Source organism: Cupressus sempervirens, chromosome 6, assembly GCF_028749045.1.
Source record: "Cupressus sempervirens isolate cs-2001-9-10 chromosome 6, ASM2874904v1, whole genome shotgun sequence".
NCBI lineage: Eukaryota > Viridiplantae > Streptophyta > Pinopsida > Cupressales > Cupressaceae > Cupressus > Cupressus sempervirens.
Window position 1 is genome coordinate 317,892,409 of NC_143123.1, and position 144,179 is coordinate 318,036,587.

A 144,179-nucleotide genomic window follows, 5' to 3' on the forward strand; every position below is an offset into this window, starting at 1 on the left:
ATGCCCTCATCCTAATTGGAGATAAAAAGGTTAAACTCAATCCCGAGCCTAAAGCTAAATACATAGTCTTGAAATGTGATGACCCGAGGGCCAAAATATTATATGTTGATACCAGACATGGAACAGATATGATGAAATCTACTGAAAAGGATGTAACCGAGCCTCTTATGCTTGACATAACTAATGAATTATGGTCAATGTAGTTTGATGGAAGCTCTTCTTCTTTTGGTTTGTGTGTTAGGATGGTTTTGATGCCACCTAAAGGATAAAATTTCCCAAAGGCTTATAAGTTGGCTTTTGAAACCACCAATAATACCATGGAATATGAAGCTCTTCTACTCGGCCTCGAATATGCTAGAGAAAAAGGGATGAAACAACTCAAGGTATCGAGAGATGCAGAACTATTCGTTAATCAAGTCTGAAGGCAGTATCAAACAAAAAATACAAGATCGAAGGCCTATAGAAATAGGGTGTGGGATGAGATTGAGCATTTTGATGCTTTTTCTTTATCAGCTATTCCTCGTGACTAAAATTCCAAAGCAAATAAAATGCTAATGCTATATTCAATGAAGTTGATAAACTACTTAAAGCAAGGATTATCTACCCTATTCACCATTCAATGTAGGTAGCCAATATTGTCCCAGTCAGGAAGAAGAATGGTGAGATAAGGATATATGTTGACTTCCAAAATCTAAATCAGGCATCACTTAAGGATAATTACGGGCTCCCTCTCATGGATCATATTTTGTAGTTGGTATTTGGTTTTGAACTCATGTCAATGTTAGATTGTTTCTCTGGTTAGAATCAGATCACTGTTGTGCCATAAGATCAACATAAAATAGTCTTTACCACTCCATTGGGTATGTTTGCCTACAATCATATGCCTTTTGGTTTGATAAATTTTGGAGCCACCTTTCAACGAGCAATGGATCATTCATTTGTAGATCTCAAGAATAAGATCATCGTCATGTACCTTGATGACCTTGCAGTGTTTTCTAAACAAAGAAGAGATCATGTGCATCATCTGGAGTTTGTCTTGCATTGATGTCGAACCCAAGGCATCTCATTGAATCCTAAGAAGTCTATTTTTGGAGTGATAGAAGGAAAACTACTTGGACACATTGTCTCTAAAGAGGGTATCTGAATAGACCCTGAGAGGGTGAAAGCTATCCAATAGTTATCACTTCCAATGAGTAAATCAAGGGTCAGGTCTTTCTTTGGGCATATAAATTTCATAAGGAGATTTGTGCCAAACTTCTCCAGAATTACACAGTCGATTGTGGATATGATGAAAGGGAACATAAGTTTTAAATGGACAAAAGAAGGTAAGGTTTCTTTTAAACAAATTAAATTTGTGATTGCTAACGCCCCTACCACTTCTTATCCAGATTTTTCTAAAAAAACATTTGTATTTTATGCATCTGAAAACACTTTATCTACTATACTCACTCAACCTGACAAAGATAATGTTGAGGCCCTAATAGCATTCATGAGTATCCCTCTTAAGAAACATGAATTGAAATATTCTTTGATTGAAAAGAATGCATATGCTCTAGTCAAAGTAGTGAAACAATTTAGGTTTTACATCCTAAACTCTCACTACAAGGTATTTGTTCCTAATTCGACAGTAAAGACTATTCTAACATAGCAGGAGATCGGTGTAAACAAAAGAGCTTCTTGGATAGCTAAAGTACAAGAATATGATCTCGATATCAAACCTACAAAGCTTGTCAAAGGAAAGGGTTTTTGTAAAGCTATCATGGAAGGATCTTCCTAGAATGAAGAAGAAACATAGAAAGAAATACCATTAATTCTATTCATCAGTAATGTCGATAATTAATTTTCCAATATGACTTGTTTTCTAACATATGGATAAAGTCCAACTCATCTATCAACCAAAGAAAAGAGGACCCTAAAATTGAAATTTATGAAGCACATTATTTGGGGTGATATGTTGTACAAAAAGGGAATAGATGGTACCTTCTTGAGATGTGTGGATTCTGATCAAAGAAAGGAGTTGCTTCAAATCTTTCATAATGAAGCATGTGGAGACCATTTCTCTACATGGGTAATGGCCTATAAAATTTTGAGAGACTAATTTTACTGGCCTAGAATGTTCAAAGATGCAGAATGGGAGAAGAAATGTGAATCTTGTCAATATTTTTAAGGAAGAGTTCAATTGGCAGCACTCTCATTGAAACTAGTGGTGATTGAAGAACCCTTTCAACAATGGGGTCTGGACTTTATTGGTCCTATCCATCCTTCATCCACTGCTAGGCATACTCACATTCTAATGGCAACTGATTATTTCACCAAGTGGGTGGAAGCCATTCCAGTAAAGAAAACAACTTCAGATGTGGTGTGCAGTTTTATCAAGCAGAATATTTTGGGGTGAGGTTCAGGGTTCCTAACAAGATTGTTGTTGACAATGCTACAAACTTCTCATCCCAAGAAATGTCTATCATATTCTATCAATATGGAATCATACTCTCTCATTCCTTCGATTATTTCACACAAGGAAATGGTCAAGCAAAATCAAGCAATAAAAATAGTATATCCATTGTGTGGAAATTGATAGATGTCAATCAAAGATCTTGGCACAAACACTTGTATGATGCACCATGGGAAAATCGTACAACTAAGAAGAGGGTGACAAGGTTGTCCCCCTTAGAGATTCTATATGGAACCGAAGCAGTTTTCCATCTCCCTCTGGAGTCATCTACTTTGAAGTACAAAATGTTATTGAGAATCATGAATTCAGAAATGCTCTTGAAAAGAGAATATTATATTTGACTAAACTAGAAGAGGAAAAAGATGTGGTTGTAGACAGGATATGGGAAAATCAATCTCAAGTAAAGAATTTATTTGATAAGAAAGCTAAACAGAGGGTGTTCCACGAAGGTGATCTTGTCCTACTTTGGGACAAGTGTAGAGAGCCAAAGGGTTTACATGGAAAGTTTGACTCCTTATGGAGAGGCCCATTTCAGATTAAAGAGGTATGTGGACAAAATTGCTTCATCTTGTCATACCTAAGTGGTACTCAGTTGCCCTTGCCTTACAACGGGCAACATTTGAAGCATTATCATCAATAAGGTGTGCGGCTTTCCGCCTTGTACATATCTTACTTAGAAGTTTTTGTTGTGCTTTTCTTTCCCTTCTGTTTAGTTGTGTTACCAATTTTGGTGTGCTTAGTTCCATTTCATGTATTTATCTCCTTTTTTGGGTGACTCTATGGCCCTTGTGATAAAGCACTTCTCTTGCCTATTTTTGAGTTTGTTCAGCATCCTGTACAGTCCTTGTCCCTAGATAGATCCAGTTGTTACCTTGATATTTTTACCTTAGAAGTTAAGAGAAGGTTAATCCGAAAATGAGAGTAGAGTTTAAATGCTTAATTTTTCTCTCTTTGTACTAAAACCTTCTATCTCCACAAACTTTTCTCTCTCCCCGTACCAAAACCAACCCTCTCAACGTACTATTCTCTCTCCACATACTAAGTGTCTCTCTCTTTCCATACTCAAAGTGTCTCTCTATGTACTTGACGTTTTCTCTTTCCCCGAACCTTAACTATTTGCCCTAATCCAAACTTTTGGACTCCAACTCCAACTTTCAAATAACCACCAACTAGAAATAAAGTAAAAAGATGTAATCTAAAAACTAGTTCTTGACAGAAGTTTTGGAAATTATGTATAGAGAGACCAAGGATAGATTATGGACAGTTATCAAATGAAGACATCTTTCCATGTCGGGCATGAATCGTGAAGGCGGTATGTGAATGTATAAAGAGAATGAGAGAAACATCAGAAGAGAGTGTTGGTCATTTGGTAACATTGATGAAGAAAAAGCTCCGCATTTGGAATGTGTAGAGAAATAAGATTATAAATTTGGTCTGCTTGAGTTTGTCTTGCTGTCCCATAGGCTATTTTTGGCCTCGTGGACGTTAAAATTTTATCTATCTATCTATCTATCTAAAGATATCAAACAAACATTTGACAGAATGCTAGTGGACCAACCCGATCATAGGCAAGGCACATGAACGGTTTGACATCAATCGCAGGTAAGGCAAATGAACTGCTTGGAATTATATCTTCAAGCAAATGCAGCGGCAAATGCATCTGGCAGGTGTAAAATGTTGACGTCCTGACGATTAAATCAAAGCATAAACAAGGTGAGCGACCTGTTTGACACTTTGTCCTCAACCTAATGCAGTCGTCTGTGTGAGGCCAGGCCCTTGAACAGTTTTCCTCCAACTTAAGCCAAGCAAAATGTGTGAATTTTTTGAAGGAATGTGCTCTAGCCATATAGGCGGCAAGTGTAAAAGTTGAATCTAACAACGGTCTCACAAATAGACAAGGCACACAAACTGGTTGCCAAAAGAAAAAAAGTCCATACTCAAGTCAAGAGGAAGAATGCATGATCAGTGTGTCAAGAAAGAGTCTTTCTCGCTAGAATTCCTATGCAACCTTCAAGAGGAACAATGATATCCATTACATGCAAAATACCTCTCTACAGTGGCGATAATATTAGTGCCTGGATTGGAAGTTGACTGTGAAATGTTTGACAAAAAGCCAACTTATTTGAGGAATGCTTTCGATGGATGTTTGGTCTCATCAAGTTAACGTGGGCAGTGAACATACCATTATGTTGGTTTATCCCAATGCAGTCCATTCACAAGTGAGATTCTCTTGATAATAACAAATCAAAGCACATCCGAGTGAGAGCATGGGTATTCATTAAAGTAGTAACAAAAGGAAGGAGTTTAGTAGATGTTGTAGTTGCAACACTCTAGTGGGCATGTGAGCGGGTCTAACAAAGGTCTGGCCCGAGTTGTAACACTAGTAGCTATCTTGTTAGGAAAGACATACAAAATTATCTTTATCGTCATCTCATCTATGAAATGGTGTCTTGGTCCAATTAAGTATGCAAATTGTTTGAAAAAAAAACTTCGAGTAAATGTTGGAACCAACAAATAAAGTTGAGGTTTTGATTGTGCTTTATGATTACCTAAGGGAGATGAAATCAAGAGTTTGAAAATATGAAGTCAAAAGAGCATTGAATAAAGAATTGTGTAATCAAGACAATAAGGTACAAGTTTCAAGGCAAAGAATCTCCTACACATTAACAAGCACACTTCTTGAGGTGTCAGATACAAAACTGAGACACATCAACATTGCATATTTTTGGCAGGCAATGAGCAGAGAAGATAGACCACCTTTAGCACAACGAACATTGGACAATGATCTGGCTCATGCAGGAGGACATCCACTTGCAGTTTAGTTTGTAGAATTAGTTTTGGAATGTATCAAGGTGTATAACCAGAATTCTAGAGACATTAAGACCTCAGGGGGTAACATTGTGGCAAGGCAAGATCCGGTATCTATCTCGATCGCATTCAGATTGCCAGTAAGGGAAGAATTCACAAAAATCTCTAAAGAAGGCGCTCAAGGTACTTCCATCAAAATAAGAAAATGTGTTTGAATGTTATTGCAAAGAGTTGGTTGGATCAACCTACAAGAGGGCAGTCGCAGTTACCAAGAGCGCTTCATAGAAATATTTTTAATGAACACATTTCTAATATGATAGTTCTCCTTAGTACGATAGTGGAAAATCAGGCTGCTGAAGACTTTCAGGATTGGATATTTTTATACATCAATAGCATCACCACTGGAAAACAATTTATAGAGTGGGGAAAAATTATTAGTGATTCTCTTCATCATTAGTTAACTGAATTCAATGTGAATCTGGGGTTTTAAATGTCCTCGTGCCTAGTGTATACAATTGATAGTATGAAGTCATGGCCTGGTCTTAATCCTTATGGGGAGTATAACTTAACCACACAAATCTATAATTATTATCCCTTGTTGCAATCAAGACAAAGCAACGCATACTTTCACAAGGTGAAGGATTTTTTTTCTATGCTTACAGCCAAAGAGTTACAGGGAGGTATAGGGCTCTGAATTTCTCCTAATGCATCCAGTCTCATCAGTACTTATGGTAGCTTTTTCATAGAGTACCCCCGATTCACCTACATCTGCATTGAAGGTTTTCAAGATTGTCCTCTTATGTTGCTTCGCTTCGTAGATGACAGGTTGTTGCTTTCAAAAGTTTGGAGCAAGATTGGTCAGGTAAACAAGAAGTGCAGGAACAAAAGATCAATTCATTTCCCAATTGGTATTGGGCACTACGGTTGTCTTTCTTTTTCAGATGCTCAAAATATTGAAAGATCCATGGTGGGATGACTTTATACTCTTTTCAGAGTCGTTTCCGATTTGATGGCAGTGGGTATGTTAAAAATAACTTGACACTGGGACTTGGCTATCTCCATTTTCCTACAATGGAAGGTTATTGGGCGAACTGTGAAAATGACTTCAAAGTGAGAAGAAGGGACTGGATGAGATTCATGGTGCAGCAAATCATTAATTACAAGATGGGATGGGATGTGACAAGCATAAAAGAAGATGGATCGAACCTAATTGATCCTTTCTTCTTTGAACAAAAATAGTTGTTAGAATTGTCATATATTAATTGATCTCTGCTAGAATTGAAAAACCTCAAGGAAAGAACCTTCTTTGTAATCTAGCGAACTAAGAATTGGTTGAAGAGTATAGTCAGAGAGGCTATGGCTACTAGATCAACAGGAAGAGGCAATGCAAAGAAAAGTAATAATCCATAGGAAGGTACATCTATTTCAGCCATTCCATCTTCTATACCTACTTCTAGTTCTTACATAGCACACAATATGGAGATGATGGTAAAGATCTGGATAAAGGAATTGATTTAGTTTCAGCATGTGAGCTCAACGCAGTCACCAAGAAGAGAGGATCAAAGCTCAAAGAGAAGACTTCAAACCCAATCCAAAAAATGATAGATGAAGATCCTAAGACTAACACTTTACCATCATCATTCGTAGATGAGATGATTCAATCCATAGCATCCCCTCCGCGCTCATTATCTCTTGAAAGTGTGGAAGCAACTCAAGAGGTGCCAGTTGTAGAGAATGCAAATAACTTGGATTTATCATCTACAATAATGCAAGTTTCCTCAGTAGTCAACTCATCTACCAATATCTCAACATCTTGCTTACAACAAAGTTTGGAAAGAAAGAAGAAAAGGGTGATTGAATTGGAAGCACCAAATCTGAGTGTCATAGTTGATCTAGTGCATAAAGGTACGAAGGTAAAGAAAACTAGAATAGATTCTAGACCGGCAGTGAATCCTACCTTGGGAAACCTATTTGTTGAAATTGCACAACCAGTCACAGAGAAGAACATAATTGAGGCAGACAAAGATGATTTTAGTATAACTAAAGTGGATCTAGGTCGGACCACTTGTGAAGGTAGAGAACATAATTTCAAAGTGTCAGTTGATGTCCTGAGGCAATAGTCAAGGAGATATAAGCAAGCTAAGAATCAACTCAAGTATCATGTTCGAGCCATTTCTTCATGCATTTGATCGATGGTTGGTGATTCATTTTTTATTCCTAGTTCGTCTACAGAGATAATAGGAGATCCCAAGAATATGTTTGATGAAGAAACCATTCAAAATATAGGAGAATGCCAAGCTTATGGTAAGATGGTCAAAGCATGGATAAAATGCATGAAAGAGCGAGCATCAAGCCTATTTAAGGAGGTGAAGGTTACATATGTTAAGGCAGATCACATACAACAAAACATTCAAAAAGAGTAAACAACTCTCAAAGAACAACAAACATTCTAGACATAAATTGACTCTAATTTAGTAGAGATTAAAGGAATGGATGGCAATATAGTCAAATCATTTAAGTTAGTCACCAGCGGAGAAGAAAAGCAACTTGACATATGGCTAGAAAGCATCAAATGGAAGAATGATAGCATGAATCAGCAATTGGATGAAGGAGAACAGTTCCTAATCTCTTGTAAACTACTAAAAAGGAAGGCCTTGTGGAATATACCAATGATTGCGAAAGGTATTTCTATTAGCAAACACATTCAAGATTCAAACATATCTTCCATTTTGGAATGCATAGAGTTAAAGGTCAGCACCAAACTTGGTGGTAAACAAAGTTCAGATACCAACATTATAATGAGATTGAGCACCCTCTTGGTGGCATTAGACTCTTGTATTCAAAATTTACCAAGTTACATCCTAGAGTTGGATGAAGTTAGAAAGAGTCATGAGTTGTGCAAGTTGAAAATGCAGAGCTTGATCATCATCAAAAACAAAGCTTTGGCACAGGTCATAAAATCGTTCAAATCATACAAGGCAAACCTAACTCAATGACTCACAACACCTACATATCAAAGAGCAAGCATAGGAGATTTCAATGATCCAATTGAAAGTTAGAAGTAAAAGTGTGTAAAGTTATCTTGGATTTTTTTTGCTTGTATATTTCGTGAAGAGGTCAACTTTAGAATCAATTTTGGTTTTGGTCAATGCCTTAAATTTTTCTAGTTGTAGTTAAGCCTTGAAAGTTAGAGTTGGTTACAAACTATCTTTGGAGTAGTCCAAACTCTCACTTTTTGACTAGTTATGAACCCGAAAAATTGGTTATGCTAGAATAGATTATAAATTCCCGAAACTCATTGTAAAAGGGAATTTTTTGGATTTAGAGGGACACTTATGTTTTGATCGCAAGGCAATTTTTGGAAAGTGCATAGAAATTTTGTTCTTGTAATCAGCATTTTTTTTATGCTATTGGTGCTAAGAAATAAAAGAAAGTACATTTTGCATTCTCTTTTCTACAAAATCTAAATTCTTGAAGTGTTGATTCTTCATAATGAGTATTTTCATGGTATAGTGTAAATATTCATGAATGATTGAATTAGCATTATGTTAATGATAGCTCTCAAGCATAGTTCTTGTTTGTTTTCATTAACAAGTTACATCAATTTTATAGAAGCATTGAAGTCATGTGGTGCACTCATCATCAATAAATAAATAAATTCTCTTCTAAAGTGGAATGTCTTTATTTGAAAATCAAAGTTATATCTTACAAGGGAATTGCCCCTCTAAACGCAGAGGAAGATTGGATATCAAGGGCCTATCCAACTGTTAGAGAAATTGATTTGCCACAATTCATTGGTCTAAATCACATGTTTTCTAAGTGACAAATATGTTTACCAACAAAGGTTAATTTGTAAAATGTTTAGTTATTCTAAAAGTATCATTCTTTATTAGTATAAATGGCATTGTTGCAGTTTCCTTAAAATCTACTATTAACATTTTACCAGAATTACAAAAATCATATAAGAAAGATGATTGAGTTTCTTTGAATAATCTATATAGTTCAAACGAAAAAAGGTATTAAGATAAAATCATTGATAGGATAAGCAAAATCTAACAAAAATATGTTAATATAGGATTACAATATAGACTATTTTTTTATCACATTTATTTTTATTGTTCAATAATAAATATCTTAACCATTATTTAATTAATGTCCATTACATTAATTAAAGATTAAATTAATTTCAAATTTTTATCTTAATTTACAGCTATGTTTAAACATGATGTACAAATTAGACTTCTACATTAAAATGTAAAAATGTTTAAAATTAAATTTGATGTTAATTCGGAAAAAAAAAAAAAATTTAATTACTGATATTAATAATGAATTGTATGATTATAATTATTTTATATTATACTTTAAACTTACTTCAAATTTTAAAAATAATTCTATTTTAAAATTTTAATTTTAAATGTTTGAAATTATTTAAATTGAAGTGTTGTAAACGAAAAGAAAGTATTAAATATTTAAAACAACTTCTTTAAACAAAAATCATATTTTTCTTTCTTTTTAAGATTTATTCTTTAAAAAAATTGTTTTCATATAATAGCTGTTGCGAATTATCAGCTTATCAATCCCATATAGCTATCATTAATTAAATAAACTAGACTTATTATGCTTTAATTGGAAACTTCGTTAATGAGCCCAGGCTAGTTCTAAGAAAAATATTATTTTCCTTGTATAATATTTATCTTTAAACAGCTCAATTTTTTATAGTAATCGATGTTAAAAAATATATAAATAAAGACAATCAATTATGCAGTAACCCTCCTAAAATTTCAAGCGTTTTAATAGGGAACTATCAAGGAGTTCTATATAATCTACTATTCTACTCCTGTGAAAGGAAAGCCAAAAGTTGAACCTACAAAAATTTGAAACATCTATAAGTGAATGGGCCACAAGAAGACTAGTTTCAAGTTCTGTTATGCTATCCAAGGGCAACTAAAGAGTAGAAAACATTTCATTTATGTTATGCCTTTTCCCAGAGGATCTATGAATTCCATCATGTAAATAAAGAGCAGAAAACATTTCATTTATTTTGTGCTTACACGAATTAAAAGACCTGTCCTAAAGTAAATCAAACATGAAAAATCAAGATATATAGAAGGCATTACTATAAGACTACATTTAGAGAAGCATTCCATTACATCCTCCGGTAAATAAAAGCATCTTAATCAAGCAGAACAAAAAAAATGTAGTCAGAAAATACCAAAATTTACTACTAGAGGCATACATGCTGTGTAAAGATTCCTGTTGTCAGAACAGGACCAGAAACTCAATGTTAAAAGATACAACAATCCTCCAGCATTGAATGGAGTCTGTCACCGCCAAACAGATAAACGTGATGTGAGAGATTCAGAGATTCAAGTCATTTGCTGAGCAATCTTCCAGAGTTTGGTTGAATGGGTCTAAACTTCAATGGCATTCCTCCTTTGATTATGATTTACCAGTAACGAATTGAAAAATATATTAACCTATCATTTGAGAGGGGGTTAATCCAGATATAGGATATGTACAGTTTGGACCAAAATAGATGTCATGTACAATCAGGGTGTCCACGATTCATGTGGTCTGCAGGACTACTAATCACAGCACTGAAAGCTACAGAAACCTTCCAGTGAATGGATTTACTAAATTTAAAACTTCATTCTATAGATTAAAATGGCATTCCTCAATCAAAAAATTTCTGCTATATATGACTAAAAAAAATTATATGGACACCGAAAAGAAAGGAATAAAGTTCATAAAAATTATGGAGGGTGCATTAAAATACATGCAATTTATCTCCACATAAGAGCCAAACCCTGTTCTTGATGAATTCCATCCTCTAGGAAAGATGGTCTAAAATCGCCTCTTAATATTACAAAAACACCATTCTTGCCAGAAAACAATACCGATGAATTCAACTATTTTAACCATTATACATCCATGAGCAATATCTTGAGATTAAATCAAAGGTCCATCTCATTTGTATCATTCACACCCAATTGCAAATGCAGAACCTTTTCCGTACAAAATTCCCATTTGAACTCCATTCCCACTGGAGATGGAATAAGAATAATTTTCATGTGTAGATGAAGAGTCTTTCTCATTCCGAGACATACAATATGATCTTCGGATGATATATTAACACAAAACTAATAAACAAAATCCTGATTTATAGTGCCATGGAACTGCTAGGAATCAGGATAATGCACAGGTCTTACAAACAGGACATATATTTTTCTGGAGAAGCCATTTTTTTATGCAGCCTACATGATATGCATGACCACAATGAAGCTTTCCAATCTCATCAGCTATTTCATACTCTTCCTGCAAAATGCCAGATCATCATATCATTAATCCTTCTCATATATGTTCAAGTCTCAAATTTGCAAAATTCTTCATAAACTACCTGACAAATGCTACATCTCCGATCAGTTTCTGTTAGACAACACGACTGGGATTCCAAGATAAAGTGCTGCTTCTTTATGCACTTAATAATTCTCTCTTCACTCAACCCTGTATTGACATAACCAATCTTCTCTCCAAGTTCAAGCAAGTCCTGAAGCAGAATCAAATCAATCTTGAAAATGTAAATGAAGAAAAAGACTATAATGATCCTAGCAAGATAGAATTTAATCTCAACATTTAAAAAATGACTGGATTTTCCATTTTCAAGTACTTTGGCTTTGCCAGACATGACTGCATGTGAAATGAACAGAGACAAACCATCACCCTTCATGTTGAATAGTAGACAGTAGATCTAAATGTAGGCTACAAGTAAGAGGGTAAACAAAGAAAAGGAAATTCCAGCCATGTCACTATTAATTGGCCAAAAATACTTGATAGATAAATAGTCCACACCTCGTAGGACATGTTGTCTACATCAAGACGTAAGTCCCTGTGCCGGTCATACATGTCCAGTCCACCCAAAAGAAGAGTTGTTTCAAGCATCAAAAGTTGCTGAATATTTCACAAGTACCAAATTTTGGCATACCCCTTGTTAGAAAATGCAGATAATTGTACATGTTAATATGCAGAAAACAAGATACTACATTAAATTTTAGTGTTTCACTATTAAACACAATTTTGTTAATCTATAATTAAAGCCATCATAGCATGTATAACAGTTAACAAACAAAGCTTTAAGTCTGCAACCAAGAATAACTGGTGCTGAAGGTCAGGAAATATAGCAACAGTCAGAATCATGCACACTATCTTCACAATTACAGTTTTTAATTAAAGCTGTCAAACAGACATTTAAAGGGTGAAAGGCACACAGATCTCCTTGAATGTGATAAAGAAATAAATAAAGACATGCCGCTCAGTAGTTTAACAAAACAGGTAAAATAAATATTTGCAGTAATTTAAATAAATTTGCAAATTAGAATCTAATTTATTTGGATATAGTACTTATACCAGATATGGTAGCACTGGTTATCATTGACAAAATAAGATGGCAAACTCACAGATAAGACATTCATCCTGAAATTTAATTCATTGCTACTCTTCAACCACTATAATGCAGCAAAATCTGGTAACAATAACACCCACCAGAGCTAGTTACATTCAAGGATTAATTATTTTGATCTTTTCTCTCACAGTGAATAATATTGTTTGTGGCCTGCACAAAAACTCTACTGAAATTATATGCATCTTACTGGAATACATTCCCATTAATCTGATAAGTTTTCACCTCAATATCACAATGTAATATCCCACCAGGTATATTGGTTACCTAACTTCTAACAAATAATTTTCCAGAATATAAACAGCTAATGCATGCATAAATTCAGATTTAGAACTAGTAACTGAACCAGAAATGCTCATGAAAGAACCTCAGAATTGTTATTGCATTATAAAACAGCAACGCAATGACCAGATATTCAAAATCCAATCTTTAAAAAGAGTTACACTGTCAGATTGGAAAACTCAGAAAGAACTTATAACCACAATGGTTAATTCCGTGTAGAATCCACTCAAAGCCGAACGGGTTGACACCCGATCAACTGAGAAGAGCCTGAGGATTCTGTCCTCAATATCCTGAGGAAGAACTGTAATTACTCCAAGAGAAATCAGAAAATCAGATCCAAAATCAAAATATAACCAGCATCCCCAAAATGAGTCTCCTTCCTTCCTTTAAAGCATCAAACTGTGACTTCCGTTTCCACTCCCTGTCCTTTGTCTTCTTGCCAAATCATCTTTATGTAATCCCTCTTATAATATTAAACTGACTTAAATAATATTATAATTCTGCATTCGGTCCTCCATAAGTCAATTTTAAGACAATTTTGGGTTGGCCTAATAATTCCCTAATGTCCCAGAAAGGGAACATTACAGTCCTCCCTCCTTGAGATTGCTTGCCCTCAAGCAATCATGAGCCTGCAACCAATACCAAGATCCCATAACCATCTGCAATCCTCCCATTGCCTCATACAGTAAACTCTGAAGTCACAACATGCCATACTGTGGAACCCAAAAACAGAATGTAACCCATCTATCCCTGGATCCCATGTCAATCTGAGAGTTACTCCTACCCCTGTATGCTGCGTTACTTCAATTACCACTGCTCCAAGCCCAAAAATGTGTAGCAACTCGTCATGAACCCCAAAAGGTAAAGCACTAATTTTGTCAACTCTTGGGTCCCAAACTAGTCCATCCATCTGATACTGGGAATAGATGTGCATCCTCCCACAATCTTATATGGAAATCACCCCATCACTATAGTCCTGTGACCAAGTCCCAATGCCAGTGCATGCACCTGGGTCCCAAATCTTGCGATCATTCCCACCCTCGTCATGTGAATCAGTAGGATCTTCCTCATTCAATTCAAAAACTAGATTATCAAAAGTCAAATCAGCATCCATCTCAAATAAACAATTGTCAACCAACTGAATTTTTTCCATCTCATCTTGACATTTCACTGGTTACAAAGGTATGCAGACATTATAACCCAACCTAAACAACCCTGGACATAATAATCTTGCCTTAATAACCCAAGGACAAAATAACCCAGGGTCATAACAACCCATGGACAAAATAACCTATGGTCAAAATAACACATGGAAAGAATAACCCCTAGTTATTTTAGATCAAGATAGTAAACTAGAAATGACATAAAATGAATTAGATCATTATAATTTAGATCATGTAAAAGGAATTAAGATAGAAGACGAGATTTTGAGGCACCATAAAGACTATTTAGGTCACTTGTACACCATATATCCATTATATACCCCATAAAATAGCCTTAAAACACCTTTGATATGATTAATAACCTAAAATATGCTTATATCCATTATATTAGAGGAATGATACAAAGGATTTAGTAATTGTTTCAAGCATTGCACAACTCAGTCTAGAAATTCATCAAAGAATTAAAAAGAGAATAGGGTTTCCAGGAGAATAAAATAGAGAAATATATGGTTGGATACACTAGGAAACCAAGCAGGAAAAAAATATCGTGAGTTCAAAGAGAGACTAAAAAGATTGATTGATGGTTATGAAAACCATAACATTTTAGATTGTATAAAGGAGAATTGCTCATAATTTGACACTTCAATTAAAAATTTGAATAATAAATTATTTTAGTAACATATATGTAATTTATAAATCTTGTTTTTCTTTCTCTATATTTTTACGGGGATATTATGTCCATGGGCTATTCTACCATGGTTTAGTTTGGCTTGGGTTATTTTGTCCTTCGGTTATTGTGGCTAGGTTATTTTGTCTAGGATTATTTTGGTCATGTTATTATGTCCTACAACTGGTTCCAACTAGAAATGTGCAACCAAATGAAGGAAATGTATATTCTCACAATGAGTTCTTGGTGAACCAAACGGTCCCAAACCAAATTGTGAAAACTGTAATCTGGATTTTAAGTTCCAAAATTTCATATCCATATTTCTAAATTACAATTCCCAAATCATATTCCAGCAACCAAACGAGCCCTAATAATGTTACTTTGTAAGGTGAAATTCTTATCATCTCCATTGCTAGTCTGAATTTCTTTGTAGAGGAAGGGATGGTTCAATAAGTTCATCTGTTTATGGTTCTATTTGTTATGATTTCGTTTTAACTAAAGAAAAAAAAATAGGAGGAACCAAAGTAATTACTTGCTAGAAGGTTGCCTAGAGGAAATGGCCAATACAAAGGTGTACTACTTTTGAACCACTTTACAAGCAAAAAAAGTAGACATCTTGCTTTCAGATGCCCTGACAAAGCAAAGAAGGAAAAGAAAAAAGAAAGGAAACCTAAGGAGAACAAGAAGGCCTGCTACATTGCAAAGGAAGGTGTTACTAATGAAGAATCTGATGGAAAAGAAGAAGAATAAATTGTGTTCATTGCTGTCAAAGAAGAACCTACTAAAGGTGATGAGAAAGCTTTGTTCTCCAGCATGAGTCATAATGAAGACTGGATAATTGATAGTGGTTGCTCACATCACGTGACCGGTGATAAAAACAAATTCATCAGAATGGAAGAATGTGATGGAGGATCGGTGACGTTTGGAAACAACAGCCCTTGTCTCGTTAAAGGTAAAGGTACCTTTGTCTTGAATAATAAAACAAACTGTGAAGATGTCTATTGGGTGGAAGGATTAAAATACAACCCGTTAAATATTGCCCAATTAATAACAAAGGATACAAATTGGAGTTCAACAAAGGAATGTGCAGGCTCATTGGTAAGTCATGAGATGTGATTGATATTGGTGAACAAACAATAGGTAACTTGTTCCAACTGAATTCTACTGTTAAAAGTTGTCAGATTGCTAAAAGGTTGGGGATAGTTAGTTGTGGCATAAAAGTATCTATCATGTTAACTTTGATAATCCAGTCAAAGTAAGTAAGATGATATTAGTAAGAGTGCCTTACCTACAAAAACCAAACAATGTAATATGCAAAGAATGTCAGCATGGGAAGTTGACCAGTTCTAGCTTTATCAGTCAAAATCCTAGACGTAGTTCACACCGATCTGTGTGATCCAATAGGAACTCAAAATTATTATGGAGACAAGTATTTCATGTTGTTTCTCAATGATTACTTTAAAATGATGTGGGTTGCAATTATGAAGTGCAAATTTGAAACTTTCCATATGTTCAAGACCTTCGAAGCCAGAGTGGAAAAGGAAATCGGTGAGAAGCTGAAATGTCTTAGATCAAATAAAGGAAGCGAGTCCAATTCACATGAATTCATTGCATACAAAGAGGAACAAGGAATCATAAGGCAAATATCAGCACCTAGGACACCTCAGCAGAATGGAATTGTTGAAAGAGAATAACATGTCAATCATTCACTATGCAAGAACACTGTTGTTGGGGCAAGGCGTTGCTCAAACCTTTTGGAGAGAAGCGGTGAGTACAACAGTCTACATATTGAAACCGGTACAGCTAAAGAGAGGCACAAATAAGACACCCTATGAATTATGGTACGGCAGAACACTCTATGTGAGTTACTTCAAAGTGTTTGGAAGTAGATGTTATATAAAGAGAGATGATTAGTCTAGGAAATTTGATTCAAGGGGTGACGAAGGAATATTCCTAGGCTATTCCACTAAGAGCAAAGCTTACAAGTGTTTCAACAAGAGAATAAACAAGATAATAGAAAGCACAAATGTTAGAATTGATGAATACTCAGAACAAAATGATGAATCAAGTAAGAAAGAACCAGAAGAAACCTGAGGTTTTGTCTACATACAACCTGTTGATCGGAATGCTACAACAAAACAAATGGAAGAACAGGAAAATGAATAAGAACTGGTCCAAGTGATTCAAAAAGCTCCCTGAGTAGAACCAATGGTACCAAGGTATGTCAAGTTAAATCACTCCCAAGATCAAATAATTGGTTATAAGAATGCTAGTGTACTGACAAGAATTCAGGCAAGAGAAAGTACTAGTTTGCTATCTCAATTTGAACCAAAGACGGTAAAAGATGCATTGAAGGAAGAATATTGGGTGAAGGCCACGAAAGAGGAATTGGTACAAACTGAAAAGAATCATTTGGTGAATGTCTTGTTACCTTAATTTCAAATATTGAAATGACTCTACAAACTCAAAAATAATGTAACAGAATGCTCACAAAAGACAAATGGGAGGCCCAATTACACCAAACCCATCTCTGAATTTTAAAGGTATAGCTCCCTCGCGTAACATATGCAATGAATGGATAATTAGTGTGCTTTTAACCAGAAAACGAAGGAACAAAATGAGTGCACATGTAAAACAAATAACTACGTTGTCACTGAAGCAAATAATGAATATAAATGAAACAAAGTTCATTTACTTAAAGCATCCCAGAGTATGAACAGGGGAAATAAACCACAAAGTGCTCATAGACGTTATTCAAAGATAACACATAACCTTAATAATTATATGAAAGTGATTCACAAGAAGCATAGAAACAAAGACCCAAAGAATGGCGGCATAAAATTTTGATATGCATTCATATAAAAACTGAAAAGAAGTCTTTTACATAGCAGATAAAACCCAAAAATATGCATATATTTCTATGTCTTTCCCCCTTTCTATTTACAAAATATAACATTGGCTACTCATTTCCACGATGACAGTTACAAGAAGAAACTGGAAATGGTTCAGTTTTTGTTATCAAGAAAAGTAATGGCCTAGATTCCTTTTTGGTTCCATATCCTACTCTGTAAGGCCAGGCCTAAGCATAGGTTTTTGCTCTTCATTATTATATCCTTCTGGAACTGGGATTCCCATCTTGGAAGGGGAGAGTTTGCAGCAAGCGTAACTTGCAAGATAGTGGTCAAAGAATAAGGTGGCAAAGAAATGAATATGTACTTTATTTATAACAACTTCAATTAGCATAGTAGTGAGGGTGGTACATGAGAAATTTAAACTTTGTACTTCGCCACCTCATGACAAGACTTATTTTTCCCAAGTTCGAAAAACATGTCCCATTTGAGAGATTATGCCAGGATCACCTTATTTAATGCAAAGTAACATCATGATCACTGCATCTTGAAAAACTCATTGAGCAAGCACTTACTTCCCGAAGCTTCAAAGCTTTAGTCAAAAGTTATCAATCTATGAAGGCAGGTGACTGGGTGACAATGTTGTTGGGTTGCAAGAACACGAAAGCGTTGAAAGCATGGTTGTGGGTTGCGGGTTGCGGACTTTATGGAACTTGCAACGAAGTGACAACTTTGTGGAAGATAGCAACCGAGCAACATCAGACTTTTAAAATGAGAAATTTCGAAAGAGGGGTGTATAAAGCACGGCTAACAGAATCAGACCTAGACGTTAGTGCACAAACCAGTGGATAAGAATGTAATTGGAACCAAATGGGTTTTCAAAAACAAGATGGATGAAACAAGTGAAGTAGTCAAGAACAAGGCAAGACTAGTTTGCAAAGGTAATGCACAAAAGAAGGCCTAGACTATGAAGAGACTTTTGCGCATATGGCTAGACTTGAAAAGGTAAGGATACTTCTTGTAATTGTCACTTACAAAGGTTTTAAAGTCTATCAAGTAGATGTCAAGTCAGCATTGTAGAAGAAGAGGTTTACATAGAGCAACTTGAAGGGTTTGCCTATTCAGAAGGCAAGAACATGTTGTGCAGATTACAGAAGGCTTTCTATGGATTGAAACAGGCAACTAGAGCATGGTATGAAAAGTTACATTCACACTTAATCAAGATTGGGTTCACAAGAACAACTGACAACAGCAATATGAAGGTAGAAAATGATGAAAAATTGCTGATTGCAATGATAGTTGTTCATGACATTATTTTTGGAGGTAATGATGTGATGAGTATTGCATTCTCAAAAGAAATGAAAGAATTTGAAATGTCCATGATCTGTGAGATCAAATTCTTCATAAGCTTGCAGATATATCAACTCAAGGATGGCATTTACATAAGTCACACCAAATATGTTAAGGAGATATTGAAGACATTTAGATTGGAGGACTCAAGAACCAATTGGTACTCCAATGGTAATAGGTTGCAAGATATCCAAAGACAATAATTCTTAGGTAGTGGATAAGGCATTGTACAGATCTATGATTGGTAAGCTACAATATGTGGTGCATAGCAAATTGGGTATAGCACAGGCAATTGGATTAGTAGCAAAATTTTCCTCTAATCCAAAAGAATCTCACTTGATTGCAATTAAGAGAATCTTTAGATGTCTGAAGAGAGTTGAAGCATATGGATTGTGGTATGGACACAAAGGAGATTTCACATTAAATGCATACATTGATGTTGTTTGGGCAAGTAATGTGGATCACACGAATAGCACAAGTGGTCGTGCATTCTTTCTAGGTTAAAGACTTGTTTCATGGGCAAGTAAAAAGCAGAATTGTATATCTTAGTCAACAGTTGAAGCTAAGTACGTAGTGTTGAGATAATGGGTGTTGCACACATTGCATAATATTGTTATATTTTATTATTTTATTTTATCATGTAATGTTGTGCCTAGATGGACGTGCAACATGTAAAGATTCTCATAGAATATTATTGATGAGTTGTATTGTAACATTGTGATAATATTTGATGTAATTATTTAATATTGGGGAAAAGAATTAAATGTCCAATATTAAATGTGGGGTCAGTGGGTTAGGTAGCACATGGTTTATGTAATACCACTTAGTGGTTTTGTGGGACTTGCTACTATATAAGCAGCCACAAGGGTAGTTGTTGTAGAGAGTAAGAGTTAGAAAAGCAAGAGTCGAGCAGGACAAGGCTTAACAGGTTAGCCAAGGGAGCATTTGTGAAGGTTGGAAGCATGGGCATAGGATGTGTGGATTCATGCTTGTTTACATAGTTTGCTCGGTTGTGGCTATGGCCATGAAGGCTTCCATGGTTGTATTGCAATGGTATTTTTGCTGAATAATACATGGTGATGGATGCTTTTGGAGGCTGAGTTTTTCCCTCAATGAGGGTTTCCCAGGGTATATCTTGTGTCACAATTTTGTGGGTATGTTGTCTATTCTCTTGCATGTGGATTTTAATTCTGTATTTATTTCAGATCTATTATGGGTTATGTGGAAACGGTTATATTCTTTGTTGCCAAGTTTCCTTACATGTAGCTGCTACAATTAATTGCATACAAATAATATGAATTGAGCGAATTTTGGAAGGAATACAGGAGAAGAGAGTTGAACTGGTGGTTATCTACTGTAATAACACAAGTGCCATAAATATCTCAAAGAATCCAATAACGCACTCTAAGACTAAGCACATAGCCATTAAGTATCATTATCTTAGAGAACGGGTTCAGGCAAAGGAAGTAAGGTTGGAGTATGTGGCAGCTAAGGAACATGTAGCAGATATATTCAAAAGACCACTACCTAAGGATATGTTTGAATACCTAGGGGGGCAGGTTAGGGGTGATCCCCTCACCTGAGATGAATTAGAAGAAGCTGCAATTGCATCAATTCAAGCGCACTCATTGAATATCTTTATGTTTTGAATTGATGTTTGGAGGCTACTCCTTAGTGGGAGCAGGGGCAGATTGAGGAGATATGTATTTAAGAGACAAAGGTTATAGAACATACAATAGGCGTGTATTGGGGTAAAAGTATGACCCTGTGACACCCTTTTATAAAGGGAAAAGGCTAACAAAAGTATAATTGTTCAACTTCATGTGACATAAAATTGGTATTATTATTTAGAATTTGAAAATGAAGCAAACTAATGAAATGTGTAGAAATGGATGAAGTTAAGGATTATTATTTTTAATGATTATTTGGAACAAGAATTGATATATTTTCCTAGTTTGTAATGATGATTTTTTAGTTCCTAAAAAATGCTAAAAATTGGGGGTCTAGTTCCCACCACAAAACTATATGGAAATAAACCCTTTTCCCATTGATCTTAGATTATGTTATAGATGTAATATATAGCTAGATCAATTAAAAATAAAAATTGGTTTTTGATCTATATTTTCTCCTTTATAACAATTCAAATTTCAGCTCTCCTGAAATCGATAGTTTCATCTCCCACCACATTTTTCAAAACAAATCTATTCTAACTAAAAGAAAAATTATATGTTATATGGAAGAGGACTCTCTCCACTAGAACACCCTATGATTTTTAAATTTTTTTGATGTGATTTACTATTTTTTTTCTTTTTCAAAATAAACATTTTGTCATGTGTTAAAATACGTACTTGTATTTTTTAATCACAATATACTATATCTTGCTTTGCTTGAGAAACAATGTTTCAGACATCACTTCTAGGATACCTCGTCCAAGTTATCTCTCTTGGACTCTCTAGTATGGCCGACTGTTCTTTATGGGTCTATGGTTTGGGGTCCATCTCTTCTTGGTTTTGATTGGGCCTTGATCGAGCGAGTTCAGACTTTTTTTTTGAGGCGCATCATTAGATGTCATAGGTTCACTCCTCATAGTGTCATTCTTGCTGAGTTCGGTGCTCATCTTTTCAATCTCGCAATCATTTTTTATTTGATTTGGTTCCTCCATCGCCTACGTGGTTTTGCAGATCGTGCTGGTGATTGTGATCGGTACTCTTATTTGGCTTATTGTTTGTCTGTTTTTACTACGAGTGCAGACTCTAGTTCTCGCGCATGTTGTTGGTATGCATAGGCCTCTTCTTTGCTAGGTTTGAGTGGGATTGATATTGACCGCCTCCCCCCTTTTAGTTCTCACTAGATGCCTCGGCTCATCTTCTCCCCTCTCGACAAGAGTTGAATGAGCATGTCAGACTTGACATTTATAGACAGTACATTGCCACTACCTAGGTTAACCTTTTTGGTGGGTTACGCCCGCGGATGTCCTTTTACGTGGAGCACTTTTTGGAGATTTCTAATGGGATTATTGTTCATCCTAACTACCTTTCCCAACGGTGGTCTCATGCCCTACGTATCTCTTTGGGATCTTTCAAAGTTGGTTCTCACCATCTTCGTGTTTAGACTAACCATCATATTGACAATGGAGAGTGGATCTGTAAGCTTTGTACTTTAGGTGAGGTGGAGACTGAGGCTCACTTCATTTTCCGTTGCCCTATAAATTATGAGATCAGAGGGAGTTTTCCTATCTGTTATGGGAGTGCTTCTCTCTCTATGATTTTTTCAACTACTATGATCAGCGATGTCTTGCACTTTATCTTCGAGAGGCCACTATGCTCCGTGATAGCACAATCTAGTCACTACTTCCACACCGGCACTCATCTACTCAGCTCATTACTACCTTCTTCATACCATTATCTCCTTTGTGTGGTGTGAAAAGGCCTTCTAGCTCCACAAGATCTACCAGACATTCCAGATGTGTCAAATCCCATACCGGCCATTTGCACCAGCGACACTCCTCTGCGAGTGGCTAGAGACAGAGCAGGGCCTCTACACATTGGCAAGCATATCATTCAATGACTAATTTTTTTCGCCTAGAAAGGACTCCTAGTCTCTCTCTTGGCCTTCTCTTTGTCTATTTGTTTGATTTTTCTAGTTGTATGTATTTATTTTCGGACACCTTTGTGTGCTCCTGCTGCTATCAACCTCATTGTTGTAATCTTCCAGTCCCATAGAATTTTTGTTGGTCTTTTGTTGGACATTAATATCATTATCTTATCTTATCTTATATCTAATTAAAATACTTTAAATTCTATATGAGAATATTCTTGACTTTGAGCTATAAAAAATTGGTGTTTATATATTATTGAAAAAATATATCAGAAAGAGTAAGAGTTATTGAAACATCAATTTTCTGAAATACTTTTATTTCTTTAGTAATTGGACACAAACTAGTATAAAACATGCATTAATAGACATTTCCAATTGGAAAAGTGTGAGAACATATATAACTTAGCTAGAATGAATTTATCTAGATCATATGTTTGAACAAAAATTATTTTTAAATAGAAATACTATAATTTAGTCATTTTGATAAGTCAGCTTGAAAGGTGACACAATTTTGTACTTTTACCCATTGACACCTTTGGCATTGTTGTCAAAGGGGGAGAAAGACGAGAAAGTGAATTCATTGTTTCATCAAAGGTCAAGGAGGAAGAGATGAGGGGAGAGAAAAGTGATGATTTCATTAGGTGAAGACAGATATAGCTTGAAGATGTAAGGAATGATTTGTGCAGACAAAGGATAACCTGTATGAAAGGAAATTGTACACGGAAGTTCAATATTAGGGGGAGAGTCTAGAGAAAGTTAAGGTAAAAACAGAAGTCGAAACATTTTGTTTCCGGGTGATTATTATTGAACGAGTTTGTCCATGAAGTCAAGTGAAGCATAGCATGTGTTGTCATCAATGCCAAAGGGGGAGATTGTTGGATAACTGGTGAGGTGATGATGGTGTCACGAGTGATGATTTGATTAAATGATGAACAGTTATTGTGTTGTCATTGATGTCAACCATGGACCTAGTGTTCCTATTATGTTGCTACGCATAATTACAATGAATTGAGTGTTGCAGTAAAAATCAGTAAGTGTGATCGTCAAGAGAGCATTTTTTTTGTCTCTTTAAGAGTATATGTTGACCATTGCAACCGAAGAAATGAGTAAGTTGATCAATGAAGTCACAGTGGAACTACTAGAACAATTAGTAACAAACAATAGGTGATTTGATTGGTTTATCAAATCTGTGATGAAAGTGAAGCAATCGTATGATGATGTTCACAAGACATTGAAGTCGATATAGTTATGATAGCAACTCAGTAGAGCATTATAGGTAAAGCATTTCCAAGATGAAAAGGTGTTGGGTAAAATAGTTTCATGAAGGATATGCAATGTCCCTTCTCCCATCTTGAGTATTTGATGCTTAAAACCTGTAACAAATGTTAGTAGATGGAAAAAACAACATAAACATGAGTATAAAACAATTATTAGAAATTAACAAGATGAATATTATTAAATCCTCTAAATACTAATTCCCATACTAAAACCACCTAATCCTTTGAAGGAGGCTCTACTCAAATTTACCTAACTCTCTAATGAGAATAACTCTTAGTTAAGAAACCATCATGTTAAGAGCACCTTCTAAGGCCCTCTAGAATCTCTATTAATGAGTAAACTCCTTAACAATACATACTTGGTAGAGATCCCACCTCTTACCAAGCCTCTTGTCTCTAACATATGCATATGACTAGCCACTACATTCTCTACAAATCTCTCTCTAGGTTCCATTTCAGAATCCCGACATTCAATCAAGAATGCCCTCTAATCTTTGAGTTTTCTTAAAAGAAACTCGACATTCTAATGAATGCCCTCTACCAAGTTCTTACTTGATCTCTATAAGAACCATAAAGTTCTCATCTCAATCCTTGATCTTGATAATTTTATCTACCAAATGATTCATATTTATTTATGAAATAAACATTTCAAATGAACACACCTCTGGTTCCCTTTAGTTTTTCATTTTATAATCCTTCATAGATTTTATATATATATATATTACTTCAAATTCCCAACATTCAATGTATATTAGTTTAGTCTCTTTACTTTCTCTACTCTGATGGTTTTGTAGTTCAACTCTCTTAGGTATAATTTTTTCTTAATCCTCCCATATTTTATTTATCATCCTTGTCCTTTTCAAAGAGTTGCAAACCTTCATAATCACAATCATTTTGAAAAGTCACAACCCTTCATAATCACAATCCTTTGGACTTTGGAAAAAGTCATAACACTTCACAATCAAAATCTTTTGAAAAGTCACAACACTTCATAATCACAATACTACCAAAAACTCACAACTCTTCATAGTTAAAATATTTTTGAAGAGTCACAACCATTCATAACCACAACCCTTTCAAATAGTCACATTGTTTCATCATTGAAAATATCTGAAAAAGTCATTTGTTTTCTTCTCATTCCTCTTCTAATGATCCTTCTTTAACTCTTCTCTTCTTCCTTACTCTTTAAACTGAACTCTCCTCCCTTTTATACCTTAGATTTAAAGAGTCAAATCTTTTTATTTCACCTCTTGACTTTTTCTTAGATTTAGTTAATTTATATTATATTATTTCTTACTTATCTAGTTTGAATATATTATCATTTATTATTAAATCTTATTTAGAAAGATAACATACTTTCTACAATATTCTTTTCTATTTAATTTTATTTATTTATTCATTCATATTAAATTTATTATTATTTAATTGTTTTAAATATTATACTAAATATTATTTTATTCATAATATATTATATATGTAATTTTTATTTCTTATTCTATACTTGAATATGATTTTCTTATCATTATTTATTTAATTATTATTAAAATTATATTTTAAAATGGGGACATGACAGCATAGGTGACCAGTGAAGCCGTGATAGACAGGTTAAATGGAGTTCTTGAATAATGATCAATTAACTAGTCATCAATGACAAATGTTAAGGTTGCGATGAATCTAGATGAGTCGGTCATAATCCAATGACATGGATGTACATGTCGAGATGATGATCCAACATTACAATGATCAAGAACATGTAAAGAAGATTCTCAAGGAAGCATATGACATGTAAAAACATGTTTGACAACTGGCGTAGAATTCCATGAATCAGTTGGTGCAATCGTGTGAAGTGGTTTGTGACATGAGATATTGTTCTATGGTGGTTGGATCTAAGCAAGGTATTTGAATTTCACAACAGTAGTACGTTTAGGGTTAGATTACGCCAGTGGAAGACACTGTTAGCATGAATGCTGATGATATTTCTATAAGGGAATATCATAGCAGTGTTGGAGACATAATTCAGAGCTTATGTGTTGCATTCATGACAGCGTTTGTCATTGATGTCAACATATACCTTATTCTGTGAAGATAACCACAGTTACAGACGAAGAATTGTTTAGCGCGGGCAACGGTCAACGAGTTGGGATGTGTGCTCCTAGACATATGCTTAGAGATGCTTATAGATGCTACAATTAAGTGCGCAGACAGAAATATGGAGATATGACAGAGTTGTGTTGTTTTCTGAAGGTAGCTTTCAGAGAGAGTTTTTGGAAAGCAATTACTGGTAATTTGAGTATATCTTTTAACAGAGATGTAATATGGTTAAGAAAGCTTAGAGGAAGGTTAGAGACATGTTGAAGATGCTATGATTTAGATGGTGAAAACAGATGTTAATTTTGTGAGGTTTGGCGATGATTGTTCGGAAGTTGTCTCCTATGAGCTAACTATTGCAAATATCTTTGAAAAAGAGTATAATTGTAATGTAACGTGTCATGTAATATCTTAAGGATGTCCTATATTATTATTGTAAATTGAGAAAGCCTTAAGGCCAACTCAATATTTGTTTTAGGACTTGGTATAAATGAAAGATTGTTTCCTTTATTATAATCATTATATGCGGTCATATGCATTGTGATGTTTGGCTGTGCGAACTTGGATGCAAATGTAATAAACTTTGCTAGTTTAGATCAACCAGTTCAAATCTAGACTCAGGGTATTTTGTCAAACAGTTGGCATGAACTCAGAACTTAAGCCTCGTTACTGTTGTAAGAAGTCCAACAATAGAAAATGCAGATATAAGCCAAAAGAACTTGCAAACAAGGAGAAAACTTGAAAATAACAATACTTAATTAATGCTAAACTTCAGACCACATAGACTATGTTATCTATCATGAACCTGAAACAAGTGAATTCTGAAAGTATTTCAATGTATGACTTTATGGTTTAGATTACCAAGTAAATTTACAACACAAACAAATGATAAGAGGAACCTGGCAATGATTCACAGATAGCTGGTGGTCTAAGTCCACTCTCAATGACATTCAGTTCTAACGGTCAACACCCAATCCCGTCTATGTATTCATTATCTGCAAGTAAATTGTCTTGACGTGATATCATGGCTCGTGATTGCTCTGAACTGCATACACCACCAGCTCTTTAACTAATAATGGTCTTCCCTCCTACATTGATCTATTAATCCCATACGGATTCTCTGGTAACCCGTGAATGCAAGGATTGGATTACAGAAGTCCGTGTGAGGAGATTTTGATTTTCTTATCTGTCTACTGGACAGACTCGTACCTCACTACAACCCGTGCTTTCTAGTGAAGCTATCATAGATAACTAAATAACTACCTCTCTTAATCGGACCTTCACCTATGGCTATGTTACACTCCGCAAGTGTAAATGAGGCTTGGATAGTTATGCTACATACCTTATAACCTCTTCTTCCTTTCACGTGACTTTGGCGCTGACTTTACTTAGATGTCGAAATAACCTTTCACCCTAGGAACTGCTCAGCTAATGTGCAGGATGTTGTATAGCAATGAATGTATCTTACTATCAGTAATTTGTAAGACTTACAAAGAAGATTGGGGTTACGTCCAGCTTCTGACTTCCCAAGTGGTTTCGTCCTTAAGAAGAACACAATCACATTAAAGCAACCATTCAGGTTTTGAGTAATAACATATATTCTCTTGGTGACAATCCCAATGTAAAAGCTTTCTTTTATAACCTCGAAGTGTGAGGAGAAACAAACATCTTAGCAATGTGGGATAAAAGACTATTTCGTCTTTTAGTCACTTAAGTCATTTTGTCTTGAAGTGACTTCAAACAATAAAGTACTTTATACTTCAATTCAATAAAATACAATGACTTTAACCTTACAATTTCTCATTTAAACATCTCCTTAAAACTGAAATCAAAACTCATGTTACTGGTTGGAATCCTAAATCACATATCGTTAGCCTATCTGAATGGAAAGATAGATCGACTAGGCGCTATTAATGCTAGAGTGGAGAAGGGGACATTACAGTTCTCCCTTCCCAGGATTGCTTGCCCTCAAGTAGGATTGACTCGCTCTCCCAAGTGGCATCCTCATAAGGTAAATCCTTCCAACAAATCAGATATTCCTTGATGGACCTATTCCGCAGTTTTCGCTCTCTGACCTCTATCACCTTTGCTGGAACTAATACAAGCTTCCCTTCCTCATCCAGTGGGGGTAGCACTATGGAAGGTACTGTATGATGGCCAATGACTTTCTTGAAGCATGAAACGTGGAACACGTTATGAATTCTGTTGTTATCAAGTAAATCCATCTCATAGGTGACCTCACCAACCCTCCTAGTAATGCGATATGGACCAAAAAAATATGGGCTGAAGTTTTTGAGACCCACTCTTCTTCAAAGAACTCTGTCTGTATGGCTGGAGACGGAGATAAACCATGTCGCCCAACTCAAAACTTCACTCAATCTGTCGGCAATCAGTGTACATCTTCTGCTGATTCTGGGCTCATAGAATGTTCTCTAGAAGAGATCTAAAGATATCTTCCTGGATCCAATACCCTACTAGTGGTGCCCTGTTGTCCTGCAAAGCCAGGTCTGCGAATGACAAGGGCTCGCTGCCATAGAGAGCACGAAATGGAGACATTTGGACGAACATGTAGTAGGAGTTGTAACAATACTCTCCTAGATACAACCACTTAATCCAGGCTCTCTGTTGTCTTGCTACATAGCTTTAGAGATAACCTTCCACCCATTTGTTAACTATCTCAGTCTGTCCATTCATCTAGGAGTGATAACTCGTGTTGGGTGCCAACTCCGTGCCAGTCAATCTAAACAGTTCCTGCCAGAAGGTGCTAAGGAACTTGCTATCCCTGTCGCTCACAATGGTGTGAGGAAGACCATGTAAATGAAAAACCTCCTGAAAGAATAACTCAGCTACCTGAGAGGCTGACCAATCTACTCCTATGGCGAAGAAGTTAGTGAACTTCGTTAACCTATCCACCACCACAAAAATAGAATCCCTGACCTGCACCCTACGCAACCCTGTGATAAAATCCATGGAAATACTCGCCCATTTCTGCGTCAGAATGGAGAGAGGTTGTAATAACCTGACTGGAAACTCATGCTCTAACTTGTTCTATTGACAAGTCTAACACTCCCTAATGTGCTGGAGGACATCGTCCATGAGGCCTTTCTATGAAAATCTTTCCCTAAACTGTCTATAGGTTTTGAAGAATCCTAGGTGTCCAGTTGATGGTGCATCATGTAGAGTTTCCATAATCTTACTTTTGAGTTTAGATCCTGGAACGAGGTAAACACGATCCTCATAGAAAATCACATCATCTATTACCTTGTACCTATTGTCCTGAAGTTGTCCATCCATAATCTGACATGGTTGAATACTCAACCAGCAACTCAGACTTCCAATTTGCTAAAATTTCAGAAATAGCACAACATTCCGCTACTGAGGGTCTCCTGGAAAGTGTATCAGCAACTACATTGTTCTTACCTTTGACGTACTCAATGTCAAAATCATAGGCCTGAATCTTGCTGACCCACTTTTGTTGTCTATCATTAAGATCCTTTTGTTCTAGAAAATAGTGCAAACTATTGTGATCCGTCCTAATTGTGAATTTGCCCCCCACTAGATACTGTCTGAACTTGTCTAAGGCATGCATAATAGCCAACATCTCCTTATCATAAATGGAGTACAATCTCTCGCCATCCTTGAGCTTCCTGCTTTCATAAGCAATCGGATGCCTATCCTACATGAGAATCGCGCCAATACCACTCCCTGAAGCATCACACTCAAGAACAAACGGTCGAGAGAAATCGAGCAGTGCCAAGCCTGGGCATATGCTCATCACCTGTTTGAGCCTATCAAAGGTCTCCTCTACCTCAACTGTCCATCTGAAAGCCCCTTTCCGTGTGAGGTCGGTAAGGGGAGCCACTATCTGAGAGAAACCTCTAGCGAACCTCCTGTAGTAAAAGCAGAGACCCATGAATCCTCTCAAATCTGATACATTCCTCGGTGGTGGCCAATCTAGAATTGCCTAAATCTTTTCTTGATGTACCTTTACCCCATCTGCTCCAATCATGTGACCAAGGTAAAGAATCTCAGTCAACCCAAACTCACACTTGGACTCCTTAGCAAACAACGAGTGCTCCTCCATGATACTGAGTACCTCATCTAGATGCTACAAGTATTCCTCCCAAGTCCTGTTGAAAATCAATGTCATCAAAAAATACTAACATGCTCTTCCACAACTCCTTTTGAAAAATGTAGTTCATACATGACTGAAATGTAGTTAGCGCATTAGTGAGTACAAATGGCATAACCAAGAACTCGTAGTGACCATAGTGACAACAGAAAGCTATTTTACGCACATCCTCCTCGCGAACCCATATATGATGGTACCCCAATCTGAGATCTATCTTTGAGAAATAAACCGCCTCATGTAACTCATCCAGTAGCTCATCAATGCGAGGGATTGGGTACCTGTTCTGGATGATCCTCTTGTTGAGAGAACGGTAATCAATACACATACGTAGAGTGCCATTCTTCTTCACCAATACAACTGAAGAAGCAAAGAGACTGGAGCTAGGTCTGATGTGTCCCACATCTAGAAGTTTCTTTGTCTTTTCTATCTCCTCCTTATAATGCGTGGGATGATGATAAGGTGTCGTGATGACGAGTTTGGCTCTCTCCTCCAACTTGATGATATGCTCAAATCCTCTATCTAGGGGAATACCTGGAGGTATGTCCTCAAAAACTCTCTTGTGCTTATCAAGCATTGGCTATATGTCAATATGTAACTACTGTCCTGAGTGTAAGGTAGCCTTATAGGAAATGAATCAGTGTGCTACCCACTCCATGTCATCATGCCTCATAATAGCCTCCATCCTATGGGCTGAAATCAACCTAGGTTCACCCTCTAGCATAGCCTTAAGGATCACCTATCGGCCATCCTGTAAGAACTCCAATTGCATCTTCTCGTGATCAACCGTGCATCTACCTATAGTCTGTAACCACTGTCTCCCCAACATGGCATCTAGTCCATCTAAATCCACCACATAAAAATCTGCCTCAAGAAGGAAATCATCAAAATGAATCGGAAGTCCTGACACCTTCCTTGTGCATCTCAATCTCTCACCTCCTACCACTCTACCCTCAAACTCGGGCATATCGTCAATCTGTAACTTCCTCTTAGTAACCCATCGTGAGCTTATGATGTTATGCAAGGCACTTGTATCCAAGAGACATATAATACGATGTCCTCTAACAATTCCTTTCAAACAAAAGGGGTGTCCCCTGGGCGCTGGAAAGTGATGCTATGATAGGAGGTTGTCCTTGGGTACCTCCCTTCTTCCTCTCTCTAGGTGGTCGATCCTCATTCTCATCCTCATCATTGCCATCAACACGCTGCCCTCTTGCTGCTCATCCTCCTCCTTTGAAAGTACCTCTACATAATGTATCTTGTCTTTGCCAAGGCATCTATGGTCCGATGTCCATGGCTCTCTGCAAGTGAAGCATAGCTTTTTCCTCCTGAGTTCATTCTGTGTCTCAAAGTCCATCCTAGGAGGTGTAGCCTTATGCTGATTTTTCTTCTTTTAGAATGAAGTGGTCCCCTTATACTTTTTCTTAGGAGGCTGTAATATTGAAGAGGGTGACTCTAGATCGTGTGCGATCTTAATAGCATCATCTAGAGTGTTTGGTTTAAGTACTTTAACCAAACCTCTATATCTATTTTGTAAACCTTCGGTGAATAGCATTACCTTACGTTGTTCTGACATGTCTGGAACCATCACTGAGATCCACTGAAACTCGTCAATGAAATCATCTAGAGATCCACCTTGTCGTCACTGAGCCAAATCTCTATAATAGACCTCAATATCTTTCCTATCAAACCGAGTAATCAGCTTAGAGCTGAAAGTCTCATAGGACGTAATGAGACCATGATCCTAAGTAACCAACCTATGATGCCACTAATCATATGGCGCTCCCTCTAAGTGCATCGTAGCAAATCTGATGGCTTCTATCTCTGACATAGGTTTAAGTGTTAGGTAACATAGGTTTAAGTGTTAGGTAAGTATCTAGCTTGTGAATCCAAGCTCTCGCAGATGTCTTACTACTGCCATCAAAAGTAGTGATAGAGGGCCACTCTGCAACCACTAATGAAGTACTGCTCTGATACCACTGACAAAGGGCCAACACCACCCTTACAAAACTCACAACCAAGATCACACAAATATGGAGACCAAGAGAAAATAAAATGCTTCCCAAAGAACACTTTTATTATACTTGAAACTCCAATACCAATTACATTAACATTTCTGCAAGATCTCTTAAGATCTAATCCAAACCCAAGCTAGTCCAGATCCACACTCTGGTAGAAACCTCCAAGATCTCAACTTGTGCTCGCAAGCCACCAAGCAACCTCCTTGTTTCTAAACCACAGTCACTAGCTCTTCTCCAACCTTATCCAAGATCCAAGTGTAAACTGCCTCACATTCGGCGCTCTGTCTACACTCACAAGTCCATCACAATCCTACTGTAAACTGCCTCACATTCGGCGCTCTGTTCACAGACTCAGGAAAACTCACTCTTCACTTTCTCTTTCTCTTTCATACCTTGAAGCCTTCCAACTTTCACACATTCAAGCTTTTCCTTCCAAAGCTTCTCCTTCTCAAGCTTCTCCTTGAGCTTTCACCTTCTTCTCGAGCTTCTACTCCTCAAGCTTCCCCTTGAGCTTGATTTAGAAATGCTCATATGCCTTGCTTAAGTAGGCACTTACCACCCCATGCATGACTTATCCACAACCTTCTAGAATTCCTCCACAACCTTCTACAACTTCCACAACCTTCTACAACTTCCAAAACTTTCTACAATATTCATAACTTTCTAGAATTCTACCCACACACCTTGATAAATGAAATGACAACCATTTATTTTTTTATTTTTTCTATTATGCCACCTATGCACCTCGAAAATAGAAATCCTCTTTTCCTTTCTTTTCTCCTTTTTCCTTTTTTTTATTTTTTTATTATTTCTCCTTTAATTTTCGTCACTTTCTCTCTCCTCCAGATTTTCTTTTTTTTTTTTCAAAATTTTTTCCAAATTTTTTTTTCCATGCAAGATGCTCCTGCATCAAGAAGAGAGAGATAGTTTGTTCATATCATGCTTCAAGTCTCTGTTTGGTGCTCTAGGTCTCCTATCCTGCTGATGTTTATCCAACTCCCGTTTCTGATTTAGGTATTGGACAAAGAACATTTTGTTTAATGGGATCAGGGAAGAAATCTCATTCATCATACATTGTCATAACATTGTCTGGTAGTAAGTTTGGTGCCACTGGTGGTGCTACCTCTTCCTCAGCATTAAAAACTGACATTAAAGGCATGTCAATGTTTCGTGTGGAAGCCCCAACAGCTCGGGGTGATACTGCTGCACTACTACCGCCACCATGATGGCTCAAGGCCCCCCTGTTAACAGGGGCTAATTGTTGTATATTAGCTGCAAGTTACTGAAATGCACCAGCTATGTTATTTTGCCCATCTCTAATAGCCTGCAATGTTTCCCTTACTTCTCGATCCGGTTCAACTTCATTTCGTGTCATTTGAATGTTGTTTGCCTGTTCAATCTGATCAACCTGTTTATTTTGTTCAGCTTGTTCACCTGTTCTAAAATCAACTCCTCATCCACTGAATAACTATCCTCAACGTCAATCTGCTCGGAAGACCGTGCTTGTTCCGGTTGGAGGTAACTAAATTTACAAGGTTTCTTCCTCATTCCCCGCTGTCATTTTATTTCCTGTTTATTTCAACATGTTATGCAGTAAATTTTCCCACAAGATGGCAGGACCTATAGCTCTGATACCACTATAATAAACTTTGCTAGTTCAAATCAACCAGTTTAAATCTGGATTCAAGGTATTTTGTTAAACAGTTGGCATGGACCCGGAACTTAAGCCTTGTTACTGTTGTAAGAAGTCCAACAATAGAAAATGTAGAGACACGGCCAAAAGAACTTGCAAACAAGGAGAAAACTCGAAAATAACAATATTGAATTAGTGCTAAACTTCAGACCACATACACTATGTTATCTATCATGAATTTGGAACAAGTGAATTTTGAAAGTATTTCAACTTATGACTTTATGGTTTACATTACCAAGTAAATTTACAACACAACAAATAATAAGAGTAACCTAGCAATGATTCGTAGACAGTTGGTGGTCTAAGTCCGCTCTCAATGACATTTAGTTCTAACCGTTAGCACCCAATCCCTTCTACATATTCATTATCTGCAGGTAAACTGTCTTGACGTGATATCTTGACCCGTGATTGCTCTGAACTCCATATACCACTAGCTCTTTAACTAATAACAGCTTCCCCCCTACGGTAATCTATTAATCCTATACTGATTCTCTAGTAACCCGTGAATGCAAGGATTGGATTTATCAGCTTGCGGTTACAGAAGTTTGCATGAGGTGATTCTGATTTTCTTATCTGTCTACTGGATAGACTCGTGCCTCACTACAACAAATGACTTCGAGTGAAGTTGTCGTAGATAACTGAAGAACTAACTCTCTTAACCGGACCTTCATCTATGGCTATGTCACAGTCTGCAAGTGTAAATAAGGCTTGGATAGTTACGCTACATACATTATATCCTCTTCTTCCCTTCACGTGGCTTTGGCTCTAACTTTACTTAGCTACCGGAATGACCTTTCACCTTAGGAACTGCTCAACTAATGTGCAGGATGTTGTATAGCAATGAATGTATCTTATTGTCAGTAATCTGTAAGTCTCACAAAGAAGATTGGGGCTACGTCCAGCTTCTGACTTCCCAAGGGGTTTCGTCCTTAAGAAGGACACAATACATTAAAGCAACCATTCAAAGTTTGAGTAATAACATATATTCTCTTGGTGACAATCCCAATGTAAAAGCTTTCTTTTATAACCTCAAAGTGTGGGGTGAAACAAACATCTTAGCAATGTGGGATAAAAGACTATTCCATCTTTTAGTCACTTAAGTCTTTTGTCATGAAGTGACTTTAAACAATAAAGTACTTTATACTTCACTTCAATAAAATAAAGTGACTTTAACCTTAGGATTTCCCATTTAAACATCTCCTCAACTTAAACCAAAACTCCTGTGATTGGTTGACATCCTAAATCACATGTTGTTAGCCTATGCGGATGGAAAGAGAGACCAACTAAGCACAAATAATGCTAGCGTGGAGAAGGGGACATTACAACGAAGTTGTATTTGATCAAAGCAGAGATTGATGTTGAGGATGTACTATGAGCTCCAAAGGAACTGTATTGAGCTTCAAAGGAATTGTATTGGCAAAGGAGTTGTTTAGTTAGTTCAAAGATCTTGGATCTGCTTATCCGAAAGATTGTCTACTGAAGATTGTTTTGGAGGCTATTTGGACACTAGGTTCAGTTGTCTTCCTTTCAACTCCTAATAGGGTTGGCACAGCTCCTAAGGATTCAAAGTCTCCTAACAAGGACTCATATGTACTAATTGTATTTCATTGGCTCCTAACAAAGTCCATCCTTTCAAAAGGAACTTTTATATTCGTACATCATCTTGTGAGCATCATTCCCACCAGGGTTTTCCTAGTTAACATATCTAGTGTTATTGTGCATGGTTATCTTTCTATGGTTGTTGCATCTATTGTTTACGTGTTTCAGAATTAATAAAATTGCTGAGAATTACATAACTGATTCAACCCCCACCTCCCTCTCCCCCCAGCCCAATTATCTTGGTGGACTTTACTTTCTAACAACTGGTATCAGAGCCTTAGGTTCTTGAAGAAGAAGTTTAACAGCTTGAGGAGATCTGTGGCTTTTTATTTCAAATAAGAAAGTTTGAAGTTTGATGGAATCATTTATGGCAGCTGGAAGGAAAAGATGAAGACTCACTTGTTATGCACGGGTCCGATAAAATGGCTAGTTAAATCGAATGCGAAGGAGGTGATAAAAGAAGATAAGCATAACTCTTTTGAAGAAAGTAAAAAATATCTATTCGTGCAGAATATGCTTGCTAGAGAAGCCTTATTATCAACTCTTCTTGACACAAAATATGGAGAGGTAAAATCTTTAAGACTTGCACATGAAATTTGGAATGTTTTACAAAAATTATTTGAAGGAGATGATCATGCTAAGAAGGCTAGATTACAAAGTTGCATATGTATGTTTCAAGATGCCAAGATGCATGAAGATGAAACTATAAGAGGCTATTTTGCTAGTATATCAGGGATCGTTGTTGGAAACAGAAATTGTGGTGTTCCTAAGACAGAAGATGAGATTGTGTGGAAGATTTTGAAGACTTTGACACCTAGTTTCCGTCAAAGAGCACAAATGATTGAACAAGCTATTCCTTGTACACCTAACTTTACATAGGAAAATCTTCTTGCAAAATTGCAATCATCTGAACTATGGATGACACAGAATGAAGAATTGCCTATAGTGGAAACAATTTTTAGCATACAGAAGGACATACCTATATACGCAAGGAGTGTGAGTACAAGTGGAGATTATGCCAGTAGCAGCGAAGCAAAAGAGGTAGAAGACAAGAAGATTGAAGGACTAACCCTGCTTATGAAGAGAGAACTTGAAGGTAACAAAATTCTTGTTTGTTGCACATGTAAAGAACTTGGTCATTATTGTTCTAAATGTCCTAAAAGAGAAAAGAAGTTTAAAACTAGAAAGCCTTCCAAGTCAAGAGTACTTAAGGATTGTTTCTATCTTGATGAAGATGGTGAAGTTGATCTTAAGATGGTAAATTTCCTAGATGATAGTGATAATGAAGATGATGAAATTGAATTTGTTGCTATTACGGAAGAAAGCCCGGAGAAAGAAGAGATAAAAGAAGAAAAGCATTAGTATCACAAATTGAGAAGAAAAACTCTGAATCGATTATAGATAGTGGTCGCTCCCATCATATGACTAGAGATATGAATAAATTTGTTGAATTCAATAGTTATGCTGAGCTGAAATGTTTAGTTGCTAAAGTGGGACGACAGTTGGTTATGGCATAAGAGATTTTGTCATATCAACTTTGATAACATTGTGAAGGTCGGTACTACATTTGCAGTTACAGATTTACCTAAGATTGTGAAACCTACTAAAATAGTTTGCAAAGAATGTATTTGGCAAAACAAAAGAAAAATTCATTTCCAAGCAAGACATTTACTACTTCAGCGAAGTTGGAAATTGTGCATACAGATCTAAGTGATCATACAAGAACAACAGTTTTTTATGGTGAAAGGGATTGCATGCTTCTTAATAATGATTTCACTAGAATGATGTGGGTATAGAGTTAAGAATGAATCTAATTTGAAGATTAAATGCTTGAGATCTGATAGAGGAGGAGAAGTTATTTCAAATGAGTTTAAAAAAATTTATGAGGATAATGGTATAAAGAGACAGCTTTCAGCCCCTAAAGCTCCGTAGCAGAAAGGGATAGCAGGAAAAAACCAGTGACAGAAGTAGCTAGAGCAATCGTGTTTGAGAACAATGTATCACATAGAGAAGCACTGAACACAGCAGTATACACTATGAACAGAGTGCACATTAGAGAAGGCACTAGTAAAACACCTTATGAACTTCGGTTGGACATGCGCACCTACTATGAAATACTTTAAAATCTTTGGAAAAAAAATGCTACATTAAGAGAGATGATGATATTGGAAAGTTTGAATCTAGAAGTCATGAAGGAATGTTTCTTGGATATTTATTGAAAAGCAAAGCATACAGATGTTTTAATCAGAGATTAAAGACTATTGTTGAAAGTGCTAATGTGAAAGTTGATGAAAAGTTCAGAATACAAGGAAGAATACTTGACTATGATTCTGACGGAGAGACTAATCAAAGGACTAACAATAAAAATGTTGAGTAGGAATTGTTTTATGAAACTGACACTAATTTGCAGACTGAACTACAAAGAGACGAACAAGAATCAAGATCTGAATGTAGAGCAGAAATCAAGATTGAACAAGAGACCCTAACAGAAATGTGGCAAAGGATCACCATGTCAAACAAATCATTGGAAGTGTGAACAAAAGAGTTATGACAAGGAGCAAGGTTAGTAAAGAATTGTGCTTAATTTATCAAGTAGAGTCGAAGAATGTTGATGAAGCTTGTAAAGATGTCTATTGGATTAAAGCTATGAAAGAGGAATCAGAACAGATTGAAAAGAATAAAACATGGGAAGAAATTCCTAGACCTAAAGAACGACAAGAATGTTATTAAAACTAAATGGATATTTAGAAACAAGATGAATGAACAAAGTGAAGTTGTGAGAAACAAAGCAAATTGGTTTGTAAAGGATATTCAAAGCAAAAACGAATTGATTTTGAAGAAATTTTTGCACATGTTGCTAGATTAGAAGCAATGAGAATGTTTTTGTCATATCCAGCTAACAAGAACTTTAAAGTTTATCAAATGGATGTCAAATCAGCTTTTTTGAATGGAGAACTCAAAGAAGAGTTATACATTGAACATCTTGATAGTTTCTCTTTGACAGGTGAAAAAGATGTTGTTTACAGATTAAAGAAGACATTATATGCACTGAAACAAGCACCTAGAGCCTGGTATGCAAGAGTGGATAAACACTTGACAAACTTGGGATTTATGAAAGTTAATGCTGACAATAATCTGTATTTGAGAAAGAATGAAGATGGCTTACTAATTGTTGTAGTATTTGTGAATGACATTATTTTTAAAGTAATGATGAAGCAAAACATTTTCAGAGGAAATGAAGAAAGAATTTGAAATGAGTGTGATTGGAGAAATGAAATACTTCTTAGGATTGCAGATTGTGTAGAACAAAGATTGCATACTTACATCACAAGCTAAGTATCTTAAAGATTTGTTCAAGAAATTTGGTCTGAGAAATTGTAAACTTGTTGGGACACTTACAGTAACTAGTCGTAAGTTATTTAGCAAAGATGAATCCCCTAGTACAAAACAAACAAAGTACAGATCTATGATTGGTGGATTGCAATACTTGACACATACTAGACCTAATATAGCTAATGTTGTTGGAATTGTGGCACGATTTCAGGGAGATCCTAAAGAGACACACCTTGCAATAGTAAAAAGAATTTTCAAATACTTAAAAGGAACACCTAATTATGGTTTATGGTATGACAGTCACAAGAACTCGACTACCAGCGGTGGAGCATTCATCTTAGGAGGAAGATTTGTTTCTTGTCTGAGCAAGAAATAGGATTGTATTTCACAAAGTACAATAGAAACAGAGTATGTAGTAGCAGCAAACAATTGTAATCAAATTATTTGGATGAAGCGGATGCTGAAAGATATTGGAATATAGTTTACAAGTCTGTTATTATACATTGTGATAACACAAGTACAGAAAGCATGGCAAAGAATCCAGATTTACATTAAAAAACAAAGCATATATCTATTAAGTATCACTTTTTGATGGAAAAGGCAGCAGTAAAAGAAATCAAATTGGAATATGTTAGCACAAAGGAGCAGATAGCAGATGTATTTACAAAACCTTTGGCCAAGGACACATTTGAGTGCTTGAGAGGTATGCTTGGGGTTATACCCCAACCTACTTTACATTAGTTGATGCAGAGATTACATCAGTCCAATTGGTGGTAGAGCATTATTTCTTTTACCTAGACTAGATGCTTAATGCTTCTCCTATGGGTAAGTATATGTGTTTGAGTTGTCATTGAGGACTCTTGGCATTGGTATTTAACAGTGTCTTTGGACACTTGAGCTTGAACATATTGTCTTGGAAATGATTGAACTTAGAGAACTGACATAATGATATTTTAGTCCTTGAAATCAATGGGGGCGAAGTGTACATGAAAAACCTCCTTTGGGGGAGAGAATATATTCTTGATGAAAGATTACAGATGTTTATGTACGGGGGAGAGAAAGAGTATATTCCTAATGAAAGAGTACAAATGCTTATGTATGGGGGAGATTAACACCTTGTGCATGATGGTTACTGTATGGTTGTGATTTGAACATGAAAAAACTCTTTATAACCTATCTAAGACTAAGATGAAATTGTAAAGGAAGACTGTGTTGTCTGAGACTGAGATATATGTTTACATTCATGGGCAGCATGAATGGGGGAGCAAAGGTAGATGAGGAAGAAATATGTTCGATATTCATCGTACTTAGATGTTTCTCATCTATGTTGCCATCAATGCCAAAGGGGGAGATTGTTAGCATGAATGTTGATGATATTTCTGTGGGGGAGTATCATAGAAGTGTTGGAGACATAATTCAAAACTTATGTGTTGCATTCATGACAATGTTTGTCATTGATGTCAACAAATACCTTATTCTGTGAAGATTATCAAAGTTACAGAAGAAGAATTGTTTGGCATGGTCAACTGTCAATGAGTTGGGATGTGCGCTCTTAGACATATGCTCAAAGGTGCTTATGGAATCTAAAGTTAAGTGCACAAACATAAATATAGAGATATGACAAAGTTATGCGATGTTTTCTAAAGGTGGCCTTCATAGAGAGTTTCTGGAAAGCGGTTATTGGTAAATTGATTATATCTTTTAACGAAGATGTAATCTAGTTAAGCAAGCTTAGAGGAAGGTCAGAGACATGTAGAAGATGCTATGATCCAAATGGCGAGAAACAAATGTTCATTCTATGAGGTTTGGCAAAGACTATTCGGAAGTTGTTTCTTGTGAGCCGACTATTCCAAATATCTTTGAAAAAGAGTATAATTGTAATGTAATGCATAATGTAGTATCTTAATGATGTCCTATATTATTATTGTAAATTGGGAAAGCCTCAAGGCCGACTCAATATTTTTTTTAGGAATTGGTATAAAGGAAAGATTGTTTCCTTAATTACAATCATCACATGCGGTTGTATGCATTGTGATGTTTGGTTTTGCGAACTTGGATGCGAAATTGAATTTGATCAGAGCAGATATTGATGTTGAGGATGTACAGTGAGCTTCAAAGGAACTTGTACTGGCAAAGGAGGAGTTGTTTAGTCAATTCCAAGATTTTGGATATGCTTATCCAGCAAATTGTCTAGTGAAGTCTACTTTTTAGGCTATTTGGACACTTGGTTCAGTTGTCCTCCATTCAACTCCTAACAGGGTTGGCACGACTCCTAATAGGGTTGGAATATCCTAATAGGGATTCAAAGTCTCCTAACATGGACTCATATGTACTTATTGTATACATTGGCTCCTAACAAATTCTATCCTTTCACAAGGAACTTTTATATTAATACATCATTTTGTGGGCACCTTTCTCACCGAGATTTTCCCTATGTTCACATATATGGTGTTGTTGTGCATGGCTATCTTTCTATGGCTGTTGCATCTATTGTTTACATGTTTCAAAATTAATAAAGTTGTCGAGAGTTACATAACTGACTCACCCCCCCCCCCCCCCCCAAATTATTTTGGTGGATTTTATTTTCTAACTGAGACAAACCAGTATAAATGAGTGGAAGAAGAATAAATTTGATGTTGTTAATCATGGTCCAATGTGAGTGGTAAAGAAGTGATCCAGCCAAGAAGAAGAGAAGTGTCTTGAGAAGTGAGTTTGAGCTTAAGTGGATCCGATTATGCAGAGGTAGTGTTGTTATATAGATCAATCCTTTTGTTGTTACCTAACAATTGCAATAGGTGAGATCCGATCCTAACAGGTCCCTATTGTAAATCCTTTACCAATGTTGTTATATAGATCAATCCTTTTGTTGTTACCTAACAATTGCAATAGATGAGATCCGATCCTAACAGGTCCCTATTGTACTCCTTTACCAAACAAACAGTTTAGGTAGTGCTCAAAGTCCTTCGACAAGGCTTCTCCCAACATAAAGCTTTTAACAAGTCTATAGAGGTAAATCCCCTAACAGGGTAGCACCTAACAGTGTCAGTAACTTCTAGCAAGGTTAAGCTCCTAACAAGGCATACTTCAAAAGAGTACAGTTATATGTGGGTAATCTAATCACTTAGAACCAACACATCGTAGTCAGGACCCACCTTGCATTAAGTTAATATCACAAAACAATTCTACTCCTTAAGTAGTGCACAAGGAGGTTGTTGGAGTAGATTACCTTTACTCACATAGCTTAAGTCCAACCTTACGTTAGTTGTCATTCATCATTTTCCTATGTTATATAATTACTTGTGCCATATAGTTGCCAGGTAGTTAAGTTTATCTACTCCTACCTAGCCTTGCATTTCATTTGATCACTTGGCACTTGTTTTGCCTTTCATTCTTTCTATATAAGTAGACTTATGTACATTTGTAAAACATGTCAATTTCACCATTTGGATAATGTAATATCGTTCTCTATTTGTGTTGGAGGTGTATTTTTTGTTTGCAAATCCTGGCAATGGAGCAGCTCTCCAACAAAGCATAGTTCATCAACTTGATCCTAATTCTTAAGGGACCATTTGAGAATCCTTCAAGGAATCCATAGCAACCTTATGCTCATAAGTAAGCTACTCAACTTCATCTTCTCTTCTCCTTAATGCCCCGAAATATATCTCATTTTGTTGAAGGAAATGAACTCTATCAACAAGTAGGTGTAGGAAATCTGATTTCGTCACCACCATAGCTTCTCTAAGAACCTACGTATCTATGAGAGATAGCTCTCCTTGTGCTTTCCACAAATATTTTGACATTATTCGATAAATGTGAATGAGAGGTGCAACAATCATGTCTTTATTTAGCCACAGCTGTCCTTCTAAGAAATGTGACTTTTGAAGCAAAAGTTATGATTTGTGTACATCTCCATCGACAAAATTTCTTCCAACGTATTCGTGATTAAACAACTAATTATTGACATGATAATGAATAGGGTTTTTCTCATGCTCCTCTTTATCTACTATTGTAAAAAAAGACCGTGGTCAATCAGCATTTCCAACTTTCACCAGGTGTTTACCAACCTGCTCATGGCTGTCCTCAACGCATTGCCCGTGATACCACAAGATTGCTGATAAAAATTCAAAGAATCAAAATATGTCCCCTTAATGTATCTTTGTCCTCCCTTATTGCATCTTCAATAAGTGTTGGTCGAGATTCTGAAAGTCATGTGTTAGAATCAAACCACAGACAAAAATAACAATTACATGCAAATATAACCAATATCAAAAAATAATAGATCACACAAAAAAGAACACAAGACACCAAGATTTAACATGATTCACCCAATCCCTGGGCTACGTCCACCAAACAACAAGTCCAATATTATTATGATCCAGTAATTACAACCTGATTACAATCTGCAATCCCTTACAGCTCAATATCGCCACAAGAACCAATTTTCACATCACAACTATGAAACAATCCCTAACCCTAAGCCCTTTTATACAAGTATTTTTACCGCTTTAGGGTTACAATTAATAATTACATGTCGACCCAAAATCCAAAATTACTTCCTCTCTCAGTGGTTTTGCCCCTACTTTGTGCATTCAAAGCACTTCCTAATGTAGATCCACCTGAGGTTTTCCTACGAGTTTCCTCACTCAAAATAACACCAATCACATCATCATATTTTAAGGTACTAGATTCAGGAACAAAATTACTCACAGCCATTACCAAGCCATTCCAACTTTCAAGGAAAGAACACAAAATCAAGAGAGCCCTAATTTCTTCATCAAAATTGATACCCACACAAGATAACTGACTAGTAATAGTATTAAATTCATTTAAATGATCTACAATAGATCCACCTTCTGCCATTTTCATATTAAATACACTTCATGAGAAATACCTTGTTTGAAGCGAAGGGCTTTTCATACAATTTCACTAAGGTTTGCATCAATTCTTCTGTCGTCTTCGCTTTTGTAATATTAAATGCCATTGATGGTGCCAGGCATAATCGAATGCTCCCAAGTGCCTTTCTGTCTAAAAGATCCCACTCATCATTTGACATAGATCCCTAATTCTTGGCTTTGTCTTCCAACGGCTTCCATAAATCCTTCTGATAAAGATAGTCTTCCATTTGCATCTTCCATAACTGGAAGTTCTGCCCATTAAACCTGTCAACCCTCAGCTTACCCTCGTTTGCCATCGCTCCTACTCAACCGTGAGACCCACTCAACTGTGAGACTTTCCTACAGAGGATAACTGAAAAACAACCTAGCTCTGATACCACTTGTTAGAATTAAACCACGGATAGAAATAGCAATTACATGCAAATATAACCAATATCTAATAATAATAGATCACACAAAAAAGAACACAAGACATCAAAATTTAATGTGGTTCGCCCAATCCCTGAGCTACGTCCACCAAATAGCAAGTCCGATATTATTACAATCCAATAATTACAACCTAATTACAATCCGTAATCCCTTACAACTCAATATCGCCGCAAGAACCAATTTTCGCATCACAACTATGAAAAAATTCCTAACCCTAAGCCCTTTTATACAAGTATTTTTACCGCTTTAGGGTTACAATTAATAATTATATGTCGGCCCAAAACTCCGAACCCTGGCGAGGAATTACGAAGCATGTACAGTACTTCCCTGATCAGTCACCACAATCTAATGATCTCCCACTTGGGGACTAATCAGGCTCCACACTAAACAATAATCTCCCACTTGGAGACTGATCCTGTAGCTATGCCGCTACTCCATGAGACTCCCACCGGATCAAACCACCCTAAGCTATTCTTTTATTCATTTTCAGTCTAGAAGACCAATCGAAACTGAAGAGAAGTTCAACTTCTCCCTTGTTACTACTTTTGTCAACATATCTGCTGGATTGTCATGTGTATGTATCTTATCCAGCTTTAACTGTCCATCCTTCAAAACGGACCGAATGAAATGGTACCGCAACTGTATGTGTTTGGTCTTTGAATGCAGAGCTGAATTCTTAGCAAGATGAATGGCACTCTAACTATCTGTAAATAAGTAATTATCCTTCTGAGGGTGTCCCAATTCTTCTAAGAAGAACTGAAGCCATATCATCTCCTTAGTTGCCTCTGTAGCAGCGACATACTCTGCCTCTGTAGTGGATAGAGCATTAATCTTTTGTAACCTAGAAACCCAGCTCACAGCTGCCCCACCAACAATAAAGACATAACCTGTAGTACTCTACCTGGTATCAACATCCCCTGCCAAATCTGAGTCAACATAGCCCTATAAATCAGTAGTAGAGCCCCCAAAATGTAAACACTTATTGGATGTTCCTCTCAAATATCTAGGAATCCATTTGATTGCATTCCAATGCTCAATTCCTAGATGACTCATATACCTGCTAACAACTCCCACTGCATGTGCAATATCTGGCTTGGTACATACCATAGCATACATCAAGCTTCCTACAGCTGAAGCATAGGGTACCTTGGACATCTTATCCTCCTCTTCGTGTCTTGGGATACATCTCCTTAGTCAACTTCAAATGACCAGGTAAAGGTGTGCTGACAACTTTAGCATTCTCCATAGAGAAACGTTACAACACCTTCTCCACATAATCAACTTGAGATAGCGTCAATTTTATGTTCTTCCTATCTTTGGAAATCTTCATACCAAAGATTTGTTTTGCTGCCCCCAAATCCTTCATAGCAAATGCATGTGCTAACTGGCGTTTTAGCCCCTTAATATGATCCATGTTAGACCTAGCTACAAGCATATCATCAACATATAAACATAAAATAATGTAACTGTCATCATTCAACCTCTAAAAATAAACACAATAATTTGAATGACACCTGCAATATCCATGTTCATGCATAAAACTGTCAAATTTCAGATACCATTGTCAAGGTGCTTGTTTCAAGCCATATAAACTTTTCTTCAATTTGCACACTAAGTTCTCCTTACCTTTAACCTCAAATCCCCATGGTTGAGCCATATATATCTCTTCATCCAAATCACCATGAAGAAAGGTAGTTTTAACATCGAGCTGCTCTTAATGCAAATCTTCAATAGCCACAATACTTAAAACAGTACGGATAGAAGTCCTCTTAACAACAATAGAAAATATCTCATCAAAATCAATGCCCTTTTTCTGTGCAAATTCTTTTACAACTAACCTGGCTTTAAATCTTTTCTTACCTCCATCCTCTTCTTTTAACCTGTAAACCCACTTATTCTATAAAGCCCTTTTACCTGCAAGCAACTTGCATAAATCCCATATCTTATTCTTTAGCAAAGAGTCTATTTCGTCTTTCATTGCAAACTCTCACTGAATCTTAGTATCCACCTGCACAACTTCATCATAACATCCAGGTTCACCAGCATCGGTAAGTAAAATTGAATACAAAGAGGGAGAGAATCTTTCTGAAGGTCTAATTTGCCTTGTTGACCGTCTAACATTCACCGGTGTGTGTGGTATTTGTTGTTGCGGTTGTTGCACATCATAAGGAATGGCTGGAACATCAGCTTTTGGAGTATCATCCAGCACTACATAATCATCTTCTTTCTTCTCATGTTGCTGCAACAGATCTTTGTACAACACTTTCTCATTAAATATAACATCCCTGCTTCTTACAATTTTATGATTTTCAAAATCTAAAAGCCTATAACCAAATTCATTAATGTCATATCCAACAAATACACATTTCTTTGACTTAGCTTCCAGCTTGGTTCTATTTTTAGAATCTATGTCAGCAAAAGCTTCACAACCAAAGGTTTTTAAAAAAAGAATAACTCACCTTCTTACCAGTCCATGCTTCCTCTAGAATACCACATCCCAAAGGAGTAGAGGGACCTCTATTAATCAAATATACAGTAGTATTGACAGCCTCTGCTCACATGTGTAAGGGCAACCCAGCATGTAACCTCATGCTACTTGCGCACTCCATTATAGTCCTATCCATGCGTTCAGCCACTCCATTTTCCTGTGGAGTCCTTGGAACAGTTTTCTGTCTACAGATACCATTAGTGGAGCAATAATCTTCAAATTCATGATAACAATACTCACCACCATTATCAAATTTGAGACATTTTAATTTCTTACCAGTCTCATTTTCAACCAAGCATTTCCATTTCTTAAAAATTTGAAATACATCAAATTTATGTCTAAGAAAATAAACCCAAGGGAAGATACCTGAGCCGGTCCCTATACATCGATAGCACAAGCTCTAATTTCTCCTTTTTGTTTTCCTTCCCAGTCTTCACAAAACTCACTCTCTTTTGTTTTCCATACACACAACTTTCACAAAAATCCATATTAACACATTTCAGACCTGGTAAAACTTTCTTTGAATTAAGTACTTTCATACCTTTCTCACTCGTGTGCCCAAGTCTTTTGTGCCACAGCACTGTATCAAAATTTACAACTATTTGTTCTCCCTGCTCAACTGCAACAACTATTCCTGAACATTCATTTTTCTCTGAAACAATTAAAGTAGACGGAACAATATGAACTGTACAAAGATATAAGGTGCCTACTTTCACACCTTTTGCTACTATAAGAGAACTTTTTGAAACCTTCCAATTTTTATCATTAAAAGTAACCACACAACCCTCATCACTGAGTTGCCCTGTGGAAATTAAATTCCTACTCAGCCTTTGAACATATCTTACCTCATGTAGTAGCCAATGATTCCCATTCTGCAACTTAATCTTAACTTTTCTCTTTCCAACAATCTGACAGGATTCATTATCCCTCAAATAAACAAGTCCAAAATCCCCTTGGACATAACCAATGACATAACCAATGAAATAACCTCTATGAGGTGTAGCATGAAATGAAGCACCAGAATCTAAAACCCATGAATCATCAACACTTTCTAAAGACAGAAGCAAAGCATCCTCTTTGGATTTGTTACTTACCACATTTGCCTCTTGTCTCCATCTGGTTTATCTCCTTCATTTTTCTTTTGATTCCAACAATCTTTTTTTTGTGCCCTAGTTTCCCACAGTACCAGCAATTGTTTGGTCCTCTCAATTGAGACCTCCTCCCTTTGACTTTTCTCTTAATTTCCCACAATTTTCAGAATTACTTCCTCTCTCAGTCGTTATGCCCTTGCTTTGTGCATTCAAAGCACTTCCTGATGTAGATCCACCTAAGGTTTTCCTACGAGTTTCCTCACTCAAAATAACACCAATCACATCATCATATTTTAGGGTACCAGATCCAAGAACAAAATTACTCACAGCCATTACTAAGCCATTCTATCTTTCAAGCAAAGAACACAAAATCAAGAGAGCCCTAATTTCTTCATCAAAATTGATACCCACAAAAGATGACTGACTAGTAATGGTATTAAACTCATTTAAATAATCTGCAACAAATCCACCTTCTGTCATTTTCATATTAAACAAATGCTTCATGAGACATACCTTGTTTGAAGCGGAGGGCTTTTCATACAATTTCGCTAGGGTTTGCATCAATTCTTCTGTCGTCTTCGCTTTTGTAATATTAAATGCCACTGATAGTGCCAAGCATAATCAAATGCTTCCAAGTGTCTTTCTGTCTAAAAGATCCTATTCATCATTTGACATAGATCCCTGATTCTTGGCTTTGCCTTCCAATGGCTTCCATAAATCCTTCTAATAAAGATAGTCTTCCATTTGCATCTTCCATAACTAGAAGTTCTGCACATTAAACCTATCAACCCTCAGTTTACCCTCGTCTACCATCGCTCCCACTCAACCGTGAGACTTTCCTGCAGAGGATAACTGAAAAACAACCTCGCTCTGATACCACTTGTTAGGATTAAACTACGGACAAAAATAACAATTACATGCAAATATAACCAATATTAGAAAATAATAGATCACATAGAAAAGAACACAAAACACCAAGATTTAACGTGGTTCACCCAATCCCTGGGCTACGTCCACCAAACAGCAAGTTCGATATTATTACGATCCAATAATTACAACTTGATTACAATCTGTAATCCCTTACAGCTCAATACCGCCGCAAGAACCAATTTTTGCATCACAACTATGAAACAATCCCTAACCCTAAGCCCCTTTATACAAGTATTTTTACCGTTTTAGGGTTACAATTAATAATTACATGTCGGCCCAAAGCCCCGAACCCCAGCGAGGAATTATGAAGTATGTACAATACTTCTCTAATTAGTCACCACAATCTAACATCACGTGTTGCCTTAGTTGTCTTTGGATTGATGCAAATCTGCATGGATGTTAATGTTAGACAATCTCTTAGTCTCGCAATCAACTCTCCAAGACAAAATGCCTCATATGATCTCAAAAAAGTTCTCCAATGTAGTCATGTGTATGAAACAAGGGAAATCAATCTTACTACATGACCAAAAAACATCTATATCCACATCACAAATTGAGTTCTTACCAATCAATTGTAGGGCTGGTTCATGCAAGGGAATATAGGTAAAATCCATATCACCGTGTAGCTAATAAATCAATGTTGCCTTGGCAGACTCCATAAAATAGTTTCTTCAAACTTGTGGCTTCCATGAACACTCGTGTTCTACACTTGAAGGTGCTCTATTGATAGTTGCTTACTCATATCCTCTTGTGACTAAAGTGGATTTGTGAAAAATTTCATCCTCCTTAAGGCTCATTGTGCCATGTAGCCTATCATCCTCATTGCTATCACGAACTTCCTTATCCTCGTGCAAGTGAGACATTAACTTTCCCCTGCATTGTTTGAATACATTGTTGACCAATCCCTATGTAGCACTAGAACAGACCCATTCTTGCTTGTAAACAGTCTATAGCATGGATGAGATAGCTTGAGATATAACATCCATCTTAATACAAAAAATCATAATATTCTTCATGGCCGCAATACTATCTCTATCATGATATCCATGATCAGGACCAAGAAACAATGAAATATGTCATAGATCTGGTCATGGAATTCCAAGTGCAATAGAAGGTTGCTCACCTTGATTTTTGCAAAGACCTTTAGCATTGCAAGCCTCCTTGGACAATGAATGTTATTGATGTCATCAAGGCCTTGAAAGTCATTTATTATCAAGTACAATATCTCCCTCGTGGTGCCATCATCACATGGAACTCAGGGAGTCTAGATTCTCAAATCTAACTTAGGCATACCAGAACTATTAGCTTGATCCCCTTATTAGGATGTCTCAACAATCATTGTTGTCCTAAAGCGGCTACAATGCAAACAAGAGCTAGTTGCAATGAAAGTGAAAGTGACTACTCCACCAAACTCAAATATTCTTCCAATTCATTCATCCTGATGACATCATCATCCCCTAGAAGATGGCAAAAATAGAGCTTGTCACGAACTTCATGTACTATCTTCACCAACCATAGTTCATCACTAGGTGACATGCTTTTGATCCAACTTTGAATCTTCTCGACAAGCCAGCAAGATCACCAGCTCTACTAAAACTAAAGTATGCACCCTCATATCCACTTGAAATTTTTTTGTTTTGCTTTTGAGTTTGAGCATTTGATAAAGAGAATAGAAAGAGCTAATTTATATTTTATTATCAATAAATTCTATACTATAGCCGATGGGTAGAATAGTATCCGAAAGGGCGCATGACAATTGAGTCACCCCTTTGGAAAAGTATATGTACACCATTCGGAAGGGACTTTAGATCATTATTGTAATCATCATAATCATATTGTAAGCATTGGAGTGTATATTACGTATATGAATAAAGTGTCTGTTATGTGTTATATGAATATCTTACTGTACTACATGTGATAAGTATCCTTTTACCCTGTACGGTAAACATTTAGCGTCGTTGCCAGTCGAACCTGGAACGAAGGAAGTGTTATGAAGATTAATGCCTAATTTGCTTAATAAGGATAGGAATAAGATAAAAGATAAGGATGAAATATGCACAGCACAAGAAGTTTTAATTTTAGCACAATAGGCGAAACACAAACAGAAGCTTCAGCAGATTACCGATGGACACCAAGGAGGTGAAGGAGCACAGACGGAGAGAGTGCATTGACCTAGTAGACCAAGGAGTGCCGAGGAATCGCTAAAAGAGACTCGACAACGATTGAATTTGGTGGAAGAGACAAGAGAGGAGTTCTTTAACTTGTATACGTCGAGGGTAGAGAATCTGAACATAAAGGAAGTAACTTGCATTTCTCGAAGTGTCGAAGGAGCACGAGCATGGAGTGAACTCTTCGTTCCTGATACGCACGACGAACGGATACAGGCAGAGAACCGAACAACTTCGCTTTAGGAAGATCTTTTCTCACCAAGTAACGCGGTTGTACAAAACAGCATAGGTGCTTAGAACAACACGGGTACTCAGAACAACGCAGGTACTCAGAACAAGGCGGGTGCACAGCAAACACCACCACTTTAGAAAAAAGTAGTAATGGCAAGACCAAAGGAAAAATTGTCGAAGTTCAATGGTGACAAGATAGCAGATCCGATCAAACACTGCAAGAGATGTGAAACAATATGGAAGGAAAATGGTGTAACGGACGAGGATGATTGGGTCTGATAGTTTCCAGTGACCCTGCAAGGTGTAGCAATTGATTGGTTTGCAGATGCCAATCCTCAGAAATTAACTACATGGGCAAACGTCAGGAAGGAGTTCATAGCAGAGTTCCGACTGCTAAGGGACGATAACGAAATTGTTGCAGAAACATACAACACAAAGCAAAGAAAGAACGAAATGGTCTATGTCTATGCAAGAAGGTTGAAACAGTTGGTAGGGAAGATGGAGAGCCCACCGGCTGATGGATTAAAGAAACGATGGTTTGTTGAGGGGCTACGACCGACTCTAAAGAAGAAAATGAAGATTGTACCTCCAACATCGTACACAAATGCATATAATCGGGTGATGGATCTGGAGAGCGAACAAAAAACAAGCAAGAAGAAGAAGCACAAATTGTCAAACTCGGACGATTCATCGCCCGAAAGTAGCAACAACGACAAAGAATCAAGCAAGAAAGTTCGAGCGTTGCAGATTGTACCTCCAGCATCGTACGCAGATGCATATAATCAGGCGATGGATCTGGAGAGCAAACAAAAAAAAGCAAGAAGAAGCACAAATTGTCGAACTCGGACGATTCATCATCCGAAGGTAGCAGCAGCGACGAAGAATCAAGCAAGAAAGTTCAAGCGTTGCAGAAGGATATGCTATGGATGATGAAGGAATTTAAAATTTTGAAAAAGAATCCTAACTAGGTGAAAGGGGAATTGTGGTTTACGGACTGTAAGAAAGAAGGCCACACAAAGGGCTCCTCCCCGAACAAACAATTTTGTGAAGTCTGCCAGATTACAAGACATTCCATAAAAGAATGCCCATTCAATATGAAGTCAAAGGGACACCAGCAAGTGTTACTGATGTAGGAAGTGTCCACCAAAACAAACACAAACGACGATGCAACCTCAAGAGGATATCGCAACAATAACCGACGCGGAATGGGTGGTAATAATAATAAGAATAATTAAAATGGAGGTTGGAGTCGGATACAGTACGACTTGAGTGGACAGTCGATGATACAATGTCGTGCGTGCAACCTCTGGGGGCACTTCGCCAAAGATTGTACCACGAAGGAGACGTCGCAGCTGTTATGCAGATGGTGTGCTCTGGGAGACCACGAAGGTTCGAAATGCCCAAAGCAGGGGGTGAATTTGGTGAGCATCGAAACATGTGATGAGGAAACACTAGCCATTACACGTGAGCAAGCTAAGAAGGCAAAGTACCCTAATGCAGAGGAAGAAAAGAAGAGGTTGTAGCAAGCACGAACGGAGTTGGAAAAACAGATGAAAAATGCGAAAGTTGCAAGTAAAAGACATTGTCAATACTTTGAAGAGGAACCTAGTTGAACAAAACATGATAAGGCAAGTAATGCAAATAAAAGTTCTTAAAAAATTAAATGACCTTACAATGCCTTAGTTACGGATGGCAATTTTGAATATGACACCACTCTCGAAAGCAACAGAGGAAACAGGAAAGGATGATAGTAGAACGACTACAGCAGACCCAATGCTACTGGCACTCGCGACAGGAAGACATCCGACAATGGTAGAGATGGGTATCTTGGGGACTATACTTACGGACACAATCGCGGACAAAGGATCAAGCGTAAATGTGTTACAGGAGGATATATGGAAAAAGTTAGGACAACCTACGTTGTGGCCACCTACATTCTAGTTACTCACAGTGGATCAGCACGAAATCAAGCCATTGGGAACCTTGATGGCACAACCGGTGACTATTGGAACGTAACCATTTCTGTTAGATTTTGTAGTGATTCTGCTAAAAAGAAAAGGGTATGATGCTATCGTTGGACGAGGTTGGTTGGTGCAAGCAAAAGTGAAACATGACTAAAAACGAAATACCCTATCCATGGAACGTGAAGGTCGAAGATTTATAATTGACCTGCACACACAGATGGTAGGTGAGGAGGCAACATCGTCAGATTTCGAAGGTGAAGGTGACGATGAAGGAAAGAAGAGAATGGAACCAAATGAAAGAGTATTGAGATTAGGAGGGTCAAATGATGACGACCTAGACTCGGTAAACGGCCTACTCCACTGGCAGATGGAGGATTGCGAGCTCTTCCCAAGCTATCACATGTTGGGTGTCGAGGAGGGAAAAGAAGGGAACAAGTTTCTTGAAGGAGTATAGCGAAGTAAAGGAGGGAGAAGCACATGTAGATGAAACACCGGCGCAAACGTTTAGTGATGACAAATCTATAGAGTATGAAGAGCCTACTGTCAAAACAATGAACTTAGGAGATGAAGCCAATCCGAAAAATATTCTTGTAGATGATTGGAATCCAATTCTAAAGGCAGCAACGTTCAAAATATTTATGAAGCACAAGGACGTCTTCGCCTGGACGTATAAAGATTTAAAAGGAGTACCACCAGAATTATGTGTCCACCGAATACCGTTGATAGAAGGTGCAGTACCCGTACGGAAGCGGCCATACTAGATGAACAAAAATTATGCCACAGGATTGATCGGATGCTGGAAGCAGGAATTATTTTTAGAGTGCAGACGAGTGAGTAGGTATCACCGATTGTGATATCTCTGAAAAAGGACACCACGCAAATAAGAATATGCGTAGACTTTCAATGCCTAAATGTCGTGACAATCAAAGATCCGTTTCCAATACCATTCACTGATAGCATTTTGGAAGTTGCGAGGCATGAAATTTATTCATTCGTGGATGGGTTCTCAAGATACAACCAGATATCCATTACCGAAGAAGACAAATTGAAAACAACATTCATCATGGAAGATAGAGTATACGCCTACAACTGGATGTCGTTCGGACTGTGTAATGCTCCAACAACGTTCCAGAGAATTATCTTTCACATATTTGATAAAATGTTTGTCGAAAACTTTAAAGCATTTCTAGATGATTGGTCAATTTTTAGCACAGAAGATAAACATATAACAGCACTTGGAGAATGCATGGAGAGATGCAGATGGGTGAGACTGGCACTGAATCCGAAGAAGTGCAGATTCATTGTACCACGGGGAAAGTTATTAGGACATATCGTCTGCAAAGCAGAGCTGAAGACGGATCCTAACAAAGTTCGTGTAATCTTGAATATGCCACCATCGATGGATGTATCAGAAGTAAAATCATTTCACCGACACAATTGATACAGCTTGTATGCGGGGATCTAACGCAGGCGGAGCAAGAAGCTCTCACGAACACATCGAGGGGTAGAGGATTGAAGAAATCCAATGTACAGGAAGGACGTTGGTGTTGTCTGATGGACATTGTGAAGAGTCGCCTCACAGGCTCTAGCCGCGCCTCAAGACATTTCATTTCCACAGGTGGCAATGTTGAACGGGATTTTGCATGGTAGAGTATACGATTGGGCTGCATTGTTGGCAGAGCGGATGTATGAATTTATGACATTACAGCACAAGACATTCTACATATCGCATTATGCCATTGTCCTATTCTTGGAGGCAACCATGCGGATGATTCCCAACGATGCACTGGAGGCCAAACCAAGACCACTCGCACTAGGCAAACCCCTGATCATGCAATGGAGACATCTTGATACGCTTGGCACCAAGACCACGGTCAGACAGAAACAACCGAGACCAGAGGGTGGAAATACTGACAATGGTCAAGAGGAGACTTCTTCGAAGGAAAGTGGGACCGACGAGGAGGAAGAGGACGAGGAAGTAGAAGTAATTACAACCACACCGTTGCGATTCCCACGGCCTACACTTTCAGCGACGACACACTTGGCTCTTGTTGGTACACATGGCATTCCGAGGTTTGGTCAATTCAAGCAACCAGTAGTGATGGCGGCTCCAATGGCGATTCAACCCACTACGAAGACACAAGCTATTCTTGAGGCATTAGCAAAGGCACCTCTGCCACCAACGGAGACAGTGGTTATTAAGGTAACGATGGAGCCGGCTTGCGAGGTTTTACCAGAGGCTGGGGTTGAGGTACTTGAACCTGATACAGAGATGGATACGGAAGGAGTAATGAAAATACCGACAAGCGAAGGGTTGAGGGCGTCAGGTGTTCATTTGGACATAGTGGGTTCAAATGCAGTGGTTTCGGTGGATACAACATTGTTAGCTTTGCCTAAGCAAGGCAGAGAACAAAACCCAGAAGTTGAGCACGTACCTAAGTATGTAGTTCCACCGTATCCTAGCGCCTCAAGTGACACACCTGCATACACCTACACGCAAAGTAGTTCCAAGGGAAGACCCTCTGCAGGCACAGGTGGAGGAGCTGACACAGAATGAGGGACTACCGCATAGCGTTGTTGAGCGAATGGCAGAAGCAGTAGAGAAGGCTATGAGTGTGCAGTAGTAGCATCCAATAGTACCAAAAACAATGATGAGAGAGGCATTCTTCGCTGATATAGCAGCTCTAGCGACTCAGGCTCGCTAGGTAGTGGCCTCTACAGAGATACAGGCTTTGGACTCAGTAGTAAAAGAGCTGGAGAGAGTAGTATCCTTCATGAAATTAGGATGCATAGCTGCCTTTACAGTTTGTTTTGAGGAACGAGCGTGGCCGAGTGTGGAGACTGTAGAAATGCGACAGGATTGAACCATTACGAGAGATCCTGGTATGGAGAACCAAGTAGAGGCTTTGACTCAGGAGATAGTGGAGATACACAAGGATGCATATTACACCCTTCGAAAGAGCCAGGCAGACAGGTAGCAACAGAGAGGGCTACGGAGGAATCAGCTACCAGGCTAGCGGCGGAGAGGGCGACCTAGGAATCCGAGAGGGCAATCTTGTTGGCCAGACAGAGTCAGTTACAGAAGGTGGCAGCGGAGAAGGAACAATTAGCAACAGAGAAGGAGCAAGTAGTAGCTGAGAAGGAGAGAGAGCTGGGAGAAATTGTTGGGATGATGCAGTTAGCTTTGGAGCTTCAGATGGAGGCGGAAGCGGAACTGAAAGTTCGAAAGGAGCAGGTGTACAAGCTACGAGCAGAGTTGAACGAACTGAGGGCACGCACAGCTATTACTCCAAGGATGCATTCCTCTTCATAGTAAATGTAATTAGTTGTTTATTTGGAGTTTTGTTGTTTTGTCGTCCAAAGACGACTTTACTTTTTGGTGGGGATGATGTTGTCGGTAAATTCTATATTGTAGCCGACGGTAGAATAGTATCCGAAAGGGCGCGTAACAGTTGAGTCACCCCTTCAGGAAAGTATAGGTACACCGTCCAGAAGGGACTTTGAATCATCATTGTAAACATCATAATCATATTGTAAGCATTGTAATGCATATTGTGTATATGAATAAAGTGTTTGTTCTGTGTTATATCTTACTATACTACATGCAATAAGTATACTTTAACCCTATACAGTAAACATATTGTAACAAATAAAATACTAGGCCAGCACATTTAAAGGAAATGCTTGCAATATTTGCTTCTAAAATTAGTCCAAAACTGAAAGTACAATACAAATTCATAACTGAAGAAAACCCGGATAGATAAATCAAATTATGTACACAACACAACCATCCATTTCCTAGTAATGAAAATAATTGACTGCAGCAATAGTAACCAGTGAGTCCAAGTTCCACAAACCATAAGCTCTTCACCAAATTGCTCCAAGGGGTACATATGGGTCTAGAAGTATCAAACACCTACTAAGATCTTTAGAGAATGCAGATATCGGCTCCTTAAACCCGAATGGTTGCCCTGGAATCCTCATGTTGACACTCAAGAAGTGATATGGCTGGCTGGAAATGATATGCACAGCAAGGAAGAAGATACAACCACTAAAAGAGAAGCTTAAATTTCCTCAATATTCTCCAAGATTGTCTTCTGCAAATCTGGCATCCAATAAAACTCTGCAAATCTGAAATAGTAAACTCCAATATGGCCATATGTGACCTCTTAATAAAGTCACCAAATTATTCTCCAGATTGTATCTCTCAACAACATGGAGAATGTTGCCTGCAAGGATTTTCGTCCTCACAATCCAAATATGAATAATTAATCTTCTCCAAACCAGAAGTAATATCAAAAATCAAACTCAATAGGCCAAAATGAAAGCCCAAATCCTCCTTTTACAGCTTTTTAGCTGTTTTTTCCCCCTATTTTTTCAAGAATGCTTTTTTTGTTGTTTTTTAGGGAATGTTTTTTTGCTCTTTTTGGAGGAATGCTTTTTGGCTATTATTCCAAGAATGTTTTTCCATTATTTTTCAGGGATTTCTTATCACTATTTTAACAATTGCTTATTTGTTACCTCTTCAAAATTCAATTTACGTGCTGCTTGGTAGCCACTGTCCAACAATATTCAGTAACTAATCTCAGTTGGCCCCCTTTTAAAAAAATCGCTGCCATTTTTATTGCTTTAATCTTGGACAGCCCATCACCTTTATTTCATCGCACCTTAATTTCATGTATTAAAGCAACAACCTGTTTTCATAAGGCTGTGATGTCAGCCGAGTGCATGACAAGTTTGCTGATATGAATGACAGGATTTTCAGTTAAAAGAACTTGTCCTTGATGAGTGTGAAGATGGTGATCATGTGGAAACAAATAAGAGTTAATTTCTTTGGTGCAAGACATGCAATCACTCTCATGCTGATTGGAAGACAATATAGAGATTGTTCAAGTGAACTGGGAAGAAAATAGAGGTAAAGAGTTACCAGTTTAATTTTAGCAGTGAATAAAGGGAAACAAATTGCCAAAATAAGCTTGAAATAGAGGGACTTGCAGTGTTGACTTTTGTGTTGATGGGCTGACTTGTGGCATAAATCATGCATATGATTCAGGTGATGAAAAATATATACACACATGTAACAATATCGTATGCTGGCTGCCTGTTGTTCAAGATCTTGACTTGAGCACTTGTGATTATGAAGGTAAAGATACTAATGCTATGGAAAGGTGGTGATGCCCCTGAACAACTATCCTTTATATGGGTTTAGCATAAACGTGAAAATAATGTTGAGCTACAATATCCATTAGAACCAACACATTGCAGCTATCAGTGATGAAGGTTTGCAGTAACCCATGTATTCTAATTTTGATATCGATCAAAGTTTTAAGGATTCACCCTGCACTACTGTGAACATGCCTGAAGTGTTATATGGCATGTTGTGGTTAGAGGTAAGCAACTACTACTTGTGATTGACAAGCAATGGTAACATTGATGGAGGGTTTGGTTTTGATTTAAATCTGCCGAAGTATCTGATGTAATCAGTGTTTAAAGAATGGATGAAATATGTCATCAATTCCATTATAGACATGTGTCCTTTGGTTCCACTTTAAACCCTGTTTAGATAAGTGGTTGATGGGTGTTCTACCATACCATTGATTTGCACAACACTTGGACAGGCTCAATGTCTCTTCCTTTTGCAGACCTTCAAATCTCTATGGTTAGTATGCATCAATCATTTTATCTTTACCCTGCAGGCTGGCTGGATCAATGCTCCAATACAATTGTGATGTTCCTGATTGGGATACTCCTGAATTTTCCCTTCAAACAATAATATATTCTTAAAATAATAATAGCTTTATTAAAGATTAAAATGTTATGATAATATTCAGAAAAATAAATCATAGCACACCACAATACTCAAAATTAATCAAATTGTGAATTATCTCAAAATACTTGAGAATTTGCTGAATTAGAGGTATTCATCCCTAACTCAACCATGACAATATCAAGGTTTTGTTGTTAGGCTGCCAAAGAACATGATAATGAATTCGTTCTTCCAACTATTACCCCATGTTCGACAATTTTTGTCCTTCTCAAACAACACTTGGGTTTTTTGTCCAGATTTGGTAGGACATGAAAGGGTTTTCATCGATGACAATATCAAGGGCTTGTTGTTAGGTTGCCAAAGACGATGAAAGGGAATTTTTGTTCTTCCAACTCTTACCCCATGTTGCAGGATTTTTGTCCTCCTCAAACAACACATGGGTTTTTTGTCCAAATTGGGTAAGAGCATTAAAGGGTTTTCATCCTTCCAATTCTCCTAGAGTTGGAAGGGAATTTGTCCTTCCCATTCGCAAGACACCTTGAATTCAATACTGATAACTTGATAGATTCACTAGATTATTGCTGATTTGATGCTATAAATGATTTTAGGCTTCAGTAAATGTCTGATTTCTATCTATTACTGAAAGAATTGCTACTTGAAATATGAATTTCTAAGTTGATTCTGAATGAATTTCATTGATGTTTGAAAGAATTAATGCCTGAATTTATTTTCTGAATTGATTGTGTAATGTCCCTTTTTATAAAGTTTAGACATTATTTGTAATTTCATAATTCCAGGAATAAATATCAAATAACAAGTTTCTTGCTGATAAACAAAATTCTATTATATAGTGTTTAATTCCAAATGCATATGCTATTCAAAATCGATAATGAGTGATAATGGTATGAAGCTTAATTCCAAATGCATACACTGCTCTATAATGATGATAATTGCATAACAATATGTAACAATATATAATGGTTGTGTCTGATACGAAAATAAATATATGCTCAATAACCTGGTAAAACTGTATCTGATATAGAATAGATCACACACAAATATTCAGGCTGTCTTGGTAGAATAACAATGTTGTTTATTGCACAAGTTGTATCTGGTATATCGATATCAATATGCTCTGAACAATGTAAGCCATCTCCGATTTACCTTTATATAAATATGCTTTAGATATGATGTCGCCTCTCATATGGCAGATAGACACTTGCACGGATGATCGCCAAGGGCAATACACTGCTCTAAACAGGGTGATTCATGAAGGGATATAATCTATATTATATTCTGAATTCAATAATGATGTCTTGTGCAAATGATACTATCTCCAAATATATGCACGATGCATGCAAGAGACGTGATGGAATAGTCAACTCTTATCACCATAACATTAATAATGAAGAGTCGCCTCTTGTCACTGTGATAATCATCATGACTATTCCGGCAATCACATATCATATATTACCTTATTCATCATGCTTTAGTTATGCAATGTAAGCATAGTGTGATCTTTATGAATAATATGATTAAGTGTGGATGCAAGGTGATTATACTAATACAATGCTCAATAATTCTAGCATGATGTGGCTGAAGGTTCAATAGTTTTCATCTTACCATATGACGTGGACCATTAACGTGCCTGTCTTGTTAACAACTCATGTCTTGTTTGTCGACAAATATACATATAGCTCCACTGTGGCCACTGTCTGATATCTTATTCAATATTTCTACTACTCACGATTATTGCATCGCATGTGCCATTTACTGATATCAATGTCATTGTTTATGTCATAGTTTAAAAATTCGGTGATATATCACCAGAATTGCAATATTTTGTGATAGGAGGTAGCCAGCGATTATATCGCTGCAGATATCGGTAACGATATTCCAAGAAAATCGCTGTGGTTTTTTCCTCAAATATCACCGGTAAATGCCGAATAAACGGTCAAACATTCGTTGACAAAGTCGTCCAATGCTGTTAGGTTTTTTTATATGGTATATTCGTTTTTTCATTTTGTTTAGGTTTTTCTTCCAGCCACAGAGATCGACAAACACATCTTCCATGCGATCTTCCAGCAGGCAACGACACATTTGGAATCTGGAGAAAGACAACGATCACAAGATCACGATGGTAGACAGGGCCGACATTTCATAGTCGACAGCAAAGATCAGCAGCCACATACATTTGAAGTCGACAGTAGAGAGTGTTTTTGAAGTTTTAATATTATCAAATAATAATAAATTGATATTAATCTATAATATCTCTCATAACTATATTGATATTATATTAAATTTTGAAATATTTATTAATGAATATTGGTATTTAAATTTTACTATTTATTGTTGTTTTACAGTTTTTTACTATTTACTATTTAGTAAATTAGTGCTTATTAATATAAAATTATAAATATATACCAGTATTAATGTTTAGTATATACAATTTTATAGTTTACCATATTTTAATTTTTAACTGATTTATAAATATGTATTTATAAAAAAATTTAATAGAATCAAATTTAATAATACATATCGTTAAATAGATTTATAATTGATTTGAAAAGATTTATAACAATTGAAATAATAGATTTCATTATTTTATACATTTCAAGTATTTACTATTTAATAGTTACTAATTAAGTATTTTAAATTTTAATAGGTTCGTAATTTAGTTTTTAAAATTCTAATAGATTATATATTTTTTAAGCAATTGTATATTTTTTAATGTTCAATAAAAGTGTCGATTTCTCGATGATTTTTTCGTTGAGTTTTTGCGGATTCCAAGATTTACAAAAATTTTGGGCCAGCCGAGAAATTGCCGAAACCAAATTTTTCAACTATGATTTATGTGATATCGATAACTTCTCTCATGCTAAGTTCCCATTGCATCATGTTGTTGACTATTTTCCTATATAAAACACCACTCATAACATCTTGCCCATATTATCGGATTAGGAATTGCACTACATGTTGACGATTCATAGATGAATTCATTACCATATGTCCTCTTAGTTGCTTTATCTTTAATAGGATTCCATCGTGCCATCTTTATATGTCAGTATGTCTTGGTATTCACTTAGTCATTATATATCATGGTATCCTTAATTTTCCACTTTTGCCTTCTTTAGAATTGAGATCATTACATCCCACGATTTGTGATTCAACAATCATTTGCTCATCCTCACCGATAGATGAATTACTTCTACTCAATTGACTCTCAGATGATTACAATCATTATATAGGATCAAAGCATGGCAATTTGATAACTTAATCCATGCCTTCAAAATTCTTTGTAGTCATATCAATTTTGACAAATTAATTGCAATGTAATGTTCAAATTGGGAATATTACAAATTGAGTTTCTTGGATGAAATGAGTGACGATGTATTGATGTTTGCTTGGAGTGGTCTTCATATATATCTACTTCATGGAAGAGTCACACCCTTTCTACACCATCACTACTCTTGAAGACATAATTTAACCACTTGCGAAGTCACATAATGTTCTATTCTCAATTGATTAATTCCTTATTTTGATTATGGATTGATTATTTATTGAATGATTCTCTCAATGAAATCATTTACCTTTCATATCCATTTCTTGAAGGATTCATCACCCTTCACAAGTAATGAATTGCACCCTACTTTGCTGCCTTCTGAAAATAATCATTTATTTCCGAATTGATAGATTGCTTCCTTCATTCCCAATTTACGATTGATTCAACGATAATGATCCAGGGATATTCTTATAAATGAAATGACATTCCTTTTATATTTTGTATTTGAGGGAGTCAAAACTCTTCATTTCATGCCTTCTAACTATTTATTAGACTAAATTAAATTTTCTTTAAATAATATCTTATTTTTATTATTTTTATTTTACTTTATTTTTTATTATCCAATCTCATTTTGCAAAGTTGGAATTTCTTGTAGAGCCTAAAAAGCCAAGATAGGTTAACCTACATCTTGATGCAAGATAGAACAATAGAAATGTGAATTGCTCAATGCAAATAAGCTTTTCCATTTAGCATTTTGATTTCCGATGTTCAAATTTGTAATTTAAATTTTTGGCTTCTTCTAGCTTATCTAAAACATACATTGTTTTCTTAGAGATGGTTTAGTTTTTTTTAATTATTTTCACATCCCCACATTTTGGAAACAAAATTCACCATCCACAAATATGTATAAATGTCTCTTATTAACTCAAACTAACACTACTAAAATTTGATCTAGGCCATCTTCTATAGTATGTCACTTACTTTAAGAAGCCTACCTTGTTTGTCGTGCTTCTCACAAGGACATTTTTGTATGCATGCATGTTTTCAACGCCATAAAGCTATTCTCATTTGAAGTCTCTTTCAAACAGCAAGTTCTGTCAAAAACATTCACTAATCATTCATGATGCTTATGATTGGTTGTCCTCCATGCCAGGCTACACTACTTTTCTCTCCATTTAGAGCATATCTTACATCTTGACACAGCTTCCAAATATCATATGTATTCCACTAATCAAGATGCAAGACTTTCTTTATGGACAAGATTAAAAACACAAGTCCATATTCAAAACACAAGGTAGGAAGTAAGGACAAAAGATTTCAGAGGATTAAAATGACCGAAATTATAGTTGTCCTGAATTATTGATCTGTGAAACCATGTATTTTACTTTTAGACTCTAACCAAAGATAAATAAAGAATTTATTTGTTCAGTAATCCAAGAATATTTTGTTACTTGTGGGTCAAATATAACTAACCCTTTGAAAGAGGTCCAACTATAATTTCCATATATTATTTTGTTAATGTTTGCTATTCAGCTTAGCGGTCCTTTAAAAAATGTGGCCATGTAACTATGTTATGGAGGCCTGAATTCTTACAATCAACAAATTAAGCTCTCCAACTACTTTGCCATCTCTAAAAAACCTACACAAGACAAAATGTTTCAACTTTGTCGTTAATTTCAAACCAATATAAGCTTTTGCTTTGAATTCTCAATGGCCAAGTTTCTTACTTCTCCAAGTGACCATGTATTAACTTTCTTTGGGGAATGCTGCTTGCCCTTAGGAACTTGGTCCTATAATTTAAGATGACCTTAGAAGTCCATTTTCCCAAAATTGTAAATTGATCAGTGTCCAATAAAATGAACAGTACAACCTAAATAGATATTATTATTTTAAAAAACATAAAGTTCTACCTGAGCAAGGCCTCCAGAAAAATGCCTTGATCCCTGTAGCTTAAGGCCAGTAGTGTGACCATCAGAGTCCAATACTACTTTGGAATTATCCCCATTCGTTGTGGGTGAATAATGCTGTTAACCACACATAAACAACAGCATTTTCAGGAAGTAGATATTACTCCAAAATGAAAATATATTGCAGTTTACAGCATGCATGCACCCACCTCTCTGGAAATCATGGCCAACTGAGGTCCTGGTGTTATTTTGTTTGAATTTGAATTTGTTCCTCTATTTTGACGTGCACAAACATGAACATTTCCAGTTGGAACAATGCAATCTAATGACGTTGGATCAGTAGTGAAGGCCAGGCCTCTGGAACACCAGATATCAGGATCCACAATAGTTGTCTGCCTTCTTGAAACTTGCTGCCACATTGGATTTGGCTGCGGTGCTACTTGAGTCCTTCTCTGAGAGCTTTTCCAACCACCTCTGCTAACCTTAGAGTTACATTGTCTTACTCTCTTAGCATCCCAATCAGCAGATGCACGAACAACTTTACTTGCAGATGCAGGTAAGTACACCTCTGGAGCAGATGTGCAACCCCAACTCCCAAAGCCATATCTCTTTTGCCCAGTATTGCTGCATTTGGCTGGTGAAAAAAATAAAAGGCCAGAAATACCTGCCTTACAACCAACTAAATTGATTCCCTTATTAGGCTGTCTGCAAGTAGCAAAACTAGGCACCTCCTTGGCCCTAGGCTGGCCTCCATAAGTCTTCCTTGATCGAAATGTACCTTCACTGCTTGAAAATTTCCTATCTCCCTGCATTTCCTCAGCCCTGTTTCTGTCTCTTACTCTAAAAGTTGGCCATACATCTTCAGATTTCTTCTTTACAGAACAGCATCCAGTGATGCGGGATGTTTCTAAATTTGTAGGAATGCCACCATCCACCTCTTCAAAGAATGATTCTCTAATTTCTGCTTCTTCCCAATATTTGCCAGGAATATCATATTGGCTTAGGTCTGGACTAGTGCAAGAAGATGAATCTTTCCATGCCATGTTCTCTTGGTTGGCTTTGAATGAAATACCTATTGATCAGCCACCATTCCAATGGTACAATTACGCTTCCAACATCAGACCCTCATACCTGCATCATTTCGGACATATCAAGCTTCTAATTAGTTGACTTGTTGTAAACATAAAGTAACAGCCACTTGAATTTTGAAACTCATAAACGAACATTTATCTTGTTATTTTCTAACATTGAAATTGCTTTAGGATCACATACCTTGTAAATTAAAGGAAATAAGTTAAATGAAATGTTACATTTTTCAAATGTAGCATTAAACTGTGGCATTATAGTAGGATTTCAAATGCAAAAAGTGAATAATTTCAGAATGCAGAATTTAAAGCATATAAAATATAGAAATGACTAAATGATGAAAATAGTAAATTCTGAAAGCATCTACTATACACACCTACTACGTGTATAAGCATGAAAATACAGAGAGCTTATTTATACCTTGTCAAATGAATTATACAACAAATACTAGATGTGTGACTTTAAAGCACCTGTATTCTAGACTAGATTTCTCGGAGGGTACGGTAGCTTGAACCACCAGAAATAATGTGTCTCAGATCATTCATAATTTTGACATCAAATGAAGCTTGTAATAAAAGGAAAACTCTTGTAATTGTTCATGAATCAAAAAGTACTATGCAAAACCAAAATGGATCAGTCTTTTTCGGTAATTCAAAGTTTGATATAAAAAAAATCTGTGGAATTAATAGACAATTAAAAAATTTAAAGTTTTCCAAAGGCCAAACCAAGCATCCAACAAAATACATTTGCAAGTAACAGTCTCAATTTGAAAACAGATAGCTGCATCCATATAAAACCTAGAAAGGAAAAAATTGCTTGGAGAAAATCTTAACACAAATAAAGAAAAAAGTTGTAACAGTTGGCACTTTCCTACACTTATTATTGATGCATGAAAGTAAAGGCATTTATCATTTTATTATGATGACCTTATCACCATCTAACATGTTCCTTTTTTATTTAACATAAGAGAGGATTTCAAAGGTGATCCAGTCTAGATCAGCTGAGACACCACTTGTAGTATCTCTTTGACGTGTTTAAGTTCAAGTGCAACAAATCTAAGTTACCGGCTCAGGTTTGGGGACGGATTTGGATACAAGAACCCAGTTCGTGGATTCATGAAAAAAAATCCATTATGGTTTGTACGGATTTGTGTGTGTGTGTGTGTGTGTGCATTATATGTACAAAAAACTAAAAGAAATGTACATAATTGTAAAACTAAATCATTTCATAATGTGAATCTATGATGCTTGATCATTGATCAAAACCAAACATCAAGACTCAAAGATAAAGATCAACAATTTAAATACTTGATCATTGAGCTATGTTCACAATGAATCATGAAAGTGTTAATAATTGATCAATCATCAAATGGATATCATAAAAACTATTTTTTAGTGAGTTTGGGCCCACTTTATTTCACTTTATGTCATGTGTCCCTCGGGGACTGCATGGATCTGCTCGGGATCCCCCCAGGTCTGTACGAGACTCCCCGGTCCATGTTGAATTTGCTCAGGGTCCATCTGGATCTGCAGTGATGCGGATCCAGATGGACCCCCAGGTCCAAACAGAGACTTTGGATGAATCTAGCACGGACTCATTTGTGAATCCAAACCCAATTCGCAACCGGACCCAGTTTGAGGGTCTAAGCTACAAATTTGGTAACATAGCAACAAATGCTACGATGGCTAAAAATGGAATAACAATTAGTTGGGAATGTCAAAAGGGTTACACAACAGCTTTAGAATGGGCAATTTAACAATGGCTTTTGTTGCAATTAATGGTTTTTCTCAAATTCAGCTTATATATATATATATATATCTCTGAAATTTTATATATGACACAAATTAAGTGTGACCTTGCATGTAACCTTCTCTAGCTTGCCAAAGGGATTCTACAATGGTCAGAAATTCCATAACCAACCAAACCACTTAAAGGATGGTGGATGAAAAGACAAGCACCACCCTTTTCCATGGGAATTATGATCAATACGTCAATTTTGCTGATCAGGCATTGGAAATTCAAGGGAGACAAAGCAGTTGGATTTTTCAAATCTACAAGAGGATACTAGAGGCAGTTTGTAAATGAACTAAATGTCCAAATTCAACTTTCATTGACAAACAAAGTGTAATATCCCAACAAGATATCCCTTTCTAATTTTTCCTCCAATAAATTTCAGAATCATAAACAAGGATTTATGCAATAATAACCAGCAACATTAACCAGTAAATAACCTAGTAACTACTCATTAAAATATTACAGAGTTCATTATTGCTCTATAAACCTGCAATACAATAACTTGAATAACATCCAATCCAATCTTAAGCATAGTGCCAACAGTCGGACTGGAAAGTAACTATTAAATGAACCTATAATCCCAAATGTTAATTTTGATGTGAATCCACTGCAAATGATGAATCGGGGCTACATCCAATCCACCCAAGAAGAACAAGAGGGTTTGCGTCCAGGGATTCCTAAATAGAAGCTGAAGCTTCCTTATGTTCTCCAAAGAGAAACCAGAAAATCAATCTCAAAAGTCCCAGCTTTTTCAAAATGCACTCTTCATCCTACTTTTATGCTCAAAATGGTGACCCCTCAGTTTTATTCTCTTGTCCTTTTGTCTTTTTCCTTCTTGTCACCTTTAACCCGCTTTATAATATTAATTTGACCCATTTTATAAATTTGCATTAAGCTCCTTTAAACCAAAATTATTATTTTATGAATTTGTCTTCAGAATTCCTAATGTCCCAAAAAGGGGACATTCCAAAAAGGTCCTATATTTGTGATTTCAATTAAGCACATTCCAAAAGCTAATAGTTAAAATTGTGTGAAATTAGGTTTTTCATGTTCCTTTTTACTTTTGCCCTTGCTCTAGTCATGTGTTTTTTGTCCAATGGATTTGAGAGTTCTAATGTAGAACGCTTGCTAAAATAAAGTGTTATTCCCTCTTAAAAAATCAATGAAACCCATTGACATGTCCCCAAGCCTAAAAACCTCATCCCCATACAAAGGACATCCTAGGGAATAGAGGATGGCTAGGGGACATCCCCACCACATCCCCAATAGTACAAAGATTTTCGGAGGCATCCAAGAAACCTAGGGGATGACTCACCTTGATGCAAGGGATGCCAAGCCATCCCAAGGATACCAAGGGACATCCCTTGATCATGCCATGAGCACTTGGACATCCCCAACCTCAAGGAGTTTTTTTTTTAATTAGAACATTTTTTTTATTCCTAAAGGTGAATTGCCAAAAAAATTTGACTCATTTCATCGTTTGTGTGATAGGAAAAAGGTGGATCAGCAAGAGGTTTTGAAGCAAGCCACTCAAAGAAGGGAAAAAGGTTTGATCTAGGGAAAATACCTTGCTTAAATTTTGAAGAGGTAAATTTCATCCTTTCATTTCGTTTCAACTTTTTTCAAAGCTCAACGAATGAAAGTCTGATTTTTATTTTTCGACTTTTTGCATTTTTTCATCCTAAGGTTGCATTCAACCTGAAAAAATGAGTAGCAATGAGAATGAAGTGGTAGAGGGTGGTGGAAATAGAAGGATAAATGTTGAGGGTAGTAGTGAACAAAATCCAGACTTATTTAAGTGCCCTTCAACACTAATGGTAAAATTTGAAGATGATCCTTTCAACAAGAGATAGCCTCTTCATCAAAATGTTACACCTAAGGATCTAATGAAAAAAATTCAAATGGAGTAGGGTGTGGAAATGTGTACTGTACCCTTACACTTTTTCCCTAGAATCACAATCGCAACAAAATAAGCTTCGGTTTCCATCTTTACCAAGCAGAATATCTCCTTAAAACAATACAATCTCGGATTTAGATCTTGCAACCACACCCAAGGGAACAAATACATATGTAAATGCTTCCAACTATCAGGATTAAATAATAACACGATATATTCATACACTATTATATTTATATTAAAACACATTAGGGTTTGGAGGAAGAAGGATGATAGGTTAATTTGAAGCCATTCCACACCAAGCCAAAGAGCTTCTCACCCTTTTAGCACTAGCAACAATCAACATGGACATCCACTTAGGGTAGCCTAATTATTGAGGTTCTTCTATCTATTCACCCTGTCTATCCTTCCCATAAGGTTAATAGCCATCATTGTAGAGTTGAGGAGGAGATTGTAATGGGGGATCTTAAATTTTGTAATTATCTTCTTGATTATCCTAAGACCAAGTGAAGACATTAGTCCTCTTGGCCCCAATGGCAGGCAACATGGACGTTCATTCAAGGTGAGCTACTTAGATGGCAACCTCATCATTATTCCCTTCTTCCTTACACCTCCTTCCTAACATGCATAATGGGGATTATAACCAAATGTATTATAGGCATATGCATACTATATCTAATTATATATGTTTATATATATATATATATAAAAGATAATTGCCAACAAATTATGTACTAGCAATATTTATACCACAATTTTGAAATGATCAAAAGTTTGTTGTTGCCTAATCAGAATGTTCTCTCTTCGTGAGTGATGGTTGTCACTAGGTTATTATATGATTTGTTATATATAATTTCTTCCTTAAGAAAGGAGGTTATCTCTTGAAAGTGGTTGCTTATTCCTCAATGTGTCTTGAAAATGATTGCTTCTATATTCAATGCTTCCTATACTTGATCCTTTGTTCTCTTTTGATGATTCGATGATGCCTTTGAATAATGTCTTTTCTTCGTCTTAAATACCCTTCCATCTTGCAGGAGGGTTGTGTATCTCATAAGCAATTACTCTTCCTTTTTTTAATAATTGATCTTCGTTCCACATGTCTCTTAACTTATAGTAATTGTCGTTTTAAGTCTCGTCTCCTTAAGATTGCTGCCTTAATTCAATTTTAATCATTACTAATCCTTTATGATTGTTACCTTATGTTTGTTGTTTATCTCAATTGCATAATTGCTAAGGCTGTTTTTCTTAAGGATGCTGATCGCTATCCTAAATCCATCATAAAATTGTGGGGTCTTATGAATAAAGCATTTTTTTAGTTTATTGGTGAGTTATTAATATTGCTTAGGTGGGGGAATTACAAACTATCAAGTTTACTTGACAGATTTTGAAGCTAGCTACAAAAGGGTATGGTCTAATCTTTTGGGTGTTTGCAATGTAGTTAAAGCTTGTCCAAAACTAACATAACAAGATAAGAATTAGTGTCATGGATTGCACACAAGAGCAAAAGTGGGAAAACAAGATCTTAGCAATGTCAACACCCTCTTTTGCAAGTGCACAATTTTCTATCCCTATGACATCCACTAATAATAGTAGTCAAGTTGTCACAAAAGGAAAGAGGAAGGTGAGTGGTGGTGACAAACATTAGTCAATTGAAGTTTTCTTTAATGTGCAAACACAAGAAGCTATAGAGTCTTGCATGGCCAAATCCTCTTTTGGTCATGCCACCCCATTTCATGCAACTCATTCCTCTTACTTCAAACAAATGGTTAAGACATAGCCACTATTGGTCTGTCATTCGTAACCACTAGGAATCATAAGCTACATACTACCCTCCTAGACAAGAGTATTCCAAGGTTAATGTCTTAATGGAAGCTATAAGGCAAACTTGGATGAGGACAAGTTGCTCTTTTGTTATGGATAGGTGGACTCATGTTAGACATCAATCACTCATCAATATCATTGTTGCATCCCTTGTTGGTTCATATTTTCTCAAAGTCATGAATTGTTCAAGAAAGTGTAATGATGCAAACTTCTAGTTAACCATTTTGAGATTTTTCATAAACAAGTTTGGGCCTACTAATGTATAAGTGATCACTGATTTAGAACATGTGCACAAATTAAATAGTTTCATAGTAGACAGTGCTTACAAGCACATCTTTTCAAGCCCATGTTGTGTTCATGCATTAAAGACAAGGGAAGATAGGATAGGTGAAGCAAGTGGTGGCAAAAGATAGAGAAATACAAATGTCCATTTGGAACCATCAAACCTCACTTGCTCTTTGGGTCATTTTCAATTCCCAAACCTGTTGAGACAAGGTATGCCACAGCATTTTGTTTCAATATATAATAACATTAGAAAATTAAAATTTTGAAACTTTAAATAGTTATATTCCAATTACATCTAGCCTTACATAGGCTTTCAATAAATACAGGTATGTCACTTCATCTTGATGGCGAGGATGCTTGTGGTGCATGGGCCTCTATACTTGATGATGATGAATTCAAATTAAATGAGCTAATTCAAGCTCGACTCAAGGAAAAATCGTCAAACAAAAGATCATTGATAACAATTGATGGTCCACTATAAGGTAAGACAACGTCGATTTTATTAAAAAAATGATTGCTGATTTTCATACTAAATTTCAAATTTTAATATTTTTATTTTGTTGCCCAATCTCCCAACTTTCAAAGTTTCTAACTAGTCAAATAATTTCATTAAACTTTCCATTTTGAAAATATGGTTGCTCTTTCATCTCACCTATTATAGATGTCATGAGATATGTTGATACGGACTCTCCTAATCTTGAAGAGAGACATGAGACATTTGCCAATATGCTTGGGAAGACAATCGCAAACATGTTTGGCTAAGGATCCTACTTTGGTGTTATATGGGCAACATATCAGAGCCATTGTGACAAAGAGCTAGAACACAACGAACATTGTGCACCATATATCAGCCTATGCTCTGAATCCCAAATGGCACACACCAATGGATGAAAGAGGGCCTCCACGTGATGGCATAGAGGTTTTAGATGGGTTCACACAAGTCATTTATAAGATGTAGCCAAAGGAGAAAACTTTGTACAAAACATTCCTTGACTTCACAACTCTCCAACATTGAGTAAACCAAAGGCGAAGATGGACAAAGCTGTATCAAATCAAAGAGACCCTATAGGATGGTGGGCATGGCATGAGATGGATACACCACAATAGAAGTTGATTACATCTCACCTACTTGCACAAATTTCTAATTCCTCTGTTGAAAAGAGAAATTGGTTCGCGGATGACTTTCTCCACTCCTCAAGAGGAATAGACTTACCTCTAAACAAGAGAAGAAACTAGTGGTTGTGCATAGTGCTCTTTGACTTCAAGATCATCAAAATCTGGAGTCTTGGCAAACTCCATTTTTACATTGGAATGTTGATTTTAAAGACATGGCCCAAGTTGACAAGGAGGAAACACTAGGGGGATTGTTTGGGACCTTGTTGGATGATGTAGCCCATAACAATGGTAGTGGCTCAAAGGGCTTTGATTTTGATGTAGCATTGGGAGATGCAGATTAAGGGTCATAGTGTACCTTGTTTTTCTATATTCATATCGTAATTAAAAATGAAACTATATGGCAGCAATTTAGCCTTTGGGCATCTTGTATGTATTTTTTTAATATCACATGCATAGTGTCAATGAAATTTGAATTATGAGTGCATAATGAGTTTTGAGAATTTAACAGTGATTTCTAAACACAAATTGAAGCATTGTATGTTAAAAATCTATAATGTATATGAATCCATGATTTCATATGAAAATAATGTGTACCTGCATGCTTTATCCATGTCTTCATATGAATATAATGTGTATCTGCATGCTTTATCCATGTTTTCACATGAATTTAAAATTTTATTATATACTTTACATTTTCCATACATATTATATTGTTGTCCCCTTTGCTGTCCTCTAGCCATCCCTAAAATTGGCCAAAAATAAAATCACCATCTTAGAAATGAGTTCCCTCATCTCTCGTCATCCCTGTCCCAAGAACTTGGGGTAACCTTAAAAAACCTTTATACAGGACCATTATTTTGGTTTACTGTGATTCCCCTTTTTTTCATCGTGTTCTTGCAAAAGACTATGAAGAGTTTTAATTTGGAACCATGATAAACTACCAATCTGACTTAACTAAATTAAAAGTCATCTCATTTCATCCACACTGTAATGTCCCCTATCTGGTCTTATGCAACTTTGGGACTGAACTCAGTTGCAAGAGACTTCTTGTCTAATCAAGACTTACTGTACATCACAATATCCTTGTAAACTTATTTTGGTGATAGCTGATGTCACTTTTTATTAGAATGGTAATTATCCTTAGAATATATAATTGGCACAAATTGTATTATAATAATCTTAATCAGTATATAACTGTCAAGTATTATGGGATGCAATCAGAATACCTGTGATCAATCATCACAGGACATATCTCCAAGCAGAATAACTTGTTGAACCGAAGATGAACCCAACAATCCAAATAGTGATGTCTCTTCATATATAACAAAATAATGTCCTAACTCTCCTAAAATTTTCAAGGCAAAATGTTACATGTATTATCGTCCTGCAGATATAATCTATCTTAGCAGTAAACAATTTAAATTCTATAACATATCCTTGTGGCTGCATGTACAGTTAACAGCAAACTCTTTGGGAAGTCTATATTTAGGGGTTCACATGTTGATATAAACCATTCTCAGTTTAACTGAATCCACCCTTACAAGTCATTGGTCATATTGGATGTTGCCCGATGGATTAATAGCTGTGACTGTACATGAAAATGTTGAAAGATCTTGTTATTTACTTCCCGTTTATTACTAGGTTTTTCTGTACCTTTCCTTGCGATGTTATTTGGGTTGATGGCTTAAGATATTCAATGCACTTTGTCTTTTTATTCGATGCTCTTTCTACTCTTGTGTATTCACTGTCTATTGTATTTTCTATCTATCGGTGGTACTTTGGAGGGTAATACGTAACAAGATCAACGTGGAGGCTGGTGGCACCAAAGGATGGAGGATTCTCCTCATCTCAAGTTAGATTCTTGCTTTGAGATAATGCTTTTGAATGACAAGTATTTTTGGCTTTTGTCTTACTTGTGTAGTCTTCTTCATTGATGCTAATGGATTTGTAAAATACATATGTTATGAAGGTTATAGTTTGATAAAAGGTTTGGGTTCTGGTGATGATCTCGAGTATAGAGAAAGTTGTCCAAAGAGCATGGGATTATGATCATGAGTTATCACCCTTACGAGGGTCAGAGACAACGTGGTGGAATCATGTGTGTGAGGAGCTTAATATGGAACGTTGTCAAGAATAATTTGATGTCTGTGATTTAAGAGTTTGGGACTAAGAGCTCAAGGATTCAGCTCAAGGCTCCATCTTTACAAGGTTTGAGGAGGCAGTTTGATGGAGTTCCACTTGATTCAGAGTTTGTTATTCAAAGAAGATATTCTCAAAATATGAACTGCTAGGTAAGCCTTAAAGAGGGGTCCATAAGGAAAGGTGAATTTGATGTTTTTAGAATCAATCTCTTGAACGGTTCTGGAAATGTTAGAAATTAGTGTAATACATTATTGCAGTAATTACAACTTGTTAACTGCTGGCTGATACTGGCTTGTTAACTACTGGTTGGAACTGGTGACTACCTCCTCTCCTCTACATTGTACAGATCTACTGTTCACTAAATAAGATCATACAAACATCTTACTTTCCTCTTCTACATTCTATTATACCTCTCAGTCAACAGGGGACTGTACAATCTTAAAAACACTAATAGAAAGAAACATTTACACAGTTTGTCATATCCTCAATATTCTTATGTCATTAATGAGGTGGCATATTTCAATAACATTACTGGTTTCATTCAAGTGTTGAAGCTAGGAATATAAAACGGAGGAGAAGGCGGCAAAACAGGCTTCCCTTCTAAGATCCTTAAAATTATTTAAGTCTTATTCCTCTCTATTTGCCTGAATATTAGTTTTATATGAATATAGTTGTTTAAGCTATTCTGCTGCAATTAGACTTCTTGCTTCTAAAATTTGCTTTTGCATATTACAGTTCTCTAAACACAGAGAGTCAAAGTTGAAACAGATATCTAGAAAGTACACGACGATACCAAAAAAAACGACTTCTATACGACTCAAGAAAAAATTGGTTCTACTGGAAATGCCCAAACAGCTCCGTTCAAGTTGATATATGATTATTATATCATCTTTTATTTTTCGCAAGATCTACAACCTTAGAGCTGATCTTATCGACATAACGCTTAGAACTAGACAAAAAATAACAATAATAATTGACGCAGCCATCCTATTTATTCAATATAGCACCGTAGATAATATGAATACAACCCACTCTTAAATTTAGGAAAAAGCCCCTCCATCTTTCTGGATGGCTAGGATTTCTGTCAGCCTAGGATTTCTGTCAGCTACAAGCCTATAAGGGTTTTACAAAATGTAAGGCCAATTCAAAACAAAATGACCCAGCAATATCAAAAAGCTTAATGCAACATTTAGACAGCAACTAGCCAATGTTAACCAGTTATAATGCATTATTGTACATTGTAGCAACATGATTAAATAATAACTTTCAAACTAGGTAGATACAACGAGAGCCATAAACCTCATCAGGGATTCCAAGCTTAGATAATAAGCATCTAATTCCAGCATTGCATTTGAATTCACGCGCAAGTGTATGTAAAATTGACGAAATTTTCAGCATTACAAGAATGAAGCACCCAAGCCTGGTCCGCAATCCCAAATGCCATCTTTGAGAACAAGAATTTAAGACACACTATTCAGATATTTTTTCTGTAATTTTTTGGGGTGGAATCTGAAAAGGGAGGCGGAATCATACCCTATAGATAAGTGCCGCTGAAATCAGAAACCCGGCGCCACTAATCGGAAAATGAGCTGCCTGGCCCCGTCTAGACAATGACGGTCCCCCGATACCTCTCAGCTCTTTAGTAGCATTTTCTTGCCTTCTCGCGGAAGGTTTTATCATTGAACCGCTTGTCCGTTCGTACAATTAAAAAAACCTTGTAATGAATGATAAACTTCGAATAGGATTTATTGTCTTTTACCCTAAGGTTTTATTATTATTATTATTGAAATGTTTGTCCTTACTTGCAACTAAATTATAATTAAATTATAATGATTGATTTGGGTGGTCATTTAATATTTTCCATTTTTTCATTCTATTTTTAGTAGCCTATGAGAGAGAGGTAATAATAAAGAGAAATACACAAGGTGAGAGATAAAGGAGGTGAGGAGGAAGCAACATGGGGTGAGAGCTCTAGAGAAGGGGAGATAATGGAAGGAGAGAAAAATAATGATGGATAATAAAAATTAAGAAAGTAAGAGATTATGAGTGAGGTAAAGATGGTTAAAATTATCAAGATATAGGAAGTGATATGTAAAGACAGATATGGAGGAGAGATGAAGGAAGAGGAGTTATATGAGAGAGATGTGAGTATGAGAGATATATAAAGATAGACATATATAGGAAGAAAGATGTTTAAATAAATACAAATGGGAAAGAGACGAAGAAATAGAGAGAGGATAGAAAGGTAGAGAGATATGAAAAGAAAGAGCAATAGAGATAGAAGGAGAGATACATAGATATGGTGAAAAAAGGGAGGTGAGGAGATATAGATAAGAGGGGGAGAGAGATAAGATGGAGATGATAATCAAATTATATGTTATCCTAACCATAAATTCAAAGAAATGTGTTATCCTAGATTATAGGCATGAAATGAGGAGTCAAAAGTTTTTTCTAGTGTAGTTTTTTTATTTTTCCTATTTTGCTAGGTTTTTCCTACACTTTTAATAATCTCGCTTAGGTTAATAAAGCATGTCTTATTAGGTGAATGGTTGTGAGGTGTCACCTTCCTACATGTAAGCATCCATTAGCTATCTTGGGAAGATACTTTTCTATCTTTAGTCTGATAAATGGTTGCTCCTCATTGGTTGGTGTTGCCACCTCCTCCCTCTTCCTAGCCTATATAAGCATGCTACCTGGCTTGTATTTGCATCTCTTGTTTTTGCATCCTCATTAATGCTATTTTGCTTCCAGCATTTGCATTACTCTCTTGGAGACTAACTCTATGATGCTATTTTGATTTTGTATCATTTGCATTCATAGTTTAGATATTTACTCTTTGCACTAGTTTTCTGGGTTATTAATATTTTCAGATTCTAACATGGTATCAGAGCTTTTCTATGTGCAAGAGTAGATTTTAGTTTCCTTATTTGAGAGATTCGGGGGGGGGCAAATAAACTTTATTTTAGTTTTTTGAAAAAACGAAGTATGTTCTTCTCTTGCATCTTTGGATGATCTTGAGAATCAGAAAAGTTTTGACAAAAACAGTTTTTCTCTGGGGTTTCAATCTCAAATCTAACAACCAACTTGCATATTTGGAGTTTTCAATCAGTTTTGCAGGTTCCAGCATACCATTGATGGACTTGAGAAGCTGATCCAGCATTTGCATGTCAAATTTTGGTTGCTGGGGTCGTTTTCTGATTTTTGGAGCCGTTTTTTTCTGTTAAAGGCGTCTAATTTACACTACAGCAACATCTTCTGTTCATCAGGAAGAAAAACGCTTTCTGGGTTTTGTTCGCAGCCTTGAAAAACCATCTGGGTATCTTTTAGATTTTGCATGCAAGCTGTATATTTTTCAAAATCGAGCATGCAAAGCTACAGCCATACCCCTCTCCGTTGGCAGTCGCAGATTTGAATCAAGTTTTCAAATGTCTCGTTCTTGCTCATACGGACTCCGATTTTGATGATTCTTGTTATGAACTTGGCTATTTTTTTGTGCTCTATCCACTAGTGGAGTTGTTTTTTGATTATCATGCATGAATTCTTCAGAAATTGTAGATTCTCAGCCGTGACTGTGCACAGTTCTTGTTTTGGAAACTTTGGAGGATCATAACTTTCTCATACGACCTCGTATCGAGGTGATTCTTTTTTTGAAAGTGCATGATTTTTCGAGTAGATCACATTGGTGCTATTTTTTTCCTTGATTATTGTGCCCAAGTTTCACTTCTAGCATATGCTCTTCATGAGGGTTTGTAATGCATTGAAATCAAGACCACTAAGTAATTATTTCTAGTGGTAGTTGTAAATGCACTAAAATAAAGTGCCAAATCATATTTCTTTGAGGGGGGGTTCTTTGATTGAGTAAAGAGGGGGGGGCATTGTCGTGGCTGGGTTCTCTTCTTTTTAGCATTTCTTCTCTGCATTTCTTCATCATGGATCAAACAAATATGCCCATCCTAACTCCATACAATTACTTTGAGTGGAAATCATGCATGACAATTCACTTAAAGAAAGCTGGATTAAATAGGATAACTATGGGACTTGAAACTGAACCTACTAAAGATGAAGACAAGCCTAAGTGGTTTAACAAATGTGATGAGGCATATGGAACATTGTGTTTGTCTATTTCTCCTGACTTGCTATTTCACATTGAGTCTTTGGATACACCAAATGAAGTATGGACAAAGCTAGAGACACTATTTGGCACACAAGATTCAATGAGGGGTCATATGTTGGAAAATGAATTAATTAATTTGAGTCTAGGCAATTTCAACACAATCCAAGATTTCTTCACCAAATTGAAATCACTAAGGCTGCAGTTAAAACAATATGGAATTGAAAAGAAAGATGAACAACTGATTCTTAGTATTCTCTCTAAGCTAAGTTCAGAATATTCTGTGTTTGTTTCTACCTTCTATGCTACTAAGGGTGCACTTGGTACTCAATTCACCATGCCATCTTTAGATGATTTTGCTGTCAATCTCACTCGAGAACAGGACAAGCTAATTCAGATGGGCATTCTTAAGTCCTTTAAGTCACATGCCTTGGCTGCTAACCAAGGCACAAAAGAACAACAAGGACAAAGTAGTAACAACAATAGTAAGGACAAGAAACAAAAGAATAGCGAGGAGAAGAAGGATCAGATGCCGGTTTCTTCAAAAGCAACTATTGATACACCATCTTCCAAGGGTGATAAGCCTAAGAAAGAAAAGGTCAAATGTGCCTATTGTAAAAGACCTGGTCATGATGAACATAAATGTTTGCAGAAACAACTTGATCACTTGACATACATTCTTGAGAAGAATAATATCAGTGTTCCTGAGTCTATCAAACAAAGTTCTAATGAAGGGTCTAACAAAGAAAAAGAAAACAGCAAGGGGAAAGGAAAGGGCAAGGCCCTTTTTGCAGTTGCTTCCTCACCATCCACTTGGGTTCTTGATTCGGGTGCTTCACACCACATGGCTTCATCTAAGGAAGAAATTGCATCCTTGGAGCAATGTACTATGCCTTCTATGTTGATGGGTGACAACACTCCTATTGAGGTGTGTGGGAGAGGGTCTGTTGATGTGGGGGATGGCACATTCCATGATGTTCCTTATGTACCCTCATTGTCAACTAATCTCCTATCGGTACACCAGATCACTCACACAGGTTTAGGCAAGCGGGTTGAGTTCACTCCTGATTCAGTGGAGATACGTGAGTTGCACAATGATTCTACAATTGCAGTTGGGAGAGCAGATCATCAATCAAGACTCTATATGTTTTCTCACCTTGTTCCTGATCCTCCTTTGACTATTTTTCTCACTCACTCTAATGATGTGAGCAGATTATGGCATGAGCAGTTTGGCCATCTTAACTTCCACTACTTGCATCAGCTTAACCAGCAGAGCATGGTCACAGGGTTGCCTTCTACTTTGACATTAGAGTCACTTGGAATACATGATAGATCTTCTGATGGGTCAGATTCACTTGAGCAGTCTTCTACCTCCACTTTTGATGCAGAGAGTGATTCAGAGGACTCACCTCCTTCCTCTCCTAGTCATCATTCACAGGTTGATGATTCTCCTCTAGATTCTCCATCTTCTGGTCCACTTTGGGCTAGACAGACCTTGCAGTTTGCAGGTGATTGGGTTGGGGATCCATCAGACACCAAGCAGACTCATTCACAATTCCAGGATGCTCTACATATCTTCATTGCTACTGCCTCAAATCCACAGTCCTTTCATGAGGCTTATGGTATTTTTGAGTGGGATATAGCTATGCAGGAAGAGTATAGTTCCTTGATGAGGAACCACACTTGGGATCTTGTCCCTTTTCCTAAGGGAAGAAAACTTGTTCGATGCAAGTGGATCTACCGGACAAAATTTGCAAGCTTTGCTGGAGGTGCGGGATGCTACATCTTTTGGGGGGGCCTCTTCCTCTCACTTGGAGTCCTAATTTTCTTTGGGGAGTCTCTTTTCTCTCTCTTTTGGGGGAATTTTATGTACATGGGTACCTCATTAGGCTTGACTTGTCGGGACCCATTTCTACATCCACCTAAGCTTCGCTTATGGGGGGGTGTTAGTGTAGTTTTTTATTTTTCCTATTTTGCTAGGTTTTTCCTACACTTTTAATAATCTCGCTTAGGTTAATAAAGCATGTCTTATTAGGTGAATGGTTGTGAGGTGTCACCTTCCTACATGTGAGCATCCATTAGCTATCTTGGGAAGATACTTTTCTATCTTTAGTCTGATAAATGGTTGCTCCTCATTGGTTGGTGTTGCCACCTCCTCCCTCTTCCTAGCCTATATAAGCATGCTACCTGGCTTGTATTTGCATCTCTTGTTTTTGCATCCTCATTAATGCTATTTTGCTTCCAGCATTTGCATTACTCTCTTGGAGACTAACTCTATGATGCTATTTTGATTTTGTATCATTTGCATTCATAGTTTAGATATTTACTCTTTGCACTAGTTTTCTGGGTTATTAATCTTTTCAGATTCTAACAAAGAGAGATATGGAGGAGAGATGAAGGAAGAGGAGTTATATGAGAGAGATGTGAGTACGAGAGATATATAAAGATAGACATATATAGGAAGAAAGATGTTTAAATAAATACAAATGGGAAAGAGACGAAGAAATAGAGAGAGGATAGAAAGGTAGAGAGATATGAAAAGAAAGAGCAATAGAGATAGAAGGAGAGATACATAGATATGGTGAAAAAAGGGAGGTGAGGAGATATAGATAAGAGGGGGAGAGAGATAAGATGGAGATGATAATCAAATTATATGTTATCCTAACCATAAATTCAAAGAAATGTGTTATCCTAGATTATAGGCATGAAATGAGGAGTCAAAAGTTACTTTATCTATCTCACTTTTTTCCTAAGACCTTTAATTAAGTTTTCAAGTTGAAATTTATTTTATTAAAAAAATTAAAACTAAAATATATTTATAGAGGATAAATTTTAACAAGTGTGGCCTAGTGGTTACTACTTGCCTTGTTATAAATATAGTAAATTTTTTATAATTAATGTAGAAGTCATGAAAAAGAAAAGGTAGAATTAAATGTTAAGAACACTATTTAAATGTTCGGAAGAAATTTTTTTTTTTTTTTCGGTAAACAGTTGGAGCCTTATATTATATTAGATAATAAAAAAATTACAAGAATTTAGGAAAGAACGAAGTAAGAAAACCTCCAATCTAGCCCAGGAACAATGTCCTTTATTATACATATAATAAAAGGGGCATACCCCAGTGAAATAAAAGATCAAAATATCCTTATTATACTTGTACAACAGTAATGCAGCGGATATTCTTGAGAGGATAAAATCCATGAACACCAGAAAATGTATATTCCTTAGGGAGGAGTAAGAGACATGTTGAAAGGGAAACAAGGGCTAACCGCAAACAAGGGTTAAGCATTAGCCAAATAAAAGGATAAAAGTGTAGACCTTATTAGGATAATTTAATCAGGAGAGAAATGCTTCCAAATACTTAGTCCAATAAGTGAGAAGATTCTAAATACAATGGATTAAAGTAATTCAGAATTAAACAATTAGGGTCCTTTACTTGTTAATAATCATATATCAACTATAACGGAGTTGTATTGATATCAATTGTAAAGATTTTTTTGTTTAAGTTGATATATGATTATTATATATGAATATTAACTAGATTTGTATTGATGTTAATGTGCCTATTTTGTTCTTTATTGGTTTTGAGTTTTAATCTTATTAATGATTTTATTATTAATAGCTATTTTAATATGATATTTGTAGAAATTCCATAAAAGCCTATATAATCTTTTGTCATTATAAAATGATTCATTATTATGGTGTGAATAATGAGAATACCAGAGTCAGATTCATCCTTATCATCTATAGTTTTAGGATTCATAGTGTTTGAATTACAAGTGGATTAAAACTAAATGAATCTATAAGTATAAAGATAAAGAAAGGGCACAAATTGATTTTTTAAATAATACAGATTTGAGGGCCAAATGCAGGCTAAAGACAATTCCAAACTGAGGACCAATCCCAAGCCCATCGAAATTTGAAACGAGATTATATAAGATAAGGATTTAGTATTAATATGAATAGAAATTTACATAATTAAGCTTGCCATACTTTGATAAATTATGAAGGGCCCTAGGCTATATATAATATATTGGTTGTCTTGGTGAAATGTAGCAAGTTAACACCTACTATTACCCTTTACTTATAAATTCTATTAGTTGCCTAGAGAAATTGCAGCAGGACAATACCTAGAAAACCCTAAGCAGAAACAAGGATACCAGCCCATAACTATAAATAGCTAAACTTCTCGAGTCTGCTTCTTGAAGACCATACTGATCTCTGGGGCTTCTTAGAATTTTTTAGCCCTAGAGCCAGTGGGAATTCGAAGGTGTTCCTCATTTTACTAGATGTATCAAAGTTGGGGAGGTAGAACTCAACAGCTTCTAGATCAAAGAAATCCACATCGGGGTGAATATATGTGTCAAAGGCTTGCAAATAATTTGTGAACCACTCTCTTGTTGGGTCCCCTTTAATGTCTCTCCATCGCAACAAGAATTGCACACTAGCCTCCATCCTCGGCCATTCGCAGAAGAAGAGAATGTTATCTTTGACAACCAAGCAGGGGTGCTTAGGGTCATTAACGAGTTTGGGGCTACCCAATTGACACTCCATGTAAGCTTCAGGAAGCAAGATTTTAAGTTTTTCATCAATGTTAAAAACCACTTCCTCTAGGCCTACTAGCTAGCTCGAGTCAAGAAGATTATAACGAAGTCTACTAATGTCTTATTTTTCTACTCTAGCCCTAGCTAGGCATATGATCCATGACCCCAAGGTATCATTGTTAGTGCGCCATGAGTAATCATAGTTAAAAACACCTTCCCCCAAAACCCTACTGACTGTAACCCTACTCATGTCATTTATGGGTCACAATAGCCAATTCCATCTTTCAGGTTTAACTGAACCACAGAAGGCCACGATTCTATTTTCATAAGCATGATACAAGCAAATGTTGGTATCCATTTGTGAGGGGGCAACACATACCCAGATAGATGAGATGGGGTAAATGCAAAAATAGTAAATCTGGCTCATATTAATATAATGACAAAAGGGAAGGATCTAGAACAACATGTGGTCACACCATCTTCATGCATTTGAATGATTATCCTCCACTCGAGATCATTATTAATCTAATGATTTTAGTCATGATATAACTGAGGAGCATATTTAAATTTGCAGAGATATGTGAACCAAGATTTGCACCAATAGGTATAATCATGAATCCAAGTGTCAAAGGGGATGACAATAGGGGATATAAACTTAGGATAATTATCCTTAACTAGCAATTATTAAATGTTGATACATTTACTCCATTTGTACCTTTTTTTGCTAAACTGTTTGCTTCAATGTTTCCCTCTCTAAATATATGAGAAAATCTATTTTCTTTAAATCCTTCCAATAGTTTTATGGTTTCTTCTAGTTAGGAATTTAATATTTAGTTTGGTGTTTTCCCTTTCCTAGGTGCGTTTAGGACTATTTGTGAGTCTCCTTCGATTATAATTTTCTTGAAATTTAGATTGATACAAATTTTTAGTCCTTCTTCTATTGCTTCTAGTTATGCCATATTATTAAAAGTTATTTCGGATTCTTCCCTGAATATACACCTTATTCATGCCTTTCTAGGGTTGCCTCTAAAGGCTCCATCAAAGTTTAGTTTCTTCCATCCTTTCAGTGGTGGTCCCCATTTGCATTCTTTTCTAGCTGCTATGTTGTCCCTCTTATATGTGAGAGGTGGATTGATTAGATGTTTCCAGTTCTTTTTAATTTCAGTGTCCCACTTTGTGAATGATCCTTCTTCTTTCAAACTTTTCCTTAGATCGCAATTTATGACCTCCACAATGTTAGCCTCGATTTTGTTACAGAGGGATAGCATGTTGAGTTCTTTATTCTAGAAGATTTATCTATTTCTTTCTTTCAATATCTCCCAAACTTGTATAGTTGGAGTAATGCTCCAGAGTTTTCCATAAACTTTATTATCTACTTTTTTTGGCTACCCTATCAAATTGTCTTGCCATTTTTCTAGAAGAGGGGTTGTCCAATTTAGTTTTGATTTGAGCCATGTCCAACATTCCTTTGCAAATTTGCATTGGTAAATAAGATGCTCTGTCATTTTTTATTCTTCTTTACAGAGAGTACATCTTGATGGGCCTTCAAATCCCATTTTTCTAATTCTATCCGCTGTTAGTATTCTTTTTTGGATAGCTACCCATAGGAAGATGCCTACTTTGGGAAGCCCTATTAGATCTCAACAGAGATTCATTGGGGTGTTTATTGCTTCCCATCTTTGCGAACTTATAATTTTTTTATATCCTTTCACTTTATAGCTTCTATTTTTAGATGTTGCCCAGATAAGTCTATCCTCCCTATTGCTAACTTTGATCGGACGATCTCTAAGGATATTTTCTAGGATCTCCTGAAATTGACTAAGGATTTCCATTCCTAAGAAGTTTCTTCATTGGATTGGATCAATTGAATATAATCTTCTACCTTAGAACCCTAGATTGTTCATAAGTGAATTTTAGCATTACAGGTTACATCAGAGTGGACAAGGGGGGATACCCATTCCACGAGTCTTCCCAAAATAACGCTTTATCACCTTTATCTATATCCCATGTCGTATATTTGGTTACGAGGGGACGACACTTCATTAAGAAATTACATGTTGTAGAACCTCTAGGAGGATTCCTAGTTCTAAACAGCGAAGTGTTATCAGATGCATTGAGATATTTATTATACATAATTCTAGCCCATTTGCTATCTCTTTCTTAATACATTCTCCATACTTTTTGTGCTCCTAGAGCTTCATTCTGCCAATCTAGAATTTTAATTCCTAGTCCTCCTGCTTCTTTAGGCCTACATATTTTTTCCCATCTAATTAATGTTGCCTTCTTTTTGTCTTCTAACCCATTACAAAAGAAATCTCTTAATTTCTTTTTAGTTTTTTTATTTATGTTCTTAGGTAGTTGTAGACGAGAGTTGATAAGTAGGTATAGCTAATAGCACGGCTTTAATTTTTGTTGCTCTCTTGGCTTTAGTCAGCCATTTCCCTTTCCAGGCTTTTATCTAGTTGTCTATTTTTTCCAAAGTTTGTTCCCATCCTTGATTATCTTTATTTCCTTTTTCTAGATATATTCCTAGGTATTTAAATGGGAAAGTGCCCTTTTTAAATCCTAGTTTGTTGCATATATATTATTCTCTATCTAATGTTGTGTTTAAGAAGAAGATTTCATATTTTTCTACATTATTATTTGACCTAAGGCTTTCGTATAATCGTCCAAAATTGTTTTGAAATAGTTTGTCTCTTTCTTAGTGCTTACTTTGGCTAGTATTGTATCATCAGCAAATTGCTAGTGTGTGGTGTTATCCACATTTTTGATGACCTTTACCCCTTTAATTTTATTTTGAAGTTGTGTTGTTTCAATTGCTTTTCCAAAAGATTTTTCCATGATGATGAAAAGCAAGGGGGATATGGGGTCACCTTGTTGGAGCCCACTAGATATACTAAAGAATCCTTTTAGAGATCCATTAATAAGGAGTGAGATTTTTGGGGTAGTTATGCACTGAAAAATGATGTTTATCCATTGTTTCAAAAATTTGAAAGCTTTGAGAGTTTTACATAGGAATCTCTAGTCTACTTTATCATAAGCTTTTTGTATATCTAATTTTAATAACATGCATGCTTTGTTATTTTTCTTCGATAAATGAATCATTTCTTGAATGATAGAAATACCACTAAGCATAGATCTCCCAGATAAAAATCTTGTTTGCTCTTCTAATATTAATTTAGGGAGAAATTTTTTGAGACGGTTAACTAAAGCTTTTGAGAGGATTTTATAGATAGTGTTGCATAATGCAATAGGTCTGAAGTCTCCTAGTTCTTCAATCCTATTTTTCTAGGGTATTAGTGTTAAGAAGGTGTGATTGATTTTTGCTAAAAGGGTTCCTTCATTCCTAGATGCTTCCATTGCTTTCCATAAGTCTACACCTATTATTTCCCAACATTTTTGGAAAAATAATGCTTGGAATCCATCAGGTCCTAGTGATTTGTCTAGGTTAATATTGAAGAGAGTCATTTTGATTTCTTGCAATGTGAATGGTTTATTAAGGCCTTTATTATTGTCAGATGTGATCATCTTAGGTATTGTTTTCAACATCTCTTCTTGTTCTATTCTATTAGAAGTGTCGTAATTATTCAGGATATCTTTAAAATATTCCACAAAAGTATTTACTATTTCATCTGGATTATCTATTGATTCATCTTGTATATTTTTATTTTTTGTTAAATTGTTGTGGGCTCTATGGTGTAGTGTGCTATTGTGAAAAAAAATTGTGTTATGATCTCCTTTTGCCAACCATTTCTCCCTAGATTTTTGGTTCCAGTACACCTCTTCTTTAGCTAAAATCTCTTCTTGTTTTAGTAGAAATTCTTTTTCTAGTTGGTAAGTTTCATTATTCATTCCTTTTATGATAACTTCTTTGTTTAATTTTTCCAGTTTTTCTTCTATGTCTAATTTTTCTTTAAATATATTTTTTAATTGTGATTTATTCCATTTCAGGATCTTTTCTTTAATGATTTTCAGTTTGGATACAAAGCATAACATTTTTGAGCCTTGAACTTGTTCTTCTTGCCTCTAGTTTTTTATATTATTCATAAAGTTGTTGTCCATAAATCACATTTTTTCACATTTAAATGGGTTTCGGCTAGGCTTAGCTTGTTCCTTAATTTCCACTTTAATTGGGAACTGATTTGATCCTGCCATTGGTAGTATTTATGCACTAATTTATCTATTCAGATTACTCAGCTCTCCTTTAAAGAATAATCTATCCAATCTTTCTGCTATGTAATTGGAGTCTTTCCTTCTATTATTCCATCTGTATACTCCATTTTTTGTTGGAATATCTATGAGAGAGTCACTTTCAGTCCATTCTTTGAACTCTTCTGTGGCTCTAGATAAGAAGAAAGTTTATATTACTAGTACAAAAAAATTAGATAAATACTACAAGTTAAATCTAAAAATTAAAAAAGTTCATATAAAATATTGAAGTGATTTTAAATTATTTATATTAATTAGAAGTTCTAATTAGATTTTTATAAATTTTAATGATTAAAAAATAATTTCTTGATATTAATTTTTTATATATTTTTATATTAATTTCAAAAAGAAAAAGAAAAAAATATTGAAAAAAATTGGTATTAGTTTCTATAATTTATATTGAAACAAGAGTGGTTTTAGATTTGTTATACATGATTTATTCAAATAAATAAATTTTTTCACTCCATTTATATATTGAAAACACAATTTCATTATTATGTCTTGCATAAAGGTTTGGAAATGTGTGGTGTATATAAGGCCCTAATTGTTTTAGCCAATGCGATAGCTCTAAATTATTTTTCTTAATTTATAAATATAAGAAATGTTCATCTTTACAATAGAAAATATTAATTATATAGAATATTAAAAACTAATAAATTTTGATTGGTAGAAATCAAAATAATTAATCACTAATTATAGAAAATTGATTACAATAGTAATGACAAATACTAATAATAAGATGAAGATTAAAAAATTAAATAATTATGATATCTTTTAATTATTGCTTATAATTTTATAAGAAGAAATAAATAATTGCTATAGATTTTTAAGCTAATGAAAATTAACTCAAAAGAAGAAGACTTAAAATAAATGAAAATAGAAAATAGAAAATCCTAATAAATTTTAAAATCTAATAAAAAACTAATCCTGCAATGAAAAAGAATTAGAACAAGTACCACACAATAGTTAGTACTTCCTTTTGTAGCATTACAATAATAATATTATTGTGGAGTTGGTAGATGAATAATATATAATAATTTATGTATCTATTTAAATATAAATTACTACTACCAATCACACCTTGATGTGGAAACTCAATAAGAGAGAACTTTGGTTTGATTTTGCATGTATTTGCATTGTTCATGAAATTAATTGGCAAACCATTTATCATGTGTAAAATAATAAGTCTTGAAGAAATGAATAGCTTGAATTCAACCATGCATCCACTTACATGGACCCAAACATGACAAAAATAAATATAGGTAGACAAGAAGGTGGAGAGAAGGAAATTGATATATAGTGTATAACAATGAGAGATATGAAGGTGATAGAGGAAAGTAATAGTACGAGGGGAGTGAGATAAAGAGGGGGGGAGATAGTGATAGAGAGAAGCAATATAAATTAGTATAAGTATAATACTAGTTTAATATTGTGGGCACTTAAATTTTTCCTTTTATTTGTGTGTGATAGGTTTTGTTGAAGTTGATGAAAGATCAACCCCACAGCTCCCAAGAATCACCTACATGCAAACACCTGTCATAGAAGAGAGAAGTAAAAAGCTATGGAGGCTGGAATTGTCAAATCCATAGATGTGACATTCTTGATGAGCAAAAAGAAAAATTGCTTTTATCAAAACTGGATGAATGAAATCACAAAGAGATCAATCCTTATAAAAGGAGATCAAAACCCTAACATGTAAAACTAGGTTGCATGATAATAATTAATAAAATAATCAATTATTATATGTCTAAAGTTTAGCTTAAGTAAACTAGAGATAATAAGTAACTTAATAATTTAATCAAAATAATTTAATTAATAAGGCAATATCTTATTACTCTAACACCCCCACCTTAAGATAAACTCAGGAAGTAGCTAAAAACCTAGAAACTACTACTAAAAGAAAAATTGGGTCCTGACAACAATGCCTGATGAGGTACCCAAGCACAACCAAATCTCTGTAAAGAGGAGAAATGGAGAAAATCACATGGGAAAATATTTACTCCAAAAAGAGATGGAAATAAAATGTTCTAGAAGATAGGAACAAAAGGATGATCATGAAGAACACCACTGAAGCATGCAGTTGCAAACACTATCAAACTATTGATCTAAAGAACCTCCATTGTATAGAACATGACCAAGTAGAGAAGAAAAAGTCAGAAGAGCTAATCAATCAAAGATGGAAGGTATCTTCATGGCCTCCAAAAATATGAATGAAATAATGTCTATATGGTAAATGATTTATCTCACTGAAATGTATAAGTATCCAGTCACTGCAATCGCCTAGTACATAGGATCAAATATTGAATACATAGCTCACTCCATCGAACCAAGAAATAAATGAAGCCAACATAATCACCCTATAATGCTGAGAGGTAAGACATGAACATTGAAACTGAATGCAATATCTCCTGCAAAAAAAAAGAACCAAGAACATCAAGAGTGCAAAAGAAGTACAAACATCTATAATGGCACATGTCATTGACACATCATGATGCTAATGCCATGGAAGGAACACTCACTTGACAAAGGAAGATGGCAAATATGGCCAACATGAAACCCCCCAAGGTATTTTATAATATGATGCGAGTACAACAAAACATAAAGATGTGCAAGATCTCAAAATGCAATAGAGTGGCACTTTATCTCAGTGCATTTGCAAAAATACTACAAAAGGATGTCAAAAAAGATCAAAAGAGACACAAGGTTGATACAATGGATAGTATAACTCATGAAAAATCATTTGAAACAACAAAATTGATCTCTAGACCTGAAATAACCAAGATATCCATCAAAATACAAAAATAAAAATAAAAAAATTGAATGGGATGTGCTTGGAGCAAAATCGGGAAAATAGAATGTCTCAAGCTATGTCTCCCGGAGTGCAAAATAGAACCTCTAACTTTGACTACATAAAATGGCAACCAAATAGTATCAAAATTCCAAATAAACTACACCATCACGATGGCCTTGGAATCAGCTTTCTAACGCTTCTTTCAAATTTTTTTAAAAAAAGAGTCCAAATGAGCAAGTTATGGCCAAAAAACCACATGTAGGTCAAAAAAGTGTTGGAAAAGCAAAAAATAGTATTGCCTCAGGATTCATGCTAGAACACCTCAAAAAGTGTGCCCACTAGTACCATAAATTACATCAGGAAGCGTGCCAGTTCCACACCAAACTATCTCAATTTGCATGCCCAAAAAATTTGATTTGCATGCCAAAAAATCTCAATTTTGTGCAAAAAACCACAAAATCACCACCTCGAGAAACATGTCAAAATCCCAATTTTTGAACAAAAAAATCTTGATTGCGTACCAAAATTTAGAAAATTGTCACTTCGGGAAGCATGCCAAAATCTCAATTATTGAACCAAAAATCTCGATTTGCGTGCAAAACTTAGAAAATTGCCACCTTGTGAAATGTGCCAAAAATCTCAATTTTAAAACCAAAAAATCTTGATTTGCGTGCAAAAGTTAGTAGCATTGCAATAATAGTATTTGTTGTGGAGTTGGTAGATGAATAATATATAATAATTTACGTATCTATTTAAATATAAATTAGTACTAGCAATCACACCTTGGTGTGGAAACTCAATAAGAGAGATTTTTTTTTTGGTTTTGCATGTATTTGCATTGTTCATGAAATTAATTGGCAAACCATTTATCATGTGTAAAATAATAAGTCTAGAAGAAATGAATATCTTGAATTCAACTATGCATCCACTTACATGGATCCAAACATGACAAAAATAAATACATGTAGACAAGAAGGTAGAGAGAAGGAAATTAAGATATAGTGCATAAGAATGAGAGATGTGAAGGTGATAAAGGCGAGGAGTGAGATAAAGAGGGAGGGAGATGGTGATAGAGAGAAGCAATATAAATTAGTATTAGTACTAGTTTAGTATTGTGGGCACTTAAATTTGCCCTTTCATTTGTGTGTGATAGTTTTTGTTGAAATTGATGAAAGATCAACCCCACAACTCTTAAGAATCACCTGCATGCAAACACCTATCACAAAAGAGAGAAGCAAAAAGCTATGGACACTAGAATTGTCAAATCTATAGATGAGACATTCTTGATGAACCACAGAAAATTTGCTTTTATCAAAACTAAATGAATGAAATTACAAAGAGATCAATCCTTATAAAAGGAGATAAAAACCCTATCAAGTAAAACCTAGGTTGCATGATAATAATTAATAAAATAATCAATTATTATATTTCTAAAGTTTAGCTTAAGTAAACTAGAGATAATAAGTGACTTAATAATTAAATCAAAATGATTTAATTAATAAGGCAATATATTATTACTCTAACAGTTTTACTAATATCCCTTTAAATTGATCAAATAATGTTAATTATTTAATTAATTGGTGCCTTCAATATCCCCCCACCCCATTCTTATAATACAATAATTATAATTAATTATTTAATTATTACCATCTAACTAATATTCCTTAGAGATTCCTTAGTTATTCATCAAACAGTTATTATTTTATTGTCCTTTATTTTTCACAATTATTTAAATAATTGTAGTATTTAACTAATATTTCATCATTTTTATTATTGCCTTTATGTGATAATTGTTCGAAACTTACAATTAGAACAATTGTCATTTTGTCATTGATGTCAAATCTATTAATAAGACATATTGCTACATGATCTAAATGTCATATATATTTGATTGATGAAGAGGATTTGAGAGATTGCTCATAACAATATCACCGAGAGAAAAGGTTGAGTTATGCAAAGGAAGCTACAATGGACATTTGATTAGTTAGACTTTGATAAGACAAAGTGACTATTTATATAAAAAATGTGAATTTGAGCTAAGAAATAAAGTAAAAGATTAAGGAATGTCGAGTGATGCTAGTCTCAACCGAGCCACAATAAGTGCCAAGCAAATCTAGTGTTGACCAAGCATCAGTATCAACTGAGCAAGATAGTTGATGCTAAGCCAAATGTTTTACAACACTGAGTGATTAAGTGATGATCGAGTGTCAGAACTTAGTCATTGTCGAGTAACATTGGTTTGAATAAATTTGAGAAAATCATGATTTCCAGCCGACTCAGTTGATTTCTTGGGATGTGTAAATCGTGTTGAAGATAATATTGATGAGTTGGATCATTAAATTCAAGGAGAGGATTAGGTATAATACCTATGATCTAATTTTATGGATGAGAAGATTCTAGAAAAGAAGGAAGATGAACAAATACAATGAACTTGATGAATTAGATCATAAACCCTAAGATCTACAATGATCATAGAAAATGGCAAAGCAAGAATTACCTATTTAAAGGGGTATAGAGCTGAACTTAAGAGAGAAGGCACATAAAGAAAGGTGGATCAGAGATGCACAAGGGTGAACACAAGTGTGTAAGAGTGAAGAGCAGAGCATAAGGAGATTGGTTGCACAAATGTTGCTAATATTGATAGGTAAATCTAAGTAGAAGGTTGAAGTTTTGTTGAAAGGAGAAGATTGATTACTTGAAGGGTTGCCAAGCGAATCCAGAACAGAGATAAAAATAGGAAGATTATCAGTGAATCAACACATAAACAAAATAGTGATATGAACCTGCAAAGTGAGTTGTAATCATATAGATCAAAACCTTATTGTTTTCTTTCTAATCATTGTAAACAGTTGTATTAAAATCCTTTTAACAGAGGTTGACCTAATAATCATTTGAAGGACTTAATAGTCTATGTAAATCCTTTAACAAGGTAACATTCTAAATGGAATGATCAAAGTCCCTTGACAAGGTCACTCCTAACAGGGTGATTAAATCCTCTAACCAGGTCACATTTAATAGAGTGCACTATAACCTTTAACAGGGTTGGCTCCTAACTAAGCTCACTTTGAAAGAGTGAAAAAGTGGTGACATATTGCTAGTGGTTTTTCTCAAATTGGGTTTCCACATAAAATCCTAGTGTCAAACTTGTGTTGAATGCTTTATATGTTTTACATTTGATAAAGTTTACATTCAACAAAGTATGTTATGTTTAGGACAATAATTTTGTTTATCAGTATAGTAGAGACCGAGTAACAACGGGATAAGCATAATAGTGAATGTTTTGATGTTTAATTGTTCAAATGGTACTTATGGACCTTGAGTAACTAATTCACCCATCCCCCTCTCAATTATTCTAAACATTTCTAACAATAATTACAACTAATTAACTGTATCCTAAAATTTAATAAATGACAATGTATTTAATTTTAAAATTCTTTAATGTCAATTATTTATTCCTAAAACAAATAAATATTGTTTGTTTGTTTATTCTCCACATGCACAATTAAACTAATTTCATAATTTATTTAATTCAAATCAGTCTCCTAGTTCTAACAAACATTGACTTCTAGTCTTACTATCTAATCAATCTTATTATTTATCCAAGCACCTTTTCTGACTAATTAATCTACTTAATCCTCTATTCAATCTATTAAGATTACTAATCAAACTATTGAGCCATCTCTCCATTCTATTCAATCAACTATCTAATCAAATCCAGTTAACTCACAAAAAATGAGTTAATAAGTCAATCAATTCAGTTATGCACCCACTTCACTATCTAATCAACTCAATCAATCAATTTAGTTCAAATCTCCAATCAAATCATGTTCACTACTCAATCAAATATATCCATCTCCTCAATCACATAATCCTATTTAAAGTCACAAGTTTCCCAAAAATGAGAGCCAATTATCATGATTTGGTAACCATGTTTTATATATATATCATGTTGCCCAATTAAGCAAAAAGTAAGAGCCCACATGTTGCATGAGAAAGAGAAAACTCAAGGGAAATGTTGGTTTGATTTGCATAGTTATTTTGCATTAATTTCATTTATTTGTGTATTACAATTATTATGTTTTTCTCTTGATGTTTAGGGATTGTTAATGCACCATTTAGATTTGTGTGGTTGATCTAATTATGTTGTCATATTATGTTATCTTTAAATATAAGCATTATTAATATTATATTATGTTATATAGCTTCTTTTTAACTATTGATGGTTTTTTATTAATAGTTCAAAAGGATATTACAAAACCCAATAAGATTTCTATGACATTACAATTCATCCATGTGTCTACTATCATGCATTCCTTGTTCCATATCTTTCTAAATCTACCTATCACATTAGTTCATAAAATATTGCATATTATCATAATAAGACCACTCTTAGTTATGACCCAAAAAAATAACAAGAAGACCATATCCAAACAAAACTCCTAACTATAGTTATCAAACTATTATGAAAAGAAAATATCTCTATAAACATCATCACAACATCACTCTATACATTAGTTCACCCACCTCACCAGCTACCTTGCATTATTTATTCTCCTTCCTTATCTTAGTTGCCAAAGAATAACCTTTAGGGATGAGAATTCCACCTATATTCCTTGTATCACACTTAGCTTTTGCATAACCCAAATGGATTTCCTAGTTTATGCTTTCCTAAAGCTCTTTCATGGGATCGATTTAGCTCCTCTACCTCATAATTGCTCTATAAATAATCTTTTAGTAGAGACCGTGTACATTTTACCCTTTCCATTAGCTACTCCTTGCTAGATGTCATGATTCAAATGATAAAGCATTGAAAAGAAATAGACGCACGTTCCACCCAATGTCATCCCTCTTTATCCACCGGAAAGATCCTACTTGACTTTGTAAAAGCCAATATTGTCACCATCCCTTGCACCCATTCTAATTTCACCAACACTTATATTAGCCTCATAGTTTCCTCCCATGAGTCCAACAACAAATACCATGTCATCATTGACATGATGTCCATATTAACTTTGTAATGATAATTGGATTTCATATGTTCCTTTCCCAATAGTTCCTCTAGGATTTCCACCAACTTCTTTTCTTTGAAACAAAATTGACTTTTCATTAATCTTTGTCAAGATATCTCTCACATAAGGGTCATTGATAATGGGTGGTTTAAGCAAAAAATTCACTTCTATAATACCCAAATTTCTAAGTCATCCATATAACACTTGTCATGGAGAAAGATAACAACAAATGAACACAAAAATAATTATGTAATATCATCTCAAGGATCTAGATCTTCTGTCACTACCAAATTGATTCATAATCCCCTTGATACCCTCACACATGTGGTAATAAAACCATGTCACCACATCATTTCCTTGCCTAAACTTGTCATTATTTAAAAGAAAACCTGCCAAATACTGTGGTTGATGATATAATTTAGCCCTTTCACATCACTAGATCCCTCCAAAATATAAGTTAAGACTTAGTGTTAATGTCCTCCAAATCTTATACCCATGCATAATGAGTTTAAATTTAAATGCCCCAATCTAACAAAGCCAAATTCACCTATATACAATCCTCCATAAATTCTTCTTAACCAAATTCATTCAATCTAACTGCAATGTTGGATAACATGTTAGCCTCTCTATTCATCTCCTCTTTACATGGCCAATTTTTGTAGTCTTTAAATCTCACTAAATGCTTTCTAATCATTTTTATGTATTTGTTCAAATACCACACCTAAAAAATCCCATTAGTAGTTGTTATAACAATTATTAGTGAGTCTCCTTCTAAATGTAGTGTCCTCACATTTACGTATTTTGCTTTCTAAATCACCAATAGAGTTGCATGTATCTCTGCTTCATTGTTAGTTTTGTATTTCAATCTCTAGGCCCCTACTTCCAAGGAATACCCCATCGCATCTATAGCAATTAATCCAACACCACTTTTATCACGGTTTCCTTTCAAAGCCTTATCAAAATTTACCTTTACCCAACCCTACTTTAAAGGTGTCCATACCTCACTTCAACAGTTGTAATTAATATATTAAAGTGATATCTAATATATTATTTAATTTATGACACATTAATTTTTTATTTTTTATTTTTTTGCATTAAATATCATTTAGTAAACACTTTAACTTTCTAGAGAGATAGTTCCAATCAACTGACTATTTAAAAAATTCCATCATGTTTCAATAAAAGAGACTATACAAAGGAGGGTATGAAAGAGTATAATATGTCGCATTTTTCTATTGAGAATTAGATCTTCCTACCTAGGCTTGCTAGCCCATAGAGTCATCTGACCATGCCAATACTTTTTTTCCTTAATACATTCACTATAAGGTTGTTCTACTTTATTTTCTACAAGTAAATTTCTACCTGAAATGACCATCAAGGGATTTTCTCTCACTGGTGTTGTTGTATTTTTCAGTTGATGAATGTTGTTTTGGCTTAGCTCTCTTATTTCTACTATAAAAGTATGTAGTGTAACTTCAAATGTTGTCATTTCCTCTTTTATGTTTCTTTATATATACCCATGCAAGATCTCCTACTTAAATGTCCTTATAGTCCTTCTAAGAGACTCTCAAACTTGTTCCTTGAGATCCTTAATGTCATTGTCACTTTCAAGTCCATGTTGAACCATATAAGGCTCCATGTGTCTCCTTAGAGACTCAATATGGGATATTTCCCTATCACTAAACACATAATTACTACAATAGAGCAAGAAAATAACACCTAACTTAGTTGGGGTTGAGTGCAATTTTGGATTAAAAATGAGCCCCATGATGATGATGAAGTCAATGCTCAAATGGTTTCAATGTTTAGCATTGTATTGTGAGTCATAGTCAATGCTATATTTTGAGTTGCATCTCATGTTGAATGTTGCATTGTATGTAAGTTTGTCCCAAAATGGTGCCACAAAAAGATTCAAGTGATTACACCAGATTCGACATCATATACAACATCAAGTCTGGCTTCCACTTTGCCTCCTTTGTTGCATCTACATTTTCTTAGAATATTTATTCCAATCACACTTCCATTTTTACTTCTTATTGTGCTTCCAATTATGCTTCTATTAGAATGTCCTTCATTGCTTCTATTTTGGCTTCCCATTTTTCTTCTATTTTGCTTCTTCTCTAGCTTTCCATTTTGCTTCTACATTGACTTCCCATATTGCTTCTACTTTGGCTTCCTATTTTGATTCCCTTTTTGTTTCTACGTTGGCTTTCCATATTGATTCTCGTTTTTATCTTACTATGGCTTCTCACTATTTTTGATTTTGCTTCTACTTTGGCTAGTTCTCATTTTGCTTCTCATTTTTCGTCTTTTGTTTCTTTTGCTTTTGCTTCCATCATAACATCATTTGTCACTTCCAGTTTCACCTTTTGTATTGCTTCCACTTTTAAGCCTATTTTAGCGCCACTTGTTGCTTCCAATTTTTCTCCAATCCTTTCTTTTGATTTAGCTCCTATTTGCACTTCCAATTTTTCTTCTTGTGTTGCTTACATTTTTTATTTCATTATGACATATTTTCTTATCCTAATATGTCTTCTATTATTTCATCTTTTTTTCTTCTAGAATTGCTTCTATTATTAATGTTTTGTTTTCTATCTGAATTAGTTCTATTTTTGCTTCCTAGATAACACCAAGTTTATCTTTGGTTTGGCTTCAATTGTTGCTTCATTTTTTCACTTCTAAAAATGTTTCATTTTTTTCCATTCTTATTAGTTTAATATATTTTATTCCAACCATGAAACCCATGTTGACATCTAGATGGTGCATACCAAAATATCTATAATTTAATTATCTAACAACATCTATCATGAGAAGAAAATTAAAATCATCATATGTAATAAATATTCATCAAAAAACCATAGACCACTTTCAATATATATAAAGTAATAAGTCAATACTGATAAGATCATCATATATAACTGTAATTATTGAAATTCCAATATGCTAGCATACCAAAAACATGTCTAAGTATACATGTCAAATAGTGGCCATAAGTCAACATGATACATGGAAAACAGAAAGGGTTTGACCAAACTAAGACCAAGACCCACCCTCAATGTGAGACAGGTCGCTTTCATATCCTTCAGGTATAGGGACAAATCCAAAGCTGGTAAGATTTTTAACACCATTGATAATGTTTTCAATTCTATATTATTAAGATCTAAATGCGTCTAAATGCACACATATATTTAATTTCATTCATTAGTGTTCCAACTCCAATGGAAGCAACATCACTTCCTGTAATCACTTAATTTTGGTCTACAGAAATAATGTTCCCTTTTTCTAAAATAATGAAATCAAATTGATGCTAGATGTGGTTATGTCAATATAACCAACTTTGCATAATTAAATCATCAAATCGGTTATATCGTAAAGTTTGATCACCTAACTCGGTGTCTCATTTAATTAAAAGAACATTTCTATTTTAATTAAATAAATAAATTCCCCTCCTAAAGTGCACACATAAAATAAATTAAAAAAAAAAAAAAAAAAACTCAACTCAAAGTGCACAGTCTTTTGGACATTTCTAAAAGTAAGAACACACGGATCAAGAATGGAAAATCTCGACTATTGCTCATCTTTGCATCCTGATTGTTTATTTGACTTTATCAAGTCTATAAAATGATGCCTCTGCATTCGAGGATCCTAATTTTTGCATTTTGTTATGTTGTTGCTCTGAATTTGGAATTTTTTTAGCATTTTATCCTTGTTTAAATCATCTAGCTCATTTATATTTGCATGTTAGATTAAATAACATGGATTCATTAATGACTTAAACCAATCTCATTTTTTTAGTTTAATATAATTATAGCTTAGAAATGTGCATTTGTATCATTAGGTTCTTGAGGGTTTTGCATGTTCATTGCATTACCTCTCTTTGAATCTTCCCTTTTGTAATGCACCTTCTAATGTCTCATTTGTTGGAAATCTAAGAGCCATCAATAGCATAGATCTTATGCATTATGGATAGGGAGCTATACATCATCTTATGGGTTTCATTTTTGGTTTGTTTTGAATCATTTTGAATCTATAAATAATGGTTAATAGAAGTGTGAGTAGCTTAAACTAGCACACACACTTTTACTGATATATTTTAGCCACCCATCATGGGGCTAGAACCAATTTCTAGCTTCACCTTTTCAAAAAATTTAATTCAATTTTCAACACACATTTATGGAAAATTATAAGACACAACTTTGGACTATGTGTAATAAACTTGGTCTATAATTTATCACACATCTTCTAGAGCTTTATTGTGCCTTTCATAGAGTTCTATCACACCCCTTTTAGACTTGTATCACCTCTATGAGTTTCATCGCATGACTTTATAAGTTGTGTCATGCGATAAACTTGCAAAATGTCACAACTCTCTATCACATCACACTAAAAACAAAGAGTATTTTTCAGCATCAAGCTACAAAATTTTCACATTTTTCATGACGCTTTATGGTTTCTAGTGATTTGTAGTACATTTCCATGATGCTAACTATATTTTTTGTAGAGTTTTAATTTTAATTTTGAGATTTTACCTAGTTTTCAAAATACGCTTGACAAAGACTTGCTTCAAAGCACTGACTATAGGTTACCTTGGTCAAAGACAAATAATGAAAACTAATGATGTTGTGGTTTGCCTAGGTCTTAATCAAGCAAACATCATGTTTGATTAAAGTTTATTTTTAGGAACATAGTCATATCCTAGGGTGCATTTGAACATTTAAGCACACTTCCCTAGAAAATGAATATTTTTCTTATGTGTCTTGAGTGAAGTGACATGATAGGAGAGTACACCCTTCTCCTTTTAGGAGAATAAAAAAATCCTTGCTCTTATCACCTAGCTTACATTCTTTTTGTTTTACCTTTAGAGGGTCTGTCAGTTGAGGTAAAAATATATTGGGAATGACCCAAGTGAGAACATACTAATTCCAACAATTCTACCTTACTATAATTAATATACTTCCTTGAGCCTACAGACTCATAAGGTAGATGAGCTTCATCCATGTTCTCCTTCACATGATTGATTCATAGATATGTTGATTATTGTGTAGAATAGTGTCACTCTTAATATTTCTTATGAGAATACACACTTTCATATGAGACTATCTGGGGGTTGGCAATGAGCAGAAACCTATACTAGACACTTTCAGATAGGTTGCTACCTATTTCACCTCTAAAAGGAGCATAATCTTTATGCAAGCAGGGGGAATAATCTCTCCTAAAGATAACTTACCATAAGTATCCACCTAGATGCTTGAAGGTAAGCATGTGACTAACCCCTATTAAAAGGAAACATTTGAATATGTTGTATTGAGTCTTTAGAAACAATATAAACATGACCTCAAGGGGGTGACATAACCATGTGTTGTATGAGTACACATAAGATGCAGACAAAGGTTTGTTTCCCATGTCCATTTTCTTTATAGGGATAAAGTGTATCTAGTATTTAATATTGTACATCCGTCATCACTCTTATCCTACCAAGTTTCTTTGTTCCTAGCCGTTGTGTTTTCGACTACTATCTTTATTGTGTATTCAAACCATAAGAGTCTCGTCAAAATAAAATGAGGGAAAATGCCACATTGAACTCGGATGATATTCCTTCCTTCGTTCCTACTTATTAGCATTGGTAGGATAGGTTGTTTACATCCATAGTTTCAAACTTGTAAACACATTTCTTCCTAATTGGTGAGTAAATGCTTTATGCCTAGTATGAGTGTTTTTATGAAAATCTCCTTTACTATCTAGAAAATATTGTTGTCAAACTACTTCACTCAATCCAAACAACCAAAAACAAAAAATAAACATGTCTAATTGATGAAACTATGTAGACTGAACCTTTGCTAGCTATTGCATCACACATAACACAAAATTTCATTGTATGATACAAGATTTATACCTATTGCATCACATCCTACTATGTGTTTATCATACTACTTCTAGACATTTATCACAATTTGTCTAGAAGTTTATAATCTTGTAGATGTTTTTCACACCCTTCATAGGGTTTTATCATACTAACATATCTTTTCCACACCCTTTACATAGTTGCATCACACAATATAATTCTCTTTGTCTTAAACATTTTGCAAGTCTTGAAAACTACCGAATTTGGTTTTCAATAATCTAATTCATCTATTGTACTTTTCCACTTGGTGTGTCATAGTTGGTCTAAGGTTTCCATTTGCCAAAAAATAACCCAGGTCTATTGATTACTTGTCTCAATTAGTAAGTTGCATAACTTGTCTTACTTTTCTATTCATCTCATCTCTTGCTTGTTTACAAGTGTTGAACATAGGGCATTCAAGCCTCAACTCTAACACCTTATACCAAGTTTGTATTGGAGATTTGATTGAAAAGCTCATTATTGAAGATCAAAGAGGGAGATTGTTGCAAAGAAAGGAGATTGTTGTTTTCAATCATTGTTTTGTCATTGATGTCAAACTTGCTATTTGTAGGAATGACATTTGTTTATAAGATCCAAGTACTATCACTTAGTTGATTGATGAAGAGGATTTGATCAACAAGATGCAACAAGAGCACCTAAAGGAAAGGTTGAGTTATGATATTGTAATGAAGTGCAAGGATCAGTTAAGACAATGGTTAAATGATGTATTGATAGCATACTCAAAGATACAGAGGTTGATCACACTTAGAAACATTGGAGGAAGAAGTTGTAACAAGGATGACTGCAAAGCTTAAACTAAGATCATTAGTGGCTGCCAAGCAAGTTAGTTGAAGCCGAGAAAATTCTTAGTTGGAGCCAAGTAACAGGAAATTCTAGTATGTGCCAAGTGATCTTCAGGTGCCGAGCATCAGGAAAAACACAGTTGATTCCGAGTAACACAATATGTATCGAGCACCAGTATTTCAATAGTGCCAAGCTGCTACATTATTTCAAATAATGAAGATTCACCAAATCTGAGCTGACAAAGTGGTTATCTTGAATTTTGTGAACGAATTGGAAGATAAGAATGATGAGCTGGTGGCACAAAAATACAAAATATGGGTTAGATATAATGAATCCTACCTAATCCATACAAATTGAAATTAGAGAATGGAAGAATCGAGCGAGAAAAGGACTCCAAGACTTCTATTTAAGGAGTCGTAGACCAAGAAGCAAATGATGCTGATACTGTTGCTGTTGAAGAGCCAAATCTGCGATGTGGTTAGAAGGGTGTCAAGGAGGAGACATCTAGGAGAAGGAAGAGCATAGAGACTCTGCTTCTATAAGTGGTCATGAAGAGATGATTGCACTGGTATATTGAGCATGGAGAGTCAAGGAGACTAATCTTGAAAGGAGGGAAAGCTATTAGAGTTGTAGTGATTGAAGGCCAGGCAATGGTATGAGCTGAGAAGTAATCTGAGATCTGCAAGTTAAGTTGTATGTTGTAGTCAGGTCAAGATTTTCTAATACTCTCTAGCAATTGTATTAGATATGAAAATCCTATGGACTTAGGTTAGTTTAATAGCCATTTTTAAATCCTTTAACAGGGTGGCATTCCAAGTGAATGTTTTAAAGTCCTTTAACCAGGCCCACTTCTAATAGGGTGGTGAAATCCTCTAACAAGGTCACATTTGACAGTGTGTTGTAAGCTTTTAATAGGACAGGCCTTTCACAGGGCATCACTTTAGCAGAGTAAGAATTGAGTAGCATGTTACTGGTGGTTTTTTCCAAATTGGGTTTCTACATAAATCACTGTGTTATGTGTTGATTTCTTATGTGTTATGCTTGCATGTTGATTTACAATAACTTGCTAATTATAAAAGTTAAACCTTGGATGAATGAATGATTTAATGGGCTCACTATACTTAGTGAAAAGTTTGAATAGGATATTTGGACAGTGAATAACTGATTCACCCCCCCCCCCCCCCCCCCCCCTCCCCCAGTTATTCCAAAGCATTTCTAACAATTGGTATCAGAGCCATCTACTAATTTAGTTTCAAGGTACTAGAAGCAAGAAGATCAAGATGTCCAAGAGAGAAGTTCCCAAGCTCAACAAGCATAACTTTGCTGCATGGAAGAGTCTGATGAAATTGCACCTTGGATTAATAGGTGACTATGCACAAACCTCAATTGGAACAGAACATGTAAATCTAGCAGGACCTCTTACTGCAGAAGATTTGAATAAAAAGAAGGAGCACAATCAAGCAATGTTGGAGATTGCTTATGCACTTAATTATGCAGAATATGATGACATCAAAGATTGTGACACTACATTCAAGATGTGGAAAGCCTTATCAGATATCTATGGAGAAGATCAGAATGTTCAGAGAACAAAGAGAGAAAGTCTAAGAGGAAAGTTTAATAACATGAAAATGGAGGAAGGTGAAAATGCTGCTCAATATGTTGCAAGAATGAAAGAAGTGGTAAGTGCAATAAGAAGTCTAGGTGGTCAATTGGAAGAGGAAACAGTCATCAACAAGTACTTAAGAACTCTACTCCCTATCTATGCTATTAGATTTTCAGCCATCCAAGAGCTAAGGTGTGTACAAGGAAACACACTAACCTTTGAAGGAATAGCGCGGAGACTTATTGTATTTGAATTGTCCAACTTTGATAACTACAAACCAAAGAACCTTGAATCTACTTTCAAGGCCAAGATGAAAATAAAGGACACTAAGGAGGAGACATCAAGCAAGAAGAGAAGAAAAGGAAAACATGCATCCAGTGATAGCAGCACAGATAAGGAAGATGTGGAATAGTTAGAAGCACTATTGGCTAGGAGATTCCATAGAGGTAAAGGTAAATTCAAAGGTAAGCTGCCTAACATATGTTTCAATTGCAATGAAGTAGGTCATATAGTTGCAAGATGTACACAAAAGAAGAACTACAAAGAGGGAAAAGTACATGAACAAGAGGGAATATGATAGCAAAGACTGCAAGGAGAAAGGCAAAATATGCTACATTGTTGAAGAAGATTCTAATGAGAATGATGATGAAGTAGTCTATGTAGCCAGGAAGGATGAATTAGATAAAGAAGAAGATGAAGCAAAAACATTGGTTACCTGTGTGAACAAGAATGACAAGTGGATCATAGACGATGGATGCTCACATCACATGATAGGAGATAAAAGTAAGCTCATTACCTTTACTCAATATGATGAAAATAGTGTTAGATTTGGTAATGATGCTCCATGTCAAATCAAAGGAAAGGCTCTATTAAACTCACAGAGAAAATTTCATGTGATAATGCATACTATGTTGAAGGATTGAACTACAACCTGTTGAGTGTATCATAGTTAGGTAATGTAGATTCCAAAGTTGAATTTGGAAACAAAACTGCCAAGATCTATGACATTGATGGAAATCTGATAGGAAAAGGTGGACAAACTAGGAGTAATCTATTTTACCTAGACATGGAAGATGCAATATGTCTTTTTGTAAGACTTGATGATGTGTGGTTGTGGCATAAAAGGTTGTGTCAGGTTAACTTTGATAATCTGATAAGCATTAGCAAAAAGAACAAGGTCAGAGGGTTGCCAAAGTTAAAGAAACCTGAAAACATAATGCATAAACAATGTCAACTAGGGAAGATGACTAAGTCTAGTTTCAAAAGAAAAACACACACTTCCAAAGAAGTACTAGAGTTAGTCCATACAGACTTATGTGGTCCAATAGAAGTGCAAAGCTACCTTGGAGACAAATAAATAATGCTATTTGTGGATGACTATTCTAGGATGATGACTGCTATGTTTTTAAAGAAAAAATCTGATGCATTTCAAATGTTCAAGTGGTATTTGGCCAGAGTTGAGAAGGAAACAGGAAAGAGTCGAAAGTGCCCAAGGTCAGACAGAGGAGGTGAGTTGACATCAAAAGAATTTGAAATATTTTGCAATGACAAAAGTATCAAAAGACAAACATCAACACCAAGAACTCCACCACAGAATGGTATTGCTAAAAGAAGGAATAGGTTAGTGATTGACTATGCTAGAACCTTAATGATGGAAAAAAATATTGCATTGAAGTACTGGAGAGAAGTTGTAAGTACTACAATCTATACACTGAATAGAGTTCAAGTCAAGAAAGGTACAAATGCAACACCTTTTGAATTGCGGTATGGTCTCTCACCTAATGTTAAGCATTTCAAAGTATTTGTTTGTAAATGCTATATTCTAAAAGATACTAGAAATGGAAAGTTTGATACAAAAAGTGATGAAGGCATATTTCTTGGATAATCCACTAGAAGTAAGGCATATAAGTGTTTGAACACTAACACTAACAAGATTGTGGAGAGTACAAATGTAAATTTTGATGAGCATGCAAAAGTTCAAATTGATGAGTCCAAGCAATCAGGGGATTATAGATCCTTTGTATACTTCTATGAAGGAATGAATGTTGAATACAATGTTATAAATCAAGTTAAGAATCAGCAACAAATTTCAGTATCTGCTGAGTCTCAGCTTATGAATGCCGAGCTGCATTCAGAAGTTGAGCTGCAGAATGTAGAAAATGCACATTCTGGTTCTAAAAATAGTATACATGAAAGGAATGATGAAATGCCAGATGAGGAAGAACAAAATGACTTTGAAGCTGGAGGATCAAACACAGAAAGAAGAACATAACCAAGGTTAGCCAAGTATGTAAGAAGACATCACCCTACAGATCAAATCATTAGTGACAAGGATGCCAGACCAATGACAAGGAATAGACTGAGGAATGAATCATGACTATTGAGTAAGGTTGAACCTAAAATAGTGAAGGATGCACTACAAGATGATGACTGGTACAAAGCCATGGAAGAGGAGATAGATCAGATTGAAAAGAACAAAACATGGACCCTAGTTCCTAGACCAGCTGATAAGAATGTGATTGGTACCAAATGGGTGTTTAGAAAAAAACTTGATGAGAATGGTGAGATAATAAGAAAAAAAGCTAGGTTAGTTTGCAAAGGCTATGCATAAGAAGAAGGACTGGATTATGGGGAAACATTTTCCCCTGTTGCAAGAATGAAAGGAGTAAGAATATTACTTGCATATGCTGCATACAAAAGTTTCAAAGTCTACCAAATGGATGTGAAGTTTGCTTTTCTGAATGGTATACTGGAAGAGGAAGTCCACATAGAACAACCAGAGGGATTTGTTGATGAGAAGAACAAGGACATGGTTTGCAAACTGCACAAGGCACTTTATGGATTGAAGCAAGCACCTAGATCATGGTATGAAAGGTTACACAGATATCTTGTGAAGATAGGATTTGCGAGAACATATGACAATAGCAACTTGTACATCAAAGCTGAAAAAGGTAAAGACATTTTGATATCAAAAGTCTTTGTTAATGATATAATATTTGGAGGAAAAGATGTTCTATGCAAAGATTTTGCTGATCAAATGAAATATGAATTTGAGATGTCAATGTTTGGAGAAATCAAATTCTTTGTTGGATTACAAGTACATCAATTGAAACATGGTATAAGTGTGACTCAATCAGAATACATCAAGGAGATACTCAAAACTTTTGGGTTAGAAGACTCAAAACTAGTCAGCACACCAACGACAACAGGCCATAAGCTATCCAAGAATGATGAGTCTGCTAAAGTAAATCAAACATTGTATAGGTTAATGATTGGAAAGCTGCAATATGTTGTACATAGTAGACCAGACATTGCATTAGCATTTGGAATAGTGAATAGATTTTTTGCAAATCCAAGAGAAAATCACTTAATGGTAGTAAAGAGAATACTGAGGTACTTGAAAGAAACTGATGACTTTGGCTTGTACTACAAGAGGAGTGAAAAATTTGAACTAAGAGCCTACACTAATGCAGATTGGGGAGGTAACATTGATGATAGAAAAAATGCTAGTGGAGGAGAACTTTTCTTAGGAAAAAGGTTGATTACATGGACTAGCAAAAAGCAAAGTTGCACCTCACAATCTACTGCTGAAGCTGAATATGTTGCAGTTGCTATAAATTGCACTAATATTGTATGGATCAAACATTTGTTGCAAAGTATGAAGGAAGAGGTAACTAAGCCTGTGATACTTTATTGTGATAATACAAGCGCTATCAACATATCAAAGAACCCTGTAATGCATGCTAAAACCAAGCACATTGCAATCAAGTATCACTATGTAAGAGAATTGGTGGAAGACAAACAAGTGAAGATGGAATATGTTAGTTCAAAGGAATAGATTGTTGATATCTTCACAAAAGCACTACCTAAAGATGCTTTTGAGTATCTTAGAGGTAAGTTAGGGGTGATACCCCTAGCTAAGGCTACTTGAAGCAAAAACAAGAATGCCCTGCATCAAATGAGTTGAATGCTGAAGATCTTACACATTGATGCAGAGGATGTTTACTTTAGGATTCATGCCTAAAGTAGTAGAAATACTAAAGTTCCCAATCAGTCACAAGCAAGGTGACAAAGGGAGAAATAGAATAAACCTTAAAAAGCTACACTTGCATACTAAGATGTAAATATGTCTTTGGCATTGTTGTCAAAGAGGGAGAAGTAAACAAAACTAATCAATGAGAGAAGTTGTGAGAAACTGATCATATGTTGATGATCTAGTGACTAGAAGTTGTGGTAATACTAATCAAATGAAGATAGAGGGAGAAGTTGATAGAAATAATCAAAAGTTGATCAGAATAGTAGAAGATGAGTAATACAGAGGAAGAAAGACAAAGGACAAGGATACAGTAGCTAAGAGGGAGAAGAAAAAATGAAGCAATCAGAATAGTAGAAGGAGATGTGAAGTTATAGTTTACTTTTTGGCATTTGACATACTGTTCTAACCTAGTAAGCTTGTGGTTGAATAGTTTAGTCTGATGGTTGATCAATTTGGTTTGCCATCAATGCCAAAGAGGGAGATTGTTGGAAATTTGATTGAAAAACTCATTATTGAAGATCAAAGCGGAAGATTGTTGCAAAGAAAGGAGATTATTGTTTTCAATCATTATTTTGTCATTGATGTCAAACCGACTATTTGTAGGAATGACATTTGCTTATAAGATCCAAGTACTATCACTTAGTTGATTGATGAAGAAGATTTGATCAACAAGATGTAACAAGAGAACCTAAGGGAAAGGTTGAGTTATGATATTGTAATGAAGTGCAAGGATCAATTAAGACAATGGTTAAATGATGTATTGATAGCATACTTAAAGATACAGAGGTTGATTACACTTAGAAACATTGGAGGAAGAAGTTGTAACAAGGATGACTACAAAGCTTAAACTAAGATCATTAGTGTGTGCCAAGCAAGTTAGTTGAAGCCAAGAAAATTCTCAATTGGAGTCGAGTAATAGGAAATTCTAGTGTGTGCCGAGTGATCTTTAGGTACCAAGTGAAGTTCAAGTGTAGAGCATCAGAAAATCTTAGTTGGTGCTAAGTGATCTTCAGGTGCCGAGTATCAGGAAAAACATAGTTGATGCCGAGTAACATAGTATGTGCCGAGCACTAGTATTTCAATAGTGCCAAGCTACTGCATTATTTCAAATAACGAAGATTTTCCAAATCTGAGCTGAAAAAGTGGTTATCTTTAATTTTGAGAACGAGTTGGAAGATAAGAATGACAAGCTGGTGGCACATAAATTTATGTAAACTATTTTTGGATGAATTCAAGAGGATTATTCAAGAAGTTTCTAGAGGAAACAAAATATGGGTTAGATATAATGAATCCTACCTAATCCATACGAATTAAAATTAAAGAATGGAAGAATCAAACGGGAAAAGAACTCCAAGACTTCTATTTAAGGAGTCATAGACCAAGAAGCAAATGATGCTGATAGTGTTGTTGCTAAAGAGCCAAATCTATGAAGTGGTTAGAAGGGTGTCAAGGAGGAGACATCTAGGAGAAGGAAGAGCATGAAGGCTCTACTTCTATAAGTGGTCATGAAGAGATGATTGCATTGGTACATTGAGCATGGAGACTCAAGAAGACTAAGCTTGAAAGGAGGGCAAGGTATCAGAGTTGCAGTGATTAAAGGCTAGGTAATGGTATGATTTGAGATCTGCAAGTCAAGTTGTATGTTGTAGTCAGGTCAAGATTTTCTAATACTCACTAGCAATTGTATTAGATATGAAAATCCTATGGACTTAGGTTGGTTTAATAGCCATTTGTAAATCTTTTAACAAGGTGGCATTCCAAGTGAATGTTCTAAAGTCCTTTAACCAGACCCACTTCTAATAGGGTGGTGAAATCCTCTAACAAGGTCATCTTTGACAGTGTTTTGTAAGCCTTTAACAGGGCAGGCCTTTCACAAGGCATCACTTCAGAAGAGTGAGAATTGAGTAGCATGTTATTGGTGGTTTTTCCTAAATTGAGTGTCCATGTAAATCACTATGTTATGTGTTGATTTCTTGCATGTTGGTTTACAATAACTTGCTGGTTAGAAAAGTTAAAGCTGGTATGAATGAATGATTTAATTGGCTCACTATACTTAGTGAAAAGTTTGAATAGGATATTTGGACCTTGAATAACTGATTCACCCCCCCTCATTTATTCTAAAGCATTTCTAACAGTTTGTCTTTTTTTTTCATAAGACAAGTGTGTACCTTGTTCACTAGACAAGAAAATCAAATAAACTTATTTTTTAATTAGCTTTGGGTACACTTTTGCATGTAGGTAAAACTAGGAATCAAAGGAGCTAAGTAGGAAAGTCTAAAGAAACTAGCAGTTCTTATTTTGGTGTCTATACATCTTCGGTGCCTAATCCCCTAGAGAGTTCTATTTTAGGCTCTAAACCCACATCTAAATTAAAGTATTTTGTATACCCAAGCTCACCTTTGATAAAAAAAAAATCACGGGTATGGACAATATGATTGAAAAATGGAAGGAAGACCAATGACTTTGTATAGAGGTAGAACTAAATGTCTATAGATAAAAGTTCTCTTAACATGCATCTCAGTATGTCTCTCAATACACATCTTAGCATGCATCCCAACATACCTCTCAACATCTTTATTCATCCTCTGATAGTGATGAATAACCACCAAGGAGGACATTATACAACTTCAACGGGATAAAATGACACAAAAACTGATGAACACAACTCTCAATCATGAAAAAGATAAATACTTCATGCATCTTGCATCTCAAAGAGTCAAAATCCTTCTTGATTTTGATGTCAAGGGTATGATCCAAAAGGAGGATCCATCTCCTCTTTCTATTATAAACATATAATTCAAATAAATGAAAAAGGAATTGATCCAACTATGCAAGGAGAAAGAATAACCAAAAGTGAGATACTCATTAGAGGTTATCAGTCTGTTTCCTTTCAATAGAGATTTAAACAGGTCTCCTTTTCCTTCAAAGGTTGAAATCCTAAAGTATGAAAAGTACAATGGGATTAGTGACCCTCAAGACCATGTGAGGGATTTTTGTACCCTCGATATGGAGTTCATGCATGAACATAGATACCTATTGAGACTATTCCCTAAAAGTCTTAGTGGTCAAGCCATGGATTGGTTCACCAAACTATCTTCGCCTATTCAATCTTTTGAGAAAGTAGTCCAATATTTCATATAAAAATATTGATAGAACATCCAACATTATATGTTCATGTTGTATATGTGTAACACTAAGCAATACACTCACAAATCATTTGTCACTTTTCTTCAGTGGTGGAGGAAGATTTTTTCCTGCTATCCTAGATTAATTCTGGAAATTGAGAAAATTGATATCATTGTAAATAATATTGTTCCAAAATTATAGTATGAATCGTGAAAGTTATTACATTTTACCTTCAACCAAATGGTGGAAAGTGCAATTTGAATTAAAGGTATCTTGATTCAAAAGGGAGAACTCACCCTTAACAAGGGTAAATCTAACAATTCTAATGATAAAAACGACAAAAACAATGAAAATTATTGGAACGAGAACCAAAATATGGTCTTTGATAGTGTATTGGACACTTCCACGGTTAAGCCTAAGGAACTTACCTCCAATTTGTCTAGGAGCATTCAGGATACTAAGAATGGGAAGCCTTGAGATCACATAATAGTGCTAATTGGGAAACTAAACCAAAGCAAAATTTTACCTCGTTAGGATAATCACTCAAAGTTGTGCTTAAGACATTACTCTCTAACAAAATCATCACAATAACAGATAACCCAAAACCATACAAAGTTGAGGTTAAACCCAAATGGTAGAATAATGACCATCACTTTAATTATCATAGGAATAAGGGTCGCAAAAAAATGAATTGATGAAACTAAAGTATGTCATTCAATATGTAACGCCCTACCAAGGGATCCAAAATAATTAACCTAAAGTTTTACTAAGTTTTGCTAAACATTTTTTTTAAAAAGTAAGAAACTATAACATACACTTCAAACACATAGTAGCAGAAGCAATAACATGTAATCATCTATAAGCATGCATAACAGGTTACATTCCTTAAGGATCCCAAGACGTTGAGTCACATTTAAATATAAATTAATACTAACTCTAATCAACTACCACATCCACATAAAAGAATGATAAAAAAGTCCAATGTCCATAATGTACATTTGTTCTGAATGCCTCTAGGCAAATTAAATCCGGAATGCTCAATCATCCACTGTACATGTCACAAGGTATGAAAGGCTTAAAAGAATATACATATGTAGAAATATAAATACAACATCCTCCTCAGATCCATGCTACAAGTACAATAAAATAAATGAAACCATCCACCATACATGATACATCCATACATTATAAAAAATATAACATCTAACATGAAATACAACTATCCATCATAAAACATAACTAAGTAAGTACGCGGTTCCTCCCAACCATCAATAGCATCATTAGACCATCGTGGGTCCTAGCCATCCCCCACGCGTAACATCCCAAGTCACCGATAAGATCGTCAGTACTATAGTAATAGGGATGTCACTACTAAACATACTACAACATAATCATAAGGAAATCTAACATGCTAATCATCAATATAAAGAAATGCATCAGTAAATAACATCACCTAATCATGATAAACGAGCATCCCAAGAAGCTCCAGCCATGGTGACTACAGACGGATCTCAATGGTAAGAGTGAAAAAGCACTACCACCCAACCGCGTGGAACCTAAATGGTCCACTCCCACCATGCTGAGGAGATAGTCTTGAGTCCCAAATAGGATATCAAATTGCATAACTCAAAATCAAATCACATAATCACAAGATCAACCACATAATCACAAGATCAACCACATAACCACAAGTACTCTCTCTAGTCTAGGAATCCTAAAGTATACTAACTCAAGGGTTCTAACATAGATTGACACCTAGACCCAAAGGCACAACAAAGACACATAGGAAACCTACTATGTAAGCGATAAAGTGTCATCACAAAAGTCACGTAGAAGTTACCTGAGCAATCTCATGGGAATCCTAGGTCCCTAGTGATCCCTACGGCCAGTAGTATCCTCTCATACCGACGAAGCATACTAAGGAATGCAAGGTCATAACCAAGTGTTCTCCCTACCCCATACTATTTTGTAATAGCACTCAAGGCATGGGGGAGAATATAAAATGATCTTATTAGGTTCATTTTAATCCCAATTTAGTGTAATGTTATCACTTATTAAAAAAACAACTTACAATGAGTTATCCCCAGAGCCACTTAGGGCCCCCGTACACTTTCCAACACTACACATAGATAACCTACCCTAGGCTCATGAAATCACAAGTCACAAAATCATCTTAGCCCTATACAAGCAACTGGAAAGCACTATAAATATAATCCATAATAATCACATTAGTTCTCCATGAGCAACTGAAAAGCATCAAATGATAATCATAATAATCACAACAGTTCTCTATCAGCAACTGAAGGCATCAATGATAAATCATAATATCCAATGGTTCTCAATGAGCAACCGAAAAATATCCCAAAATAAATCACAATACTGATCGAAGACTCCAAAATGGTCAAGTCAAACATGTCACAACATGACATCATCAAGAACAAATCACTCAAAACACCTCAATCCTCTTAAAGCAACTGGAAAGCAAATCAAATATAACTAATTGATGACTCAAAAAAAATGGTTAAGTTAGGTATATCATAAACATACACCTTAGCTTCACACAAGGAAACTGGAAAGCAATAACAACCAATAAATACATCCATCATAGAGCATATCAACACATCACCATGGTTGGGTTTAGAAAGATCGAGAACAAATCATCATAACATCACAATTGCATAACCCTTGAGCCTCTGGTAACAACCTAGGACTGGTCAATGCTAAAACAACCTCGAAACATAGACAACACATAGAAAACATCAAAGTCGCTCAGTTGGTTTGATTTGAAAATACAAAGTTGAGAAGAACAATAAAGTTTAAGTTTTTCAGTGTTGCTATGAGTTCCTCAGTTAACCCATTTAATTAAAACCTGTCTCGTTCTTATAATAAAAGAAATCGCATCATGACTTAAAAGTATTAATAATCATTTATTAAATAATAATAATAATAATTGATTAAAAATAATCTCAATTTCATTAATAATCAAATCTTCAAATAATCAATATAATTTTCATGATTTTTTCATTAATTCCAATTAGTTCCAATATCCATTTTCCTTTCTAAAGTAATAATTAATATTTATTTAATGATTAATAATTAATTAATATTCAATAACTATTAACAAAATTCTTTAATAAATAGTATCTGTTAATCATTAATTAATCATATTTATTAATTATTAAATTTATTAATTAAGTATTAGTAAATTAATTAATAATTATTAATAAATTATTAATAAACTTTATTAATAAACATTGTAGATTAAATTAATAATAATAAAATATATAAAACTATTAGCAAATTACTTTAATTAAAATATTAATAAAAGTTTATAAAAACTTTAAACGTATCTTACTCTAACTAGAATATTAATAAAATTTTATGAAAACTTTAATGTATCTTACCTTAATTAAAATATTAATAAAATTTTATAAAAACTTTAAAGTATCTTACTTTAATTAAAATATTAATAAAAATTTTATTAACAAAAATTTTATTAACAAAAATTTTAAACACTTACCCTTTGTACAAATAGGTCCCCGGCCTTTTTGTAAAGTCGTGCGGCTTATAAATGCACCCATCGTAGAGTGTGATAAGTACAGTGCAACTGCCATCCAGAAAGTACGTGGGGGTATAAATGATTTTATTTTATATTTTTTGATTTAAATTTCCAAGAGAAAACCCCTTCTAAAATTTATATATATATTTAGTATTTTTTTTTAAATATAAATTTTATTAAATCATTTCAAACGTAAATTATTATTTTTTAAAATCGATTTTAATTAAACTTATTTTATTAAATTTTATCAATTATAAAATTTAAATAAAACAAATCTCTAATAATATATTTTAAATTATATATATATGTATATATATTTTTAAAACCTTTGCCAAATTTATAAATATTTATTAAAATTAATGAACAACCCTCCACCCCCACTTTATATATATATATATATATATATATAATTTTCAACATTACTCTACTAGAGAAACTAATATTAGCCATCCGAATTTTCAATCTATAATTTTCATTTTTTTTTTCAATTTCAAAATCCTACCCTAATTAAATTTCTCAATTCCATTTTAATTCAAACCCAAATCCTAATTTAATTCTAATTTCTTTCAATTGTTGAACGAGGTTTCCTAAATAGTTTTCCAATCTGGATTTATAGATGAAATCAAATAGCAAAAGATCTAGAACGAAAAATTGACACATTCAAGAAGACAAGTTCTTACAATCATGAAATAGACAGGAATATCAAATTGCATAATTCAATCAGTGATCAAAACACAAGACCTTACCTGAACCTGATGCTAACATGCAACCACCCGAAAATTGTGAGAAGATTCGCTTCCAAAATTCACATCCAAATTTGTCTCTAAAATTCGTCTACAAAATCCGTCCCCAAAATTCATGTGTTTTGAAAATAAACCCTCAAGTGATAATAATGAATTCTCTCCTCAAATCAAGGCACTAATTGTGCGTTCACTCGAGAGAACTCCTTGCTCACCAGAGTTAACTCTAAAATTTACTTTTTATTTATCTTTTCATGCACATTAAAAGAATAATCAAATAACTTTATTTAATTTTCCTCTTGACTTTGCTTTTCAATTAATTTATTAAATTATCCCCATGCACACTTTATTAAAATATCTTTATTAAGTTCTCATATTTTATCTTTTAAATTAATTTCTTCTATTTTAATCTCATGCACGCATCATGCAAACTTAAAACTTTTTCATAATTTAATATCTTTTCACTTCTTAATTTATTTTAGAAATTTAATTGATAAAATATTTATTAACTTAAATAACAATAATATTTAACATTTATTAAAAAATGAACTCTAAATATATTATTATTAAATTAAATAAATATTATCACGTTCTAAATTTAAACTTATAACTTTTATCTCCAAATTTAATTTTTTTTAATTTAATTAATTTCTCAATTAATTAAATATTAAAGATATCATATTAATTTTCCATTAAATTAAATCATTAATTTAATCTTTTAATTATACTTAATTAATAGAAAATACACGAAAGACTCATAAAGTAAAATACAAAAACCCATCATTGCAAAACACATACTAAATCAAACTAAAAGGTTATAATCATGAATTAACATCATTCGACGCATTCAGAGGGTACACAACTCAAATACTTGTCCTAATTATCAATTAGGACAAATGGCTTAAAGGTTTAGGACTTGGACTTAAGAATTTATCTCCCCTCTCTTATCATTGAGATAATGCGATAAGGTATGCTCATCCTGGCAATTCAAGGAAGTCGATACTCGGTACCTGCAACCTAAATAAAATCCACGCATGTACAAACATAATATTCTAAGATAAATAGGCAATGCCAGGAAGTGGTGCATCGTGTAGATCTTGATTAGCAGGTGACTACAACTCCCTTCCTTAACCACATCAAAAATGCCATACATAAAGAAAACAAACACGCACACCATACACATGCAAGTATGGGGTAAGTATCCATAAGAAAACATCTATGATAATCATCATCAATAACTGAAATCACTGAATAATCATCATGCATACATGAAATATAGAGTACCAAGTAATCTCATCATATAATAAACTGAATGTAAAACAATATCTGATAATCTCTAAACAATGCTACTGATAGTCAAGCATAAAACTGGCTTAAAAGAGTTCGACAATGACAACATAAATGCAAATTAGGGGTAGGCACTACACAAGAATTAATCAATATTGACAAGATTCAAGTGGATGGTTATAAGAACAACATTGATCATAAGGATTATCAAGAGTCTTTATTTAAATACGAACAAGGAGAAGGGTTGAAAATAAAAGGTGATAATTCCAAGGTCAACTATACATACACTAATAGTGACAATGTCATCAACATGCTTGAACTCGTCTATGACTATCAATATGATCATTGATCAAAGGAAAGAAAGAGTCCTATACTATCATCCAATCTACCTCCCAAGAAGTTTGTCCTCAAGGGTGTGAATCCATTTTATATGCTCCTAAAACCTCACGAATTGAAGACTAAAAACTTAAACATAGTGACCAAAATCCAACTCAGGTTATTATCAAGGGAGTAGGTCCCTTAGAATAAACATTTGAATGATTAAATATTATGACATGTAGCTAAGATAAGGTCACTATCATAGGAGTTGGTCCTTTGAAACAAGTGCTTTCTAATTACATCATAGCCTTGTCTTCCAAACACACATCCACTATTGTACTGGCTAATCACAACCTTATGAATAATTACGATGTACACCACCACAAATCTCAATCTTTGAGTGCTAGAAATATCTCTTGTACATTTGGAAATTTTGGAGAAGAAACTTCTTGTTGGTAACATCCCTAAGGACATTTATGTTGATAAGTTTGAGACAATGGTAAGTCACTTGACTTCACCACACTACGTATCCTTTTGTGAGGAGGAAAAAAAATCAATCCACCACCCTCATTATTCACCTCTCCATATAGAATTTCTTATTTATAAACTCCACATTCAACTCATTCTTATAAATGGAGGTGCAAGTTTAAATATTTGTACATATAATCTAATTCAACAACTAGGATTCTCTGGGTATGCCACTAATTTGAGAAGGAAAATTACAATCAAGGCATATGATAAAGAGGAAATATCATCTAAACATCTAGTGATACTTCCTATTAGGTTGGGATGAGTGAGTGTGTTGTGGTTTTTCAAGTGTTGGACTTATCTTTGGCACACAATATCTTGTTGAGCAAACCATGTATTCACAAAATGTAGATGGTATCATCAACATACAACCAATGCATCAAGTTTGCATATAATGGAGCTAAGGTCAGTATCCCAAGTAACAACACAATCTCCTATAATGCTCTTCATAAAATGATAGACACACTTATCTCCATAATAGATCATTTGAAAACTCTAAAGCCACACTAGTAGAGTGTGAAAAAAAAAGCTCAAATTGTTGAACATAGGCGTGGTGAATATCAACTTAACTCTTTCATGTCTCTCCCCATGTTTCCTAAGTCTTATAGAAAGCCTTCTAAGGCTATGAAACCTTCTTAATCCATAGTGACCATCCATGATGGGTCATTTATTCAATCTTTTATTCCTATTTCATAAGAAAATCAAGGAGGAGTCATTCTAGAATTGATTTACAAAGAAGAAGATACCAAAAAATAAACCTAAAATGTTGAAACAACCCTAGAAAAATATGGGAAAGGATATGAAGTCCTTTATAAAATGGGTTACTCCAAGTGAGGACCCATTGGTGATTACAAAGATGCTTTTGTAGAACTTTTTAGCACATTTGAAGGTCACAAGATAAGATACATAACTTGTGTGGGTTTTTCCATAGCTAGATGTCAGACAACAACTGACATAGGTCTAATCTTTGATGATTAGACGACTTAGAAGAAGAAGAAGAAGAAATAATAAATAAGTATATCCTGAGAGTAACTACTCCAAATACAAAAATCCAATCCTAGCTATCAAGAGGAGCTCTAAAACCACTTTCCAACAACTAGGTCTTCTGAACAAATAGATTTCATACCCTCGAAATCCCTTCTCTAGAGAGGATCAAGAACCAGCACACACTGAGGTCCCTAAAATATCAGAATCAACTGAAGCCTTGGTGAATATTACAAATAATCAAGTAGAGTCATCCTCATTTCAATCACCCCCTCACTTCTAGAGTGACAATCCTTGAGTAGAACACATCAACATGGTCATCTCTCAGTAGTTAGACAAAAATGAAGGGAGTGTATCTAACTCAACAGGGTAAGAATTAGAATTCCACTTTGGTGGCTTCAACTAAATTGGACATTGATGTTGTACATAGGTATGTAACTGATCAAATAAATGTGGTCAATAAATCAAACCTTAGGTCTAATGAGGTTGGCTTACGCATTGATTTTGTGAACTAAGCTAGTAATGTTATGATCCCTATTAGGTTAGATACCTTTTTGTTGAGGGACTTTATAGGCCTAGAATTACCTATCATTGGGTATGATGAAAATGTTTTCAAATCTCTCGAGCCATGCACTTACATATCCCTTATTCATCCTAAACTCATCGACTAGTCCCAACAATATCAACCAGTCCACCTACCTAATTTCCAAAATGATTACACCGTAGATGGTTGTCTCAATATTGTCAAACATGTAGGCTCTTCCACCAGGAACCAACTACTAACATGACTGAGGTAGATATCAAGTATCTTATCCATAAAATAAATATGAAAAGAAACAAGCACTTTGATGGTGAAAACCACCTAGTGACGGTATCAAATCCAAAAATACTAAAAAAGAAAAGGTGCATTTGAAAGTGAAATCCTTGAGGTTCTCAAAGATGAGATACTTGGTATCTTGCCTAGTCATTTTCAAAACATATCAAATGGTTCTTATTAAACCTACACGTGCAATGAATATCAAAGTAGAAGTTCCTTTGTGATATCCCCATCTTGACATATGGTTTAATAATAAATAAATATTAGATATAAAGTTTATAACATTTAAAAAGATAAATACTATATATGAAAGTAATAACATAATAACATTAAAATGAAAATATAAATTATTAAACCCTCTTCTAAAATTAAATAATACCAAATACATATAAATATCATAATATAAATAAATAATAATTATTATTTAAATGCATAAATCATACTTTTATTATTATACTATATAAAATTTTTTAATATGAAAATAAATACTATAATCTAGTAGTAAATAATAATGTTATCCTAATGCAATAAATAATTATTAATGTTATTTCTTAATAGTAATGCTATACCACTAAAGAGGACACATTCAATAATATAAATAAGGATATTATAATTACTACAACAATAACATTAATGTAAAATATATTTACCTAATGAATTATGTTTTGGAAGGGGTATCTCTTTTCATAATCAAAAGGTGAAACCCTCTTATTTAATAAGAGGAAGGTCCAAAATATTCATTCAAGAACATTCCATAATATAATTCATATGAACAATAAATAAAATCAATTCGAAATTATAAGGGGACATTATAAATGGTGTCAGAGCTAACATCCTACTAGCTTGTGAAATATGGAAAGAATACTGAGAAGTGAATGAGCAACAATAGATAATGTAAAGTTTTGAAACAAAGATGATAGAAATTTGGATGTTAAAAGAAACTAGGTTGATATAAAGAAAATGTAGAGTTGAATAAGCAATGTCTGATAAAGGAAGGAATTTTAGAGTTAAGTGCCTACCGGCCTGAACTAATTAGAAAAGAGACATTACAAAAAATATTTCATAAGATCTTCAACTAAATAATAATGATTGTTCTAAGTAATGTCACTAATAATTTTGGCAGTTAAACAAGGAAACCATCAAGAATTTTTATATATGTATACTATCATTAATTACACTGCATAGGAAACATCCACACCTATAAATGATTATCCAAAACCATTATGTTTGTTTGGCATGAAAGATTTGGAGATTTGAAATTCCACAATATAGAATTTGTCATCACATATCCTTAAAATGTGAGTGTCTAAAGACATCTTGAGTTTAAGGAATTGTATGTGCTAGTTAATAATAGTCTCCATAACATTAATGCCCTTGAAAAAAAAGGAATGAATAATTTTGATTTGTAGACATTATCGAGCCAAGTGTATAAAGAAAAGAGGAGGAATATATAATGATTGCCAACAAAGAAAAATGATTATCCAATAAAAAATAGATAGAACTAAATAAAATTTAAACACATATTTAAAATAAATTGTACATGGTATCCAACGTAATAAAAATAGAAAAATCTTAAATAGAATGAATATAATGTATTTACTCATTTGATAAAGGCAACACTAGAAATGAATTTTAATATGGATAAAGAAAGGTTGTCATTGATCGTATTTAGGAGGCATTCAAATTGGAAATAAAGTTATTACATTATCAATGTGAAGAGTTCTCACTTTCCTCTTCCAACTGATTGGTAGGGTATCTAATCTTCGAAAGCCACAAATTTACATTAAAAGGATAAATTAGTGGCTCATACGAGAAATGATGATAAGGAATATATCACCCATACAATAAATAGTAAATAAGAATAATACTAATTAAGAATACACAATCTCCCTACCATAGAAGGAATTTGGAAGTTTTACACTATTATAGTGACCAACAAGCAATTGTTAGACTAAGGCATGACACTATTCCATGCTCACTATTGTGTGACTTAGTAATGGAAAATTGTTTCTCAATAATTATTGAATGGAGGTAATTAAAAAACATCAAACATTAATTCACCTTATAATAGAAGATCAAACTTAATATTTTATCAATTAAAATATATACATTTCCCCTACTATAGGTGGCAATGAGCGCTTAATAATAAGTAGTGTACAATATACTATAAACCACAATGTCTTTGTTTTGAACTCGACCATAGCCCATGCAGCCAAAGCAGACCCATTTCTAATTAAACACGATATAAGGACATGGGTATGGTACCATCAACAACCCATTTTAGATGTGACATTAGTGACTATCGTGGTGAGTAAAAAAATAACAAAAAAGATAAAACTATTAAAAAATAACAAAAAAATAAAACTATTAAAAAATAACAAAAAAATAATACTATAAACCATCAACCTCAAAGGATATGAATGAAGATCCTTATTCGATGTTTTTCCATGCCACTCGATTATGGAGGGACCCATCGCAAACTTAGTGGGATTAAATGGATAAAAATTAATATAGAGAGACATTGACAATAAGAAATGAGTTTATAAAAGGAAATAATGGAGAGTGCTAATAAGTATATTCAAAGATAAAGCCTTTCCATGAACCGCCTCTCTAGAGAGTTGAGGTAAGTACTATTTTCCTATTTTAGTCTCGCGAACATGTTATTTAGGTGAATCTTAGATTATTGAATATATTCGGTAATGATAAAGAGACAATATGTTTGAAAATATAGATTAAAATGTATATATAGTAGGTCAAATATATGTACATATATTTAACTACATATTATTTAATCTATTTAAATGATATAATTATTATGTTGGATTATTATTGAAAATATAATTATTTTCCAAATTTTATTAATATTTGATATATGGGAGGATGAGTATTATCAAGGAGGGATTTGTCTATGTCTAAGAAATTGGATCTTTGTCCCAAGATAGGGTATGAGTTAGCGACCCGTGATCCTTCAATACACAAGCTTGGACTGGTAAACTTTGAGGGAATTAATTACACTCTTGGCATTTAGGCAACTTGGATAACCTCTACTCTATCCTTCACTGATTTGAAATAATAATGAGACCAGATATATAAGAATTAATGTTACTTCATATATGGCCAATAAGAGAAGGAATTGATGTTACTGAGGAGGGGCGTGTCTAAGTCCAATAAATTGGATCTTTGTCCCAAGATAGGGTAGGGGTCAACGAACAGTAATACTTTGAGACATAAGCTTGGACCTATAAACTCTGAGGGAATCCATTGCACATTTGGCATCTAGGAAACTTGGATGACATCTACTCTATCCTTCATTGATTTGAAATAATAATATGCTCTAATATATAAGAATTAATGTTACTTCCTATATGGCCAATAAGAGAAGGCAATGATGTTACCAAGGAGGGGCTTGTATAAGTCCAAGCAATTGGATCTTTGTCCCAAGTTAGGGTAGAAGTCAACGTCCTGTGATCCTTTGTGACATGGGCTTGAACCTATAAACTTTGAGAGAAACCATTGCACATTTGGAATCTAGTCAACATGGGTAACATGTACTCTATCCTTCAATGATTTAAAATTATAATATGACCAGATATATAAGAAATAATGTTACTTCCTATATGGCCAATAAGAGATGGCAATGATGTTACAAAGTAGGGTCTTGTCTAAATCAAAGCAATTGGATCTTTGTCCCAAGATAGGTTAGGAACCAATGACCCATGACCCTTCAAGACACAGGCACAGACCTATAAACTTTAAGGGAATCCATTGCACATTTGGCATCTAGGCAACTTGGATAACATCAACTCCTCCATCTTTTGAGGTTTACATGAGTGTTAAAAGATAAAAAAATCAATTCTATTAGATAATTGGATTGGAGTAATTTATCATGACTAATTTTTTTTTTGAAACTTATATATACACTTGTGTACTAATGATCACTTATTGTTGCAAGATTCTATCAAAGAATTCAATTTTGTAAATCAACTCTCTATTCTAGTGAGCTAAAAGGTGTTAATCATGAATGAATGTATTGAGCATCTACATTGTGCCCACTTCATGTTTCCATGCATTCATGTGTCTGCATCATGTTTTCATGTGTATATATCGTGCTTTCATGTGCGTGCTTCATGTTTTCATGCATTAATGCATCTAATTCATGTCTACTTTGTATTTTTATGCATTAAGATATAATCTCCATAAATCCTTTAGGTCTTCTTGAATCTAAATATATTATTTGTATATCTACAAGGAAGGTTATGTATGAATGTTCTTTGCTTGAGGACAAGCAAACTCAAGAGGAGTGGACTATAATATCCCCATTTTGACATATGGTTTAGTAATAAATAACTATTAGATATAAAGTTTATAATATTAAAAAGGGTAACTAATACATATGAAAATAACAACATAATAGTACTAAAATGAAAATATAAATTATAATATCCTCTTCTAAAGATTTAAATAATACCAAATATAAATAAATATCATAATTTAAATAAATAAATAATAATATTACTTAAATACATAAATCATACTATTTTTAATACTATATAATAATATTTTAATATAAAAATAAATACTATAATCTAGTAGTAAATAATAATATTATCCTAATGCAATGAATAATTATTAATATTATTTCGTAATACTAATACTATACTCCAAAGGACAATACATTCAATAATATAAATAAGGATATTTTAATTACTACAATGATAACATTAATATAAAATATATTTACCTAGTAACTTATGTGTTAGAAGGGGTATGCCTTTTTATAATCAGAAGGTGAAACCCTCTTGTTTAATAAGAGGAAGGTCAAAAATATTCATTCGGGATCATTCTAGAATATAATTCATATGAACAATTAAAAAATCAATGAGAAATCAGAATGAGACATTACATCCTCACATCATCCATTTGGTTAAATCCTTATCTAAAGAGGAGAAGAAGCACTTCATCAACTTCTTCATTGAAAAGAAGATGAACTTTGTTTGGACATACTCTAACATGCAAGGTTTGGATTCAAATTTGACCATTCATCATCTCTCAATAGCACTATGTGTCAAACTTGTCAAGTAGAAGCTCAAAGAGATGCATCATTGTGTTGCCTTATTGGTAAAAGATGAACTCAAAAAAATCATGTAGGCTGGATTCATCGGAGAAATTGATTACATAGAGTGAATTTCCAACATGATTCTTGTCTCTAAACATGATAGGTACATCATAGTACACACAAATTTTAGGGAATTAAATAAAGCTTTCTCTTAGGATGATTTTTCACTACTGAACATTGACATGATAGTGGATATGACTATGGGTTATGAAATGTACTCCCTAATGGATGGTTTCTCAACGTATAATCAAATAAATATTTCCTTGGAAGACCAAGAAATTACAATATTTAGCTAGCTTAGGGTATATTATGTTAGAGTGTGTTGTCATTTGGATTGAAGAATGCTGGTGCTACATATTAGAGGGCTATGAAAACAATATTCCACAACATGATGCATAAGATAATGAAAGATTATGTCAATGATAAACTGGAAAAATCTAATATATGGGAAACTCATCTCATGAACTTGGGTATGATTATGGATTGTATTGAATAGTTCAAATTGCATCTGAATTCTAAGAAATGTGCATTTGGGGTAACCATTATAAACTTTCTCATGTATATTATATCAAATAAGTGTATCGAGGTGGATCTACAAAAAAAATCCTAGATATCATGGAAATGCCACCCCCAACCCCCCCAAAAAAACATTAGCTAAATGAGTGGTGCAGGGGCACTTAGGAATAACAAGCAAGCACATGGGAACAACAAGCAAACTATGAAGACTATGAGAGCATGAAAGATACATAATGAAAATCAGAGGTCCAAGGAGGTCAAAGGAATCCTAAATGATGAAAATCATATCAACTATGATGTATTGGCTCCTATAATGGTTTAAATACCATGAAATGACTTTGAATGAATTAATATCCTTGAAAGGATTAAATAATTGTAATTTGGACCATTAGTGTCCCAATATGTCTAGGAGATTTTAGATTTTAAATAAGTTTAAATAAGTCTCCTAAGTGTTGGAAACACCTTAGTGAGAAGATTTAATGAGTTTTAATTCATTTTCATAGTTAAAGGTTTAAGTTCTCAATGCATAACTGTTAGAGTCATTTAGGAGGGAAATGGAGTTTTGGTAGTTTAAACACTTAACTACTCCCTCAAACTAATTGAAAGATGTTGAGAAAGTTAATATTGATTAAATTTTGTATTTGAAACTCTATTGTATGAAAAGAAAAGCCTAGAGTGTATAGACAACACAAAGAGTTAGTGAAACTCATGTTTTGGATCAGTAATTCTGTTGTTTTGCATTATTACTTCTTGTTTCGATAAGAGATTTTATGTAAAACAATCTTGGAAGGTTTCAATAGGTTATTTTCAAGCTTTGTTACACATTTTATAGGGTTTAAGAGTCATTTTACATGATTGCACTTTCATGATTAGCAAAGTAGTTTGAATTTCTAAGTTTTCTTTTCATTGTTTTGAGGCTTTCTTGGTAACTAATAGCCATTCCATGGACTCAAATGCCTAGAATCCATGGAATGATGTATACTAACCTTGTATCATATGAATCTAACCTGATACATGCAGCAAATTGATTGGAAAATGTGATCATAGGCTGGAACTAGGAGTGTTCCCTTTGAAAGTGCTAGTACAAGTACAACAACGAGAGTTTGGCCTTAAGGGCAAGGTGTTTTTATGATTTGGATAATCATATATTGACATATTAATGGTGAATCAATCACTAAATAAGTGTGGAAGATTTTGGAGAAATAAGATTAGAGAAACCCTCAAATCAAGAGTTTGAAGCCATTAAATTGGGGTTTTTGATGGTAGTTTCTTTGTTAAATCACCCTATTTTGGTGCATTTTGGGGTCACATAGTGAGGAAAGTCATACATGGTCCAAAGGAGTCCATAATAATGTTGTATTATGTTGTGGTAGGGCCAAAAGGGTATCCAAATATACCATTTATTTGCTCCATCCTTTGGAAAAGTTTTGTGTTAGGGGGCAAAAAGGGTAAAAAACTGATTTTTATGCCTCTTTAGGTTAGTTTAGAGTCTTTTTGCTATTGTGAGTGGAAAATAAGTCTAGAAACTTTAAAACCATCTTAATCCATCATTATATACATGAAACATTATAAATCTATCATTGTTTTGCATTGTGAAGAGTCTTGGTTGGGTGGAGTCTTATAAAGCCATTGTGCACCTTTTAGAAAAGTGTGGATTCCTAAGCCAAACTTGAATAAAACTATCTTGTGTAAATGGTCCATCACCCTTTCCTCTTCATAAATGATGAGTCTATAAGGACAACTCTACTCTATTGAACATGACAAAGCTCAACCTTTCATAAAAACTCTCAACAAGGGAGTCAAGTGCATAATAAATATAGACTATGACAAGAGTCATAATCAAATCAAGGAGTATCTACCCAACCCTCTAATACTATGCCACCTACTCAATAAAAATCACTCATCTTGTATATATTATCTATAGTTACCTCACTGGGGGCATTATTGGCTAAATTAGATGAAGATAAGAAATACTATTTAATCTACCATGTTAGTATAACATTGGTTTCCTTTGAAATCAATTACAATATCATAGAGAAGGCTTCCCTAGTAGTCATGTTTTCCTCCCAAAATTTGTAACACTGCATGCATGCACATAGTACACAATTGGTGGCTAAGATCAATCCTTTGAAGTACTTACTGAACAAAGTGACTTTGGTTGGATGGATTGCAAAATGGATGATGATTCCATTCAAATTCAACATTTAGTTTGTCAACCGCAAGGAAATTAAGAGAAAAGTCATTACAAACCAACGAGATAGCTTTCCACTATAAGATGACAATCCCATGCATATTGAGTTTCCAGATTCATCGATCATGTACATTAAAAAATGCACCTGGATGCTTATCCTTGATGGATCTTACACACAACATGGATCAAGTGTTGGGGTCCTCTTTGTCATTCCTCAAGGCTATACAGTTCCTAAGGTATATAAGCTACTATTTCCTTGCATCAATAACATTGCTAAATATGCGACCCCAACACACATCATCAAAATGGCTACAGTGTGGAAAACCACATAGCTTCATATAAATGGTGACTCACAACTCATCATCAATTATATAAATAGTGACTATCAAACTAAAGACAATAAGTTAACATCATACAAGAGGATGATGGACGTTCTTAAAAAGTATTTGGTTTTGTTACCTTCCAATGAATTTTGAGGAATGAGAATAAGGTTGTTGATGTGATAGATACCTTAGCATTCATTCTATAACTACAAGAGCACAAATCTTGCTACGAGTTCCTGGTGTAAGAGTTATACTATCCTACCTACAACTCCCAAGACTCCCACATAATATGTGCTATAATTGGCTATGACTTATCTAGATATTCCAAGATCTAATCTTTCCTCGATGACCAAGTAGTTCCTAATAATATATCCAAGAATGAAAAACATCAACTCCTCTGTAATACCTCTTGATACATCATCATCTTCACTGACTTGTTTAGGAGATGCCTAGCTAGTTCTCTGTTTATATTTCTAGGAAACAAGAGGAGTTTGAGTGTGTATTAATTAAAGTCCAAAAAGGTATGTGTGGGTTCAATTCAAATGGTCTTACGCTCACTAAAAAACTACTTAGAGTTGTACTATAGGCCTACCATGGAAAAGGATGCAATTAAATTTGTAAAAATATGCAAGAACTGTTAGATGTATGGTAATTTGATACATGTTCTAGCCAGGGAGCTTGTTCATTTTATCATCCACTAGCCCTTTTAGTAATGGGAATTTGACCTTGTAGATCAAATTTATCCTACTTCATTTGAAGGACACATATTGATCATCATGACCATTGAGTACTTTACAAAGTGGATTGACATTCTCCCACTCTCTGCAACACTTGGGAAGAAAATTTCCATGTTCATTTTGAACTACATCACCTCTCATTATAGCACACTTTCCTCCATCATTACTGATAATGGAGGACAATTAAAAAAAGAGACCTAAAATAACAATTTAAGTGGTTCAAGATTAAGCAACACTAGTCATCCATCTACTACCCCCAAGGTAATGGAAAAGATGAGGCTTCCAACAAGAATATTATAAAGATTCTTCTTAAGGAAATCAACAAGTCTAGAAGAGATTGACACCTCCAACTCAATCCTACTTTATGGGCTTACAAAATAAGCATAAGATTACCAATGATCCCTACTCCATTCACCCTTATCTATGGGGTTGAGGTAGTCTTTTTCATCGAGGTATAAATGCCTTCACTCAGAGTATCCCTAGAAGGGATTGTAATGGATGAGGATTATCACATATCTTACATCCAAGAATGTGAACTACTTGACGTGCTCAAACAATATAGGTTCGACCACCTATGGGTCTATCAAAAGAGGACATCAAAAGAATACAATAATAAGGTACAACACAGGTTCTTTGAGGTTGGTGATCAAGTACTGCAAGAGGACCTTAAAAATTAATAGAATCATGCTCAAGAGGGGAAGTTTAAACCCAACTAGCTTAGTCCAAGTATATCACTATGACTTCATTTAGCTTAAGAGCCTATCATTTCTTAGCACTAGAGGGAGAAAAAAACCCCTAGAATTTGTTAATACCATCCACTTGAAGAAATTATATGTGTGACATTCTTTGCCTATGGTTCTTGTACAAAATATCTATTATGAGAAAATACCAAAAAATAAAAATCAGATAAATACTTGATAAAATGATCATCATTGTGGAAACTTGGCAAACATGCAATTTGATGCATCAATTTTTTGTTGAAAAGATTAAAAAATACAAAAAAAAAAATTCAAATATAAAAAGTATCAAAAAAGTGAAAGAGAGAAAAATAGAGCAAAAAAAGTTGAAAAATAAGAAAAGTGCCTTGGCAAAATCCTGGTAAATAGGCATCTTTGTACCAATGATAACAATCCTTCCAAGTGGTAAAAACCTAGTAAATAAGAACCACTCATAAAATATACACTTCATCTATTAGATCACAACTTCAACTATGACTCAGTTAACTTTCACAACATTGACGTGGTCTAGAGACATTCTACATCTAGGTCTTACTAGGAGGTAATTCCATATCATATATGTCTGAAGACAAAAATAGTGTTTCTCAACACCACCGTAATCAATATTTCTCAACACTACCTTGGAACATCAGTGTTTCTTAACACTTGTTAGATGACCTATCTTGATCAAACATATCAATCTTATCTAAGTGTGTCTCTCGACACTACCTATCTACCTATTCTTGCAAGCACACATCTTCAGAATACATACATATACTTTAATACAACATTTAGACCAAAATCACTAAGACATGCCTGATTATACCTCCTTCAAAAGAGGAAAAATTATGAATCTTCTTTGTGTGTTGTCTATTATTAATGATTTTTGGTTATGTTCCCTCCTTAGTCTCTCTATGATGTCACTCAATTAGAGGATTGGGGGCATGGAGCATGATATTTTCTTTGACTTCTAATTGTGGGTCACTAGTAGAATTTTGGCAAATAAATGACTATGTGACTAAAAAATTTAGTCACAAGACAAAACTTTGGTCACGATACTAAAAGTGATAAAATTCTTATAATATTTTACAATTTATAATTATTTAAGTAACTAAATAAATGACTAATTTGGTTATCAGGTAAAATCACAAGGTTACAAAAAGATATGCGACTAAATAAGTGATCAAATAAATGACTAAACAATTGCTTACTAATGCTTAGCCACCCAATCAAGTGACTAAATGAATGATTGATGATTTTTTTATCATACTAATACATTTTTAAACTTTTCTTACAACTGTTATTACTCACTAATGGAGTTTTTGTCCTATCAATACATCACTATTAGTTAAGTTCCTTGAATATCCTCTCAACTGAAATTGAATGAGAAACAAACTCAAAATAACCCTAATATACAGTCAAACTCTTCAAAATATATTTATCAAACCTAGGTTTTTTTATTCAAATTCATTGAATCATGTTTCACAAATAGTGTGTTACATGAACCTATCTCTCATCCGAATGAATGAACATTGTCACTTAATGTTCATTGGATCTAGAAATTCTCATAGAGTAGTTAGCACCCTTCCTAGAACTACTCCAGCTCAAAAAACATTTCAAAAGTTTAAAATATTTAAGATTAAATTAACACATTGTCATAAAAACCTAAACTATTATTTTAAGTATAAATTCAAATTATTATTTTAATTAAAAACTAAAAGTAAAAACACAATAAATTTAACATAGTCTTTACATCATCTACAACATATAATTTATTGTAATTATTAGTTGATCAAAATTAAAAATTAATAAATTAAAAATTAAAGTAAAATAAACATAATATTTTAAAGTAATTAATAATATTAATATAACTATACCAACATGGGAAGAAAAAATCCTTTTACAAAATTTAATAAAACACCAAATATCTAATTTCAGACTTCGCTCAGTGCCAAAGCTAGGGTTTATGAAGTATTGTGGAGGCTCGCATCTTCTCCATTTTTAAAGCTATTTCACACTATTTATGTTCTTATTGTCATATCCCCATTTTAAGATAGAATTTTAATAATAATTAGATAATACAATGTTATTAAATAAATAATAAAGCTATATTAAAATTAACACTATAATATAAAACAAGGAAATAATAATTATTTAATTTGTATTATTAATAAAATAATATTTAGTATGATATTTTAATAATTAAAAAATAATAAAATTTCAATGAATAAAGAAAGAAAGAAAATTAAATGCAAGAGACAATATTGTTGAAAGTATGTTAACTTTCTAAATAGAATTTAATAATAAATAAAATAAACACAAGTAAGTAAGTAAATAAATAATATAACATAGAATAATATAAATTAACTAAATCTAAAGAAAATTCAAGAGATGTTTAACAAATAGACATGACTCCTTACAATTAAGATATAAAAGGGAGGAGAGTTTATTTTAGAGAAACAAAAAAGGAAGAGAAGAAGAGAGGAGTTCAAAAAGGAAAAATGGAGGAGGAAAGTAATATCAGGAAAATAAGGAAGTGACTTTCTAAAAAGGTATCAATGATATTGAAAGGATGCAAACCTTTAAAAGGGTCATAATTATGATAGTTGTGACTCTTCAAAAATATTTTGATTATAAAGTATTGGGACATTTCCAAAGGATTTTAGTTATGAAGTCTTGTGACTTTTTGAAAGGATTATAACTATGAAGTGTTGTGACTTTTCAAAGGATTTGTATTACGAAAGGTTGCGACTCTTGGAAAAGAAGAAACAAAAAAGCATACTTTGTCCTTTCCTTATAATTAGAAAAGGAAGAATTTTGGAAAGTAAATATAGAGTTCAAATAATCTAGAAGGAATAATTCATTGAATGACCAACTAAGGATAGAGCCACATGGACCAAGAAAAGAAGAAGGTAAGAAAGGTATGTTTATGGATTATATTTATAAATTTTTATATATTAATGAATCATACTTGTGGATAATATTGTGTTAACCTATGGGGTTAGCACCATGGATATTAATGAAACTCAGAGCATGGAGCATGTGAGAAGTTAAGATCTCCATTGTCCACCATGGCCAAGAATCAATGTGGACTCAAAGCATGGAGCATGTGAGATATTAAGATCTCCATTATTGACCATGGCTGAAAACCAATGTGCCAGAATATTCTAATGATGTTAACATATGCATATGTGATTAGCCTTGGATAGAGGATGCCCATCCAAGAAGAATCTTAAGGGGTGTGCTCCCAGAAAGAGGTTGAGGTAGCTATGAGCTAAGAAGCCAGATTTGGAGATGTCCTTAATGTTGGGGTGAAATTAGAGGGTAGAATAATAAAATTAGTTTATTATTTTTGTGATTCTAACCATTATTTTGTAGGTATTACTTGTCCCAAACTAACCCTAATAGTGGGGACATTACACTTATCCTGAACAATACAAGAAATAAATAAATAGTCTCTATATATTTATGTTGTTGTTTGAGCTCTGTCTTCTTTTTTAGCAATAACATATAATGTTCTCCATATAGTGAGGCCAATACATGCACTCTTCATATGTTTATATAGAAACCAAAGGGTTTGAACTTCAAGAAATATCATAGTCTAATATAGTCTATCATGCCATCTTGATGATTACATAGTTGCAAAAGTAATTTTGCCCAACCCTACAAACAATAAAATCTCAATAGACTCGCATCTATATACCTGATAAAGTGGAGACTCTCTTACTTGCCCACAATGACTTCATTTCTTAGGTAACTCATTAAATTGACAAAAATAATAATGGAAATTTAGGTTTCTCTTCTAAAAATTTATAGTCAAACATGGTAATGTATATGGAATAAAACTAAGAATATTTGAGAAGAATTTAATGAGGGCAATGGAGAACCATGCATTGGATCCCACTACCATCCATGGGATAACTTCATTTTCTAATCCAATGAAGGAAGAGTTTGAATCTTGTTACAAAAAAGTTTGTTGAATGTTCCCCATAGTTTTATCAATTTCTCCCTTGTGATGAAGAATTTTCCTACTAAATTCGATAGGAGAGAGAAAGATGTCGTGTTTAAGGTCAAAATGTAGGTGGGTATTCACCAATTTAGTTTCTTAGCTCCTTGAACATTATTTTTGGGATTTTGTACTCTTTTTGAGCCTTGGTATAATAAGTTTTTATTCATTTAGTAGGAAGGATTTTGAATTTTGAATTCAGTATGTTGGTTCCATGCCTTATCTCAAAAAAGTTTCCCAAAGATATAGAACCTGCTTATAGAAAATGAGGGTTTTCCAAAGTGAAATTTGCTTCATTTTCAAGTATATCCCTCAAAAAATCAATCAGACGAATATTAAATTTTGAAATATTTTATTGGTTTTAAAATTTAATTTATCATTTTTCAATATCTCTTTATTTATAGTAGGAACATCTAGAAACAGTATCAATTACTTTCTTTGATGTGTCAAATCTTGTGTAAAACTTCTTCTCCCTATAAGAATGATGAATTTCCTCAAAGTATCTTCTAAATATTTCTTTTTAATAATCTTGTTAATCTCATAATTTTTATTTTATAAGTCTACAACCTCATTAAGAGTGGTTAGCTAAATTTTCTCAAGGGGTGCAACTAAGAAAATTTAGGAGCCTTGTCTGTAGAATACAACCACATTTAGGGTTGGCACTAAATATAGATCCTTTTCCTTATAAAATAGCTACAAATAGGAGGATGGTGGAATTATATTTTAAAGTTATTTAAAAACCAAAGTGAATGGTAAGTTTCAAAAGGAAAAAGGGGCAATTTAGTATGACATATTTGAGTTAAAATAAAGGAGGTGAAGAGAATGGATGTGAGTGTGGGAACAAAGGTGGAGGTGTGCAATGGTGAGGAGGGATTTGGAGGAGCTTGGTTTTAAGGTATTATTATTGCCTTTGTTAATGTTGGGAAGAAGTGTAAATTTTTTGTTCAATATGAAAAGTTTGTTATAGAAGATATGAATCAACAAGCATTAGTGGAAGAGGTATTTTTGAGAAACATGATACCCATTCTACCATACAAGAAGATGCCCATGAATTGTTCGCCTGAATTTGCAATACAAGAACTTGATACTAATTGTTGGTGGAGAGGAATTGTAATGAAAAAATTTCTATCAACTTTTAGTGGGGAAGATCTCTTTCAAATTTACTTTCCTGATACTTGTACTATCAAAGCTTATCCACACATTTATGCGTAGCTCAAGAATGGATTAGAGGAAAGTGGAGACCACTATAATACAATTAAATTCTTAATATTGATCTTTGCATTCAAAAAATTAATGTTAATACTTTGCAATAGTTGTGTATTGACCATTTTTAGTGTGGACTGTGTCATTTTTAATTATTCACTGTGGGATTTCATTCTTATAAGGAAAATCACCCATAACAGAATATGTTAAATCAAATGTTCTAATTTATCTTTTGTTCAACCTATTTTCTATTACTATTTCTTTCATCTTAAACTCAATTTTTTTAAATTATTAGGATCACTGCAAATGTACTAACATTTCCATTATTATAGGTGTGTTCTAAATACAAATTTGAATCTCATATAAATATGAGAGGAGGAGACATGTCCCATGAAGAGACATGTCTCTATGGTTTAATCATCATTTAATTAATAATAATATATTAACAAAAATAATAATATGTATAACAATATCTATCTATATATATAATAATAATAATAATAATATATATTGTATACTATATATATATATATATATATATATATATATATATATATATAATTTAACATGGATAAGTATATATAGGAAATGATGATTTACCAATAAGAACAATGTATCTCAGATCTAATCAATATGACTGAAGCTACAACCTTAACACTCTCTCTTAGCTAAGGAGGATTTGTAGAAAACATTATGCTCTCAAGTATATGAAGAGATATCATCGTAGCATTATATTCTTGGAAAACATATTTAAGGATATAAACATAAATCCATCAACTTAGATGTTATCTTTTAATATAATCCAAAGTATGATTCAACAAGAAATATCAACCATATGATATTCATCATATATATATATATATTCTTTTGGTATGTGTACTGGCATAAAATCCTTGACACCTACCAAAATAATATGTTATATCCTAGAAGGATATGAGTTATTTGATTTCTAGCACTCCAAGACAACAACTTAACAAGAAATCACAATGCATGGTCTCTATCATGACAAGTATCATGACCTTCGGCACTCTAGGACAACAACTTAATGAAGTCTAATCATGATATGTTTGTTATCATGACTTCCAGAACTTTGGGACAACAACTCAATGAAGTCTATCATGACAACAGGTTTACCATATATAAGACCGTCACTTTACAATAGTTATCTTCTATTTATAGATATTAATGAAAGATTGCTACATTTCATTACATATCATATGAAAAATAGTAACCATCATGAACCAAGTCAAAGGGTGGTACAAGGGCTTTCACCTCAATTCATTCTCACAGAGAAGAATGCATCACAAGGAATTTCACTTTGAATGTTTCCCTTATAGAGAAGAGATCACAGTTCAATTTTTTTCCTCTGAACAAAAATCCTGGGAAGTCAAGTCCTCTAGTCACTCCCTTAGATCTCTCTTCACCTAAGGATGCCTATCAAACTCCCTCTAAATCTGATACTAATCTTCCTGACTTTCAGGTGATAAGTCATTATTTCTCATGATGTACACATGAGTAGGCCCATTAAAATCATGGAGTCACATACATGCATTTCTAAGCTTCCTCTGAATATCAATCTCCTAAGATCCTACATTTCCTTTGAAGAAGTGTCAAACTCCCTCTTAATATAAAATGATACTTATAATCTCAATCATCAAGGATATTTGGTGCAAGAACCTCATTTTATCTAGCCTGATCATTAGTTGACTAATGAATTCTAGATCACAACTTCTTTGGAGCTACCATCATAAGATTTAGTCTGTAAAACATTTGGCAACATGTGTAAAGTACCAACATTCTTTTCCTACAAGAACATCCTCAGACATAAAGGAAAAAAATCAAGGAAAATAACTCTTATAGCATGTATAGAATTACAAATAAGAGAGAGACTATGATGAGTAGATAAATGTAATTATCAAGGATAAGAAATACCTATCTAGACACAAAGGTCTATAGATAGTAAGTCATGATTTTCCTTCTTAGATCATTTGAGAATGAAACATCTCCCCTCTAAAGATGGTTCAAGTGGGAATGTAACATTGATTATTAGTCCACCACCCTACAATGTAAAACTCTTACTCTTATATTGTTGACCCATAAGATCCACTCTAGTCTTGTGTCTCATCTGCTTATCTTCCTTAAAATTATGGTGATAGTTATCATACCAAATGTGTATGTTTTTGATGAATTCCTTTGAATATACTACAAGACTTGCATTCATGATAAGCCCATTAATATGCATCTTCAACTTTCCTTAATGCTTGCAACATTATCTCTTGTAATTGTAATGCCCCGCCAAGGGATCCAAAAGAATTAACCTAAAGCTTTACCAAGTTTGCCAAAAATTTTTTTTTTTTAAAACAAGAAAGATGATCATACACATCAAACACATAGTAGTAGAAGCAATAAAATACAATCAACTATAAACATACATAACAGGTTACATTCCTTAAGGATCCCATGACGTTGTGTCACATTTAATCTAATTAATACTAGGTCTAAAAACTACCATATCCACATTAAAGAATAATTTAAAAAGTCCAATGTCCATAATATTATTTTTTTAAAATGCCTCTTGGAAATTAAATTCATAATACTCAATCATCCACTGTACATGTTACAAGGTATGAAAAGCTTAAAAGATTAAACATATATAAAAATAAAGATACATCATCCTCATTGAATCCATGATACAAGTAAATGAAACCAATAACATACATGATACATCCATCCATCAATAAAGATATAACAACCATCGTAAAAGATATCCATCCATCACAAAACATAACTAACTAAATGTGCAGTTCCTCCCAACCGTCAATAGCATCATTAGACCATCATGGGCCCTATCCATCCCTCCACGCGTAACATCCCAAGTCACTGAAGAGATCATCAGTATTATCATAGTAGGGATGTCACTCCTAAAACATGCTATAACATATGCATAAAGAAATCTAACATGCAAGAATAAAGCATAAGATGATCCTACAAGTAGATAACATCATCTATCACATGTTAATCATCAAAATAAAGAAACGTACTAGTAAATAACATCCATCATAAGATATAACATCCAAGAATAGAATGAAGGTAAATACCAACCAAGAATGTTTCAGCCATTGTGTCTATGGATGGATCTCAAATGGTAAGAGTGAAAAAGCACTACCACCTGATCGCGTGGAACCTAAATGGTCCACTCCCATCGCACTGAGGAGATAGTCTCAAGTCCCAAATAGGATATCAAAATACATAACACAAATACTTTCTAAGTCTAGGAATCCTAATGTATAATAACTCAAAGGTTCTAACATAGGCTAACATTTAATTCTTAGAGGCACACAAAGACACGTAGGAAACCTACTATGTAAGTGGGAAAGTGTCATCGCACAAATCATGCTAGAGTTACCCTGGTAGTCTCTCAATAGACCCTGGCCCCCTAGTTATCCTTATGCGGCCACTAGTATCCTCTTGTACTGACAAGGCATACTACAGAATGTAAGGTTGCAACCAAGCGTTCTCTCTACTCCCATCCTAGTCTGTACTAGCACTCGAGGCATGGGCGAGAACATACAATTATCTTATTAGGTTCATTTTAATCCCCATTTAGTGCAATGTTTTCACTTATTAAAACAACTTACAATGAGTTACCCTGGTAGCCACTTAGGGCCCCAACCCCTATTGCAAGCCACTTCTTGACACTACAAGTAGATAACCTACCCTAGGCTCATGAAATCACAAATCACAAAATCAGTTCAGTCCTATACAAGCCAATGGAAAGCATCATAGAGATAATCAAAATAATCACATCAGTTCTCCTTGAGCAACTGCAAATGATAATCATAATAATCACAATAGTTCTCTATAAGAAACTGAAGGAATCAATGATAAATCACAATATCCAATCGTTCTTAATGAGCAACCACAATAAATCACAATGTCCATTGGTTCTCAATGAGCAACCAAAAAGTATCTCAAAACAATACTTGATCGATGACTCCAAAATGGTCAAACCAAACACGACATCATCAAGAACAAATCAAACACTTCAGTCCCATTAAGGCGACTAGAAAGTAACCCAAGTTTAACTGATCAATGACTCAAAAATGGTTAAGTCAAGTATCTCATATACATACATCTCAGCTTCACACAGGAAGACTGGAAAGCAATAACAACCACACACATCATAGAGCATGCCATCGCATTACCATGGTTGAGTTTAGAAAGATTGAGATCAAATAACATCAACATGCCATCACATTTGCATAACTCCCAAGCCTCTGGTAGATGTCCTAATTGGTCAACACTCTAGGACCACCCAAACCCCAAACATGGATAGCATAAAGAACAAGACACAAACACATATTTTAGTTTGCTTTCACAATCACATGGTTAAGCTGAATATGAGGTTTCAATTTTTGTTTCAAGTATACTTCAAGTATATAAGATTCTTCGTTTAATCTCCAAGTCAACCCATTTATCTTTTCGAGCAAAACATAGAATTATCCCTCCATTATTTTAAAATAAATTTCTAAAATAATCAGAAGATAATTATTTACTTATTTAATTCATTGAACTAGTTCCCATTGACTTTTAATAAAATCATTCGCATTGTTTTACTAAAATCAATGTTACTAATAATTCCAAGAAGCATCTCCATTATTCAAATTATTAGAATAATACTTATCAACCTTCAAATAATTAGTTTACAATTTCCTTAAAACACTTCAAGGACAATCATTTATTTAAAATAATCTTCATTGATTTTAAGTAAAATCAATCTCATTAATTATTCAATTATTTAATTCTACTAAACACTTATTAATATCTCTTTTCTTTTAATTTTTCCTCATTTAAAAATCCATTTACTAAAATTGACTAATAATTAATTAGACTCCTTCTACTATCAACTAATCTTAATTAAATTAAATTAAATTAGATTAGTTAATAAATCATATAAAACTAATGCATAATAATAAGATTCTATTTTAATTCGAACCCAAACCCGAATCAATTTCCAAATTTTGATTCTACTAAGGGAAGGTTGCAATGATATTTTTAATTCCCATAACTGGATGAAACAATATGCATGCCCGAATTCCAAATTACAAAATTAAAGATTCATTCATAGAGAATTATTCAGACACACATAATAGACACGATAAAGACAGAAAGAGAAAGAATGTAATAAAATATGTGAAATAATCATGAGTGCCTACCTAGACACTGATGCTAATTTGCTATGCCTCAGAAAATTGTAGAGAAGCTCCTCCTCTCAGAACCTTCTCCTTTCTAAAAATTCCTTCCTTCTCCAACATTCACAATTCCTCCAAGAACCGAACCCCCCCAAGTGACTAGGAGTGCTTGTAGAAGCATATGAGGATGTCCATACACACTAGGAGGGCCTGTATATAAAGGCCTCTAAGATGCATCTAGAATGTGTCTAGAAAGAACTAGGAGATAAGCATGACAACTAAGCACATATCTTCCACGATAAGAAGATAACCATGATGAGTTGTCTAGAATGTTGTAGACACCATGTGCTCAAATAATGTGCTAACTCCTAAGTGTAGACAACATGTGCATAATTAGATTGCAAACTCTTGTGTTGTCAACATGACAACTCACAAGAGTTTGCATACTCCTATGTGAATAACTATTAAAATAATGCACATTAATTTATTTAATATTCACTTGACTCTTTTTAAAATTAATTTATTAATTTTAAATCTCATGCACTCACTTTATTAAATCCACTTGTTTTATCTTAATATATTTTGCATGCATCATGCGATCTAGAATCTTTTAATAATTTTAATATCTTTTCCACTTTTAAATTTATTTTCTAAACTTAATTGATAAAATATTTATTTACTTAAATAGTAATAATATTATTTAGCATTTATTTAAAAATGAACTCTAAATATATTATTATTAAATTAAATAAATATTATCACATTCCAAATCTAAACTTATAACTTTTTATCTTCAAATTTAATTATTTTTATTTAATTAATTTCTTAATTAATTAAATAAAATTAAATATTAAAATATCATATTAATTTTCTATTAAATTAACTCATTAATTAAATCTTTTAATTAGACTTAATTAATAGAAAAATACACCAAGAACTCATAAAATAAAATACAAAAACCCATCATAGAAAAACACATACAAAATCAAACCAAGGGTTAATATCACGAATTACGTCATTTGACGCATTCAGAGGGTACTTGACTTAGATACTTGTCCTAATTTTCAATTAGGAAAAATGGCTTAAAGGGTTGGGATTTGGACTTGAGAATTTATCTCCCCTCTCTTACCATTGAGATAATGCGATAGGGTACGCTCATCCTAGCAATTCAAGGAAGTCGATACTCAGTACTTGCAACCTGCATAAAATCCATGCATGTAGATACACAATACATTATAAGCTAAATATGCAATGGCAGGAAGTGGTGCATCATGTAGATCCTGACTAGCAGGTGACTATGACTCCCTTCCTTAACTACATTAGAAATGCCATACAGAAAGAAAACAAACACGCACACCATACACATGCAAGTATGGGGTAAGTATCCATAAGAAAACACATATGATAATAAATCATCTAACTAATCATCATTAATAACTACAAGCACTGTAATAATCATCATGCATACATGAAATATAGAATACCAAATGATCTCATCATATAGTAAGCTAAATCTGAAACAATATATGATAATTCTCAAAATAATGTCACTAATCATCAACCATAAAACTGACAAAAATGCAAACTAGGGGCAGACACTATAGTAACTTTGTGCTAGGAAGGTATGCATATGAAAACTTTATGAACTCATCGATCTCCTCTACATAAGGATCATATAAGTGCATGGTGTCCTCAATATTTTATTCATCTCCATCTATTTATCCAATATTCCTACCAACCTTCAACATTTAGTGCAATTATGTAATTAAAAATAAAAGAGATGGATATAAAAGTGCAAAATGAAATCTATTAATGACACCCTACACATCCATACATCGACATCCTTGTGAATGTAATCTGCTTCTTTCTTTTGAGTATTTGTCTTTCTGAATATTTATGCTTCTGGTGAGATTGTGTGAAAGTTTATAGCATCAATGTTTCGGATCATACTAGACGATCCATCATCAGGATGAGAGAGCTAAGAAAAAACATGGTTTTCTCCTTTGGTCCTTCTTTGGCAAGCTATGATTTTCCTTTTATAATTCTCAGCCAATGATATTTGTAGAACTTACTAACTTACCTTTGTGAAGATAATTCTTGCAAATAAATAAGACCCAATATCTATTTTGGATTATAGTTAGAATTTAGATGGCCAACTTCATATATATTAATCATTTCTTTAGTAAGAAAAACCAACAACCATCAAAATACAATAAATCCATTCTAATGGATTCTCCTCCAAGATCATTCGTCACTTGTATTTGTGATTCGTTATAGTGAGTGAACATGTCTTGAAATGATGTCCAATGACTCAATAATATGTTGTCATGATGTTGCTAAATATCTCTGTTAGTGACATCACTATGACTCTCATAATCATTATGTTAGGTTTTATATTGCTCCATACTAAAGAACAACATTATTTTGCATGTCAGTTAAATTAGCGCTAAGCATTAGAAATGCACAAATTGATAAGTGATAGTAATCTTAGTCATTGAAGTAAACATTATTTCAACAACCATAATAATTATTTGTCCTTACTATGAGTAGAACCAATCTTTTCCAAGGATGACAATCTTTTGTTATGGCTTCAATATTTTCCCTCAACCAAAATACATGTATTCAAGTTGTTTATTATAAATTTAAGTTATTCGTCTCTTCCAAAGACTCTAATCCAATGATCACCCCTTCAATAGATTTAGCAAACCTAAAACTCATAATGTCTTCTTATTAGATTTTCTCATTAATCAATGATCCACTTACTATCATTATTTTGAAGAATGGTAGTAGGAATAAATTATTGTTTGTTTTTAGTTTATTCCTATCAAAGTCTAAATTTTTGGGCATTCATCCATTACCAAATATCATGGGAGTATATTCCTGATCACCTGTAGTCCCTTAGCAAAAGATTGGAGTTTCCATGTTCCCTATTATGAAGACATATTGGTTCTCTCTAAATAGTAGATTTTAGATTCTCTACTCCTATTATGTGTTTATAGTTTTGTATGATCCTCCTTGTATATATATCTTTTCATTCTATGCAAAAATACATCTCTTATAGAAGTTCACACCTTTAGACCCTAAAAGTTATGAATATAATAATTATATTTTAATTAACAAATTGTTAATAATCAATTTCTCTTTATTTATTTCTAGAATAGAACACATTAATTTTATCTCAAAGTATACTTTACTCCAAATCAAATTGTTCCTTTCATGAGTTTAGTTATGAATCAAAACCAATGGGCAAGGCTATGTTGTTGATAGTATTTCATTGTGATGTGGATCATGGAACTGAATCTAACTTTGTCAAAATAATCAGTCTTCAAACATATTTCCTATCATATATCACCGAAGATGTTGAAGATGCTATTGTCATAATTTATTTTTATTTTCAAAATTGGATGACAACAGAGTTCTATCATATTCTTCATAATCATATTGTTGTAGATATTTTGACCCAGCTAGGTTCTTGACTTTTAGCATGTGCTATATATTGAATAATTGTCAATGTAGCCCTAAAAAAGAACATCATCATCATCGTTGATGTGTATCTTTAGGCATAATTCATCCTTATCTTTATATTTATCATTGTTTTGTCTTTGTCTATTCATAGTTGTCTTTGAATTAATTGTTCTTTCTTAATATTTGCACACACTTCTTATCTGAATGAAAATCAACAGGAATGAGCAAGGAAGCTTTAAATTTAAACTTGTTTTCTCCACATCTATTGCTATTGTGAGACTCATATTATCACAACATTCATAAAACATCAAATTTATTTATACTCATATGCATGGTATAGTATGCTCTATTGTATATTATCCATCCTTACTATTTGTTGTTGTTGTTTTGTAGCATATCTTGTCAGAATGTTATAGACATTGATCTGTATTACATGTCATTGTTAATAAAAAAGTCATATATTCGTCTTGCTCACTACATATAATTCCCTTTATTACATCCTTGAATTTCTCTGCTCATTTTGTATGTTTATCTTATTTGTGCTCCTGCAAATTTTGTGGACTGGAAGCTCCTATTGCCCATAGAAACTCAATTGGAAGGACCTATGCTAGTCTTCTTCATTGTTATATCTTCTCTGATCTTGTTGTAGGAATTATGCTTGATGTATTCCCTACACCAAATGTCTTATAACTCTCTAAAATTTATGAATTGAAAAAAAATCCTTTTTTTTGTTGATTATTCTTCTTACATATTTGACAGTGTTCAATAGATCTACCTTCAAGCTGTTTAGGCTTTATAGAAGGAACCTGACTTTGACACCATGGTAAATTATCAAGATTGTTGCAAATGTACTAATATTGCCATTGTTATAAATGTACTAACATTTCCATTGTTATAGGTGTGTTCCAAATGTAGATTTGAATCTCATATAAATATGAGAGGAGGAGACATGTCTCATGAAGAGACATGTCTCTATTGGTTTAATCATCATTTAATTATAATAATATATTAACAATAATAACAATATGTATAACAAAATAAATAAATAAATAAACAAATAAATATATATATAGGAAATGATGATTTACCAATAAGAATAATGTATCTCAAATCGAATCAATCCGATTGAAGCTACAACCTTAAGAAATTCTAAGTTTCTCTCCTCTCCATTCATTCCCCACATAAAAATTATAATAAAGAATAAACCATTCCACAAAGAATTATACATCACTTGATTAATACAAGAGCTACAAGGCAACCAAATTTACTGCCAAAGAGTACAAGAACAATTTGAGAGTTCGCATGTTCTTTACTTGGCATGGTATCCATAAAATGAATTTCAATAAACCATTTCATTAATAGCACCAGAAAGAAAAGTCAACAAAATAAATTACAAAATAAAATTTCTTTGAGAAAATTAAAATAAACAATTCTAGTGCTCTACAGAGGTTTTTTTTGGTGTAGCCTTTTTTCCTCATCAAGGATAACGTGTAAATGATGAGAAAATAATAAAATTAATAACACTGATTAAATAAGAAATTATACAAGATTTTCTTTTATTGGTCATAGGTTGTTGAATTTTCCAAATAGAACTATTGATGGAATGTTTTAAATATAGGTACTTATAAAGACTAACAAGTATAATAAGCTAGCAATATTGACAAAGAGACGCTAAATTGGATTCCTAGTTTATATGTATATGGACTCTTTTAAATTTCACATAAAGTGTCAAGGAGCACACCGTAGAACTAGGTTAAATATAAGGAGTTAAAGACCAAAGGTAATAATGTGAGATGAATTTTAATATCATCCAAACAAGTTACTATATAAGATCTACAACAAATAATTTGAGGTAATTTATGAATGGATGACTTGTTTTTAATAGATTGTCCTAGCTTTGTTTTGTTTTCTTTTATTTTAATCTCACTCTATAGATTATGAATGCCAATTTTCTTTATTTAAATATCTCTTTGTAGATAATTGATTGTTCAGAATATCATATATTGCAGATAGTTATAAAGTTCAATAACCCCACAAAAGTCTTTTTTGGTTGTACTTAGTTATGAATTATTATACAAGTGTGCTCAGAATCAATATAGTAGGTGAGAGAATTTTGGATTTTGATTCTATCACTATAATATTATAAATCTAAAATCATAAGACATTGGAGGTTTTTCTATCAGTATAATATTTAAAACTTATAACAAAACTAAAACTAAGTTAAGAGCCTAAAGCTAACAACATAAAATATGTGATATTGTTAAAGGATTTAACTATGTAGTTTTTGAGCCAAACTCATTGACCCATGT

At 34.3% G+C, this 144,179-nt stretch overlaps 1 protein-coding gene across 4 annotated transcripts; it reads right to left on the reverse strand.

Moving 5' to 3' along the window:
• Positions 1-10,990: 10,990 nt before the first annotated feature.
• Positions 10,991-75,798, reverse strand: LOC149552464 (uncharacterized). Of its 4 annotated transcripts, none has more exons than XM_089788032.1 (6): positions 75,592-75,798; positions 64,127-65,048; positions 63,921-64,034; positions 12,110-12,208; positions 11,658-11,807; positions 10,991-11,575 (listed from the first exon to the last, which is right to left on the reverse strand). In XM_089788032.1, the coding sequence occupies exons 2-6, from the start codon at positions 64,958-64,960 to the stop codon at positions 11,447-11,449; spliced, it is 1,326 nt and encodes a 441-aa protein (XP_089644158.1). In that variant the 5' UTR covers positions 64,961-65,048; positions 75,592-75,798; the 3' UTR covers positions 10,991-11,446. The 4 variants fall into 4 exon arrangements, with proteins under 4 accessions (XP_089644158.1, XP_089644159.1, XP_089644160.1 ...); XM_089788033.1 differs by having other exon boundaries at positions 75,358-75,702; XM_089788034.1 differs by lacking the exon at positions 12,110-12,208 and having other exon boundaries at positions 75,592-75,725.
• Positions 75,799-144,179: the final 68,381 nt, after the last annotated feature.

Coding starts and splice junctions, on each gene's coding strand:
- LOC149552464 (XM_089788032.1), bottom strand. CDS start 64,960: ATGGCATGGAAAGATTCATCTTCTTGCACTAGTCCAGACCTAAGCCAA. Junction 12,209..63,920: donor TTTCTGGAGGCCTTGCTCAG/GTAGAACTTTAT, acceptor TGAAATATTCAG/CAACTTTTGATGCTTGAAAC. Junction 11,576..11,657: donor GGAGATGTAGCATTTGTCAG/GTAGTTTATGAA, acceptor GGCATTTTGCAG/GAAGAGTATGAAATAGCTGA.